This window comes from Gnatocerus cornutus, chromosome 2 (assembly GCF_029298725.1).
Source record: "Gnatocerus cornutus isolate USDA-ARS CGAHR chromosome 2, icGnaCorn1.1, whole genome shotgun sequence".
Classification (NCBI taxonomy): Eukaryota; Metazoa; Arthropoda; class Insecta; order Coleoptera; family Tenebrionidae; genus Gnatocerus; species Gnatocerus cornutus.
This window is the reverse complement of record NC_142234.1, coordinates 9003316-9146937: the sequence shown is the minus strand read 5'-3', so window position 1 is coordinate 9146937 and position 143622 is coordinate 9003316. Positions and strand designations below refer to the sequence as shown.

Genomic DNA, 143622 nt, shown 5'->3' with positions numbered 1-143622 from the left:
CAAATGCTTCGAAAAGTTTCAAAATTCGTTTGAATGACAATACATCGGTTAATTATCAACTCGCAGTAAAAGTAAGTTTTTTTAATTTTTTTAAACAGTTAGTAAAGTTTTTTTGTAGTTCGGAAGATCATTTTTCTCCGCAGTGACCTTTTTAAGCTGGTTGCAAAGAAATGCTTAGTAAAAATTGAAATAGTTAATTAAAGTACATAGATGATATAGTTTCTAACAGTCCGAGATCCCATAACATAAAAAGCTGGGTCATAAGCTAATTCGATCAAACGAAGTTTTTTGAAGATTTTATGATGAGTTGATTCAGGATTTCTGGTGTGCCTAGTCGCAACTTGACCGAAGTACTTCTTGGGGATAGTAATTAACTATAACATAATTATGTAAAATTATTATTGATTAGATTAAGTTTTATGCAATTAAACATACACTTTGCACTAGATAGAACTAATAATTATTATTTCAGCATCTAGAACGGTGTGATCGTTTTTAAATTGAAAGCAAAATGTTCGAAAGTTGTCAAACGGTAACGGTGGTGCTTATTATGTTTTTTGCACGATCAGCACAATAAATCACGTTAATAAACAATAATTAAAAATTTAAATACTTGTCTTTAATTTTCTTTTCTTATTTAGTAGTTTTAAGAAATAAAATACGTATTGATTTGTTTCGGTATCACTCAGTGGAAGTTTTTAAGTCTAAGATAAAAACAATGTTGTAATGTTATGTTGTGTTCTTTCTGGTTATTTGTTAAATGTATGATTATGTAATGGCTATTAGTGGCGTCAATAAATTGTTATTATTATTATTAATACTATTATTAAATATGAAAAGCCGATAAAAATTAGCCACCCGGAAAACCCTAAACCTTGATTGTGCATGATACATGTTTATAAATCTTCTTTTTCTAATTTAATAATCTATTTTATCGACAGGATAGAAGATATAAACTACACCATTATTGAATGTTTATTAATGCTAAAAAGGACTGTAATGAGCTGGTGCTCAAGAATAATAAAGACAATTAACAAAGCTTTACTGCTTTTTGATTAAATGTCTTTATTAAACAGTCTGGGTTTGAAAACCCACAAATCGGCATTTTAATTCAAAATCTACGATTTAGCGAATTTGGACTTGGAAATGTCGAAAATTCGTAAGTCAATATCAGTAGACATCACATGGCCATTGTGTTATATTTTTAGGCTTCCACATATCAGAAGCCCAATGTCAGCGTTTGTGCTGTTTTTTGACAATGGAAATTTTTGAAATAAAACTCATTAAATTATTGGTGTTTCTGACAAAAATGGGTCTAACTGCCGCGCGCTTCTCTTTCAAGGATTTCTTTTTTTGTACATATTTGATCTATGCTCTTTCATCCAATATGGAGCCCTCTATTTTACTACAATTTTTGTAAGGTAAAATCAGAAACTCAACATCGTCACGTCTTAGTTATACATATTTAGTTTTGGTTCGGTTTCACCACTTTGCCGTGTTCTTCGAATATGGTACAAAAGAACATTAAGGCTATAAAATCTTGGAACATACAACAACACATGAGCGAAACACTTAAACAGAAATACAAAAGAGAAATATTTCAAGTTTTGGTTTTCATGATTACGAACGTAACAACAGCAATGTTGAGTGGAATATTGTTCATGATCCATAAAAACGGTGATAAAAATTTTTTCTTTCTTTATCATTTAGTTGCTGTATATTTTTCTTTGTGTTCAAAACAAATATTAGTTCTTATTTTTAAATGTGGCTTTATTCTTATAACTCTTGTCAGTGCTGCGTGCCCTACTCATCACCTCATTTATGGTTTTATGCCCATTAAATATGCAGCTTACACCCTGATCGAGTTAATAAAAACCATTGAAAACGGATACGAAGATACCAAAACTTTCGATGATGAATATCATAAAACCATCCGACTAATGCTACAGCGCTTTGTACAATATCACGTAAAATTCTGCTTGTAACTATGTTTCCTTGAAGCTTTTTTTGACTGCTCAATGTGATTTTAACAAATTTAAGAGATACGCGTATTATGGAAAAAGAAATACGAATTATTATGCTCCCGTTCTTGATTAGCGGATCGTTGGCATTACCTAGTATCGTCCTTTATTATTTTGCGGTGAGTTCAAAATTCATTGTAGCTTTCGGAATGATAATATTTTTTGGCAGAGTGACAATGCGAGTAATTTGGAAAAATTGGATATTTTTCGATCAGTTTTTTGGACATTCACCGTATTTTTCATTATTGCAGGTCTTACAATTACAGGTCAAAATATCGAGAATTTGGTGAAGGTGATACTGGCACTAAACATTTCCTGATTATATTTTTATAGGCTCCTAAAATTTTTGCCGCTTTATTGAACGTCAAGTGATATCAGTGGGATCGAGAAACTAAAAAAATGTATTTAATGTTTCTCAGAAATACTTGGAAAAGTTTCAAGATACAAGTAAATAACAATATTTGTCTTAATCATAAGCTTGCAGTGGAGGTAAGGTATTTATTTTAGTATGTGAATTTAAAATTGGGATCATTTGTAGCTGGTAAGAATATTTTTCTCGGCCATCACTGTGGTGATTCGACTACAACTGGCAAAAAGTAGTTAAGAAAAATGAAATGAAATATTTTGCTAAAAGAATACCCATAATTACTATTAAGAGACATATTCTTGGATTAAGCCTACTAGATCACGGTTACAAAACTAGCGCAATGATTTAGAATCATCTTCGTTTAGAAAAATTGGATGCAACTTTTAGTTTTTGTATGTTCATTTTTTTTATTAAATTTTCTTCATTAAATTTTGTTTGACAAAACAATCTTTACAAAATCAAAAAACATCCTAAAATTTTCTTGACATTTTAGGAGTTAAATCTTCAATGTGATAATAGAATGTATAGATTTTAATTTACCATTATTCTTAATAACAATAAAATTATATATTATATTCTTGCTATGACATAAATTACATCATTTTTAAATATTTTATTTGAAGGAGATTCCATATATACTGAAACACATGCAATAGAAGTCAAAAGCTGTTCTTTTGGCCGAAGTTTTCTCATTGAAAAGTCATTAGAATGCAATTTATTTATTAAAGCAAGGTATAATACGTGAGTGAAATAAAAAAAATTCGAACTTCATGTTAAAGTTTTTAGGAAGAAAAAAAATATCGAACTGCATTACCAACAATAATAACACTGCGTTGCAAGGTTTTGGTATCCTCAAAACTGTTAGGTGCAATAAGTAGCCCATATTTTTTTAAGACAAATGGCATTTACTGCAAGTCTATATGGTCGCAACTAGAAGTTATAGGGATATCTTTTCAAGAATACCTACCAATGCTTAAATTCAGTTTTTACATTAAGTAGGTTATGAGTATATTGCAAGTATTAAACATTTTTGTTTTTAAAATAAAGTCATTATACAGCTTAAGTGCAATTCATTCAAAATTAGTGTAAAAAGCACGAATTTATTAGTGTAAAAATTCGCATCAAAGTGGGCAGTCCAAACCAATTATGATTTGCATAGATTTTCATCTTTTTTTTTAATTCTCGTTTTTATTTTTCTGATATATTTTGAATCTTTATGACCATAATTACGTCAAAATTTTAAATAAACCTGAAGAAACCTGCGCTTTTGTATGTTTTTTTAACTATTTATCAAAGTGACATAACAAAAAAATGGTACGTGATACGAATTTTTCGAGGTAAAGATATTGTTTGACACCAACTTTCAAAAAAAGTACTCAAAATTAACTTGAATTTGTCTCGCAGTGTAATTAAAAAAAATGTGTTTTGATTTTGATCGCTTAAGTGCATTTGTATTGCGTTAACTAAATCTAATTTTGAACTTAGGTATACATATTCATATTTCTTTTTGTACTTGTCCGTAAAATTATACTATAATCGTCTCAAATGTCACTTTACTTAAACCTAAAAACTAGTACCTACCTACCTAATCACTTAATAAAATGTAAGCTTCACGTACGTAAATATAGTTTTACCTAATATTGAATTAAAGTATACACTAAAGTCTTCTAAAACTTTAATTTCCGCACTTAAATACATAAAATACTACTTCTTTGATAATGAATTTTATTACATTACAATAATATTTAGTATTATTGTCCATGAGTATGGTTTAACTGTGTAGTAGGTACAAACATACTACACACTACTATTAATTTTTTTTTTTCAAATGATTAAAATATATACATAGTTACAATCGCATTTAAATGTAATGGCAAATTGAAAACTACAAATAGCCTTAAGTTATCGTATAATTTTCAAAATAATATTCAAGTTAAGTATGTATAGAAACATTAAAAAATTATGACCAAAAATATTTTAAAAACTGAAATTAGTTCACATATTCTTTTAACTTATTTATTTGATTTATGTTCAGAAGTAACAAAATGCCTTCTTATTTGGTTATTCTTGAAAAAAAATACAATTTTTTACTGAAATGCCAAATGTATTGGGCAAACGAGCGAGCGCGAATCCAATCGTGGCTCTGTGACATTACCATAATTTTGACTTCTTTTATTCCCAAACTGGACACTTTAGATTAGGTCCGTCGCGGACTTTTTTGTAGAGAATTTTATAGTCTATAAAAATGTTTTAGGTGTTTTCCTGCATTTATAACCATATTTCTTACGCAAGCAAAAGAAAGAAATCTTGCAACGTCTCTAGTCTCTAGTAAAAACATGTTTTTCAAAAGGGTTTTTAATAAGTTTCTTTTTATTAAAAATTACTAGTATTTACAAAAGTCATTAATTTTGGTATTTTCATAATCGTCAATTAATTTATCATAACATTAATCATAAAACGTGTACAGGCGGAACCCCTCTTTTGAAACGAGATTACCACCGATAATACTTTGGGAACAAACTCCTAGACCGATTTTTTCTCCGTCTTTTCATCGAGCTTTTCCAAAAGTACAATTTCCCGAAAAAGGAGTGGGGGAGGTTTCGTCCTTTCCGGACTTTTGGTTTTGGCGTGAGAAGAGACTTTTGAAAGTCGTTTTCGTTCGTCCGGCTTTGCTGACGTGCTAGACGTTTGAAAATGCTTTGAAACAGAGAAATGTTCGTAGACATAGTGAAAAATTCTTGGGGATTGAGATGTAAACACGGCTCTTGACTTTGAAGCGGCCACCCAAAAGGGTTTACATTTACGGTAGTGATTTTTTTTGCCACTTGAAATCGATCGAGTTTTTCGGGATTTTCAGCAAAACGGTAAGTTTTATCATAAAAATACCTTTAACTAAAATTGTAAATCATAAAATTATCTATAAAAAATATATTAACACTTTTTTTCCTACAAGCTACCGTTTCAGAGATATAGCGATTCAAAAAGTTGTAATATATTTTTTATAGCGAAGCCCGTTGGTTTTTAATTAATTTATTTTTAGTACTTCTAAGTATTTATTTATTTTTAATATAAAGTTAAAAAAAGAGACAAACGCAATTATTTATATGGATGAGAGTTTCAAAAATTAAAGAACATAAACAACGATGTTATATTGGTTTGTTAAATGTTAAATGAGAGTTAATTAGATGCTCTCGGTAATCGATGAATCTCGATATTTTTGTGGATCTAACTTTTCTGTGGTCATCTTTGTTTCATAGTATATTTATATTTTACATTAATCTCACATCAAATTCCAAAGCTAGGGAAAAGCGAGGTTTACAAAAAAGACGAAATTTACCGATTTTGAATGGCGACCTAGGTCCTAATTTTGGTAAAAAATGATTGTTTTGGTACGTAACTGGAATTCCCTGAAATAAATTGTCACAAACTCACAAAAAATCTCAATAGCAGTCTTTTGGCATTTTGATAAAGAATCTGCTAATTCACTGGTTTAGTCCTTTTGTGTTGCTATAAAAGTTATAAATTTTCCGCGTACTGTTTGATTTTTTTATAGCGAACCCCGTTGGTTTTTAATTTATTTCGGTTTTTTGTGGATCTAGCTTTTATGTGACCATCTTTGTTTTATAGTATAACAAATAAGAAATCAAAGGGGCCACCTAGTTTTAATCATTTAAAGGGTGTTTTCGATCGCGTGGCTATGCGCCAATGCTACAATGTAACTCCACTAATAACAGTATGTTCAGCCAAGTTGGTCTGAACCACCATAAAATCATAAAAATTAGACGGCAACCGCAACCGGAAAATTTGCGGTATTTTGTCATTTATGACGAGACATCTGGTCCGTTTAGGGATGCTGTTCATTATCGTAGGGCGCAAACTTGAGCAAATAAACCCTCATTATGTGCACTTGAGAATCTTTTGAAGCTGTCCTGTTGCGGTAGCCCGCAAATTTTTATGCTTTTATGGTGGCTCAGACCAACTTAGCCGAACTTATAATAATAAGTTTGTTTGGCCCAAAAATCGGCAAAGTTCAGACCCATCCAATTTAACTACAATACCAACTTTACCTTAGTTTGGTTAAATGAGGACGCCCACAATGTTATTAAATTACTATTAGTGATAGAATAAAAGGGGAATTATTATTAATTCCCATCAGATCGAGCAATGTCGAAATTAAGTATACAAAGAACAATAAACATGATGTGGTGTAAATTAAAATTTTTAGATTTTCACCTGTCTGAATCCCATTACCGAGAGATATGTCACTTCTTAACAGTCGGCATTTTTGAAATAAAATTTATTAAAATATGCGTTTTTTTAACTAAAATAGGTATGCCTGCAATGGTCCTTTTACAGGGATGTCTCTTTTTATATAAGTTTGATTTGGACTATTTTATCAAGTATGGAGGTCTTTATATTATAACATTTTATGTAAGTTTAACGTAAAGTCTCAATAACATATTATCCACTATTTCTTTAGTGTTGGTCCGCTTTTATCACTTTGTCAGATTGTTGTGATATAGTTGTAAAAAATATTGAGATGCTAAAATATTGGAATATCGAACAGTATATGAGCGAACAACTCAAACAAAAATGCAAAAGGGAAACACTGCAATGTTTGATATTTATGATTAACAACATTGCGACAGTGACGTGTAGTTTGATTTTGTTTTTGATTCCTGCAGATGGCGATGAAGATTTTATATTCGCTCATCATCTTATTGGAACATATCTCCCTGCTTACAAGACACCACTTATTTATTTTTTCAAACTTTCTGTCATTCTTATAGGTTACGTCACTGCTATATGTCCGGTTCATCATCTTATTTATGGATTTTTACCAACTAGACATGCAGCCTACACCGTTATGGAATTATTAAAGAACATTGAAAACGGCTTTGAGAAAACCAATAATTTTGAAGAAATTTATCATGAAATCATTAAACTAAGGCTCCTGCGTTGCATCAAATACCACATCGAACATGTCAGGTATGTTAACATTTTATAGATTGTTTTTGTTCTGATTCTAGATAATTTAAGGAATGGACGAAATCAGGAGCAGCAAGCACGCATTATCATGCTTCCTTTAATAATAAGTGGAACCATAGCATTACCTTCTATCGTTCTCTTCTATTTTGCGACGGATGGTCAAGTAGGGAAACAAAATCTTTTCCGAACAATTTCTTTTACGTGCACTGGATTTTGTATTATTGTGGGACTTACAGGAACAGGTCAAAAAATAGAAGACTTTGTAAAGGTACAGTCCGGTTAAACATTTTGTTAACATCAATTTCTAGACTTCTGAACTTTTTGATTCTTTACTACAACTCAAGTGGTATCAATGGAATCAAACGAATCAAAAAATATACTTAATGTTCCTCACAAATGCTTTGCGAAGTTTTAAAATTCGACTCAATGAGAATATTTCTCTTAATTATCAACTTGCGGTTCAAGTAAGTTTTTTTTATTCGTTGTACGGTTGTACAGCTACAGGTTTTTGTATAGTTGGGGAGATCATTTTTCTCTGCAATAACGGTTCTGGCTCGGCTGCAAAAAAATAATTCCTAAACTGCACCTTTAGTGATAATTGATACAATGAAGTGAAGGTGGTCCCGAAATAAAATTAGTTAGATTAAGTGCACTTAATAATACATTCATTAATTGTTACTAAATTACTGTACAATTAACGCACTAATAGCATCATAAACTTACTAACTGAATATAATTTTTAGCTATAAAATCTGTCGGTACTACAAAGTGTATCTAAATTTGATTAAATATGTCACCTTAAATATCTGCTTTTGAAAAAATGTCCAACAGGTACAGCGAACCAAATAGAAAATGAAAAAACCCTCTATAAATCTTTAAAGTTTACATGCACACAATTATTTAACTCTTAAACCTAATGTGACAGAATTTATGTTGAATATTTCACTTTAAATAACCCAGTACAGAAATCCCTGAATAAACCGATTTTCCAATCTGCAATCAAAGCATTCACCAAAGCTAATACCAGTGTTCATACTCACCAAAAGTGCCAATCTATAATTGACTACAATAAATTCTGAAAACTTCACCCGAAACACTCGCTGATTGTTAACCAGAAATATCAAATAAAACTTTTTATTTTCTGCATCCCAACTAGTCCAATCGATTTCTTTTAACACTTCATAAACATCATTTCCCTAGAAATTTCTAAGTGAATACCCATTTCACATTTTTAACTTACAATGTCTTCAATCAAATGTCCACTTAAAACTACATGACCAAAGATGAGCGCAGCCGTCAGTAAAAGTGTAAAAACGCGATAAAATTCACCGCTGTAATCATTCTGAAAATGATTATAAAATACGTAGAAGTCACTAAAAATCACGCTTACTGAAAGAATAATGATAATCACCCCAACTTGAACTACAATACCAGTTGAGGTAAGTAAATAAATAAAGTTCTTTAATTCGTCTCTGCATTGATGGCCCAGTCTTAAACCAACAATAAAATAATGATAATTTAACAATAAAAATCAATTAAACCGATTAAGATGAGCGTGTCTTCGAATTACATTTTTTAATCTTGTCCTGATTTCGTTTTGGTATGTTTGATCACTTCCTTTCCACGCTTCATATCCAGTATTTAAGTTTTTTATGAAATAAGTCAACATGTAGACCTAAAATCTCGTGTGACAGAAAACATAGATCACAATAAAATAGGGCGCTGTTAGAATTGAAGGAAAAGTAATGAAAATTGTTCTTGCATCATCGCAACAGCGTAAAAAAGTTGATCGTCATTTTCTTGAGGCAAAAAGAAAAGAAAGCCACACAATGTTGAAGTAAATAACACTACTGTCATAAAAGAGTTGAAATAAAAAGCTTCAAGTTTGATACGACGCTCAACAGCAGGTCCAGCACTATCTATCTGCCACCTCTTCATATTTTTGATAAACTGAGAGAACGAATTGGTCGCAGCCGGAATAACATAAAGTGTCGCTAAAATCTAAAAGACAATATTGGGATGAAGTTTTATAATTTAGCTTACGTAAGATGACGCTATGTACTGTGGTATGTACGTTGTAGCATAAGATATGTCCCAATTTTTAAAAAATAAAACAGTTTGTAATCCGTTCATTATTAGTATACTAAAGAAAGACAATTTTAACAATTGGTGAACGATATTGTTTTTGAAAATGTTTAAACAGAACATTTTATACATCTATAAGCATTCGTCGGAGGGAGGTATAATAAATTTTTTGTAGTTTTTCCGGGCTAAATTAAGTATTAAGGCAGTGAGCAAAAAAGTTTTCTCAAAAAACTTCGAGTTTAATATTTGAACGCAAACGACTGAAATAAAAAGAGTATTCCTTAACAGGCCAAGGTACATTCATTACTAATTTAAGATGGGATTACGTGGCCATTTTTTAATATTTTATGACAAAAATATGAAAAATATGAAAATATATTTATTTAGATTAGAGATTTTCGATACCTCTAGATCACATGTAGGCACCTAAATTTCATATTTAAAGAAATTTTTAATCTAATATTTTTCTGATTTTTGACTTTACTTAATTAGTTAAAATAAAACAAAATGTTATTGATTTGGAAAATTTATTCAGTGATATTTTCTTAACATTTGGGTATAATATTAGGTGATAGAAGAAGTATTTAACTTATTTTGAATGTTGTTTTAAGTTGTTTTAAGTTCATCTAAGACTGAATTGTTTGAATTTTTTAGTTCTTCAAGTGATCTCTCGTTATTACTTGTATTTTTCTATATAGTTTATCACGTCTTCACTGAAGTCTATTTTTTAGATGCGCTAAGGGTATATATAGATGGTACGAATTAGGCGACTAGGCGTCTTAATCGTACCGAAGGTATGTTTATGGAAAATGCTCAAATAAGTATTTTGTTAAAAGTTTTTGAAATTTTCATGATTGTTGATCAAAAGACAAGTAAATAAAGATTCAATAAATACAAGATTATTTGTTTTATTTCCAGTGCAGTGAATATTATAACAATTCTTCCTTTGAGGGTACGATTTAAGCAATCTTACCCTACATCAAAGTAAGTGCAGAAAGTATTTTGAGTGTAAGATAAAAATCGGTGTTATTTCACTTCACTACAAATATCCCAAAATAGAGGCCGCCGAGTAAACAGACTTTAAAGTCTAAAACGCATCAAAATTAATTCTAATAAATATCATCAATTAATTACATCAATACTGAAAGTGCAATTCTGTAATTCAGGGCCATAGAGTCTGAAAACTTTAATGTAAACACTTGCTGACTGTTCACCAAAAATATCAAATAAAGTTTTTTATTTTCTGAATCCCAGTTGGTCCAATCGAGTTGTTTTATCACTTCATATCCATAATTTCCCTAAAAGTCTATGTGAAATCTTATTACTTCATTTTTGAACTTACAATGTCTTCTATGAACTGTCCACTTATGACTACATGAATAATACCGAGACTTATTGTGAATGTAAGTGCGATTATGCGACAAACTTCATCTTTTAAAGAATTCTAAAAAATACGTATACAATGAATTAAGACTTGATTTGCATAAACTTTACTTACTGAAAAAAGCCATGCAATTATTGCAACCAGAGCTACAACACCAACAGAAGAAAAAAGAAAAAGTTCTTCAGCTCGTTTCGACATTGGTGCGCTAGGCTACAACCACCAATGAAATGACAATCGTAAACAAATCATCAAACCTATTAAGGTGAGCGTGTCTTGTGATGACATTTTTTAGCCTTCTTCTGATTGCGTTTTGGTAAATTGTGTCTGCTCCATTGAAGTTTTTATATCCACTATTTATATTTTTTATAAAATATATCAGCATGTAGGCCTGAAATCTGCTGACACGGCAAACGTAGATTATAATAAAATAAGGTGCCATTACAATATTAGGAGTGACTATAAAAAATATTCAGACTAAAAACATTACAAAATCATGACAAGGTAGGGATTCTATGATAGGAATAAAATAAAACATTTGAGGGTCATTTGGTTGAGGCAAGAAAAACAGAAAACCACCGATTGCAGAAGAAGCTAAAACAATCGCAGTTAAACTATTAAAATAAAAAGCTTCAAGCATGATCCGCCGTTTCATAACACACTTAGCAGTATCTATCTCCCAAACCATCATATTTTTAACCAATTTAGACACAGAAGTGGATATCAAAGGGGTAGCATAAAATGTTAATAAGATCTACAACAACACAGTTGAGTTTATATTTACTTTGATTTACTTACATAAAATGAAACTAAATATGGTGATATATATTTTTTAACATAAGATGCATTTGATTTAAAAAATAAGACAGTTTGTACAATGTTCACACTAATACAAAAAATGAACAGAATTTTTAATAAATGTTTAACGAGTTTGTTTTGGAAAATGTCCAAACAGAACAATTTCAACAACCCGAGACAGTCGTTTGGTGGAGAAGTAACGAATTTTTTATACCACTTCCGAACCGTAGCAAATATTAGTTTAATATGAAAAAAGGTTTCTTGGAAATATCTCGAAGTCATCACGAATATAATATTTGAACTTTGCTTTTAATCAAAAGAGATTATACCTAGCCATGATGAAAACGTATTAATTGTGAGTATAAATTTAACTCGGCTTTAACTCTGTCATTTTTTATATTTAATGCCATGATGAAAACGTATCTATTAATTATAAAGTTATTATTCCGTTATATTTTAATATTTGATGACAAAAGAAAAGTAGCAGAGTAACACAAAATGGCTTTTTATCGCCTCAGTTTTTTCCCTTTGCTAATGTAAAAGACAATCATAATTTCAGATGTTGCGCTAAACTTCTTCGCTGACAAAACCTCTTTTCCTTTTCTATTCTTTCCACAACAAATCGCACTCATCAAAAAGAATGAAATTTTATTAAAAGATAAAGTTTTAATTGTCTCGCTGCAACAGCCTCCAGACATAACCGACTTGATAAAAACGGGAGTGGAAGGCGGTAGACGGCCGCCCCCACACGAAACTGCTAATCGAAATCGGGCGAGGGTCAAGGTCAGTCTGGAAGTCGCGTGACCTAGACCTTCCAACAGGTTTAGACTCAAAAAGTCGAAATTTAAGATGTCGCCATCTTGAAAGCGGAAGAGAAAGACGTTCGGTTTAATGGGGCGGCGAAAAGAGAGGAAAATGGCGGACAGGGGCAGCGGAGGGTTGGCGAGAAATACGATTTGGACGCAAAATACACTTGTGCTTCAAAAATAACTAAACATTTTAAAACGTTTCACTTGTTAACCATTTTATCTACGACCATCAAATAATTCGCTTATAATAGGCATGTTTGCTTTTAGACAATAATGATGTCCATAATTAGGTCCCATGTAATAATGAGAGTCGGCTCTGATCGGCTAAAATTTATTTAATAATGACCATGGTAGAATAGTTTTTTAAAAGGAGTCATGAAGGGAAATGTTAATTTATATCTTGAGACAATCTTTCCGTTCAGTGAATTTTAAATTATTATTAAAAAATTAGGTCAAAAAATTTAATGATTTGTATTTTTGACATTAGTAAATTTTATAGGTTTTACACAAAATGCGACGCCATAATTATAATCATTTTAATCACTGTCTCGTGTAACTTGTCCGTTTCTATTAAAGAAAATTGGAGTACTTATATACATTTTTTTAAATTATTACATGTATTTCAGAGAAAACATAGTATTACAGTTGCATGTTAGGCTCTTTATTCCTCCGGATAATTTACTTCACTCGCTCGCAAGCTCGCTTGTGTGGCAAACACCAACCATGCGAATGATGGGTCTCATTATAAGCTAAGTGTTTTAGTAATTATTAAAGTATTATAGATCTACCTTTATATGATTTGAGATACATACTTAGTTATTTATTTTTTTTATGTTTCGTTTATTTTCACTCCACAACCGATGCCGTCTTATAAAATTGATGACATTCGACATTTTCCAACCACGATCGAACTTTATTACCGGTAATTTACTTGGATTATTTAATTTGAACAGAAACCTTTGAAGAAAAATGTATTAATATTTAATTAGACCCTGATTATGAAGGTCACGCTACTGGATTTTTATTAAAATAACATGCATTGGATTTTATTGCATTAGTTGTCATGCTTAGGTATCCCTGCACTTCATAATGTCTACATTACGTACAATACTTTTAACCATAGTCGTGTATTCTGAATAAAATAGATTTATTTTGTAGTTTTTGGTATAACGGATATCCAGTGCCGACTCTGTCGTTTTTTCGCAGTGGATATTTTTGAGCTAAAATTTGTCAAATTAATTCTTTTCGTGACAAAACTAGGTCTAACTATTGGAATGCTATTTCAAACATTTTTGTTTTTATATAAATTTGATCTGGACTATTTTATGCAATATGGTGCTTTGTACACTTTAATAATTTATGTAAGACATCACTTCTAGTTCTAAGTCATTTATTCTTTTAATATTTAGCCATGGATGGTTCTTATCGCTTTACCTTATTGTTCCAAAATGCTGCAAGTGAACTTAGAAGCCGTAGAATCTTGGAAAATCGAAAAAGACATGAGCGAAAGATTAAAACAAAAATATCGCCGAGAAAACTTATATTTTAAGAAACGGACGCGAACTGGAGAGACGCTGTCAAATACTAATGTTTCCTTTTAAAATCGGCGGAACTTTGTCCCTACTCAGCGTAGTTTTTTACTATTTTACGGTGAGATCAAAATTACTTTATTTTTAATATTTTTTGCAGACTATTGATCGGGTCGGAAGGCACCATATTTTCCGCTCCCTTATTATAACGAGTGGTACATTTCTTATAATACTAGGGCTCGCAGTAAATGGTCAAAACATCGAAGATTCGGTGAAAAAAGGAGTTTTCTAATTTTTTACATAGTTTACTTTTCAGAATTTGGAACTTTTTAATGTGTTATTGAAAACTAAATGGTACCAATGGAACAAAAGTAACAAAAAAATGTATTTAATGTTTCTTACTAATGCTACGAAAAAGTAAGATTCGATTTAGTGAAAATATCTCCGTCAACTATCAACTTGGGGTAGAGGTAGTGCTTTATTCAGTTTTTACCCTTTTTTTATTTAAACTGTTTTGGTAGATGTCAAAATCCATTTTTTCTGCAATTACAGTGGTGGTTCGACTGCGAGCTGCAAAGAATGATTAACGAATTAGTTTCTAGGGAAACTTGATTTAAAATATTCAATTTTGAATTTTCACGGCTTAAAAGTGCAGTATAGGATTTTCCAGTTTTTGTAAACTTTAAAATAACTATTTATTGTCAATTTTTACATGTCAAATGAATTTCTGTCATAAGTTTATAAAAAAAACTTAAATTGCACAATATATTTCCATGGAAACAGTAATATACTACAAAAAGCAAGATAATTTCAAACTACGATCGAACTTGATCACAAGTAGTTTGCTTTGATCATTCACAAAAACCTTAAGAAGCATTTACTTTGATATATAATTAATTTATGAGTCAGTGAATTAAGCTTTCAGCAGCGTGAATAAAGTATTCTTAGTTTATTTCTTGTGCTTTTTAGACGCGGAAACGTTGTATTAAAAATGTCGAATTTAACAGGTACGATAATAATAAAAACCATCGTTTCGTAATTCTGAATAACATATATTTTTATAGTTTTTGGTGTAACAGACATCCAGTGTCGCTTTTGCCGTTTTTTGACAATTGACATTTTTCAAATAAAATTCATAAAACTGTGTCTTTTTCTAACGAAAGTGGGTATAACTTCTGTGTTGATATTTCAGACTTATTTATTTTTGTCTAAATCTGATGTCCACTTTTTTATGCAATATGGATCTGTATACGTTTTGATATTTTATGTAAGAGATTTTTTCTAGGTCGAAGTCAAATACATTTTAACTGTTTAGCCCTGGACCGTTCTTCTCGCCTTGCCTTATTGTTCCAACACGTTGCAAGTGAGTTTGGAGAACGTCGAATCTTGGCACATCGAAAAGGACATGAGTGAAAGGCTCAAGCAAAAATATCGACAGGAAAGCTTAAGGATCATGATTTTTATGTCTTGTCAATTAACAATAATGATGAGCGGTGCAGTTTTAATAGCGTTTCCTAAAGACGACGATGAAGAGGTCATGTTTTTCTATTATCTAGCTACCACTTACTTTTTTAACGTGAAAAATTATTTTCTTTTTTTCTGTATAGCAGCTATTGTCATTTTGTTTTACGTCACTGCTGCAGTTCCCGGTTATCACATTATTTATGGCTTTATTTCAATAAAATACGTCGCCTATACCATTATGGAACTAATGGAGACCATTGAAAACGATTTTGAAAAGTCCGAAAAATTTGATGAAGAATATAACAAAACCATTAGATTAAGACTACTACATTGCATTGATTATCACGTAAAAAACTGCTCGTAGGTAATTGTTTGAAATTTACAAGTTGCTTTTAATTCTAATCTTTAAAGAAATGGACGTGAACTGGAGAGACGTTGCCAAATTATAATGTTTCCTTTTAAAGTCATGGCAATGTTGTCTCTACTCAGCATCGTTTTTTACTATTTTGCTGTGAGTTCTATATTATTAACGCCTTCTTAATTTTTTTTTCTGTAGACTGGTAACCAAGCAGGTAAACTCCATTTTTTCCGAACTTTAACTGTAGCGTGTGGTGCGTTTTTAACATTGTTTGGAATTACTGTAACTGGTCAAAGTGTAGAAGATTTGGTAACAAAAATTTAGTTTTTATCTATGTATCAGTTTTCACTTTTTAGACTTCTCAAATTTTTGATGTTTTATTGAAAGCCAAATGGTATCAGTGGAATCAAAGCAATCAAAGAATTTATTTGATGTTTCTCAGTAATGCTTTGAAGGCATTTAAAATTCGCTTTAGTGACAATATTTCAGTAAATTATGCGCTTGCGGTAGAAGTATGTATTACTTATAGCTTTTTGCTCATTTTTTAAACGTGATGGTTTCGTAGTTGGGAAGATCGTTTTTCTCTGCCATTACTGTGGTGGTCCGACTTCAAGCAGCAAGGAGAAAAATTTAGAAGAATAGCTATACAAAATACCAACAACAGAGTTATTTAGAAATAAAAACTGAAACAAGCACTTAATTTGTAGACAACTAGAATTTTAAAATACATATTTGTTTGTATACAGATGATTCCACAATTAATGGGAAATTTTTCGTTATATCAGAGATGATTTTTGTTTCGCGCAATGTTGTTCTATTTCGTCAAAAATCGTGCTAGAATGTAAACTCATTTTGAGAATGAAGAACTTGGATGCTAGCTTAAATTTTGAAGAAAAATTCTAAATAAGTGTCAAAATAGAAAAAATTGTTTCTAAAACTGGTTGCAGAACCAATTCCAGTAAGTACTTGTTTGTTTAGCCACTCGTATCGAAATATAGGCCGTTATGCAACTTGTTTTGGAATATATATGTATGTACTATTATAAATACTTTGGAATGACTTCTTAGAATATTAAATGATTTTGATATATCTAGTTTATTTATTTACAACGCCTTCATAATATTCCAAAAGAAACCAAATTAATTGAAAGTCAGAGAACTATTAAACTCTCATCATACAAACAGTCGATATTTGTTCTATTTCCTTACTCGTAGGCTAAAATTTGGTCAAAAATGTCAATTCTATCAAATTTTTATTTATTAGAAACTCAGTCTCACCGACTATGTCACGTTTTGACTTTTGATATTTTAGAAATAAAATTCATTAAATTTCTCTTATTTGCAACTAAAATGACTATGACTGTAACAATTTTGTTTCAGACTCTTCTTTTTTTGTACAAGCAGGACCTAAGTTATATTATTCAATTCGGGGCTGTGTATTGCATGTTTCTTTATGTTTAATTAATTAAATAAATTAGTTTTATAACATATTTAGCCTTGGGCATGCCTTATCGCTTTACCTTATATTTCTAACATAGTAAAAGTAAGCATCAAAAACGTAGAATCCTGGAACGTCGAAAAAGATACGAGCACACAACTGAAACAAAAACGTACTCGAGAAACTTTCCGAGTTTTACTTTTCATGATTACAAACATAATAACAATGATGATGGTCGCAATTTTGATGTTGACCCTCAAAGAAGAGGATGAAGATATTATGTTCTTCTATCACTTAGCTCCAACATATTTTCCTGGATTAAAAAGACTATTCCATTTGCTTGTCAGACTTACCTTGTTTATTTCACTTTATGTTGTTGCTACGTTCCCTGCTTTTCATATGCTCTATGGTTTTATTTCAATTAAATATGTGGCTTACACCATAATGGAATTGATGGAAAACATTGAAGAAGGTTTTGAAAACTGGGATAATTTTTATGACGCAGCATATCAAAAAACTATTAAGTTCCGATTGTTACGTTGTATTAATTATCATATAAAAAATTGTTTGTACGTACTAATCTTTTTATAATCGCTTTAATTTTGACAATTTTAAATAATTCAAGGAATGGACGGGTTGTGGAAAAGCGTTGTCAAGTAATAACGTATCCTTTTAAAATAACGGGAACTTTGACGTTCATCAGTTTTGGATTTTATTATTTTATGGTAAGTTTAAAACTACTTATTGTTAGATAGAAATTTAGTTTTTTGTAGATTGGTGATAAGCGAAATACACAACATATTTTGCTATGTCTTAGTTTGGCAATAAGTGGATTTATTACCGCTGCTGGGATTGCAGTCACTGGTCAAGATGTAGAAGATTTGGTAAAAAATTAAGTTGTGCCATTTTTTTAATGAAATTAACTTTTAGAGTTCTGAAATATTTGCTACTTTATTAAGAGCTAAATGGTATCAATGGAGCGAAAGCAATAAAATAGTATATTATGAAACGCGTTTCATAATGAACATTTTGCCGCACGCACGTTTTTAGGACACGACGAGCGCAGCGAGTAGTGTCATAAATTAGTAAGTGCGGCAAAATGCATTATGAACAAGTATCATACGCTATTTTTTCTGTTTCGCCTAATTTTAAACGAAAAAACTTGATTTCGAAATGTAGGGAATTTTAGGGTAGTTGGCATTTGCAAAATGTTCGGGAAAAAATTTGAAGTAGCGAAATCCAATTTCAGTCAGTTTGACAGGTGTGACGTTTTTGAGGCAAGGGAGCCAAGAGAGCGAAGATGTTGATCATGATCATGATAGTTCTCTTGCATCCAAAGAGTTTTTCTCCGATAAATTATTAAGCCAAGTACAACAAGAAATAATGGTGTATTGATCGATTTATCATGGTTTATCAAAACCAAAATCTAACGGATCGATTTCAAGTCACTGCGTTAACGCAAATTTGCAACCGTTGCCAAGGTATGAGCAATGTGATTGGCGTTACTATGTTGCAAATGGGATTTGCAGTAACGCAAGTCACACTTGAAATCGACCCCTTAATTGTCAACGTTGACGGCAGGTTGCCGGTTTGTCTGCTGCAAACCTAAGAAAAATAAATGCTCCTGGAAATATTGGCACGGGATTGGTCCATTACGATACCGAAATACGCTCAAACGCGTATCGAAATATCTTCATTATGAACGCGAAATAGAAAAAAATATATTTAATCTTTCTCCCAAATGCCTTAAAAATATTTAGGCTTAAGTTTACCTAATTTACCTAATTGCCTAACTTTCAAATTAACACTTAAAACTTAGAACTTAATTGTGTGCTAAGTGAGTGCAACCAAGTTTATTGTAAATTTGACGCTGTTGATTGTTGATTTAAAATTGGTAAAAGTGGCAGCAAACGTCCCTCATCCATTCAATCTTTTTCATCCAACATTATTTCAACTTTTTTATTAGAAATGCGACCGTTTGTTTCCACTAGCGCAAAAACTCCCGTATAATTCATTTATAAACAGTCTCGCCCCAACGCACACAAAAAGGCTCAGGTACACAACACAGAGAAATAATAAAAGTCTGGGCAATTATTTTCACAGTAAATATTTTTTCAGGTTGTCGTCAGAATGACGACGTCGGTATTTCGACAGTGTTATTATAAAAACATCGGTGTTAACCAAAATAACGTCGTCTCTCAACTCCATCTTAACTACTAAAAATGCAAATTTTTCAATTCGTGGCGTATTTAGTCAAAGTTTATATATCGTTTAGAACGTAAGATTTGAACTTGATTCGTAATCCTCATAGTCACAGTCTACCCTCAAGAAAGCAGCGTCCTGCTCGCCGTCGTCCAATAAAAACACCAAAAACTCGCTCGCTCAACTTGCGATTTTAATCTAAATTTAATCCTATTAGGACACTGTAAATTAAATTTTAGTTTCCAATTACATATTCATATTGTGCACGCTCTGGCGTGACTTGCTTTGTTTACAAGTATGTTTTGTGTTGATTATTTTGAATTTAAAAGTTGGAATTGACGGCTGGCATGGTTAAATTCAATTTGCAGTTTTTATACGGTTTCAGGATAAACTTTTTTGGGTCTTAATTTAGCAGACGACGCGACGGAGGGAACTAAATCCTCTGTCACACCTTGGTTTTTCGTTCGACTGATGCAATTTCCTGTGTTAATCCGGGATAATTTTTATTAAAAAAGCGAGGCGATCAAAATTTACATGTTGCATATCCATGGGTTTAATAGCTTTTATCGAAACATGATGATTAAGATGTATCTAATACCTTTGTATGCTTACGTGTAAAGTACATCATAATAGTGATGATACAAATAATTCATAATAACATAGTTACTGTTTCATAATAGCATAGTTACCATCTCATAATAGCACAGTTGCCATTAATTCATAATATTCAACATTTTTATGCAAACGAAAGCAACTCCAAAGACCAAAATTAAAGACATTCTGAAGATCTGCATTTATTTATATTAATTCTAACATAAAATATCTTGGAAAATGCTTTTCTCGCTGTTTCATCGCGTTCAAAACTTTCGTCAAAAATTGGAAATTTGCAGAACTGTTGAGTGGTAACATTGCCACCTTCGTCCATGTTTCGATAAAGCTTTGTATTTACTACGGATATTAAGTAATTCATAAAAAACTCGGACGTTAACAAGTAACGTCCTCGTTCATTATGAATTACTTAATATCCTTCTCAAATAAATAGCTATAATCTTAAAAGAAATTATTTTGACATCAAATAAATTATTATTAAACTAAAATTTGCCCGGCGCATCCACCATTTTTACTAACAAAATACGAAATGAGTACCTCCAAAATGTATCTGCTTAAAACTTATAAAAAATATATAACACAAGGTAGGTAATTGTAATAATCTAAGATCATTTATTTTTTATTAAATTTTTTTATTAAATTCTTGAACAAACAATGTTTTATGAAGTTTATATTAATTACATTTACTAATTTTTAAGTGATCTAACTGCTTGTAATTGTACCAGAACTATAAAAGCTGAAATAAATGATTTAATCATCTACAAAATAATACTGCAAATTTTAAAGAATAAATTATAAACTTACTTCTACAGTAGTTTGATAATTGACCGAAATATTCTGACTAAAACGGATTTTAAACGGTTTTAAAGCATTAATGAGAAACATTAAATACATTTTTTGATTATTTTGATTCCATTGATACCACTTAGTTTCCAATAACACGGAAAATAATTCAGAAGTCTAGAAACAACTGTGAATAAACTAAACATTATACAGTGGTAATCGTATTTTACCAAATCCTCCATTATTTGACCTATTACTGAAGGCCCTGCCAAGCTAAGAAAAGCACTACCTACAAGACTAAGCCATTGAAAGAGCTTTTCACCACTCTGTAAGAGAAAATTAATTATTTGTATTAGACATTTTTGAATTTACCATAAAGTAATAGAGGATAACACCAAATAGTGACAAACTTCCACCAATTTGATAAGGTACCATAAGAAATTGCATCTGCCGCTCCATTTCACGTCCATCTCTTAAATTATTGTTATAAATAAAACTGAAAATTTTGTAATCTTATACACATACGAGCAATTTTTAATGTGATATTTTATACAATGAAGTAATCTTGACTTAATGGCCTTATGATAATCTTCATTAGAATTTGACGATTTTTTGAATCCTTCTTCAATCGTTGTCATTAATTCCATTATGGTGTAAGTTTTATATTGAAGAGGTATGAAACCGTACAAAAGCTGATAGGTAGGAACCACAGCAGATACGTAAGTCAAAAAAACTATACCTACGTAGACTAAATAACTTATTGTTTTTTTCCATACAGGAAAATACGTAGAAGCTAATGCATTAAAAAAGATAATATTTTCATCATCGTCTTGAGGAATAGAAATTAAAACCACAACCACCATTCTTAAAATCAGGTTAATTACCATAAAAACTAAAGCTTGTAGTGTCTCTTGATGACATTTCTGTTTCAGTTTCTCGCTCATTTCATTCTCTATGTTCCAAACGTCTACTTTTTTTATGCAGTTTCGGAGAACACTCAAACAATACGGCAAGGTGATTATACATACCCAAGGCTAAAAGTTTTTAAAATCTACATTAATTAACACTAAGACTTATCTTACATAAATTGCCAAAAGATACATGGCTCCATATTGAAGAAAGTAGACTATATCGAAGTTGTACAAAAACAAATACGTTTGTAAACCAATTACAGCAGTTATGCTTATTTTTGTTAATAATAGAAAAAAATTAATTAACTTTACTTCAAAAATATCAATTGTCAAAAATCGGCATAATGCTTGACATTGGGTTTCAGAAATTCTAAAGCCTAAGAAAAACATTTTATCAAAAACATAATATGACCGTATTATTAACTTACGGATTCTCGCCATTTTTGCGTTGACTGTGAACCACGTAAGAATGTCACAAAATCCATATTTTGATCCCTAATGATACTTTAACAACTTGAAACTAGATAAACTCATATTAATAATTAATACTAAAACGAATTTCAAATGGAAGGAACATATTTGTTATATTTATGACCATAAAATAACACGTTTTTTTTTCATAATTCATAATATTTATGTAGTTTTTTTTGTTGCTAAATAATAATAATTATTATTAGTACCGAAAATGAAGAACTTTATAATTAAAAGCGAGAAAAGTCCTAAAAATTGTTTATACTTTTCTGAATTATTTATTATGTTTCCTTACATTTCATAAAACATTTAAAAACGATGCAGTTTATATCATATGATCGAATAATGATTAAAATAATAGTACATTATGTCATTAAGAGTAAAAATAAAGCTAATATATAATAAATAAAAATTCTATGACGCCTGCCTTTTTTTAAAATCACCCTGTATATTTTAAATAAATTTTCCTAAAAACTATTTCTTCCTTGTAGTTTTATCACTAGAATTATTACAGAAAAAAATGACCTCAAAAACTACAAATGAATGAATTAATAAAATAAAACAAAAATAAATTTGTACCTCAACTGCAAATTGATAATTCACAGAAATCTTATCGCTGAAACGTATTCTAAAAGTTTTCAAAGCATTTTCTAGAAGCATTAGATAAATTTGTTTGTTTCTTTGGTTTCAGTTATACCATTTCACATTCATTGCCACATTAAACAATTTAGAAGTCTAAAAAGTACAAAAAGTAAACAAATTAAATTTTAGCATTTTACTTACTACATCTTCTACATTCTGACCCGTATCTGTAATGGCTCCAATTATCAAAATCTCTCCAAAAACCAAAGTGAGTGAGCGCAAAATATGTATGTTAGAAGCATAGTTACGAGTCTGCTAAAAGATAGCTACATAACAACTGTTCTTGAAATAAACCCATTTTTTACTGACCGTAAAATAATAAAAAACATTAGCGCTTAGTCCTAATATTGCGACGATTTTAAACGGATACATCAGAAAATTTTCATCTTTTTCTAGTTTACGTCCACTCCTTAAAATGTGTACCTATGTATGTATTGTAATAAATCTCATTGTCAAAGTAATAGTTTTATCTTTCAACTTAAACAATAAACATCATAATATTATCTCTCTTTAAATGGCCTCAAAAGTGTAATATTTGGTAACCTTGACATTCGCCCCTTCTGAAAACGAAAGATCCTCTAAATCTCCACTAAATAAAAGTTAATTAAACGTTCTGGTCGCAATTTTTTCCTCGAAATTTCACCACAAAATGATATAGTTTTTGGATCATTAAAAAATGATAAAACCATTTTAGCTTAATATTATAGATGATACCTATAGGTACATAAATATAAGTAATTATTAGTACGTACAAGGTAAATTTTATGTGATTCTTCACAAAACGAAGCAGTTTAATTCTAATAATGTCTTGATATTTTTCATTCCAATCTTCACAATTTTCAAAACCTTTTTCTATGGTACCTATTAACTCCATTAAACTGTAGGCGATATACTTATATGGCATAAAACCGTAAAGAAAATGATGAGTAGGAACAATTGCAGCAAGATAAAATCCCAAAAATATACCAAGTTTGATAAGAAAATTTAATTGAACTTTATATGTAGGAGAATATTTTGATGTTAAATCATACAAAAATATAATATCTTCGTCATTATCTACAGGAATTACCATAAAAATTCCTGTAAATGTCATTACTGTAATGGTACGACTTTGCGATCGCGAACGGAATTTTTTCGGACATAATTTTGTTAAAACTGTACATTTTTATCACCGCGACAAGTGTTGCAGTTAACACGTGTTTCCCATCTGGAGACGCTGTCCGAACCTTTTTGTTTGGCCTGCATTCCTCTTGTCCCTTCCGGGAGCAGGCAGAACTGGAAGACGCTCTTTGCGTCCAGCCAGATGTGGTAATTTTCCATGCAATCGCGCTTCGATGACGCGTTAATTGAAATGAGTAAATTAAAAGTTTTAAGTTTTCAAAGACATGTAAAGCAATTGGAGTCGTAGAAGAACTACTTGCATGTAGAGCGTAGCATGACCTTCTCTTCTTTCGGATTAGCGATTAATTAATTAAATGAATTATTTAATCGTTTATTCCAGTAGTTCTAATAGTGCTTGCATTGAAACCAGTAGGAAAACAGCATGGAAACAAAAGAGTACTAAGTGTAACATAAATTGCATCAGCGTAGTGCGATTACTAATTAATTAATTAGTAATTAATTTGCGCCGAATGCTTTGAAAGCTCCATTGCTGCAGGATGTATTTTTCTTACAGGTTCGCGACAAATTGTTTCGCTTGGTACGACCGTACCTCAATGGATGTCACAAATTCATTGTAATTAATTTAATTAGATAAGCAGGGAGATCTGAGTTGAAATGTTAATTCAAAAACCACAGATTGATCGTGTTGCCATTGTGGTACTCGGAGAAGATCTAATTAAGTTTAAACTTTTTTTTTTTGTAATTTTTGAGCATTGGTCGATCATCGTCAATCAATCAAAAATCAATCGAACAATTTGAAAGAGACACCAACAAAACATAAGTAAATTCGGGAGAACTTGAACAGCCAATAGGGAACAGCGTCCCCTTTGGAAGGGTAGTGCTGATTGGTCGAAAGATAGCGTCGGGTACGACCGAGCTTTTAAAAAGGGCTGAAACTGAAAATTTAGGGGAATTGCTTGTTCATAATTCGAGAGAGATGATTCTTTTTCACCATTCGAGATTGAGGTCAGGCTTAGGTCCTGATTCCGTTTTGTACGACAGAGAGACGTCTTGTTATTTGTGAAGTGTTTGTGCAATTTGCCACGTAAGTCTGATCACACTTTTTTTTCATTTTTGTTTGTTTATAAACCTTATCGCAAGGATGAGATTTTACCTGATTTGGGGTCTCCCATTTAAAGCGATAACGAAATGAAATAATCAGTTAGGGTGAAACCAACGCGAATATAATTCGTTAGATAGGGTGAAGCCTTCGAAACAATAAGTCAATAGATTTGCTAAAACCTCGAAGCGATCAAAAAAAAAAAACCTTAGTTAGGGTGAAGCCTTCGGGAAATTTAAATAAATTAGCTAGGGTGAAGCCTACGCGAAAGATTGAGTCAATTAGGGTGAAGCCTTCGGGAAATTCATTAGCTAGGAGAACCATGCATTATCTTACGAGTACCGCCAGCTCGAGATGATGACGCCACGAATATTCGGCGCCATTTTGTACTTGCAGTGTGATGTTCTAATTCTCGTTAATTAATTCATAGATTAATTAACACAATCATTTTAATTTCACAATTTTCGTGCAGTCGTCAGAACTATGAGTTCTGTGTTTTTTTTTTTTTGATTCAACAATCAAAATTTATCCTGAGACTAATTTTTCTTGTCCCATTTTCATTGATTCCCTCCATTTTATGCTCCTTCTGAGTGCGAGGCGATCAATAATAAATGATCAGATTCTATTCTAGCGTCCACAAGAATTTCGATTCTAGTTTTTTTTCTAACAATGCATCTGACGCTATGAATATTTTGATTTGTCAAACAATCGTACGCTAAGGCGTTTGACTTGAGCTTGCTCGTCAATTTTACTCGATTCTATTGACTTCTGACCAACTACAATAGAGAGAATTAATCGATTAAAATGCAATTCCAATCAAAGACAATTTTTCCTAGAACTTGTCACCAAGGTGCAATTCTAGATGCATTAATTGAGACCGGACTAATCAGCGCTGCTTAGCAAGTCCGATCGTCTCCATGTTAAAACGCATTCATAGTCAAAATATTTGACTGCAACTTTATTTGTGCATTTTGATCCTGAATCAAACAACACCTAAACCTAATGGCACTAAAAGGTTCTGCACAGTTGTGAGCGTACAGGTCCGAGCCTCTGATTGCCGCCTTACGTATCTTCTGGCCAACCGTTTACTCTTTAGCCGCCTCTGATTGCCGCCACTGGCCGCCTCAGACTGCCGCTACTGGCCGCCGCTTATTGCCGCCGCCACACCGTGTCGCTTTGCCAGGCGAAAAACTGAACATCCCAATAATCAGTACCTTAATGTTACGCGAAAGCTGTAACTCCTTTGCACATCCACAAAATGCGAAACTTTCCAAAACTCTATTGTAGTACAATTTCAAATTTATTCAAATTTAATTCTAATTAATAATCAATTTCAAGTGTCTTTCTGACACGGCTATTTTCCACGACTGTACACTTGATTAATTCAATTTAATCTAATTTTGACTTTCGAAGTCCGATTCTGTTTGAGTCTCTTGCAAATCCATTTGCAGATTTAATTCCATTCGAGACCAAACCAAATTCTATTTTTTTTTCTCAAAGTTTTAATTTAACTTCATATACTTTGAGGATTGAACATTGCAAGTCATACGATGCTCTGATATTCCAGAGAAGGCGATTGCGACTGAAAACACACGCAGAACGAGAAAAAAAAGGCTAAATGAGCAATAATCCAAAACTCTTAAGTTCCGATCAGATCAAATTTTCTTAGAATTGCGACAGAGTGGTGTCTCCGACAAAGCGTTCGATTTGAAACAGTTCAAATAATTGACGGCCAAAACTCAAATCATTTTGATTTGATTTTGTTAATAAACAATAATTGAAAGAATTTCTTTGTGTTTCATTCGTCTTGTAAACTGCGGCCTCACTGAATTTGGGGTTACACAACATAAATAATTTAGAATGTGATTCTAAATATTTCTTTTCTTTCTTTCTGAGCAAAAACACAACGTACAATTTGGGTCCATTTCAATCAACATTTCAACCAACTTCATAACATCGTTTACCATCAACCGCATGATCATCAACCTCCAAAGAGAGGATCATCGGATCATTTCATTTGGTGCCGTGACCAGGATTTCAAAGCGTCACAAGTTAGGGCATCAAACCCATCATTTTGATGACATTAGAAAATCTACAAGACGGCATCTACGATTCTTTTCATTACTGTTAGGTTAATAATCATGAAAACTAAAATTTTAAACGTTTGTTTTTGACATTTTTTTCTAATATTTTCGCACATCTCTTTTTCGATGTTCCATGATTCTACTTCTTTTACATTTGTTTGCACAATTTTTGAACAATAGGATGTAAAGACTAAAGAAACAAAAGGCTAAATATTTAAAAAGTTATTGAGGGTAAAATATGTAGAAATATGCTATCTTACGCAAAGTCCCATGAAATACACAGCTCCATATTGAACAAAGTAATCCAAATCGAAATGGTAGATAAACAAAAAGGTCTGGAAAGAATATATTGCACCAAAACTTATTTTTGTCAACATCAGAAAAAAATTAACGAGTTTTACTTCAAAAAGTTTTACTTCAAAAACGTCAAGTGTTAAAAAGCGGCATATCTGTCGGCAACGTATATCTTTTTCAAGAACACCTAAAAATGTTGGATTATGTAAATATACAAACTAAATAATTTACTAGGAATACTATTTTTTACCTAAGGCTTTTTGAAAATTAGAAATCCTTAACTTATCCATTTCGTACTTGCTTCTAAAATAATCACTTATGGTCTAGATATACTTTATGCCTATACTTTTTAACTTCATAAAATACTAGATAAAGTACTTTCTAACTTCATAAAATATCTAAAAAGGACACACTTACCTATAATAGACAATTCATTTAGTTTATGATCATGATCACCCTTGCAATATAAGCCATATACATACATATAAAACTTTTAATGGAAAAAGTCATGGATATTCAGATTGTTTGTTTTATCTGTTCACGCACATTTTTTTGCATTATACATATCATAGGCAACTTCACTCAAAATATATTTTTTAAAGAAATGTATAAAACAAGTTACTTTTTAAGATGTTGAAGACCAAGCCCAGTCTAATTTCAACTTGTCTTACATTCTCCTTTTGATTCACTTAGGGATTATCATTTTAGTTGAAGCAACTTCATTCTCCGTCATTACAATTTTACTTTAAACTTGATTTTTCTTAAATTGTTTAAATGTTTGTAATATTTTGCTCAAGTTTGGATTTGCCAGCTCTACATACGAACAGTACCATCGAAGTTTTCCTCACTCGTTCCCAATCTTAACAATGTTCGTTTTCGGAATTTAATACATTGTTTATTAAAATTTTGATTCCCAGAAGTAATTTGTCACAATTTTTGACGTAATAATTATTACTGTCTAAGCGTTAGTTATTGTTTTAAAAAATAAATAAAACAAAAGGCATTGTGAAATGTAAAATGCAAATATGGTGAAAAAAAATATTTCTTTAGTTTAGGATTTTTATTTCAAAGATTGTCGAAAAGCGGCATAATTGTCGGTAATAAGCTTCCGTTAAATGAAATCCTGAAAGATTGTACTTATTAAAATATTTAGTAATACTATTATTGTTTACTATCAAATGCAAAATGCTAATTTATCAAACCACTTGCCTATTTCTTTAAAAGCTTTACTTATTAATAAAAAATCATATTTGCGTCACTTGTTTTGGTTATTTTTAGTTTTTGGCGTTTTTGTGTGTTTCTTTATTGATGGACTTGTAAGTTTGATAGAAATCGAACATTCGTTACATAAATTTTTTAACATTTGAAATTCTGAGTTATTTCTACAGAACATAATAATCATATTGCCACATTATTGCCTTCATAGAATATTAAAAGATTGCTTCTTAGATTCCGTAACCAATTTATAATAATTAATTTACTTCTACCGCCAGTCACTTAATGATAATTAAAAATTAAAAGCAAACTGCGCACAAAATTTGAAAAACACCAAGAAACTGTAAGCATTGAATACATTGTTTACCTAACTATTACATAAAATAACAATAAAACACAAATAAAAAATTGTAGGTTTGTTAGAAAATATTTGCCCGGCGCATCCACCATTTCTGGAAATTATTATCTTAATGTCTATCATTTTTTATGTTGAAAGTTTCTTACAAGTTAATTGAAAATTTGAGCAAAACTTGTCAACAGGTCGATGAAAGTGAATCTGAAATTATAACAATTTTGTCTATTCTGAGGAATAGTTCTAGATTTTAGTGGTGTCTGCTACAATTTCAATAAAACTAAGTGTATATGTTTGTAGTTCTGGCTTTATGTAAATTTCTGTGTGTTTAAAACTAAGCTGTCAAGGGATTGGTCGTGATAAAAACAAAGTTAAAAGTTTTGTCAGAGAAAAACAGCAGTAAAATTGTAGAAATTACCTCAGAGTAGTTGAGCGGTTAACAAAAAATGTCTAGTTCGGGTCAACTTTGAAAGTTTTAAAATCTGTGTAGCGATTAGCATAGCGGCATGCAAATTGATAAAAAAGAGTTCTTTCCTCAATCCACGCCACGCGAGCTCCATTGTCTGTGTCGTTCGTATTTGATGCAAATCTACGTTCTTATCCTTCTTATTGTTGTCTGATGAACCCGTAAACGTGTGCAAAAACGTCCTTTCATTAAAAAGAAATTGAATACATAATAAGTAGTAAAAGCGCAATAAAATCCGTCGCACGCTAGGTAAAACATTTACACAAGTCTAGACAGCGGCCTTACATTTAAAGATAAGGCAGCCACTTAATCTGAAAAGTTTGTTAACTTTGTGATTGCATCTCGAAAATAAATTTCCATAGGGCAAATCGCAACAAGACAGCGAGAAATCGCAAGAGACGCAATATTGCTTTTAATCAAGTCAAGTTCTTATTTCGGAAGTACATTTACCAGAAGTCGGCTCGCTTGTCAAGTCTTAATAAAAATACCACTCGAAGAAAAACAAAGAGCAATTCCTTAATGGAAAAACTATGGCGAGCATCAGACCGTAATTGATTTTATTTCATTTTATTTCGCCTCTGTCTTTCCCCAGGATTATTGGATTCAAATAAGTGACGACAGTTTTTTCGCCAACGAAAATAATACACCGCTCAAAAGGAAACTTTCTTAATTAAAAACACGTTGCAGGTTTTAGTGCGGTTTCGTGCTCGTAAAAGAAAAATCGACGCTTTTTCTTTGCTGTATTGCTCGTTATGGAATTATTATTGCGGCTTTGAAAGCTTCTGGATCCTCCGGATAAAGCAGAAGGAAAAACGAGCAATCGACTCGCCGGCTCTACAAAAATGGAGTGTTTAATATAGGAGACGACGACGTTTTTGTCGACGACCTACTTTGCTCAATTTGAAAAAAAAAATTCATTTACACGAGCAAACTCTTATCCGGGCTTATTTTTTAAATTAATTTTACAAATTGCCTTTTACAAAAAATTTCATTAAGAATTAAATTAACATCATTTTCAGTATCGCTAAGCTCGCGTTAAAAACGCCCCGAAAAGGAAAAGTAGCAAACGGAATTAAGTTTTTACTAACGGAAATATCAACACTGAAACAATTTCATAAAAGCTTTAAAATACATAAGAAATACATTAAAATAATTATATTTTTACTCATAATAAATAGCAAAAGTAAGTAATAAATGGACATTTTTGTTTAGTTTATTGTCTTAATATAATAGATATACATAATATTACTTTTATTATTCTATTTTATTATATGTATATTTATATTATAATTTATTATATTTATTATATATATTTTAAAAAACTGGCTAAAAGTTAAATTAAAAGCTTTTTAATCTGAATCTCTATATTCAGAACCGCATGACCTGTAAAGCTCATCAAAATTAATTTGATCAAAATGGGAACTAACACCTCAAAAATGAATGAAATCGGTTAAAAATAAAAAAGTTACGAACAGGCAAATTACTAAAAATGTGTTATCAATTTAAACCGCTCTTAAATTCGTATTTTTGAAAATACGACGTCGACGCCAGAAGGTTTTTGATCAGGAGTTTACACACTATGTATATGAGTGTAAATTGAAAAAAAAAAGAAATAACACAAATCTACACTTTCGTAATTTGCTCGCCATGGGAAATAGCCAGTGAAAAAAAAAATTGCCATAATTTTTTAAATAACAAAAAAAAAACTTCGTCTAATTCAATGTTTTCACAGGTTGTTTATTTTATCAATTAGAATTAAACCATAATTAAAGTTTTCACCAATAAGTAAACTAAGACTACAAGACAACATGACCCACTATGGGAGAGAAATTTTGAATGACCGAAATGTATGTATAGCGCCGACCCTTTATTTCTTTTTTCTTTCAATTGTTTATTGCTAATTTTAAGTGATTTGCAACCACCTCTATATGCACGTTGTACAAAACAATTTTTAATTTTTATAACGCTTAACATTATGTCAGAAAAGAGAAAAAATAAAAAAATAAAAAAAAGAAGGTGAGACTAAAATAAATATTTTTGAATTGCCACTAAATTCATCTCTTAATTAAGCCACCAACATACAGTTATTAGAATTTTATTCTCTTTTTTTAGCTTTTAGATTTACGCATTAAAAGCGTAAAATACTATTCTTCATTTTGAGACTTTAAAATTTAATAGTAATTTGCTAGAATATTAAAAATCTAAACTTTCCTGAATGCGCCTCTGTCGTTGCCATAAAAACGAACGCAACAAGTGAACAGCATAACAGCGGTGCAGCCGAATCCCTTTCGAAAATAATGGGGTGGTTCTGGTCTCCATCTATTTTTTTCTTTATTTCAGTGTGTTTTCGGTCGAACGCGACAAAAAATAACGGCTTTCCGCTAAGTGCATTCGGCAATAAGAATTCCGGAACAAATACGAATTCTCAGTGAGTGCGACCACTAGTGTACGACTAACAACGAAATATGTCGCAATATCTGACTTGGATGTTACGTTTTCCTCGTGCAGTTTCAGGTTTTAACGAAATAAAGACGACATAAATACCGATAACGAAGAAGTTTTGTCTGGTTGCCTTGATGGTAATTGGCTGATGGCCGATGCTGTCCGACCAATATCAACGCGAATTACTCTTTAAATTTAGATCTCGTGTCCGAAATGCACACCTTGATACATATAAAATACCCCACTTAATTTTATGGATCGCGGTTTATGGGAAGGAGACGACGAAATGGAATTTCTGAGAGAAGAGAACAGACGGGATCTTATTTTAAAGAAAACTGGTTTTGAGGAGGTGATTTCGGACCGGGCTGCTGGGCAAGAAGGTTAGAAAATAATAAAAAAGATAAAATATTAAAGTTTAGTCCCGAAAACAGTCAACAAATTTTTAGGAAATGAGAAAGCGTTTATTGAACTAATTTATCAGATAAAAGTGCAATAAATTCTTTCATTTTCTTTATAATTTCCCAACTTCTGAGCTATATAACTATTTACATTGCAGCGAAAAACACTTTACACAATGTTTAGTCTGCAATTACAATTCCCCCTTCGGAAAATTTCGCGAACCCAAACTTTCTGCTTCCTTCTTTCAATCCAATAAACTAAAGTTGTTTTCCAGTTTCACAGTCCGTTTAAAACAAACTCAAACTTAACCAAGCCATTGTTCTAACAATATTCTCTTTATTTGAATACAGCTACCTTGTTTACAAAGTGTAAAATATTTAAACGACGTCTGTACCTAGTTGGCATTATCCCATTTTATCCAGCACCGAAAACCCATAAAACCGTCTCTTTATGCTCTTCCAATATCGCACCCTGTCCAAAACGGTCCGATTCGGTGGGTAGACAAACGTCCGATAAACACCCACAAGTGTAATTTCGCCGATGCATTTTTGCCACCAATACTTTAAAATCATTGTTAGTGTTATTATTATCACCCACAGCAGCGGGTTTTACTCGTAATTTGTGCAAATATCGAGGAAAATCGAGCGTTTTATGTTGATCCAGAAATATGGGGCAAAAATAGAGAGCTCCGAACCAAATCTGGCAGGATGTAGATGAGGACATTGTTGGCGGGTAAGTTTTGCTGTAAATAAGCTGGCTCTGTTCTGTTTTTCCTTGGAAAGCTTGTTTTAAATCATTAATTTTCTGCTCTTATTTATTATTAATTTTAATAGATGCTCGTCGTTTCTCTACTTCGATTTTGAATTTCAGCACAATCTCCGTTTAAAGTATCAATTCCGGCAACTAACAACAGCTCCACCGTGTATTCATTTATTAATCATTAAGCTCCTGTTCGCGTAATGGCGATAATAATTGTTGTAGATGGTATTGAGGGAGTTACTATGTAAAATATGTCACTTTGCATGTAAATGCAGAAAACAGCGCCTGTGAGGATTTCGCTCAACGAAATTTCCGTCGTTCTAGCAGGATTCGTCCGGATGATGGATGATCCGTCACTCATTGCATTTCTGCACTGTTTGGAATTGCGATTGGAATGTCTCTTAGGATTGATGAATGATGGCCATCGTTTAACCGGTTAATGTTTTTGTTTAATTACACCGGTTGCATAATGTCCTATCCAGATCCGTACCGGGGATTTCGTGATGGCTCGTCTTTATGAAAGACATCTCATTATTCATCGGATCACAGTGGCGGCCCGACTTCGGTATTAATCAGGGGAATATGTTGCGAGGGAGTAATTCTATTATGAATAACAAGCATATCAACGCTCCGACATCAAGATGACTTTATATTATCATTATCCCGTGTCAATGTCACGGGAATATTGTCGCAAAAAGGACGAGACGCGACGGTCGAGGTTCATTAGCCAATATTAGCTTAGTTTGTTATTAAACCGACGTGCAATTAGAAAAATCGACAGCAACGTCGGAAAAATCCCGCATTCCAAATTGGAAACGGCGTAACAGCTTTGCCAAGACTTTAAAAGTTTAAATTGTTCCAAGAGCATGACGGAAATAAAAAGCGGTTAACATTTGAACATTGTCACGTCGGAAATTTTCTCTTTAAGAAACTCGAATTAAATTATAAAGTATTCAGGAGAATGTAAATGATGTAAGTGCATTTGCTGTCTGCAGTTGTGGCAGTTTTCCTGAAATAAAGTGCCGTTTTCTTCGTGTACTATTGTCGGCGAAACTAAGGATGAGTGGGAGTGAAGTGTGTGTCGAGATACATTAAATATTTACAATGTTGTTGTAACGAGAATGTCTATGTTTGCATAGTGATGAAGATAAAACACACGTCAAAAGTTGGGGATTTTTAAGTCGCTAAATTATAACCACAAAATATTACTTTTTAAAACAGTCTGAAGCCATCTCTGTCCTCCATTTCCATGTGCAGTAAATTAAAAAATGCAGGCTGTTATGCCGCTCTTTATAGATGCCCGTCTGCGACTATTTACTTCGTTATCTGCTTCGCTAGCGCATTTTTTGCTAATTCCAGACTCTCCACTCTGCGTTATTAAAAGCTAAGATTTCCCGTGTGCGAAAAACGATGTCTTGTGTAAGCAACAACTCGAATTGGAATATCGAATTCAATTTGAATCCGAGGTATCCGTAATGCAGTCTGGAAATGTAGAAGGCAAATAATATTGTCACGTTGGCCGAAAAATCAAAAGTCTCGCTTGTAACAATAACAATTTTATTGTGCACTATGAACACTCTCGTACTTCACAATTATTCACTTTACAGGACTTCCAAATACTAGACTATCTACAATCCTATCGCTACTCCCCTATATACAGATATTCCCCTACTACTAGCCTAATGCTGGAGCGCTGCGAGAATATTCGGGAGTTCCGCGTATGAATAAGAATTATTCCACGAACCGCTCGCTCTAGAGCAGAACGGAACGTTCCAGCGCTGGCGCTCGAAGCTTCCAGAATCTTCTCGTAACACTGCCCCCCTCTTAGTTCTGATCGTCCCGATCAGACCAAACACCTGATTCTCCGTTATATTTACAAAGTCTATTTAGATGAACTACTTTCATCTTTGAACGGGCGCTGCGTTGGATCCGATACACCACGTCGTTGATCCTCTTGATCACCTTATACGGTCCCTCCCATGTGGGTGTCAACTTCGGAGATAGGCCCTTCTTTCGCCGAGGGTTGAATAACCACACCAAGTCTCCTTCGTTGAATCCTTCATGATTAGCCGTCACATTATATCTGGACCGCATTCTGTCACTAGCCATTTTGATCCTCTGCCTCACAAGGTGGTGTGTATCCAGCAGGGTCTCTCTCAGGTTGTCGACGAATTCCGGTACTTCCTTTCGTTCCGCCCCAGGCGAACCAAGCAGAAGATCACAAGGGAGACGCAGCTCTCTTCCAAAGATAATCTTCGCTGGTGTTTCTCCCGTGGTTTCATGAATGGCAGCTCTGTAGGCCATCATAAACAAGGGCAGTCGACGATCCCAATCCCTCTGGTGCTCTTCCACTACCTTGGACAGATGTTCCTCCATCGTCTGGTTGAATCTCTCGACCATGCCGTCGGATTGCGGGTGCAAGGGTGTGGTTCGAGTCTTCCTAATTCCCAGCAGCTTACACATCTCTTGAAAAACGCCAGACTCAAAATTCCTTCCTTGATCGGAATGCATTTCGAGTGGAACTCCAAACCTGCTGAAGAAATTATCCACCAGGACTCGAGCTACTGTTGTGGCTTCTTGGTTGGGAAGAGCATACGCTTCCGGCCATTTACTGAAATAATCCTGCACAACCAAGATGTATTTGTTGCCGTCATCAGTTTTTGGAAATGGCCCGGCCACATCTAGAGCGATTCTCTCGAACGGGGCTCCCACGTTGTATTGTTTCATGCCTCCTTTAGTTCGCGTTCGAGGTCCCTTGCTCGCCCCACAAACTGAACATCTCCTACACCATCGTTCGACATCTTCCCGGCAGCCAACCCAGTAATACCGCTGCCTAATCTTACTTAAGGTTTTGTTCACTCCGAAGTGAGCGCCTGATGTTCCGTCATGGACCTCCTTGAGTACTTGGGGAACTCTATTCTTGGGCACTAGTAACTGGGAGGTTACTTTCTTCCCGTCTGCGCTTTCCCAAGCCCTTTTCAGTACCCCATTTTCTACTCGCAGTGAGTCCCACTGCGCCCACATCGCCTTCAACCCTGGACTCTTTTCCGAGACATCTTCCCAACGCGGCCTTCCATTATCCGTTTCTTTCCACTCCAGCAGTGGCCCAATTTCCTGGTCTGCTTGTTGATCCTTCCGAAGATTCTCCGTAGTCCAGTCATCATCACAACCGATAACCATCCTGTTTATCGGCAATGGCCCTTCAATCTTCGCGCACTGCTTGCAATCCTTGCAAGGTCTTCTAGAGAGAGCGTCAGCGTTATTGTGTTGCTTTCCTGGTCGATGTTTGATTTTGAAGTGGTATTGCTGCAGCCGCTCAATCCACCTAGCCACTTGTCCTTCGGCGTCTTTCATCTGTAGTAACCACGTGAGGGCAGCATGATCAGTCCTTATCAAGAACTCGTGGCCAAACAAGTATTTGTGGAAATGCTCTACAGATTTTACAACGGCCAGCAATTCCTTTCTTGTAGCGCAGTAATTCCTCTCTTGCTTGCTCAACACTTTGCTGTAGTACTCGATCACTCTCTCTTCTCCATCCTGCACCTGCGATAACACCGCTCCAATGCCGATGTTACTGGCATCTGTGTCCAAGACGAACTTTCCATGAGTCCTGGGGTAGCTCAAAATCGGGCTAGTGCACAAAGCTAACTTCAGTCGCTTGAAACTGCTTTCGCAGTCTGATGTCCAGTTGAATGATGCCTTTGCTTCCGTTAGTTTGTGCAGAGGTGCAGCAATGTTGGCGAAACCTTCTACAAACCGCCGATAATACGTGCAAAGTCCAATAAAACTTCTCACATCGTGCTTGTCCTTGGGTCTGGGCCATTCCTTAATCGCCTGAATCTTATCTTCACAGGTCTTGATTCCTTCAGATGACACCGTATGCCCCAGAAACTCCACTTTCTTCCGAAATAGATGGCACTTCTTCGGATTAAGTTTCAAATTGGCACCCCTAAACCGGTCTACCACTTCTTGAAGATTCTTCAGGTGTTCATCGAAGTTTTTACCCATGACCATAACGTCGTCTAAATAAACCAGACAAGTTTTCCATGTCAATCCACGCAACACACATTCCATTAGTCTTTCGAATGTAGCGGGTGCGTTGCAAAGCCCAAAAGGCATAACCGTAAAGTGGTACAGGCCACTTCCCGTGGAAAACGCTGTCTTCTCCTTGTCTTCGGGATGAAGTCCCACTTGCCAATATCCACTCTTCAGGTCTAAGGTTGAGAACCACGTCGACCCTGACAGAGTTGTGAGAGTGTCGTCAATCCGGGGTAATGGAAAACTGTCTTTCTTGGTAACATCGTTGAGTTTTCGGTAATCCACACAGAATCTTGTACTACCGTCTTTCTTGGTTACGAGCACAACCGGCGAAGACCAAGGACTGTTGGATTCTTCAATAATCCCTTCTTCTTGCATGGATTTTACCAACTGTTCGGCCTGCTCTTGCTTCGCCCACGGTAACCTTCTCGGTGCCTGTCTGATGGGTTGATGGTCGCCCGTATTGATTCTGTGTTGAACGATGTTCGTTCTTCCTAATGGTTCATTCTCAACGGCGAACACGTCCTTATTCTTCTTGATGAAAGCCTGCGCTTTAAGAGCCTCTTCTTCAGAAAGGTCACTCGTGTCTACCTCCAGCTTTAACTTTTTCACGGTCTTCACGTTTTTCTTTAATGGCTGTGCGTCACTTATTCTGGAGATCGGAACACACACAGCAACTAGATCGCCCTTCTTGATCGTGACTGGAGTAGGGTTGATATTCGCCACCCGCACAGGTATTTCTTTCGTCACTTTTACTAGTGTCTTTCCAACAAGAATTGGTTTTGTCATGTCTCTGGTCGGTTCAATCATTCCAACGCAGCTCCCAAAGTTACTTCCTAAACGCACACTTATCACTTTCTCGCTGTTCCCATCCACACAAGTATTTTCACAGGCGAACGCTTTCACTCCATCTTCTTTTACTTCTGGGGTCGATAACACAAAGCTTTCGGTTCCAATCTTGAGGATCTTCTCCTTGTGATTAAAGGAAATCCCATGTCGTCCAATAACATCCATTCCCAGGATCATCTCATCCTCAATTCCTGCCACCAGCACCCGATGCCGAAACTTCATACCTCCCAACTGGACCGTGACCTCTGCCTCGGCACTTACTGTGGCGACATCTCCCGTGACTGTTTTTAAAATAGCAGTCGTTGTCTCCAGAGATGTCCTGTTGTCCAACATGTCCTTTCTCACAAGGGAAACCATGGCTCCGGTGTCGACCGTCATCTTCACTTTTCTCCCATTCACACTTCCTTCAATTATCAAACTCTCAAAATTCCTCTTCAAACGCATAACGGAAATAACTTTGGGGCTTGTGCTCTCCCCAGCCAGTGTGTGCCCCTTGACACTGCTGGGCTTTAGTTTTCCGACTGCTGAGGACGTGACTGGGGACCGTTCTGGTCGTTCCTAAGAACAACCCTACAGTCACGTTTAAAATGGCCTGGTTTTCCGCAACGATAGCAGGTCTGGCTAGTTCGCTGCTTCAGTGTCATCCGTAGCTCCCTGTTTTCCTTGAGGATGTCGTTTAGCTCGGCTTTCGTGACGAAAGCGGTAGGTGTTGCTTCTTCTTCGTCAATGCCCACGCCTCGAATTCGTCGGTAATCAGGGACGTTCACAGAGCTCTTGAAAACGGCTTCCACCTCTAGAGCGCGCACCAGAGCTTCTTTTGCGGAGTGATAGCTGCCCAGTCGGACGGTTCTTTGTATTTCTGGATCTCGAATCCCTTGCAGGAACGTATCCACAGCTAGTTGTTCCACAAAATTCGCCGGAGCCGAAGGGTAGGCGAGCAAAACAAGGCGCTTGACACTTGCCTCAAATTCCTGCAGAGACTCTCCAGTTCTCTGCCGCCGCGTCTTGAGCTCTGAGACGTATACTTGCTGCAGGTGTTGGTTTCCAAATCTGGCCTCTAACGCTGCCATCAGCTGGTCGTACCGCTCTTTGTCTCGACCTGGAATTGTCTCTAGCAGGTCCAGAGCCGCCCCTCTCAAGGAAACTATCAGAAATGAGGATTTTTCTTCTTCCGACCATCCATTTTGTTTAGCCGCCACTTCAAATTGCAGCTTGTAATTGTCCAGTGAAGTCGACCCATCGTAAGTCGGGGGTTTCATTTCTTTCGTTGTGGTCAGGCCGGTCCTATTTGGAACTTGACGCCTCACGCGTAGCAACTCATTTTCCACGTGCTGTTTAAATCGCTCCAGATCTTTGACATGTACTTGCACTTCGTCTTTGACGCTTTGCAGTTCTTCTTTAACGCCTCCTATGCACTCTTCTACTTCCTCTCTGACGCCTAGTAGTTCCTCCTTAACGCCTCCTAGGCACTCTTCTACCTCTTTTTGAATTTCATCGACCTTAACCATAATGGTTACGTTCATGTTTTGTTCCATGTCTTTAAGCTGATTCAGGATTGCTGCATTCTCTGTTTGCCTTCTTTCTTCTTCCTCTAATTTTTCTTTTTGTCTTCTTTCTTCTTCCTCTAATTTTTCTTTTTGTCTTCTTTCTTCTTCCTCTAATTTTTCTTTTTGTCTTCTTTCTTCTTCCTCTAATTTTTCTTTTTGTCTTCTTTCTTCTTCTTTTTGTCTTCTTTCTTCTTCTTTTTGTCTTCTCTCTTCTGCTTCATGTTTTTCATTTCGTCTTCGTTCTTCTTCTTCCAGTTTTTCTCTTTGTCTTTTTTCTTCTAAATTCGTAATCAACTTTTGTTGGGTGTCCATTTTCGCCATCATCGAAGCCATCAATTCTTGCAGCGCCTCCATTTCTGCGGCTTGCTGTCTGGTTTGAACAGGCATAAAAATTGTCCACAATCAGGTAACAATGTCACAGTCCGGTAATGTCACGAATTTTCCGATCGAAAATTCCAGAATTTTCTCGATCACAAGACTGGGCGGGATCCCACTATCTGACACCAGTTGTCACGTTGGCCGAAAAATCAAAAGTCTCGCTTGTAACAATAACAATTTTATTGTGCACTATGAACACTCTCGTACTTCACAATTATTCACTTTACAGGACTTCCAAATACTAGACTATCTACAATCCTATCGCTACTCCCCTATATACAGATATTCCCCTACTACTAGCCTAATGCTGGAGCGCTGCGAGAATATTCGGGAGTTCCGCGTATGAATAAGAATTATTCCACGAACCGCTCGCTCTAGAGCAGAACGGAACGTTCCAGCGCTGGCGCTCGAAGCTTCCAGAATCTTCTCGTAACAATATAAAATGGTCAACATTGGATCTACCAATAATATTCCGGTTCTTTCCTTTCACCAACGTCTGGCCAATTTGGAAATCTCTCTATATTCAATACCCAGGGACAGATCTCTTGGCTCGTATTGAATGAAGGAATATCGGACGAATAGCCTGAGGGACACCGACGGCTGTAATTTAGTTCTTGGATGTTGCAACGAAGGAGAAAAAAATGCGCTTATAGAGGACCAAAAGCTTCGAAAGGAAACGGAGAAAATGCACAATTTGCATGAAAATGGATATAAAGGGTCTGGGATGTTTGTTGCTGGAAAAAAATCAATGAAGAGCTGAGATAAAAATGCAACAAGTGAACTGCATAGCTTCGCTTGTTTGGGAATAATTTTAAATCTGAAAACATTACAATAAAGTACGCTTGTAAATGCAAAAGCGAAAGTAATTAAAAAATTTTGACCTGGCGCCTCCGCCATTTCGAAATTTTGTAAATCTTAACGTGAAACATGAATTTTTAAACAAAATTTAACTTTTATCTCCAGTAACAAATTATAATAAGAAGCGTCTGTAAAAGTCTTGAATTATGATTAAAGTTTGTCCCTGATAGAAATGCGTAACCTCAGCTTCAACATCATTATCATTATGCTGGAACATGATTTTCTTGTTTGTTGGAAACTCTCGTTAAGAAAACAACAAAATTCCTAAAGAAAAATTGACTTTAGGCATATTTTTGCGTCAAGTTTAAATTAAGTTTTTTGACGTGTTAGCCGAGTTAATTAAAGCATGTTTACGTAAAAACACTTTTGATACAAACAGGTCTCTCCAAAATTAATTACAATGTTGGCTGTTACATTTTATTTGACTTTTATGCCAAGGAACATTTCATTAAATAATTCTTTGTTGTTGAGCTTGAATGGATGATAAGGCGAGTCCCGACACTCTCCATTTTGTCGATCGTTAGACTTGAAAGCAGGATACATTACGGAGGCCATCAAAAGAATATTGTGCAGGAAGCTCTCGTGAATTTAAAGAGTCAACGAGAAATTTACTCAGAAATTATTTTTTCGCAGCATAAATTACTCGTCTCGATCTCTCAACGTCTGTTCGTCTAGCCACAGAAATCAAACAGCGTTCATAATCAATTTCTTGTATAAATCAGAATTCTCTTTACAATCTTTGTTGGAAAACTTTCCAGTCTTTTTGTTGGTTTTCCATTATTAGCTCGACGGTCGGAGAGCACATCATTGATTATGATAGGGGAAACCCTCCCATGAGCCACTACAATTAGCACTCTTTTTATTATCACGTGACTAATGTTCCACTGGTTTATTCATGGCGTCACGACTCTTTTATCATCCACTCGTAAAACGCGTAACGTTTAATCAACTGACACTGTTGCCAATTGTCAAGAATGGCAACACTGCATTGTTACTGAGTCAACCAAAGGGTCAAAAGAGGGGATAATTCATGATGGTAACCGTCGTCCCGGTAATTCTCTTTGTTATTACTTACAGTGCTTGCAACTAGTTGAGATTAATGTCGGAGCTAAGTGCTATTGCGGATTTATGACAATTGTAATTTGTATTTGCGAGAGAAATCCCAGATTTGCGAGGTAGAGGCTTAACACATTAACTAAACTAGAGAGATAAATCAGGAACTGGACGAGGAATGAAGAAAAATGCGAACAGATAAGCGAAAGCGGGCGGACACGACATATAGGAAAAAGCAAAAAAAGGTAGCTAATAGATTGACAACGAAGAATTCTGGCCCTAGCTCCCCACTCGCTACAAAAAGTTTCAGCTGAAGACGTGGGACCAAATGGGGTGGGATTTTCCGAATTTATTCCAAAAATTCTTTTTTACCTTTTTGATCCTTTCCATTACTGTGTATTTCTAATTTATTTTTGTAGGAGTTTATAACATTTTTCCAATTATACAAACGAAATTAATAGTTACTCTGATTTATCAAAGAAGTCCCAAAAGACATGCATTGTTTAAGTTCATAATTACTTATTATTACATTGAAAACAATATTTTTCCACATAATTGAACCAATTTTTGATAAGTTCCGGACAATTAATCAAAAGCAAACATTAAAAATTTTGCAACCCCCCCCCAAATTAAGTATTTCAAAAGAATATCTTTTATAGCCCATAAAATTCTACCTATGCTAATGAGTAAAAACCCACTTGTTCCAGTGGGTAATTGTTTTTTACTTGGTTCGTTTTTATGAAGATATTCCATAGCTTGTCGCCAGTGGACGCCAGAAACCGTTCTTTAGATGTTTATTTGCAAGTGTCATCTCGCTACCCATTTTCGAGTTTTAATGAGTCTTGCGTGTGAATTTATTGCGGCCTTTTCTTTTGCCTAAATTAAAATCTGGTTCCCAGTGGCCTCCACTCCAATAAAACCTGGTTATACTGCCGTAAAATTGTTTCGGATGGCCAAATTACCCACTCGAAATAAAGCTCATGAAGCAAAAAATAAAAGCCTCGAGACGAAAAAAATAAGCGACAAGACTGTTTTATAAGCACAGACGACTTGGGCCTCTTGAAATTACGAGACCGTAAAAGCTCAAGCACGCAACCCCCTCTTCTGGAATTTTAGGCACCCATGGCTAAAAATCATAAAATAATCCCTAATAAAAACTGGAGTAATAAACCGTCAACCGTTAAATTTTATACGTAGGTGCAACTGCGAAAAGATAAATTAACTTTGGATTTTTTCTGTAATTAAAGTCTGTCCCCAAATCTTGAGGTTTCGGATATACAATTTGCAGTTGTCGAGGCGAAAGAAGAAAGACTTCCATCCGAGTGAAATTAAAGTCTACACCTTCATACGTTGCTCAAAGAGTTAGAAGTTTTTACGGCGACTGGATCGGACGCTAGTTCTGTTTCAAGGGATGAATGTGTCTGGAAGTTGCAGACGACTGGATATGTGCTTTGGGAGTTCTAGAAATCCGAGGTGCGCCAAGTGATGGATTTGTCAGATTTATGACGACGACAAGAAATTCGAGGAAAGTGGAAATTTACCAAGGAAATGTGGTGGATTTGGGAGAAAGTTGCCTAATATAAATTGAAACAGCAGGTTTATATTCATGGTTTTATAAAAGTTCCACGTGAAAAGGTCTAAAACTGTCGCACTAAAGCAAACCACAATAATTGTAATTTAAATACTTGGATTGGATGAGAGAAAATTGAACGGCGACGAGGCAATATTTAAGGTAATAATTCAAAATGGAGAATTATGAATTTAAGACTGCGATTGCTAAAAACAAAGCTTATTCAGCTTTCATAATCGAAAATTTAAGACCACCGCAATATTCTAATTCATTAAAGACGAAACTTATCATGATAAAAGGGTGTGGGAAAGGAAAAATCTTGATCAATAATATTACTTCTATCTACTTAGATCCTCGATAGATTTCTTAATTTTTTGCACGTTTGGTGGCACGACGGTGCGTGATTTTTTCCTTTTCCGCCAATTATCCGACAGGTGGTTGTTACCCTCCGTCTCCCGCCGCCTACAAATCACCGCCATCATTAGCACACAGCGACACATGGCACATCCAACGTTTGCAACCACCGCCGCTGCCGCCACCACGTCTTCTCCTAATTCCCCGTCAAGCGTGACATCACACACATCCATCGGGAATCCTAGCTCATTGTGCACGTTTTTCGTCCCCCATTCATGCCAACGTGAAATTAATTATTTCGGCTTCACATTTAACAAACAGTAACAACAATAACCGACGCGTCGGGGTGAGAAAGGTTTTTGTTGTCGGCTATTGTGGCGGTCAGATAAAAAATGATTGATCGATTTGATGCACGTCCGTGTAAGCGAGCGGAAGAGAATTGCGGTCTGCGCATCGGTCTGCTTTATTTCCGTTTCCGATTCCCACAGACGCGACCGGAAATAAGTCCAACAACTAACTGCTTACTCGATATTTTTACGATGCGGTAATGACCGTCTTTGAAATATCTGGTCCTTCGAGCCGGATGCGACTATTTATGCGATAAATATCCAGTTGTGTCTAGACCTCTGGTCATTTCGTCGCAGACATTAGCAAGGACATGTAAACACGGCATTTGCATAAACCCGACCCGAGGTGGTATCACGGGCGTCTCGACGCCATTCCAAGCGATGCCCGACCGTATCATGTCACGCAGACATGTTCCTGATGGAATTTACGGGGGTCAGCGGGAACATGGATTTGGAAATCGCGATTACGCTCACTCTCGGTGGCCGTTAATGCCGCCGCCACTCTATTGGGTTACTACATCTTCAGACGACTGAGGGTTTTATGGATTTATCTGCAGACGTGACGTTTTATTTTATAGTTTTACGTCTGGGATAGATGTTATTACGTGTTTAGGAGGAGAGGATCAGCTGCAGGAATGAAATAAATGGAGCAAAAAAGTCAATTTTAAGTTAATAATGCAAATGACGTGTCTTGACTTTTTAACTAACTTTCAAGCACCAAGCAAGTTTTTCTTATCGAAAACTTCTCGAATTGATAGCTATCTATGACCGCCTGTCTTTGAAAAATTGCTTATTAGTGCATCTTTACATCTGACAAATGAGCGGATCTGCAACCTCTCCTGACAATTTGTGCAGTTTCATCAGGAATATTTTATCTCCGACGAAAATCTCTCCCTCTGTTTCCTCGCATTCTCCGCCTGTGTTTTCTTGTAGAGTACAAGCCATTATGCGCCCTCAGACTACAAACGAGACGTCTGTACGACCGTCACAAGGCCATTTCGATTCCGATGCATCATATTGTTTGGCACCTGCCCGACACGTCTAGACTGGATGTCTGAAACGAGGGAGAGCAAACATTAAAATGCACTTGACACGTCTACCAGACCATCTCAAAAACGCACCGCTCTCATGAATTTTGATCGGATTTAGTCATCTTAATAAAGCCGAACAGATCCTTACACGGACACAATTTGTTGGAAAATTGCCCGAAGGCTCTGCACGTCGTTTCAGAGATGTTTCGAGGTATATATGATCCTGCTAACGGTGGAAATTCCTGCTTGAGGCACATGGATATTCGAAAAATTTACTGTAGTTTCATTATTTGAGAAATTTGTTGGAAATTTCGCTCGTGCACTACTCACCAATGAGACAATTCTCATTCAGTCGGTATATCAAAGCAGAGTGGATTTCCATGGGGAAATAGACGAGTAGTTCAAGTATCCCAAGATATTGACTACTAAATTTCATGTTTAAAAACTAGTTCCTCAAATTTGTTTTTTTTTTTTCAAAGAAAATATGATGACTTTTTCTAAACGTGTACCTACACATACACATGTCTAAGGTTCAGTCATCAGATTCGGCGTAATTGTCGGTCGCGCTCTTTTTTTGTACCACCTCGCTCCGACCCCCAAAAAAATCATCATTAATTTTAATGTGTATATTATCTGGAACGTGCGTCGTAAATCAGTGCGTCGTAAAATTCGTCTGGACAGCTTTTTCGGAGACAACATGCAATCTCCCGACGCAATCGAATAAGATTGACAAAATATATTCAGGGTGTGTAGTCAGTTAGGAATGGATTTTATCCAGCGATAAGAAGCGTCAACAGCGACGTCGGCATCCTCTCGACGGTGAAGTTGTTTGCATGCGATGTCAGCACTCGACAAAAACTCCAAGTGCAAGATGCAAAGCGGATACGAGCGTTCTCTCTCTTTCGCTTATTTCGGAGGATCTTGGCAGATTTTTACAAGCGTGTAAAGGTATTCACGAAGAGACATTTTCGAGATCGGAAAAATGCAAGCAGAGAACAGAACAGAGTTGTTGTAGTGAGAGAAAGTTGCAGGTGGTGGCGAATCGATTGAGAAAGTTGCAAAATTTTAAATTCATATGTGGGAAAATTCGGAGTAAAACGATATTCTAACAAGAAGTTTCAACAACGCAATTTTACTACAGAGAACGTAAAACTGTTGCGAAGATTTTTGATAGAGAGAAAATCTAGTAAATTATTTATTGTTTGGAGTAAGAATGGAAGAAAACAATAATCTTTAAAAATCCGTATTAAATTTAAAATCCCGGATTGAAACTTCAATTACATATTGTGAAAAACCTAGCTTGACCACAACTGCAAAAAAAAAACAAAACAAAAGCTAAAACAAATGTATCTATTTTTCCTCTGTAACAAAACTTTAATAAAGCTCCGCTTCGACCGCAGAGCTTCTAATCCCATCTGAACGAATTCCAGTCAATCAATTTTTGTAAAATCCCGAAATCCAGCCCTATTCCCTCGGGAGTGATAAATAGCGAGGCATTTGTAACCACATCGTTTGTTAGTCGGCATGGAGATTCCATTCATTGCCGAACCGATGCAGCGCTTTCGCACAGAAGGAGCTCAGGAAATATCAGCAACGGAGGTGCAATTGCTACCCCAGACATTCCCATAAATCAGTCTGCAGCAGAAATCCACCGCTCACACCTGTAACGATTTATTCTTGCGACGAAGCTGCGCACCGGAAAGTAGCTGTTTAGAGTATAATTATCATCGTCACAGCGGCGACATTAACGTTAAAATTGATAAAATAATCTTTTGCAACAACTTGTTGGAGCGAACATCCCCCGTCTACGCTTTTTACGAAGGGGTTGACGTTGACGAACGTTTCCGCTTGATAAATGGACGCTGCGGTTCCAATTTCATTACCCGAATCCCATCTAAGGGTTGATAAAAATAAACTATTGGGAAAATAATGCAGGCGTTCGTATATTCCGAGGCGGTGGTTGAGCAGGGTGAGTTATGCCATCGACACTATTTTACAATTTAGATAGAGGGTTTTGTACAGGGGTGGCTCCCAACGGACAACTTCGGCGAACGATGATCAATTAAAAATCCATCATGGGGTGTAATGGGCATTTGATTGATTGGTATCGGGAGAATCGGGGTTTTAACAATTTCAACATGGAGCGTTTTTTCAAATTTGATTGGCTGCGCTGCCTGGACGGATTTGGAAATGCAAAATTTAGGAGGTGCAGTTTAATGGATTTTTGAATTTGCATGCGAAACAGGAGGAGGATAATTAGTAAACGAAACTCTCAATTTTTGCAACTTTTCGTTGTTATCTTTTCATTTACTGGTCCTCAAAATCTCTTTTAACTTGAAGATCACTATTTTTAAGCTAATCTTTCAATATTATTGGCATAGTGGTGAGGAATGATTGATGTAATATTATAAATAATAAACCACTGGTGTAGTGATTAAAATTGGAGTAAAAGATATTCGCATTCCTTGGAATTCTTGTCTGTGTCATCGTAGCGGTTTTTGCCGCTAAAGTGCAAGCAAAAGAATGAAATCTGCTTGACTTTTATCCCGTAAAAAGTAGTAAAAAAGTGTAGCCGAGTTCATCCCTCGAACTCAATTGAGGTAATGCAGTGTGTCTGTTCCGGGCCGTTTCGTGCCCTCGTATATTTCATGCATCGCTCTGGGATATGTTCATATGTATGTAAATTTGATGCACCATCTTTTAAATTGATTGTGAGTGTCGTCGCGACAGACAGGTTTTGTTTTTTGAGCAAAGTGAACAGCTCATCCGAGAGAAACAGCACCTTATTGGTTGTCACGGGAATTTTTCACGCTATGCCATACTGCAAATTGCAGGCAATGTAAAAACTTGGTCGAAGGTAAACGATTTTCGTCGCTTCTTGTAAGCACAATGCAAAAATGATATTCTTCGATTTTTACTTTGTTGTCTAGCAATTGCGGCAGCGAGATAAACTCGAGGCTGTTGTAATGGCAAACATCGACTCGCAGTTTGACTACTTCATTTACTTTCCATAAAAGCTTATATAAAAGTTGCACGTGGGAAAATAAGCTGAGGAAACTTTAAAATTACAATCTTCCTCACGACTTCATAACTTCAAATTAATTCATGGCGGGGATGAATTTCAGGCGCTCTGTGTGTACTTGAGGGATAACGTCGTTTACTTTATATTATGTGAAACGTAACTCGTTCGTGGAATACACTTTTATGGGCCCCACCGACGCTCCAAAGGATACCAGACGGCAGATTTCATTTTGATAATAGACAACAAAATTGCTTTATATATGTCAAAGGCAACGATGGCGGCGGCTTCAACCAAACCAATTTTAGTCAAAAAACTTAACGGAATAAAGTAGTCCAATAGACTCCAACGATAGAAACGTGCATATTGAACTCTTTGACTAGAAAAAAACAAAGAATTGTCAAAAAATACTCGAAAAAATGCAGGTGAAGTGTTCAACCAAGCATTTTATTTGTCCAAGTTCATTGAAACTTTTTTGGTAAACATGGTACTTTATAAATTTTCTGAAATTTTGAGTAAGATACAATCTCCTTTATAGAAAAAAAAGTAATTTCCATACCTAATAATAGTCTTGTAACAATTTCTAGAATTTATTTTTTAGTCTAAGTAAGCATGCAAAAAATGCCAAATTGTAACACTCAGTATATTACAAACTAAAGCATTCCTGCCAAATTAATTTACAGAAAATTCAGTTAAATCATCGCTCTGATGATGATAGTATTGCTATCGAAACGCGCGTCAGCATTTTTTGTCAAATTTGGTGTTTGGGGAATAAATTGTAATTTTGATAATTTTACAGAAAATGTATAAAGCATTACATTCTTGAAGGTATACCAAAGTTTCGTTGACATTGAATGAAGAAATGTTTGAAATTTCAATAAACAGACATTGACATTCACCTTTTTAACAGTTGAATTTAATAGTTGAAACCGTTTGATTTATACTACCAATTCAAATTTTTGTTATTTCTGACATGTAAATTCTTGGACAACAATAGGCTAATATTATTTAAAATTAATTCGTTTTAAGGATCTCAGCGAAGTCACAATTCCTCTTTGTTCTTTGTTGTAATAAATTTAAGACTTTTAACAATACTTATTAGATGTGAAATGCTATTTGGAGGATACGAGCTGTTAATTTGAAACAATAAAAATGATTTGGTTTTCACGTATTATTATCTTAAGCTATTCAAATCGTAAAATCTGTGACCTGTTTTCTAAATTGAGAGTAAGTTATTCAGCATGAACATCAAATAATTGCTTTATACCTCGTAAGTTGTAGATATGTACTTTGTTTTAATCATATTGAATTAAGCTGTTATCTTAATAATATTATTGATTTGTAATGCCATCTCATAAAGTTTTGGCGTTCTTGAAACCCCAAGCTCCGTTGAATCTTTTATCCTATTAAATTTCATGTTGTAATAACCACCTTCAAGTTCATTTTCAGAATCTGACACCTGTTATGCTTCCCCTTTTTATCCTCAATTTCCAAGAAAAGAGTATAAATTTCCTCGTGTTTTTTCTCCACGAAAAAACCCTTGTTCGATTTGATTAAAACCCGAAGCACGAATCGAACGTCTGTTTTCATTTATTGCACCTCCACTCCGGGATAATTAAATGTCCAGTCAGCGGCGAATAAACGTGCGCCCATTCTTCTTTATCGACATACATGACACCAACCCGAAGGATTCTCCCTGAGGATTTATGGATGCGGTCGCCGGAATCCCTGTGCGGGAATCCCGAGTTTTTTCAACCAGACAGAACTTAAATTAGGCTGGGAAAGTTGAGAGAGTTTTGGCTCCGACGATTAGACGTGCAATGCATAAGTTCATTGTCGGAGACAAAGGGGGGCTTTTAGGGCCAACTTTGTTCATATAGCGAGTCTTTTGAGTCTAATCACAAAATCGATGGCGCAAAATGGAAGGAGGGTGACATCCCTAACCAGCGGCGTACGTGATATCTTATTTATTGTTTTGGAAAGCTCGGTAATTTTGAAAGCTCTGAAAAATTCCCGAGTGCATAAAAGTAAAACAAAACGTCTCATAACTGAAAGGACTTGGGGAAATAAAAGTTGGTGCGACAGAACATGGCTATTAGAACAGTGAAAAGTCTTGGAGAGAAGCTCTTGCTAGAACGTCAGCCAATCCCCCATTCAACGAGCTTCCAACTTCAAAACAAGAATCCTGGAACAAATTAAAAAGAACAAAATTTGCCTCCACGTAAAAATGTAATAAGACCAGGCAAAATCCTCCAGTGCGAACATAAAAGAAATTAGTGCATTAACCGGAACGACTCTTCTTCTTAAGGACGATTTCTATGCGTTTCATGCATTTGTTGCGAACTTCGATTTTATGAAAATTCTTCAAAACCGCAAAAATACCAATTCCCTCTGGACATATGTGATTTTACTTCATTAATTAGTAACAAACTAATTAGAATTTAACTCGAATTTTCACATTTCAAAGCTTCGAAATGGTTTGTTGCAAAAAACTAGTGGATGTTGCTAATAAATCACGAAAAGTGTGAGTTTGGCTAGTTATGAAATTGGTTTTCTGTGCTTGACTGCTTAATTTATAAACTTTAACTCAATTAAGTTTTTCATAAATGTAGAAGATAAATATCCATATCTCAATGCCGAATTTAATCTCTTTTCCATGAATATTTCCGCGCTTTCGAAACTTCTCCAAAATCCAATATTTCGTTTTTTCATCTGTCGACCGTCTGAAATTTAATTGCAATAATTCCTGAAGTTTCCGTTTACTCACCAAACTCGAACCTTCAAAGCAAACAAAATCAAGTTTTCGGTCAAGTGTGCTTAAAGGCGTTGTACATCATCCGTTGAACTTAATTTAACACCGCAACTTATGAGACTGACGAAATATTTACTATAACTTTGGAAAAGGAGTTGCAAAAGCTTCGAATAAACAAAGCTTTGAAGCTCCGACAAATTGCACAGACGGCACTAACTTTGTGCAATATTTGAGATTGTAGATTGAAGCGATGCTCTGTATGCATTTTATTTGTACAACTTTACAAACAATGGACAGTCTGGAGCGAAACGCGTCGGCAAACAATGCACGTGACTTTGCTAAATTACACTTCAATTAATTGGTTCCGGAAGCGCCAGAGGGAGCTCGTGTGGTAAAGCGATAGCACGTTCCTTAAGACGTCATCGGAGGGTTTGCGCCATCGCTAGTGAAGTCTTGTACATTGGAGAATTGTGTGATATATCTGTGTCGACACCACACATTGAGACCATTTTTCTGACAATGAATCTGCAGAAAAGGTGTTCTGAGATATAAGTTTGGCTTTTACAAACCATTCAGTGTTTTGTTGTTTTGAGTTATGATTATTGCTCCTTTTCAGACATAAGTAAAGTTTAAATTTGAGACTTATTGCCGTCAGAACTTTACGGAAATAACGATACACCTTTGTATGTTCACACAATGACAAATTGCGGCTGCCGCTTTGTGTGATGGGAGTTTTGTGTAATGGTTCGGAGATGGGTTTCAACAAGGCGAGGAAAATGGAGTTTCCTAATTGGATTTCAAAGAGATTGGAAAGTGTGTCCGACTTGACTAAAAATGTCCACGGCAATAAAAACAATCTAAATTCAAATTAACAGTAAAAGGGGAAAACATAAAAGGCATGTTACTTATGACAACTTTATCATCCAATCGATATATTCAATTACCAAAAGTGGAAAACATTAGGAAACGGTGTGGATTCCATGTCAAAAGCTTTTACTAAAGATGTTACAAAAAGTTACTTTGATAGGCAAAATAAAAGCTTTCAAAGTTTCAAACTGTATTCTTTCTAGAACAAATTTTGGATCTTTGGCATAAGTACATGTTTTCATGTACTTTATAAGTATGAATTTGAGAATATTCTTTGGGTCGTCTGAAAATAAAAACCAATTATGAACCGAAGAACTTCAGCAACATCAGAAATTAGATTAAAATCCAAAGTAACGTCGCGTCAAGCTCCACAATCTGTACAATGATAAACATTTTTCAAATAATCTTTTTGTTATTCATCATTTCTCGTCGACTGCGCCGTTGGTCGGCGACACTTGACATTCAACTTATTCATCATTTAACTCCAAACAAACCCTCAGCTCTATACATACAAATAAAAAACCCCATCATAAGTCTGCACAATCTGCAAGTGAAATGTCTTGTCTCTTCAGTCTTGCACCAATTTGTAATCCGATCGAACAATGTCGAGCCCGCACAAAGACTCTATTAGTCCATTATCATCGCGTTTATACGATTAATTAATCGTCGAGTTTAAGGGCGCAATTCTCTTAATTCGTCGCTCGGATGATCCGCACCCTCGCACAATTTGAATACGAAATTGTACAACTTTTAATTATGACTGGTGCGAGGAATTTCAATTGCGGCGAAAAATTCCAAGACGTCGATAACAACGCCAATTGAACTTCCTCCAAGTCGTGCAAGTTTTTTAACGAGACGCTTTGTTAAGTAAAACACGAGTAGAAGGGGATGGATTAAATATATTACAATTTGGGGAGATTTAAAGGCGGCGGCGGCGGCGGCGGGACTTCATTAAGAGTAATGGACTTGGGACAGATTTACACCCGAATCGGATTTTTAACTTACGAGTGTCGAGGCAATCAAGGAAATAGCGTCTCGAATGAGTCCTTGGCGCTCAATGAGCCAAAGAATCTGCAGATTGTGCAAGAATTATTCTGACCCCATATTCCCATATACAGAGTAGTTTATAAACTATCGAATGTATCATTGGTAGGTAACTACTATATTATTTCTCGAGCTTTGCCTCAAACCTTGGCAAAGCTCATCCACTTGTTTTTTTGTGAATCATCCCTCAAGCGCCATCTCTTTCCCCTCCCCTGAACCTGAAGATATAACCTGTAAAAAAACGAATTTTCGGCAACCCCGGCAGAACTAAGGAGGCGACGGCGACGTGTCATTACGACGTCAGAACGCAGATCAAGTGAGCTTGGCCGTCGTCGCCGAAGGCGGGCAGTGAGCTGTGGATTCGATCCGCGGGTGGGGCGGTGTGACGTAGCGTCTAGACACCACGTTCCCCCTCCACCACTACCTGCAGCCTGCCTCCAAACCGCCCCACGTTGATGACGTGCGCCGGCCATGCTGCCTACGATTTGCTCGCTGATGCGGCGTTGCCATACAAACACTTTATCAACGAATCAAAAGGGGAAAACATAGAATTTAGAATAGGTGTTGGAATAGGGAAGTCACGTCTTTTCTTAATTGATACTGTTATATAGCAATAACTGACCTGACCTGACCTGACAAATAAGAAGTGCAGAATCAAATTTGCAGAAATTTCGTTCCGTTCTTGTGATGTTGTTGAATCAAAAATGTCTGTTTTTTTTTCTATCATACCGATTAAGAAGCGACATGACCTCATGAATTCTGTGCCTTCTCCAACTATAAATTTTCCACACATTATTGATGCACCAGAGTAGTTATCAAAATTCAGTGACATATGATCCGTTTTTATGCATCAAATGATGTGATGGCGGTTTCAACTACCCGCTGCCACTGACACGAATCGCACATGTCCCAAACTTGCCCATTTTAGGAACACTGACGCAACAATGGGGCAATAATAATAATGTATGACTTTATCACAGCCTCGAATGCATTGTTTCGCTTCCGTATCCGACGATTTATGACCACGTCTACCGTGCCAAAAAAATGAAAAAACATCTCTACAATGCAGTAAAGGTGAGAAAACCAAACCCACGTAAGTTTTCGATTTTTCGATAAGCCCAAGTGCTCGTAAAAAATGCGATTATCGAAAGTGCGACAGGGCAAGGTAATAAACCGTTGACAAACCGCCCTGTCAAAATGCCACCCACACACCTACCATCGAAATTTGTCGCGATGGTACCAAAATAAATTTCGAAAGCCTAATCTAGACAACGCATAAAACCCTCGTAAAAATCCCGGTTTATTTACAGTAAGAAATTTCGATGGTGTAAAATCTGGTGCGTGGGAGAACAAATTTTGGATGCGACACGCCGAATGGCCAAAAAGGCAAAAGGAAATAGGCTGCATTGAAGTCGGTTTCAATAATGTAAAATTATTACGGCAAAGCAAAAAAAACTGTCAATCTTTATTTCTCGCAGATTTTATGGCAAGTTTGAAAAAAGTAACAGCTAATTTTTAAATTTCCTTGACAGAATTATCTCCTCTTTCATCATCCACCAACCTAACGCTTAAAAGTTTTATTCCCGTGTTGAAAAATTGCGGCCAGTTCAAGTTGTAATTACTTAGAACGAGTTAACTTAAATTTACTAGATTTGTTTCAATCTGTTAACGAAGTGCATCTCGCTGCATTAAGTTGTTACAGTCTGATAAAGTTAATCCCGAGTTCCTAATTATAATCCGAGTGCTGAAACCTAACCTTAATGTATTAAACGTCTTGCTTCTGTGTGTTAAGTAATAGCAAAGTTCGTACAATCGATATAAGTTGGTTTGTATAGTGAGATTAGGAAGTCTAATGCACGCCACTGCACACAATGGACCGATTATTTTCTGCAAATTCTTGTCGAGAGGGAAAGACTAAAAAATCTTAACTAGCATGTTAACGATTTTGTTTTAATTATTAAATTTTAATTCAATTTAAAATAATTGCAAGGGTCGTAAAATCCCTAATAATGACAGACTATAAAGATTTCAGTTTTCCTGCAAATAAAGTAATTTATTACGAGGCTTACAGTCGTGAAACTCTGACAACTTCATATAACCCCAATAAATTATTTTATACAGTATATGGCTTACGTTTAATTGTCGATGTTAGTCTAGTTGCAGCGTTCGTTTTTACAGCTAAGTGCAAAAGGATCGTAACAAACTTAGTAAAATGTTCAATATTATTCTGTTTACAAAGCAGTTTGACGACATTAAACATTAAATGCCCCATTTATCTTTCTTTAAATTTGTCTAAACTGGCAACTAAACGCATTTGAATTACCATCAGCAAAATTTATAATTATGCCACACTTGAGCTGTTAGGTACAGAACATTTGCCCAAAATGTAAATTTTTGAATTATATTTTTTTTAACTATTAGCTTGAAAATGTATCATTATCTATGTTGTTTTTGACCCGAGAAGTATATTTTCTTTCCTACTGGTCACTAATGAATTCATTATCTATGTACTACTAGTACATAATGAAATTGGTATTGTTGCTTACCAACTTGCAGCTGTTTGATGTACGAATTAATGAGCAAAAATTCTCGAAGAACGAAAACGAACTGAAAACTAAAACTAAGAAGGATGACAGTTGTTGACTTCTAAGGCATAAAAATCTTTAAAAAAGCTGGTTAATTATTCTCAAGTGATAATTTGACAGTTACTAATGTCAGTTCAAATTTTGACAGATTTGCAAAGTGCACCATTTTTTGGACCACACATTTTTAGGTTAGACAGCTTGTATATACAAAGAAATTACGACAACGTGCAAGTAGTGAAAAAAAAATCCATATTAACCACTGCCGAGAAGATAAAATAGCTCGGCTAGAAAAGTGTCTTCTCTACCTTGGTTAATAATAACTATTATAATTCATTACCACATTGAACCCACTCTTTACAACAGTCACGAGATTTGTTTAATGAAATGACATTACTATACTATGACCTAAACAAAACATAAAAATTCAGTGGTTTCAATGTGGTCAACACGTCCTATTTAAATTGTAATCAAAATATGAATAATTTTGTAAAATGGTACTAATGAATATATCAAACTGATCAAGCTATAACCACTGCACTTAAATCCTCAATTTGGCAAAAGTAAAGTCGTTGAGAATTCTCACAATTAGAATCTTAAAATTTGTTTTTATGTATTTTAAAACCTGTAGGACCTTGAGACCTGGAAGAAAATGTAGAACGATTTAACTAACCGGATTATCGTTATCTTTGCCTCTTCTCTTATACCGCCCCTGGAGCCATAACAACCTCCCTCGGCGACTTGCGATTTTCTTATAATTTTTTTGCAACGGTCCACCATCAACCAGGTAAGAATTTTTCCCCAGCCGAGCCGTCTCTAAAAGTAGACAATAGTAGCGTCACAGCGTCTAGACGGTTACGCCATGCGCCTGTTTACACACGTGTTGGCTCACCTTTGCCACCGACGTAAACAAGAGCCGCCAAGAGCCATCGGTTTATCAAATATCAGCCCACGCCCATCCCTAATTAATTCATTAAACCGTCTGAGCCGAGAAACCGAGAATAATTGTGGAGCCCAGTTTAGGGCTGATCAGTGTTAAACATTTCGATCAAGAGTTAGAAGTAATCTTGTTTCTGTGGCAATTTGTTCTGTTGAGCGGCAATTTCTCGTGGTGTGAAAAATCGTGACGACTGCATTATAACCGAATCAAAGTACGAAAGCGGCAGAAACCGCGACGAATAAATTAACCGTCGCATCGAATCTGAATTGCATGAGTGAAGTTAATGCCGGATCTCGACGCCACTGTGTTATTTATTTAACTTTTTAATAAATATGCATTGGAGGCGGCGCGGCGGTGAGACGAGAGATTGATTGGAATTAAATTGGTGCGGATTTATTTTTGCCGCGAGGTTTAGCTTTATGTGGAAGGTCAAATTAAGCGGTAACCGCTGTCAGAAACGCTCAATTTCTATAATAGACCATGGAGAAAGGGTAGAATTTGACAGGTGCTACTACAAATGACTAGAAAATAAAAAAAATGAAAATCTAAAACGTATTCCGTTGGAAGCAGCTCGGAACAAAGGTTACGAAGAAGAAGAGCATAAAATTAACACAACAGAGACAACTGGACTAGAATTTGTGTTTGAGTATGCAATTTGAACTGACAGCTGAAGTATAAATTATTTTCACACAATTAAGCGTTAATTGTAATTTTATTAGCTATAAACAATTTCCTGGACTGTTGCAATCTCAGCATCTCTACAATAAATTCTATCATAAGGAAGTGTGAGTCGAATCATTACCCTGCAATAAAAAGAAACGTTATCTAGACTTTTTCTATCAAATGCATCACGATGCACACACATAGCGTGTCGAAACCCATAAGTGCATTCGTACGCAACCAATAAAACCCACACAAAAACCTCAGGTGTTGCTTATTTTAAAATTCTAATCATAGCATTTAATAAAATGTCCTGATTGGCATCAGTGATTGACCTCGCGTGCATTAATCAATTTTTATCCGAAACACGCACATTCAGTTCTGGCGCAAACCACGAAACCGAGTTCTCTCTCAATCGGCAAATCCTAGTGATTTATACTCTTGGGTTTGAGTAATTTATATCCGAAACAGTTCCATTGTTCCCGGGGAACTACTATTGATATATATTACCTGATAAAGCTCCACAGGATAAGTTTTCACTTTTCTAGAAGAAAAATGCATCCGGATTGTTTTTTCAAAAGAGAAATAATTTTTCAAGAGCAGCATTAAACTATAATAGATGCAGCGAGTTAGTATTTTTACTACGAGATAAGTTTTGATCAATGATGCTCCATTCAGTACCATATTTTTTCGTTAGGGGTATTAATTCAGCCATTAAGCCGTTGAAAAATCTTCTCCGTCGTGGGAAAACGGAGTTGGTCTACTTGGTCTAGGGTCATGGGAAAAATGACCGTTGATGAGGCGGGGACCGCACCAACAAAAGGTTTTTTTGTAGATTGCGCAAGCCACCCTTTGGGAAATCCGTTAAGTTTTTTCTTCAAGAAAAGATAAAAGAATTTTTAATCGGTCGCTCTCGACGCGGACGTAAATCATTTATTAATTTTCTTGTCGTTAGATAATCGGATTAATTAACTAAGTTTTTCTTGTAGTCACTTTCTGCAAGTTTTAAGCGATTTAACAAGTTTTATTATCGAGCGGCGTTTTTGGGGTTGGACTTAATAATGCATACTTGGTCCATTAAGCCCTTATGGAATACAAACCAAATATTTTATGAAGAAATACAGCGCATGACCTGGAAAACACGAAGTGATATTATTACAGGCACGAAGGACGGCTTTTGGGAGAGCTGAATTTTCAGAATAGGAAAATATAAATTTTTAACATTTTGCTTGCTAAAAAAGTTCAGTAAAATAGCAAAAGCGAAGCTCAGGATTTTACTTTTTCATTGCGATACGATAGGGTATTTTAAACGAAATATCGACGTCAAATCTTGAAACAAAAATGTTTCCGAGCTAAATTTCAAGATAAATTATAAAGTAAATTTTTTAATACGTCTGCTTTTCGGCTTGAATAAAACATAATGAAAATAACGAAGTCTAAAAAAGGCTTTTATTTTGAAAAGATTATAGTTTTTTCAATCATATCTTGAACAATGAATTTAAAAAAAATTAATTCCCATTTCATTGAAACGAGATTTCCACGTTTTTGCTGAGCATTTTGCAAAACCCGCTTTCCTCAATCTTTGGTAAAATATGTGCCCTCACATCTCGATAAACCCACCACCTTATGCACCCTCGCGTCTTGGCAACAGCTTCGTCTGTTTTTTCGTCGAAATGTGCGAAGCCTGTTCGATGACGACGAGTTAATTAATAATTTCATTGTAAAGGTTGCTGCCATGCAGAAACCTCCGAGAAACCTTACGGACATTAAACGCCGCAGACAAAATAAAATCACTTTCCATTACACAAAGCAATAATGGCTGCGTTACGTGCCGGTCAATCAAAGATTAATAAAAAATGCGAAATTACACCGGCTATTGTAATTGTCTGTCGAACATGAAAGCCAATTGAGATGGAACTTTAATGGAAAGTGCTCCATTACGTTTTATGCTCGCTTTTTTTCTTCGCTGGAAGAGCACTCGAGATCTATATGCGGTCGGAGAGTACAGCACATAACAGAAATAATGCCATTTTTATGCCGGAGTGCATGTCCATCGTAAAAATGAAACTTTCAAAATGTTTGAACAGGTAATGGTGGAGAAGAATACAGGGTGACGAATAAAAAAGATACTGTTCGATGAAGAATTGCTTGTTATCCGATAAGCTCTCATCTATTTGTTATGGCAGTCATGCCTAGCTTGAGTACTTTATTATTTCTGAGTAACTAATGAGTTTAGTTCCTTCTCGGAAACATCGTATACATGAAGTTGCATGCTTGTAAAGTCATTTCTAAGGATTTTGATGCAATTTGTTTACGTCAAAGTCTTGTTTGCAATATTATGCTGGAAGAAATTATCTGTGTAGGGAAAAGCAAACTAAAGCACAATGCAGACTTTAACAAGTCGTCGGCTTCAGTTGTTAAGTCGCTAAGTCCACTTTTGGACGAAATTTGTTTTCAATTTTTTAAAAGCTAATTAATTTAACTCCTTACTCCAATCATTTTTATTACTTCATATTAATATTTCTCTATGTAGATAATATGAAATTTTACATAATATTTTTGGATTTTTTCTTCTTGTGTTACTGTCTCAAACTTTAACAATAATTCAAATTTCGTTATTTGGAAGAGCTTAGACCTCATTTGCGTGGGCTTTTTGAAAGCTCCGCTGCTCCTTTTTCCATCCTAACGAGATCCATCCGCGTCTGAAACTCACAATTGCAGCATCGCATGAAGAAGTGACCTGCCTTTGATGCTTTGTCAATCCAAGAGATTAACCGGTGGTTGCGCGTTCGTCGGTGTCGCTGTACTGCAAACGGTCATTGACTTGAAGAGACGTCTGGCCGCTGTCTGTGATGATGTTGTGCCACCACTTGCCGCCATCACCGCCGCCACATTGTGGTCTTTCCTTCCACACCATTTGTACAACACGCACCACGTACTTACGGTGCATATCAATAATGGACACAAAGGGTCGGCAATGTGTCACAGACGACAAAGCGACAAAGAGCTGGCAGTCACAATACCGAAATGATTTCGTCGAGTTTGGTCCTTGGAGCCGGATGCGCTAATAGCATATCGCTGTCGTGCCGGTAAATGTTTGTCTTTTTCAGTGGTGAACGCTGAAATGCATTTTCCAAAGTCAACTGATCGTCGAAAGCCGGCGGCCGCAGACTGAAGGCCGTCGAAGGTAATCCGCACAAAGCACATCGAAGCAAAACACGCTGCGGTTTCCAGTCGCTAAAAAACCAACAAAAGCCTCTCCTCGACTCGACCAAAAGGCTTTCGCATTGTAATTCCCGACGTTACTGTTTTCTTTTTCCCGCTAGACTGGAATATTTAACTCGGACAACACACCCTCTCCATTTTTCCTCCAAATCCGACGTAAATAAAACCTTTACCGAACGTTATCCGTGGCCATAACCACTCCACTAATAATGCATGGAGTATAATTTCCCTTGAAAGTTCAAGTGAGAAGAAACAGGTATTATTTCGCTTTCGCCTCCGCACGAGCTTTTACCGGTTTATAATTCTTGTATGACGGCTGAAATAAGAATTGTGGGGATTCTATTTAAATCCGGATCGCTTCAGATTCCGGATTCCGGAACGAAACTCGCAGACGGGGTCAGCTTCAATTAGCTTTTCCACAAAGTTGGGAGCTTTAACTAGGCGCGAAAAAAACTTAATTGAATCAATTTGGAGTTTTGCATTAGGCGATCGCGACCGTTGTGGAAAATCAGCGCATCAGACCGGTTTTGCAAAAAGAAAAGCTCGGCGCTGCTCAACAGGTCAGGTTTTTACTCAGAAACAAAAAGTTGATCAATTTTTTGCTGATAAAGCTACTTTGCATCTTCTATTTCTTTTCGTAATCATGAGCAGATTAAATTAAATGACACATTTCCTTATTAAATAAAGTCTAATCGGAAGAGCTAGAAATAAAACGTCGAGCAGTTAATGCATGTTAAGCAAAGAAATTACGTTTTAATCCGACTTTGCTCATCCCATGTCGATTTTAATCTCATATTTTTCTGCTCCAATCCACATTCACATGACAAAACAAGATAACCAGTAACTGATTTTTTCTATCGCATATTATAAAATTGTTTCTGCCACAACGAATCTCCTACATCTCAATTGCAGTTCTTTCTAGATCATCCAAACTTTGATGTTCGTTATTTATCTGAGCAGCGTCAAATTGGATTAGAGCGGATCGGATTTTTCCACAAGAGGTTCATCCGCCTACCTACCATAGGCCGGCGGAGGTTAGACTAGGTCAGTGTCTGCCGTCGGCAGTGACTAGACACGCCACCAAGCCAACCAGCGCTCTTTGGATCCACCGATCGATTTATGCACTCTCGTCCACCTTTAAATCATCCGATTCGGTAAATGGTGTTGCAGACGAGCGAAAAAGTCGCCAGACTGCAAACAAACCGGCGGCGGCGGATAACTTTTAATTAGGGTGTTGGGCGGCGGCTATCGGAGAACTCAGCCACCAGCCAGAGTGGGGTGGTGTTTCAACGCGGAAAAAATGCAATTCTTCGAGTTTTCAAGCAAAAGGGGCGACATACCATATGTGCGTTTGTCGCGCGTGACTGCCCGCAATTAGTTTGGCTAATGTTAATAGAAACAAAGGCATTTAACCTGATGCTTGCAATTACTGCGACATTATTTATTGCACATGCAATAATGCATATATCTATTTTATATTAATTCTGCTTACATGCTATTTTCGTTACGGTCGATGTAGAACCGAGAATATTTCAGGTTGACGGTACTGAGCTTTGCAAATACACAAAATGTCATTTATAAAAAGTTTGATTTATGGTCATTTCGACAAAAACAATGTACAAATTACGTCTTTTTAAAATTCATCAGTTCAAATTTCCAAACAACCCTTGGTAATTATTCCGCAAGCAGTCCCATCTGAGAGTAAACTTCATAACTTGTTTCCGCTGCATTTTCCCATCGCCATCAAAGACGAATTCTTGCAAACTTGCAAAATCTCCTAGTACTTTTTTCCCTTTATGAATATCCAGCTTTCCTGCTAAACGCCTCTGTTGCATTAATCTCCCTCGACGATGTCGGCCGTCTAGACTGCAGCCCAGCGCAACGCAATTACATATGCTGGCAACACGTTTTTTTTCCTGCTGGGTAATAACATAACGAGCTGGGGGAGTCGAGACCTCTGCTTATTTCAAAGAGCAGGAACGCACACACGGCCTATGCGACGTCTTTGTCAACTTCCAAGAGATGAAATGCTAGGACGATGCGTGCAGGTTCGGACACAGACACCGGTTGAACTGCACCTGTCATGTAACAGACGCGATGGTCATTATTGGGACACCACGGGGAATGAAAGGTGGAAAGTGGGAAATGGAGGCGGAAAACGTTAGCACAAGGTGGTTGTGGATTCACCTGCGATTGGTGTGGTTGGAATAGAATATCAGTAACAAATGTTTCGTGATAACTGGAAATTCAAAGGAGTAATTTGTTCGTTCCTTGTTCCCATTTGTACCACAAGAAAATTGAAAGATTATAAAAAACCTTCTATTTTCAGTGAAATCTTATACCATGTCGACAGAGGCAAGGATCTCAAATGAGCTTAGAAATATTAATTTATTAAATAAACGGATTGAATTATTGCGAGTTTTTTCTTTTCCCTTTGTGTCACTAATAATTTCCATAGTAAAGGTCAACTTTGCAGTAATTGTAATGTTACCCGACCCGGCATTAAATCGCAAGTTGATACTTTGTCAACTTTTCAATTATCGAAATTAAATTTTGATAAAAGCTCCCTCGAGCTTTGACGTTGGCGCTCCTTATTACGTTGTTCGAAATTAGCTGAAAGTGAAAAAGAAATCGATCGGTATTATTAGGTGAAGCCATGAAATGTTATTAATAATTAACTTTTAGTTTTTCTTAAAGAGAGGCGCCCCAGAAACGTTCAAAGAGCTTTCCATTAGTGTTTTTTCTCAATCTCTGTGGAACACTTCGTATATACTGAAGTTTGAAGGCAGGTTTTTGTAGTCTGGAGGATGAAAATTTCAAAATAATTGTGAAAGCTGACCAAGAGCTCGAAATGTATAAAACACATTATTATTCCAACGTCTAGGTATTTTCATATCTTGTGTGTCCACCTGCAAAAAGCTCTCGGCATTTTGTTATTACAAGCTATTAAATGTAGTGCATTTTGAAATTTCCGGTGGCTTTCAAAAGTTACGATCCTAAAAAGCTATCAGTCGAGCTGATTTTATTTAAATATAACCGTAAATTTAGTAATGGCACGATAAAATAATGGCAATAAACCAACAATAACTATAAAAGTATCCTGTAACGGCCATTTAACCCTAATTTAGATGCGTCAGTTTAAATTACGCTATTAAACACTTATACAGCTCTTACTTACCATCTGCAGTAAACAGATGCAATAAAATGCACGTATGTCTCTTCTTACAATTTGTTTATAACGGCTACACCTCATTTCGTTGGTCTTCATACATCAATTTCGTGAATGTTCGCGTTTACACCGATGTTCAATTTAAAAGTCATTTTCTAAAAATAAAAGGGGGTTTATTGATTGGTGGGCGATTGGGGGCGGCACGTCTCAGACTCCGGAAATCCTTACTCTGGACATCAATCAGGAAGATCGCTAGTCCATGACTTTCAGGTTTCAGCAGGACGTCAGCTTGCCCAAGTCCTGCAGGATTAATTATTTGCAGATATTGATCCAGACACTGGGGGAATTCTGTGGGATCACGTGAATTCTCTATATTTAAAAACTGTAAAAATTTTAAAAATCCCGAGCAGATTGTATTTATTTCAAATCTTATCTTTTCGGTTTCCAGTATTTTTCTTACTAGGAAGTTTTAATAATCATTACCATTACTTATTGTTGTCCCCAGCTCGACTGCAAGAATTTCTCTACCTTTTGTGTTTAAAATAGCGTAAAATGTCCAGAAACTCGTAGCTGCACAATACCAATAACGATTTTCCTTTATTTCATCTTCAATTCTCTTTCTTAATTCCAATAACGAACGAAAACATCCTTCCACTACCAGTCCGGAGTTTCCGGTTATTCCCGCAATTAAGTTTTTTTATATCCCCAAGGCATCAATTCGAAGGATCACTTGCCTATGAAAATAATTACGAGCTTCCGATCTGCTCGCAATAATTACAGCAAAGGACTTTTTCTTCATCAAGCCTGAACGAGTGCAGAAATTTTTAACGATGTGCAGCACGGAAGAAATGTATTTGTAATGGGAAAAGTTGGCGCGCCTCGACCCGTCACTGTCTTATAACCAACCGGACTTTTCGACAAAATATCGGTTTTTAATGATGCACCTTCCAGCTGTGCAACGTACGGGAGCAGGTGCAAAAGTGCACACGCCTCGGGGGCGGCTGGCCCGAAAAACTCGTCTGGGTGGTGGTTGAGGTTTGCACAATAAATTACGACCGTGGAAAGAAACGGTTTTTTCAACGCCAAAGAAGTTTTAGTCATTCTTTTAGGAGAGGACGGTTTTCAGATTCGTGGAAATGTTGCTTGGAGTATGCAACCATCAATATACGACAAAATTAGTGTTAGCGTCTAGCGAGAGCTCCGTCGATGAGTGTAGCTTTCGAGGAGCTTATTTTCTCAAAGGTGCAATAGCTTTTAGGAAATAGGGGCTTACATTTATTAAAGATCGGCGCCGGAAAATACGATTCTGGAAAAGCTACGTCAAACTGTAAACAAAAGGAAGAAAACTGAATTAAGTCGTCATTTCCAGGTTTATTCGCCTATCGTTTAGGGAAAATGCAAAATTTAAAAATCGCATAAAAGAAACGTCAATTTATGACTAGTAATCAAGGACAATTGTCAACATTTGTACAGAAACAAAGCGTTATGTGCTCGCCCATCATTTTCCATATCTCCGAAATTTCATCCTAGTCCATTCCGGCTCCCACAATTAAGCCCAATTCTTTTTGTTCCTACCATGAGCGCTCGCTTATTACCAACTTGTTTTGACTGCGCGTCCGACCAGCCCAGTCCCATCCGACTCAGCCGGACCCAGGGGTGACTTTCAAAAAGGAAACCGAATGTTTTGTCTCTAACCCGGTCTAGCGGCCCCAGCTATAATTTATAAGCCACTTTCACGTCGCGCCTTTTTATCAATTTCGTCTTGTTTTGTTCGGACTCTCACTCGTGCTTTTTTTTTGTAATTTCGCGCCACGTCCGTAAGGAATCAATCGAGACGGAGATGTAAAAAAACCTCGATGGTATCATGTTGGAGAGTCATGCTCGGTGCAATAAAACGAAAAAAGACAACCAACTCAAGTGAGTTTGTTTCATCGTTTTATGTCTGGAACAGCCAGACGAGATCTGGGACAGAACGTTCGGGTTACATTACCAAGGTGTATGTGTGTTGTTGGCGAGGGCACTCGCGGACGGAGAGAAGAAATGCGTGCAGATGCTTCGGGGCCATACGAAGAAACCTGTAGGTTTCAGTCTTGCAAATAGCAAGGTGTTGGACAAAGATTTCGAAATGTTGAGACGCTCGATTAACCAGATAGTCTATATAGATTATACGAGTATGTCTAGCTCTAGAAGTCGTCAATAATGGGTATAAAACAGCCATGAAAGCCTGACGACATCTTTGAAAATCAATTCAAGTATCTTCCTCATTTTAATGCATATTGTGTTTAAGCAGAATTATTATGGCAACTACCTGCAGATTATTTGCTAATCATCGTATGTATATAGATGAATTAATTAATTAAATCCAGTTGTGGTGAATGCCGGATGGATTATTTCAATTAGCATCACACTTTGTATGGACGGACCCTCCATTTTTTTTTCTTCTTATAAAACTTGTCTATAGGAATTGTTTATTAATAATTATTATAAAAAAAGGTTTCGGTATCTTTACAATTCCAAAGATAAGAAAAGATCAATTTGATTTGTTTGAACTTATTGAACTAATTAAAATTTTAGTTTTTAATACACTTAAAATCTCATCAATCCGAATCTTAGGATCTATCTAATACAAAAACCGAAAATTTGATCAAAATAGTAACTATAGAATCTTGTTCTCTAGGAAAAGCCTTATTATATCTTATTTGCAGTATTTTTGCAATTTTTGGCGTTGCCTTAAATTTACCACTTAACGAAGAATCACCATACCTATTTTGCACAATTTTTTTTTTAAATCATATTAGAAGAAACTTTATTCTTAAACGATTTTTTGTGATTTACATTTTGACACTAAAAATAGCGCTGTAATGAGCCATTCTTTAACGATTTTTTCATTATTTATTTGAGCACGATTTTTTAGGTCAGAACGAAAAGCCACTAAAAATCGTTTAAGAATGAAGGTTATGTGCCAATTTAACATACTGTTGAAGAAAAATTTGAAGTCAAAATAGGCCATTCTGCATTTTGTTTTAAAATTTGTATTATTCTCTTATTAATTATTCTACTTGTTTTTATTTCAAAATGTTAATCTTTCGTCAATTAGGGCGATTAATCAAATCTGATCAGTTTCCTTATGATTCTGGTTAAAAATTCTGATAAAGTTCCTATTTAGGCCATTTTTTCCTCGAATTTAAACATCGTTAGACTATAAATAAGAAAATGAACGTCGTAAGTCATCAACGGTGACGATACAGTTCGTGGAATTCCTTCTCATGTTCAAACATTATTTACGGTAATCCCAAATAATATTCCGTTTTTGCACATTAAACTTAAAGTATTACATAAATTCATCACGGCTTAAAACTGCGTAATACCGTTTAAAAGCAGACAAAAGAACGATCTCTTCTTTCGTATGTAAAAAATTCGCGATTTCGCGAAGATTAATCATAAAAAAACAAAAGCCGGAAGAAATTTACAAACCCGAAGCATGAAATAACAAAAAAATGTGAAATTTTAATTTGGTAACGGCTCTGAATGCCCCTCGAACGCACCAGCTGAAAAAACTCTCGTCAGATAAACAAGCGGCAAATAACCATATCAAATATCATGCGAGCACGCAATTTGCCTATCATAATCGAATTAAGGGCCGAAAAGAAACACCTCCATCGTTCCACTCGGCTATTTTTACTTCGAAATTTATAATAATTACTATAAAAACGTAGATAATTCGAATTTGACGTCGCTGTCAGTTTTATTAATATCCGAGACGTTGTTGATTGATCGATACGACTAACTTTAGAATTTTGGGACTTGTTTGCGTCAATTTCTTTCGTTTTTTATATTTTCGGTCTCTGATGGCTTCGGAGATGTGATTATTAAAGTAAAAAGAGAGAAAACGGCGACATATGTTTTTCTGAACCGTGGAGCCATAATAATTGGAGTTTGCGGTTAGGCAACGGAATTACATAATCTGGTTGACCTGTAAAGGACTTTTAGAATTTCAAAATAAATCGGTGGTATGTAGTACCAGACGATTCGTCTAGAGGTGAGAAGGATGGAATGTCCGTCTGCACGTGACAAGGCCATGGGACTGCCCATGATTATGACGTTCGATATCGCCCATAGAATTAACATTTTTAATTGCCAAGAACAATGCAGACATTAATCATGGAGGATTTGCGCGCCAAGCAAGCGGATATCGCAAAATTTTGCTACATTTTTTTCTGGACCTGATTAACAGAAAACTAATTACCGTAACGAAGTAATACGAAAACCCATGAAACTCAAAGGGTGTTGGATAAACCTTGCTCTGAATTTTGGCGCCACTCTACTACGTACCTACTACCTACTATTGGATTATTTTATAACCTGAATTTGAAGGACAACAAGAAACCGAGACTCATCAACTCTGAAAATTGTTATGAGGAAGCAGTGTGGGAGTTAAACAGTCAAATTTTACAAAAACCGTAATTTCGAATCACTTTCTCTTCCAGGATATTAGGCATGATTACAAAAAATGTCTGAATAATTTCACCATGGATATAAAGGAAGGTGTTTTTTATTATGTGGTTCCCCAATGGCTTTAAACTTCACCAGTTCATTACACAATGAACTAAAATCCCCCTAATAAAATATTGATGACACGACTTTTTGCATTTAAGCCGAGTAAATTAGCTTTTTCTTGGAATCCGTGCCGGACCCAACTGTTACATCCTCGAAACGATGCAAATTTCCCTCAAAGGAACATTCCGTCCAGATTACGTCGTCTTTGTGGCGCAAGCAGAGCAAATTCGCTCCGCAGACGGCGATTGCAATTATAATCCAGATCAAAAGAATCCGGAATGTGTAGAAAAAGTCGCCTAGACGCCCGATGCTGTATGCACGTAAAGTAAATGATCTCTTGGATACAAACTGAAATAACATTTATCTTGTATCAGATAGCGCGCGGAGGTTTCCACCGAGACGATGACTTTCTCCTGCTGCCAAGGATGGCGAGACTAGATCCCATAAAAGTTTACTGCTGTCGTTACGATGTTTCTAACGCAGGATTACTCACTACATCACAAATTTTAAGATTATTCCTTCTCAATTAGGCGAGAAAGCTCCAGCACCTAGCAAAGCTTTTGGGTCGATGATAAGAGACGAAAGCGGTCAACTGTGCGACCTTTTAGGTCCCAGATGAGCTTTTTGGTGATACAGATCACGCCCAATTTCACCAAGTCTTATTTACCTACTTCTGGTTTTCTCGAACTCAGCGAGCGGCAATTGTATGGTTGGTTGCCTAACCAGGTAGTTTGAATCACTCTGTATATATTTTGTTTACGGAACGATTGATAGTCGTTGGAAATAAATATTTACAGAGTACGTCGAGCAATGTTTCAATCAAGATTTAATCTAGAATTGAGTGGAATATAAATTAATTACGAAACTGTTGTAAAAACTCGGCATGGAGAGGCTGATTATTACTCGGATGCATAAACATAGACAGAAATTGTTGAGCTTAGTTTAAAATGATTTTGGCGAAATCTAAAGTATATAGATCCCAAGTGGATTAAAATGTTTGTAGTGAATTTAAACTCTAGAAGCAACAAAATAATACAATTTATGCAAATTTTGTAATCACTGCGTGATTTTGTAATCACTAACTCTGTTTGTCATGTGCGAAGCTTGCATTATGATGTGTAGACTTGCAGGCATAAAAATAATAAAAATACTAACACAATAGACTAAAAATAAAATCTCTAAAAATGAAGATCGATCTAAGAATGTTATCTTCTAAACTGAACATAATTTTAAAACAATCCACAAACCTATTACAAATATAAAAATTGAGAAATTGGTATTTTTACAAGTTACGAAATAGTAGTGTTTTACACTTATACAACGATCACGTAGGACGAGTTTGGACAACACGTCGTGTGTCTAAGATCTATTTGCTGCGATTGTAGAAAAATCTTGTATGCTACACGTGCAAAATGAAAATATTGTAAGCTCTTGTTTGCACTAGGAAATAAATAATACTCCTCAATTTTTTTAACATCTTCTATGAATTTTTAAATATGTACTAAAGTAATAAATAAAGTTGCTTAATACAACATCACCTATACGGCGAGTATAAGCAATGAAAAATGTAGTAGTTAAAGCGACGTCGGCATCGGCGTTGCGAGCGTTGAAGTTGCCTAAAACTTTTGCACTGATTAGAACGACGATTTTTGGTTCATAACTTTCTATCAATCGTTTCTTTAAAGAAGTTTTATAGTAGTCGTCCATGTAAATAATTTTAACTTGGCAAAAAAACATAATGACTGTATTTGATTATTTGTAAATTAAAACTTACCTAGCAACTAACTTGTTAGATGAACTAAGATCTTACAACATCTTATGCAAATAAAGAAGGCGCTGCAGAAAACAAAACATTTCAACTACACATTATAATAATTATGTATATATGACCATTTAAACACTGAAAAAAAGACGGTTTTAGAAAAGATAAATTAGTTAATTGTATAAAATTAAAAGCCATAAAATAACTTTTACTGTCAATCAGATGTTATTAAGTTTTTGGAGAAATTGGCATACAGCCGGGAACACAAAATCTTAGACGTAATTTTCCTGACATTTCAAAAATTCTAGTGTAATCAATCTGTGGAGTCTTATTGTCATTGTACTTGCTGGAGTTTAAAACTTTAAAGTATTGACAAGTCAATTATGTATTATACTTACACTATCTAATAAGACAAATAAAAGAAGTATACTTTCTTTGGTGTAGAATGGTAAGGTAAAATAGACTATCAAAACTGACATTGCAAAAAAGTAGTTAGGTACATATTCTAAATGGTGTTTTACACTATGTGACAATTCGATGACATTGACGTCTAAGATTTGTGTCTGCGGCTGTATTTAAGATGAATAAAATAATATTACAGTAAAGCATAGACTAGTAATAACAAAATTTGTGTTGACCGAGATTGTATGTGAAAAAGTTTAATTTTCAGAATTATTGTTTATTGGCAAAACATAACTGTTTTTTTGGACTTTTTTTGTATCGTCGGGGCGAAGTGAAAAAGTTTCTCAGTCTGGTGTTGGAAAATATTTTTGTGTTGATATTTGTCTATTGGAAATTTTTTTAATCTTAAATTTAGACGTCTCGCTTCTGAAAACTTTTTATTCCACACACAAAGACAATACCTATCGTCGGACACAGGATGTTCGTAGATTTCTATAGAAATTGCTATTAAATTTTGGTCCGAAATTCGCATACGACAAACAATTTTATATACAGAACGTCCCAGAACTTGTAAAGGACCTATTTTAACTGTAGATTCTGTCTTGCATTTAATAGAATGAGTTTGCGGAAAGAAAGTTTCTAAACTCATTAGATTTTGAGTTAGAGCAATTTAAAGTTCACCAATAATCACAAATGTTTTATTATTAATTAATTTTCAAATGTGCATTGTTAGTTGCTTAGTTTTAATCGCAAGAATTGTGATTGCAATTGGTGAACTTTAAATTGTGACGTTTATAATCGGTTACCTTTAAAAGGCTCTAAATCAAATTTAACGAGATTACAATTTTTTTTGCAAATTCACTCTGAGGATGTAAATTAGTCTACAGTACTTTCGTTGTATCCGCGTATTCGGTATCTGCGGTTTTAGGTATCCGCGGTCGGGAACGCCGTTTCTCTGTTTCATTTATTCGCGGTTGATACACATTTTTCGTAGCCTAGAATTCGCTATCCGCAATTCATCATATTTTATATATATCATTTACAAGAGATTACGCCCTAATGGTGTTTTAAACAATGCAACAATTCTTGTCGTTTAAGATTGTGTCCGCGGCTGTATGGTTTGTCCGGTTTTAACTTTTTCCACAATCAAAATGCCTTTCATTTCAATAAAAATTTCTATAACTGACTATTAGTTAGCTTATTTTATCTGTATGTTATTTTACTACATATTATCATTTGTATGTATGCAGCATATGGAATAAATAGCATTCGAGAAACTACTGTACTTATGTTTACGTATTCTATTAAAAGTGACGCCAAAATTTCTGTTTTATGCAGTTTTATCCATCATTTCCCTATTTATAAAAGTCAATTTTTTTGTATTTTCTGCATGTTACTTACATGTTTATAGATCAATTATCATTTATTAAAAATTAAATTTTTTATTTGAATGAATTAGGGTAGATAGTAAGTCAAACGCTTACAATATTATTAGTTTCTATAATTTTCTATAACTCTGTTAATCTGAAACTAAGTCAATTTATTGATGCAAACGTTTGGTACTAACTTTTGGATCTCGTAGGTCTGGAAGTATAATTCATAATCATAATAATTGTGGGCTATCAAGTATAAAAATGTAAAATATTAAATTTTGTAATAACAAATTTAGATGTAATGATGTAGACCATAGCAAACCTGTTACCTGTCGCCATAAATCGGCGTGTCTAACCGTCAAAATCGTTCGTCATTATCAAAAATAAGTGTTTGATTTCAAAGGTCTTGTATGTTCGTGACGAGGGTTAGGAACGTCACAGATTCCTTCAGCGCCTCCTCGTGTACCGCGCCATACGTAATTCGGCGTCGTTCCTGTCCTAATCTCGATCCATGATCGATTAAAATAATAAAGCACGCAACCGTCGAAAACAAAGCGTTTGCGTCGCGGTATCAACCTGCGTCACCTTCAGCAGGAGCAGGAGGCAGAGGCAGCAGGAGCGCGGATCTCCCGTTTACCGCTAATCGCATCGCATATCTTGGCCCCTGTCCTGCGACCTCTTGTGCAGGTGCATCTCGCCGCCGCCGCCGCACGTGCACTGTTGCCGGAACCGGGCCCAGCCCGCCTCTATATTTAAATGTTTTACATTGTGCGCTATAGTAAATAATGTAGGGGATATTACATAACCGACGGTTGCCCATCCTGGCGCGCGCCGATTTTATCCGAGACGAGCCGAACGACGCTCGGCCCGCCGTCTGGCCCGCGACTCCTCGGCGGAGGTTCAGTAAGTGACGACGCTCCGCCATCTACGCAGCGACGCGAACGCAAGTCCTCTTCATAGAGTTGTATAGAGGTGCGAGTGCCACGGGTCGGCTGTGCCGCGAGATTACACCGCACGCCGTCCCGACGCCGCCGCCGCCGCCGCCACCGACGTCGACGACGCACAGACGCGAGACGCATCGTATATTTGACCTGGGGAGCCGCTCTGGCCGGGACGAACTTTGGCGAGCGACGCCGCTTTTCTATGTTGCAGTGTTCAAGAGCGACGCGTGTGATTACGGTTCACGGCACCAGCTTGCAGGAGAGGACACGAAGTAGGTGGCGTTCGAGAGGTTACCTAACCTCAAAACGAACACCGAACACGCTTACGGCTCCGGGTGACAAGACCCGGAGTGCGTGGGCGACACTACACCAAAACAGGACTTTTACACTCAACACACTTTTTCTTGCTTCTTTCATTACTATTTATCATATACAGAACGGACAAAATTATGTTTACAAACAAACGCCGGTTTTATTTCAATTGGTAATTTTCGCAGTAACAAAACCATTACAAAAAAAATTGACAATACAAAATTTCAAGGACCAAATTTTCATTATCACACTTATCTCACAAACACAAATACTACACAGCCTTGACCCATCTCGACAAAATTCGCAGGTGGTAAAAATATACTATTTTTGGAAATTCCACAAATCGTTTGCTCGGCAAAGTCAAAATTTATTTGGAACATTTGAAAATGAAATATCGTAAGTACAATTTGATATATTGCTTTGTAGAATGTGATTCTAAGAATGTGGAATATTTTGTTTCTACCCAAGCCGAAATAATATTGTTATTATTTTTAAAGTACCAAACAGCAAAATGCTATTTTTTGTAATTCGGAAACACGAAACTTTAAATTTCGAAACTGTTATATTACTGGAACCTTTGATAATAAAACATTAATATAACATTCAATGAAACCGTAATTGCTTCATCATATTTTCAAAATTTCGTGTATCGTCAGCTACCTGAAAATGTTTCCAGTGTTAAATCTACTGTTATTTCACTATAGGCTTATTTGTCGAAGTGTTTTAAATTTACAAAAAACAAACAGAAAGTGCATAGTTTTGATTTCCCGAAGTCAAAAACTGTTTGGTTTCGCTTTCCAGCTAGCGTCCGGGGAAACAAATGTTTTTAAAACGATAGATCTTCAAAGTTATTTATAACCATAAATTTTAAATGAAAAAATGCTTTTTTTATTATGTATTATTATGTCATTTTAAAACGACTTTGATTTTGCTTGCATTTTTACAAAAGTAAGTTTTAATGTAATGTTTTTTTTCAGTTCTTAAATAAACTTTTAAAATCTTAAATGGATTTGACAAAACCCTGAAAAAAGTTTCTAAAATACTTATTGTTGGACATAAAAAATAGCATTGAATTGTTCATTATGTACAAAAATCATTTGGTAAAAACAATTTTTATAATTTCGTGTTTAAAACAGTAATTGAAGAATTAATAAACATCATTTTTCAGTAATAATTTATATACCTTTGTACGATGCTGAAATTTCACCAATTATTCGCCACTCTGTTCCCGTTTTCTTTTGTTGCCATGTGAAGTTTACGATTATTTTTTTTAAGTTTTCCTCAACAACGTGAAGAAATCAAAAATAAATATAGCTTGTTTTTCAGAGATTCAAACATTTTTAAAATAGCACAAAAAACAAGAAAAGCTGTGTCAGAATTAAAAATATGAAATTTCTCAAACAAAATTTTGTTGCTATGTACACAAACAAAATTACGTGTTTTTATTGTAATGAAGCCAGCCCAATTCTCTTGATTCCTCAGTTTTATATTTCTCACTTTCGGAGCTTCTAATGCTAAAAACTTGTTGAAACCCATGTATGTGTTCAATTGTAAAAAATTCTTACATTTCCGCGTTCTAAAGCAGTCCATGCGTGGGCGCACCAAAATTTACATTTTCGGCCCGATAATGGCGATTATAGCACGAATGGCGACGATTTGAATTTTAAATTTCACATTATTTACTTACCTATTCATCATACGGGTCGGCGTGATACAGTTCATGAACAAACAAGTGGGAAAATTCGTTTCAGATAAGTAATGCTTAAATCGTTCTTTAAAAACAGTTTGATAGAGAGAGGCCATCAAACTCTGAAAAAAATTTCCACTGATTCACGCGGCTCCTGAGCTAAATGATTTCGTTGATTTTGCAAAGTTTAAAAATATTGTTAAGGCTAATTCGTGGGCCTGGATGGGTTCCAATGATTTGGACATTGTAGAGATAAAGTTGGGGCTATGGTGACGTCCGAGAAGGTTGCAAGTGTGTGAGAAGGGCAAAGTATCCGAATTTTAAAATAGTGACGTTGGTGACTTTGGGCTGGTGTTTTGTAAAATAGGCCAAAACTAAATATTACCTTCAAACTTCGGTGTGTAAAAATGAACGAGGAGGAAAAGGGGTTTTGAGAACCCATGCATGGACTTTGGAATTTTGATTTTGTCACTACAACTTGGTATCCAATTCATGTTATGTAAGAAAAATGGGAAGTAGGTCAGCTTATAAATAAAACAATATGCAAAAATGATGGCAACGAGAACTGGGGGAAATTTGAGGAAATCGTGGTAATTTTTTCAAACTTCCTGCAAACAAGTCACTATAAATTACTTGTGTATGTAGTTTGGTCCATTTTTAAACCCCCGTGGAATTTCTTGGCGATTTTAGTTTGATGCGCGTCTCTTGATCACTTTTCTCCGTAGTTACGCGATTATGATTAGAAAAATGAAAATGCCAGGCAACAACGTGCTTTCGTAAATATTTTATCCCACATTCTAAAAGCGAGGGATTCAGTAGCCAGTATTAGAATGTAGTACGTTGGCTCCCGAGTTGTTTCTCTGTAGCAGACGTACGAATCAGATATTTTTAACTCGAGAACTATTTGCTTGTTTGCTGCCAAAATGTTTGAACTATGGCAAATAGTTCAGGTTCGTTTACTACAAAAATCGCTCATTTTTACCGAAATCGGCCCTTCAACAACAAAAAATCCAATCGGATCGTCTAGACGCCCCTGTCTAGTCGGGACTATTAAAGTTGCTCCAAGAGGCAAGGATCAATGAAGTCTAACGACGTTGTCTGATCAAGAATCGATGATGGTTTCGCCCGTCTGCACTTGACGGTTTATTATTCTATCAACTGTTTAGTCTGCAATCTAGTATTTTTGAAATTTGCAACTTCTAAAAATATTACACTCGTCGAAACTGACGCGATACAGTTAACAACGATCGCTGATGGAGAAAACAAGTCTTAAACCAATATACAAACTTAAACACTGTAAACACGCTTTTATGAATGGTTTTTCACGCGTACACCCACTCCGGGGTAAACGCATTTTTTTAGTTACAACTTTGCGAAACTCCAGATTTTCATTGCGCCTACATCTTACCGCTACCCTGCATTTTCGTATGGAGAAAATTCAGAGAAAAGTTTTGTTATTACGACAAGCTGGGTTTTAGACTTGTTTTAAGTCGAGGAACTTAAAGTGAGTGTTGACCTTTGCAAGACAAAATGAAAACTTACGTTACGTCGAACAAGAGACTCTTGCCAAGCGGGATGTTTTAGAAAAAATTTTCTTAAGCACATGTTGTGTTTAAGCATTAATTAAGCAATCAAGACCATAAGCATCAGTTTTTTTCGTCAAAAATTCATAATCTCTTTATTTACTTATTGTAACTCTTTTTTTTTAACATTTGATAGAGAATATTCTTTTTGAGGACCAGTAAGATAAGTTAAATCGTTTTTATTTTTTTCCTAAAATCTACCAGAACTACCTAAAAGTGTATAATAATAATAGCTGGGAAATCTCTTGGAACAAAACTGTTAACACAGCGACTAAAAAGACTTTTTGGCACCTAGAATAGACCAAGCCGACTTTGTAACACGTTTCTTTTGCAAACCGAATAGGTCTTCCAAATCTAACGTTTTTGGCAAAATCTGGCAAAACAGTTTTGAAATAAATAGGAAGTAACTCAATTAAGTCCCACCTAGAAAACAATTTTTTTAGTATGACCCATTCAGGGAAAACAAGTCTAGGAATCTCATTCTTCGCCTATGTTCTACCATCAACAACTCATGATTAGTACTATTATTATTATTAAGAACACACGCGCCACGCGGGCAGCTGGCGTCCAGCCAGCCCCGCATTTAGAACAGAAGCAGCAGACTGTGGGCTCTGCACGCCCCCCGCAGACGACACCGTAGATGCATTGTAATACATATACAATTATTCTCACAATCTCCCGCGAAAAGCGTGTTTATTAATCTTTCGAGTGCGCAGAACTAACACGAACCATCACACAACAAACAAACTCGAATGAAATGGACGATTTGCCAAAATTTAAGCTAAGGACGCGACAGACGACAGCCGAAATTTTGCACGCATCCACTTCGGGTCTGTGACTTCGGCTTAAATAAAAAGAAACGTCTTGACGACTTTTCAAAAGAGCTCCAAATAGAGGAGTGACAATGTAAACAATGGGATGACCATTTTGGAAGGATTCTTGGGAGCATTTGGCAAGATATTTGTGTAAAGTAATGGGTGACGAATCGGGTTGGGAAATGGGGCGGAACTAATGGAGGCGGTGGGAAACGCGGATTTTTTCCGTTCAACAGTAGATTTAGATGCATTGAGAACAAACCAACTGTTTAAAATAAAAACAATAGAAAAAGTTCAATGCTTTAGACTAGTTGGGAGCGTTTAGTTAAAGTCATAGAAGTGTTCCTTTTTGAAGCTGCCATTCTTTTTCGCAGCTTAATTTTGAATCTTGTTTCAGGATGGTAGCGGAATAAAAGAAAAAGAAGATAAGTCTGCGAGCAGAAATTTCGATGACTTGCGACCCCAAGATGGTGTTGGGCAGCCGTGCGGTCGTGCGATGCAATGTCCATCCGAAAGCCTATCCAATCAAGTCGAACTGGGATCCCGCTCGCGCGCCTTTCATCCGATAAGGGTGTGTTGTGTATTGTCCACATTAGTGGTGCCGACAGTAATCCGTTGGTCGCCGTCATCGCAGCTCGAGCCCTTTATGCCGGGACGTTGGCCACCATTCGGACCACGGCCCCGAGTCTCCAGCGTCCCTGCGCCCAGCTGGCCGCCCTTTGTCTCCTTGCCACTCTAACGGCAGCGGCGAGGTGCTATGCGTGCTCGAACGCCACCCAAGCTCTAGCCCACTTCGCTCCGACGCCCTCTTCCTTTAGTCCAATTGATGATTCCAATGTCCGACCGCATTCTTCCACTTTAGTATTAAGTAGGCCGGCGACTCCTCCTCGACCTGTACACAGTGATACTAGCATAATTGTAATTGCAAATTCTAAAAAGTTGTTGCTTAATCAAAATTCTAACGAGACGACGACGATCCGGAAACGGTTTAGGACTAAACGGGAATTAACGCCGACGGGGTTGAACCGCATCGCCGTCGACGAAGACCAAACCAAACTCGCCTTGGAGAAGAGAGCGGATGTGCTGGTGACCAGTGAGACTGACACGAGTGTGGGTGATAGTGATAGGGTGAATTCGTCGATCGTGAACACTGTTCCAGAGGCAGAACATCAAAACGACAGCAGCTTCCTAGAAGAAAACGACACAGATAGACACTTAGAAGGCACTGAACGGCCCATGCCTCCGGTGCATGACCACGGCAACGCTTCATGTAAGTACCAAAACCATCATAATGTTTACTACTCTGTACTGTTGTAACTTCCAATCATCTCGGGGTCCTTTTTTGGACTGACCCAGGAGTAAGTGTAAACACCACAAAAACAACTGAAAGACATGCATTTATCGATAAATCGTTTCATCAAACAACGAGTTTATTGCATCATGAAAGCAGACTCATTAAAAAGTTTTATTTGTTTAGGTAACTATGTGGTTGCACTCTTACTTAATGAAGCCATTGCAGTTTAAAGAAAATTGAACAAAAAAACGGCACCAAATTTCGGCACAATGCTTTGAACACAAGAAAAGCTATTTGATTACTTTGTTGTAAGATATGAATTCAGTTTTTGTGAATATGAAGTTTTTAATTAGATATTACATAGATATGAATTTACTTATGCGAACAATGCCGTCATTTCATGTTAGCAGAAGCAGTGAAGTGGTGACAAATTTTGAGCATGAAGTCATGTAATGCACTGCTCATGGTCATAGTTTCTGCTTTCATAAAAGTCCTTTTATTACACTATCCTATGACTTTTTGCAACTTTTAGTACATATTGACCACACCAAGAAATATGATTTTGTCTTGGGAAGAGTTTTATTTGTCTAATTACGGATTTAATAGGAAACCTTTGTTTATTTTACTCATACGGCATGTACCGCGCAAAAAATGAAGAAGAAAGCTGCAGCGGAATCGAAACCATAGCTTTCTTCATCTTTTCTCTTTTCGTACACGAACAGTCACATCTACAATTTTTGCAGTTGATTCAAACTCTTACCTTTTTATAACGTACAATGTTTGCACATCCGTAAGTACCATTAGGATGCCAAAACAAATTCCTGTATCTTTCGATTGACTTTGTGTTATGGCTTCGCTTTCTTCCGTGGTTCTTTTGCTTTTGGCCCAACCTGGCGTCGCTGCCGTCCATCTATTTGGGGAAGTGACTCCCGCCACTGTTCGCTCCGCTTAGTCTGGCTGTCCTCGCCGACCCAATCTCCGTCATTGCCTATGCACTCCCTTATTATACCATTTGGCATGATTGCTGCATTACTAACAACGACCGAAATAGCCGTCATGTTGAGAGCGTCCCACGTCCGCCATAATCGACTACCTGATCCTTCGTGGGCTTATATCTCGCACGACTCGCCCAAACCAAGATACCATCATATCTCGAATCGTCCAATTCCATGGACCACGACGTCCATTACGGCGGATTTATGCACTTCGTCTCGACGGACGTGCACTTTATAAAAACAAATGAGTCGAGAGATTGGGATCGGTTGACGATGACACCGACGAGGTCACGGTCATGGTACGAACATCCATGGGGAAATGGAGCGGCGCAATTGGCGCACTTATTATTGTAGCTTCTGGGAACGAGTTATATTCATCGCTGCGGGGACTAGACTTATTATTTCTGGCAGGTGTTGTGGCTGCTGCGACGCAAGATTTTCTCTTATGCTGCACGGGAAATGTTAACAGTACCAACCAGGTTCGTAAGAATCTATAAGAAAATATTTCGAAAATAGACAAAATTTCATAGGGACATTGAAAATGTTTCACAGTAGTACCGTTTTTCCCTTGTCTTTCTCTTTCAGGCTTCTTTGGGTGTGCCTCAAGGACCATCCATGGACCATTGCTTTTCAATGTGTTGTCTCAAATATAGAAATTACAGTTTCTGACCAACATTGACTTTTTGTTGAGTAAACGTCAGTTTATATAGTGTTTGTAGCCCGCGAATATCTTGAAAAAACTTTCGCACTATTTTCCTGAGGTTGTTGCTCTTCTGTGTATCAAATTAACGTTGGTATTGATGAAAAAGCGCCCGAGTTGTGATGGGGCCCACTATTTATAGCCTGGGATTCCATCGAAGTAGGTCGCTCCTTTGCCATGACTCGGCCAATGAAAACCGCTTGTTTTTTTCAATAAATGACCCGCCATCTGGGAATTTCATCAACAAGAACCTCCATTTTCCCACAACAGCAGCCGACAATCCCCGACAAAAATTTGAATTTTTAATGTCCATCGCAGCCCTGTTTTGCGCCATCCAACCCTCTGATCGATACTAGATTTTAACCCAAATGACCGCACGCCCACAAAGTGGAGGTCACAGGTTTAATCTGGAGGACCGAACTGATTTTTTCACCCCAAGAATCAGCGGTTTTTGTTGGTAAAACGATACCTCAGCGGCTTTGTCGTAAACAAAATCATCAACGTTGTTGTCGCTTCGTCCAGATGATGGAAAGTCCGGAAAAAAGGCGCCTGACTAATTGCGAGAGGCGATGCTGATGATGAAACGGAGTGGAAGAACTTAATGTCTAACAGACGAGTCGCGGTCGGTTTCGTTTTTCTCAGTTTGATGGGCTCTTGTAATGATTGCGGAGCAGATGCTTGATACGATTGAAGAAGATTTGTCAGAATGTTTGACGTTTCGGGATAAGTTGTTTATAGAAACATCGAGTTCAAAGCTTCAAAGCGACGCCGAAAGAAGTCTTTATTTTTGCAAAAGAGTCCAAGGACTTACAAAGAGCCTTATAAAAATTTCCAAGTTATGATAGAAAACTTGATGATTGGCTTATGAAAGCTACTACCAGTCTTGGTTAATTAATGGGTAATAAATAAAGAAAACTAATTAAGAAAATGTACATCGTTTGTTTAATTAATTAATTAACACTAATATTAACACAGACATGAAACTAAAAGTAAATTAAATCATGTTACATATAAAGTGGTATTTAAAATTTTTAGTGTCAATTTCCATTAAATATTTACGGTTTTTACTCAGAATGGCGCAAAGTTTTTAAACATTTTATAGATTTCGTAAAGTTTTTGGAACAAGGCCACCTTTATCAATACACTAAACCAATTTATCAATTTTAAAAAATGCATTCGAATATTTTAATTCAGTTTGGCTAAAAGAATTTTTGTGATAAAACCTCTCCAACAATGTACGAATAAATGGATCCATGGAATTGTTGCGTTGAATGCGTCTGTCCTGACTCTGATGGCACTAGTAAGAACAAAGAGCTCAGCATATGTTATGTTTGAATAAGAAAAATAGTAACTAAAACAACACAGATAATTCTTCATGTCGTTGACTCTCGTCATCTGCTTCCTCCTTCTCCCCTCAACCTTTTTTTCGGCCATCTTAAGAGATCGAGTGATGATTACTCGGAGGTGAAATGTTCCCAGTGAAATATCCGATGCATGTTAGTAAGGCGGTTCTTTTCATGTCGGCTTGTTAAGATTCTACAAGCCGGAGCGCATCTCGTTTCACATGTTCAATCTCAACCGACGATAACGCATTCAACAAACGCACCAACAGCCCCAGCCTTGAGTCGGCGGCGGTGTGAAAAAACCTCCACCGCCTCCAAGACATATCACTTTCACTACGAGGTCGTCGAACCGATATCTCTTCACAATGCTTTACCAGAAAAGTAGGAGAGGTTCTATGTCGGCTTGTGACGTCAGTAAACGTCTCCCCCGGATCTTTTTTTACGTTTCCGGGCGGTCGGCCTCCGGATTGCCTTGAGGAAGGGGGGCGGGGAAGACGTGACGTAATAAAGACCCTACGAGCGGCGGGCGGCGGTTTCCTAGGCAACTGCCATGGTGCACGCACGTAGCAACAGAGTGCGTGTACGGATCCGTGTGTAAGTAGTTTCAAGGTTCCTGCTCAAACGAGGAAATCGCGCCTATTTCGGCGAGTTTCTAACGAAGGACGAAGATTCGGTGATTGACTCGCACAAGAAACGGAAAAGCTATTATGAAGAATTTGGCGTCTACAGCGACGATAATCGGAACAAACACATGAAAAGACATTATTAATCATAGTTATTAATTATTACAACTACACTTTCTATTCTTTATGCTTCTCCGGAAAGTTCCAAAAGTTTGGAATTGGGGTCTTAAAGTTCATTAAGTTCTAAGCAGAACCAAGCTTATAACTTATAACATATATTTAATTGTTGTTTTGCGTATCTCATTATGTTAACCAACAATTGATGTTCTTCCTTTCAACATTCCTCCTCCCATTTCCGTTTACACCAAATCTGTTTTAAAGTAGATAGCACTTGCTGTCTTGTTGTTCTCACCTACGTATTTACATCAGCAACATTGTAAAGTACTTCTAGAATCACCATTTGGAAAGAGTGATTGGTTAACACTTTTCTTTCTCCGTTTACTTCTTCAATTTTCTTGAAAGATGCTGATGGTGATGAAAATTTGACACAGCGCTTCTGTTACGAATCATTTTTCTCCAATTAACCACGATCTCATTATGCAGAATAATACTTTTGAAATGCTTTCATTCGTTTCGGCAACGTTCAAAATGTGTGGTATTAGGGTGAAACAACATTTTCGGTAACATTTTGAAGTGGTACTGTACTGATAAAACAGCGATATGGCTATCACTGCGAACATCATAAATATATAAATTTGTTGATTGTTAGATGACGACCGCAATTACCTTTCAGCACGCCAGCGAAGAAACAGTCAATCTAACATTTTATTTAAAGCAAAGCCAGAATGTCTGATCGATAAGACAGCACGTGCGTTCATTTTATCACCGCAATTTCGCTCAGTGCCCTTTCTTTCTTTTATCTTTTATCTAGTTTACCTCCATTGCTACTGTATTTCCTTTTGAAACTTATCACCTCCGCAAAAAAAGCCCAACCGGTTTTTGAGGACTAATTATTTTCGCTGCATTCGTGTATACCAGCGAATAACCGTTTTGGAATTTGAACCCGGATAACTCGAAAACTAACCTCCGATGCCATGTCGTGTTTTTGTCGACTATAATTATGCTTAAAATTAGATGTTCAGTAATAAAAGCGTGATCTCAATTAGTCCCAGCTAAATATTCGTACGTTTTTAATTAAGATTTTGATTTGCGAGGCGATTGTTTCTAAATTACCGTTCCGTGGAAATGAAGGAGAGAATAGACCACGACCCCTTGAGATTAAATGGGTTTTTCAACACTTTCTGAAAACAGCACGAGTTACTTGTACAATGCGATCAGTTGATTGCTTGACCGTGAGTGTGAGCCAAGAATTTTTTTCGGGGGCAAAATTACGCTACCTGTGAAGAATTCAGGATTTTTTTAAACCTCTAAAAGCACATGTTTCCCAAAAACTCATCATAATTGTGGAAGGCACTTTCCTATAGTTCAGTAAGTAACATTCGTCGCGGTTTAATGTATTGACTTCATTATCGGGAATAGTGGAGTAATTTTCCTACAGCGCTATGGGAATGTTTATTGACCCTGTTCGACGCTTTTGTGGAAATACCAACGTTTTCAGATTAGGGTGATTCCCGGTCCCGATGGCAAATCTAGCTGGACAAAAATCAAAAATCAAGTTTGTTTATTTGAATTTCTGAATAATGTATATTGTTCTAAAATCTCCCAACTGTCGATTACTGTGCGTATATCCGTTTTGTTTTTATCAGAATTGCATCTACAGCCAGCGAAACCACTTCACTCCCTTGCATTGCAATTTCAAATTATTAGGATTCTACATGCAAGCTAATTTTTTCAAATTGTCTTGAATTTTGCAAATTTGTGATATTGATCATTCAACTGAGAGTAGACAAAATAATATTCAAACTGTTGATCATATTTAAAATTTTGAAAAGTAAAGGAAAAGTTAAATGTGAATTTTGGACTAAAATTTTGTTTAAAAATCTAAAATATTATTCTAAGCAACTTTCCTTAATAATATTTATTGATATTTTCAATGTGAAGCAAAATATTGGGAAACGACCCCATACAAAACTCGCAGTTGGCTGTACTTATAATTTTCAATGTTGCAAGTGTTAACAGATTCGCCTTGAAAAGTTTTATGAATCTGGTAAAATTCAAAATTTATCTTCGAAAATTGCCGAAATTTTGTTGAGTAATGATTTTTGTCCAGCTAGATTTGCGATGGGGACCACTGTGAGCCCCCTTGAAAAAATCAGTTCAACCATTTTAAATTAAAATATTCTAAAGTGCACGAAAAAATGCGCTTTTGGGTGTCAAGGTGTGAAATTGGTGCGTCTTGAGAGTGCCACACACATTCCCCATCGTTATTTTTTAAACGACTGTGTAACTGCAGCAATTAACAATTTAAAAGTGGCGTTCGTCGTTAAAACGCGTCGATTTCGTGTGTGGGCAGTCATTTTAAGCGGCGCATAATTGCTACCACACACGTAACACGTTTCCGCATGACGTGATGTCAGGGGAAAGAATCCCCCGAATCCATCATCGGCTTTTAATCGATTTATTAGGCGGTAAACTCACAGCTTTCGATGTGGGTCACGTTTTCCGCAGTCACGCGACGCCGACGACGCCTCCGACGCTGATGAGACACGTTGCAATAAAATGCGTCTAGGTTTTTTCCTCCGACGTTCGATCGGGGCGTCTCAAGGGCGTCGAAATCTACATTTTCTTGGCTATTCACATGCATCCACCCTTCGGCGCTTTTGTTTTAGAGCGTCCAACCCTTTCTGCCACTCTTTGACATCGATCAGCGTTTTTCAGAGGGAGAGCATTCACGAGCGTATTAATGAGAGGAAAAGTAGGTCACGGGTGAGGACCCTCGTTTTAGTGCTTCAAAGAGAAGAAAACAGCCCCCATAGCAACATTGCGTATGTGTACGAAGGGGGAAAACTAAGGTCATTCGCTCGATGGATGAATAGAAATGTACGCACAAAAAGCTCATTACGACGAGCGATTTATTCCGAGACGATGATATCACCGGTTTGTGCTTTCTATTCATTGGAAGAAGCGAATGATGGGTATTGACGGTAATGCTGGAGGACGAAAATCAGAAAGGAAACGCCGAGGTGCGCACTTTTCACTGACGATTGATCTATTACCACAGAATTTTTTGTGTTTTACCACTTTCAGTTGATACCGAAACTCAAACTAATTAAGTGAGAATTATGTATGAACTCGAGGAAAAGTTTGGCGAAGAGCGCCCAGAACTTCAAGAATCGTTAATTTGCGTTGACTGTTTACAATCAAATGCTGCATCAAAGGCAAACTGTGAACAGGCGGATATTATTAAAGTTGTGCAATCATTAACGACACCGATTGAGCTCCAAAACGACATTGTCTAAATACAATCCAGTTATTTGTATTGTTGGAGTCGTGGTGGCACTTTTGGAGGGATGATGGAGACACAACAGGAAATTAAAGACCACTTACATTTGCGAGGTTTCAGTACTTTTTCTTTTCTACCTACTCTAACAAATTCTACTTAGAAAAAAAGGTTCCGGCATCGAATCAGATGATTTACTTTGTTCTTGGTCCTTAGAGGGTCTCTTAGATTAATCAGAGCGTCTCAATGGACCCTTTGTCCTCTTCGATCTTAGAAAAAAGGGAAAACGTGGTAATCAATACCTCCAGTGTCCTTTCTCCACGGAACGATATGCGTATTGAACTCGTGAACTTGCCAAGGCTGGCGAAGAACGACCCGTGTACAGACTGAGAGCAGAGGATGGAGGATTTCGACCCTGCGTGGTTCGCCGACCTCTCCTCCAGCTGCCAGTCGATAGCGAAAGTGAGACGGCGTCTCTTGCATTATTCCGTGTTCCTGTTGCGCCGCGATCTCCAATCTCCGTACGAAGAGCGCCGATGTTAATTGCGGCCTTCCGAACGACGAGATTACGGTCCTGCGTTACGAAATTTAATAACGTCGACGAACGTGACCTACATGACTTTGTGGAAACCATGGACTGATTTTGGCACTTTTTCAATTTCGGCTATTGGAAGACGATTACGAGGGTTTAAGCCGTGTAAATTTTCCGCTTGGGCGAAAATCTTTCTGAGAATATCACTCTCTCTAATCTCTTGCGACCTCATCTCGACATTATAACCGGTCATTATGGAGTGTATGAAGACTGGCTCCTGTTTAAGATGAGTGTCGGTGTGACATTTCACGACCCCAGTTATTGATCCGATTCACACTTCTTTGCACACTTGTGCCGAGGTGCTTCCACCTAAATTGCAATTGCCCCCAGGTGTCTCTCGAGGTGTTCTTGTTTGGTTTACGCATCGTTGCTTACCCTTGCTTTTCATTAATGTTGTGCGCTAGTGCTGGAAGATGCACAATATGCCAAATATGCAAAAGGGAAAACACCTAAACTTGCAGTTGGTTATGAAACAGAGAAGCTAAATGCTTCCGTGAAAAAGCGTTTCATTACTTTCCTTTTTCGATCTGAAAATTTTTACTTATTCTCTTGCAAAATCAGTAATGCATTGTGTTTTTCTTCTCGTGCGGCTTTCCCGCTGCGATTTTTTCTTGCAATCAAATCTTGCACTGGACAATGCCATAACAGGTTCCATTTGTCAAAGGAAGACTCCGCTTTTGCTCGAACGTCGGTCGTTTTTAATAGCGCGTTTTGAATTTTAATCACCTCTCTATTGCCCGCGTTGTCGTTGATAAATGAAAGTCATTTCGATTGTAGCAGAATCGGTGCAAATTCCTGCTGCATTAAAAGCTCCGCCATTAATTTCTCCTCGCGTCGATTCGATGAAAGATGCTCGTGTGCCACGAAAAAAATCCTAACGTTTTCAGGAAACGATTGAGGTTACGTAACGGTTCCGGAATTCGCTCTTATTCTTGTCGACGGAACAACAGGACCGTAATGACGTCCTCCATTATTCTTTCGAGTATTGTGGATTAATTTCCGGACACCTGTGCATTGCACGATGGAAACGTCGACACAACCATCCATCACGATGACAGAAATTGAGTTTTTTCCGAGCTACACCCAACGTGGAAAATTCCTGCTGAGACGTTCCATTCCCGATCTAATAACTCGATCATTTTCAATAATATGAAGTGGAAGATGGGACAACTTCGCCACATTTTCTCCAGATCTTAATTTTGTGGAAGTCTGTCGCGATCGGAGGCGCCAGATGCTTTGGAATTTCCACATTTCGCGACGTGGAAAGAAAGCAAAGAAAGAGGGAGTCTCTTTTAATTACTGGCGTGGAACGGATTCCTTCGGTGGGTAGACCGAGTTTTTTGATGTCATAACTTGGGTTTGAATTTTATTAATCTGGATTTTCACCATGTCGATACATTTCGCGGAAACTCGGAATTTCCGCTTGGGAAGATCTTGTCGTTAACAAAACAATAACTATTAGTGCAGACAGATGTTGAATTAGAACTTGAAGTTTCTATAAATTCTAGTTGCAAAGATTACAAGACGAGCTCCAACATTGTTTTTGTCGCTTTTTGGTATTCGGAACGCGTGCCAAATTTTTGAACGTATTTCCATAAATCAGAGTGTTCAAGTGCAAATGCCTTATTTAAGGTGGTATTTGGGTCGCATGGTGTGAAGCCTGCTTGAGTGATTTAGGAGGACGCCAAAAACGACGCAGCGACGCGGCGTCGGCAAAAACCTGCTGATGCACAATCACGAAACTTTGATTATAATGTCAGTTTTACCATCAGTGAAATGTAAATTTAGTTATGCATTTGTTGCTTACATAACAGCTGTTTATTTACTATTATTGCATCTGGTTCTCAAGGTTAACATGTGCAGAAGGTGAAGTCAAAGATGTTTTTTAATGCCATTACCGTCTCCGCATTTCTGTTTTATCATTATGGAGGGGAAACGGAGGCGGGACTTTATATTTAATAATTTAAAAGTTCGATTATGAAGAGAGACGCCAGCGACACATTTTGCCACGTTTTAATCATAAAGGAGGAATTATGGTACGGCCATCAAACGTGTCTTGGCGATAGAATCGTCGTTTTGTCGTTCTTTGTTCTTACATGTTTCAGGCTTAGTGGTCCTCAAATTTCCTCCAGACCATGATAATATGAGTTTAATGGAAAGTGTAATTCGATACACACTCCGAAAATGGGATTTTCAACAACGGTGCGTTAAAAGTAACGTTTTCTTTATAGGGTCATAAAAGAATTGGTCTAAAATGGAATATTAATCTACGAATTTTTAAACTGAGATGAAACAAAATTTGCTCCGTGTATTATTTCAGGATTGCGTGTAAAACCAACAAATACACAGCATTTTTCTGAAGAAACCTAATAAAACTGAGTTTAAATGAATAAGTAATGGTTTTTGGACAGAAAAAATAAAGTTGAACGAAATTAAGTAAGATCCAGATATTCAAATTTTATTAATAGAATATCCGGTCTTTTCGTGTTGGAAACAATAAAATTAACTGCGGTTTCTTATCAATGTTACAAACTGTTAATTGAGATTAAACGTCGGTTATATTTTTGAAATCTTTGGATCGGGCATTTGATCAAGAGCATGAGCCAGAGAAAATTGTGAAAAATGTAGATTTCTAGCAAAATATCCCATATAGTTGTTACGTCGGCATTTTCTCGTTGACATTCCATTCGTTTTTTTTGGCCCACGTCTCGTTATGTTTCTATAATCTTTCCGAAAAAAGCTTCTTGTCCGACAGGTCTAAATTTAGCCCGACTGTGCCAAATTTAACCTCGTCTTCTTCGTCAATATTTTCTCGACATTGCTTATCTCCATCATCCGCCATCGCACTCTTTCTTTAATCCGTTCGACACAAAAATAAACAATAATATTATTGTGAAGAGTGACGCAGACGATGCGATATCAGCGCGCCTGGCGGTTAGTGGACGGAACTTAATGAGGTTATTCACTGCCTACGACGACGGGACAATGATCCTTGTTTCTTGTTTGTTGCGATGATGGTGCTGTGCATGAATTTTCAGTTGGTCGTCGCCACGAAAAATCTCGGCTACAAGAAAAACCGTGGCTGATTTCGCTCTTGTCCGCTCTCTTTCTTGCGACTTCTTGCTTTCCAATTAAGGATGCTCCAGTTAAACTGCAATCGTGCACAATGGACTCAAATTGCAAGCGTAATAAGCTGCATTGGTTCATACAAAACTACAGAGGATCGTTTATGATCGTCATCGTCGTCGTCGTCACGGACCAGACGGCGACTTAATACAATTACCAGTTGCACTTCATCTAATTGTCTGTGACCTTTGACCCAAGTGTTTGGTATAATTAACCGGGGGAGATGCGCAATTTCGCGCCGAAGAAGTCGGGACACACACGTGGATTCTGGAAAACACAATTTCCAGAAAAACTCTTCATCTTCTCGGAACTGCTCTTTGTCTCGCGGACCTTGACAAACAAAGAGCTACTAAACCCATCACGTTACCTAAGTGTCGTCGGACAAAGAATTTTACGAGCATTCTAATCACACGATGATTGACACCTGACAACTTCCCTGCTCGTATTTTATCGCCGAATTACTAAATATTACTATGCACGAGTGCATTCTGCAACGTGCCTGGCAGTATGCAAATTTACAGATTTTGGACAAGGGGTCGCGGCGAGGGGGCTTTTTATAAATGGTTAGCTGTAATATCATCATGCGACAAGCCCCACAGGGACGTTGTTGGATTGTTAAACAAAACCATTGCTTCTTTATTTGCAATAAATCATTCAAGTCGTTCACTCTATTGCGTATTGCTGAAATATGCTCGTTGCGACGCGAATTCGATAGTAATAATACTTTGGAAAGTTAAGAGCTTCGAACAACACCAAGCGAAGTTGTCTACTCCTATCATTAAGGCTCAAACACCATAGTCAATTAATCAGTCTTCTAAACTAGTTTGCATGTTCTTTTCAAAATTGACTTGGATAGTTAGTTGTCACTTGAAATTTGAGTCCGACGTGTTGTTTTCACAGCAAAATAAAAATTGAAAAAAGCGCCACCGATAAGATAGATTTTTACAGCGTGTTTACAATTCCCGTAAACAATCCTTGATTACAAAGCGAGTTGTTAAAAGTGTGTCCTCGTTAAGCAAAGATAAAGCTAATTTATCTATTTTTGCAGTTGATAATTTTTGTTGAAAAAGTCCTTCAGGCATTTCAAAAATTACCACTTGAAATAACTTGGAAAATTGTAACCACAGCAAAATCCGCTTAATTGTAGGTCATCCCTTTGTCCCTTTGGGCCTTTGTGAGTATTCTCTCTCAACCTATTAAACTGTTCGGAAAACACAATTTAGACACAACATCGCTAGATTATTTAATGGAAACCCAGCTAAGTGTTTCGTCCAATCAAATTAGCAACCTCAGGTACAATATAGAGGTAATATGATTGAAGCTCTATTTTTTCCTGCATTTAAGCTCATTATGTGAAACTGTTCATTATTTGATCTCGCTGCACACTAATCGGATTTGACCAAATTCAAAAACTGTACATGAAAATTCTGCGCCTGCAACTTTGAGTCCTTGCTAAAAGTGCTCAAATCCTGCAAATAAAGCACAAACACCTCCATCAATCGAGTTCTAATTGGCCGCCACACCACTCCTGCGGCGTTCCAAACTCACACCCCTCAATAAAACTAGACGCGATATTGCGGTGCTTAAAAGCTTCGTCATTCACCAATTTAAATTCTGTTTACCTTTTCGTCGAAGCTTTAATGCTTTCTCGACCTAACCGAATCGATATATCGGTTATTATATGAAAGAGGGAAAACTCATTTTTACGCTGGCTGATCCCGACATCCAATCACTTAGCGCGAGCGTCAGACAGGGAAAAAAATCTGTTTGCGAAAGAGGAAAAAGAGGATGTTGCTCCAAGGCCTTTGCTGCGAATGCAACAGATGCACGCTAGCGTGGATGCAACTTATAGACACGTGAGAGAAGTGATTTTAAATGAGCTTAATTACATTCTGATTTATGCGACTGCGAGTGATGACTGGAAATTCGAATGGCTAAAATATTAGTCCGGGCTTGTTCCGGAGAGCAGGATTCTGAGAACACTGCTACAGTGAAATTTGCATTGAGTCCAGGACGTGCGAATTCCGGGAAAAAATCGATTCGGAACGAAGGGATTTCGACGAAGAGAATTCGTGCGGTCCTAGGGGGTTTCAAAAGCTTACGATGTTTTCAATAATTCGACTCAAACTATTTTAATTACCAGGAAAAGCACCCACAGATATGATTAAGTGGGTCATAAAATACACACAATAATAACGCCAAAATCTCTAACCCACAGCTGTCACATCTCATCACCTGAAATGTTTTTATCACCCCTTTGATAATTTTATTAGGTCTAGCCGTTACGGTAATAAATTATGTAATCTCGCCTTTTTACTAATTAACTCGGGTCTGATTTACAACCCCGCTTCTGTATAAGTCAACCCCTGTGGCCTTGATTCTTTTCCTAGTGACCTTTCTGAACACCTGAAAACCGCCCGGGAGTCTTAATCGTGTTCTTTTTAATTAAACTTTTTTTTCGGCGCGATAAATCAGAACAGAACTGTTTTTGGTTTTAGTTTATTTAATTCAAGATAGAAATGCGTGTCCCCTATTCTACTGAGAATGCACATGTGTTCTAACTTTAGATGTGGTGCATAGTATTGGAGTAAATCATGCGGCTGCACCTTGTAGGTGTTCATTCGCCGATATTAATTTGGGCGAGCGAGCGAATGAAGTGGTGAGAATAAAAATAGAATTGTGGTGAAATCATTGGGGTAGAGTTTCCTTGAGGAAGGCTATTCAAAAATATAATCAAATATTATCCATAAAACACTGAGGTCTATGAAGAGGTGGTCCACAAGTAATAAATATTTTTTAATATAAGGCAGTAAAATTATATTATCTTTTGTTGAGATTTGTATAGTGAAATCAAGAGATTGTTTTTTAGATAATCCTCTTTTCAATGATATATCCATCTAGATTGGCAATGACATTGTTTTGTTCGATTTTAATGTACCCACAAGGATTAGTAATAGACTCGACTCTGTATCTGTTTCAACTAGCATTGGCTATATTAAAATATTCTTTGGCAGCCTCCACATTCACTGCATCTGAAGGTGATTGAACACCTTGATCCTCGTTTTCGAAGTATCTAACGTGAAATACGTCTAAGTTCGCCAATAGACGTCCTTGTGAAGAGAAACAGTGCGTTCGTGTCGCGAATTATCCAACGATTTGTTTGGGCAAATCGAGTGGTTTGCCTTGGTGAACCTGTTCGCCGATGTCTACACGTGGCCTCGCTATGCAGCTATCACAGACGTACGTCCGAGTGTTAGAACTGCATTAGATCCTTAATATGTAAATCGGCTCATAAAACCGCGATCTCGAACGGGTTCCTCGTTTTATGGCCTCGTTACATTAAGCGATTATTTGTAAATAATGGCTAATTAAATTTAATATCGACCCGTCGAACGCCACTGCACAGATGGCGCCATAAATTACGCAATGTTTATTTTTTAGTGAATCAGGTAGGGGACGTCAGGGAAGCCTGGACGGCGCTATATGTGTGACAAGTGGAGGCCCTAATACAGAGCCTTGAGGTAATCCGCAATTCCAGCGCCATAAAACACTGTCAGGTATTGGCGCCGATGCTAATAATTCGCGATTATTACGAGTGAAAGGTTAACGGACCTTTAAAACTAGATTCTGAGAAACGAAACAGGTAACAGAATAACCTTGTGCCGTTGCATAATCTCGTTCCGGGGTATTTTTCGATTTCTTCGTTTTGTTTTATTTTCGGTCGATTCTTTCCGTGCCTACACAGGCTCTGCTGTTATTTACATAATTTAAAATACAATCAGAAAGTTATTAAACGAGGTTCGAGGTCGTCGGCAGAATTTATAGCTGGTAAGTGACCCCTTAGCAGTCGAAACTGCGCCGCCTCTGCAACCATATCTCTATATACGGTCTCTTTGATTAGTCAATAAAAATAATGGCACCGTTTCCGGCAGTTCTAGACTTTTGAAGTTGTGAAATTCAAAAAGGTGACCCTGAAAGGAAAAGTAATTTGGCAATTCAAAAGTTGTTCGCCTAATTTTTAGCCTTTTCGATTTCTTGCATCATTTTTTTGTGAGTCCTTTTACTAGAGGAATTTTCCATTGGTGACCGCAATTGTAACAATTTTCTGATTTGACGATAATTACTTTGGACTTGAATATACGATCTGTAATATTTTATTCAACATTTCCCTCTACGTTTATGTAAATTGGACGTTATTAGCATCCAATATGTCAGCGATGGAAGCATAATGAAACGAATTTTCTTGTAAATTTACATGAGGAACGCTAGTCAATGGGTACGATTAAAATTACATGCAATTTTCGAAATGACAGGTGAAATTCATTAGCAACAAGTTGTGGCTTTTCCTGACGATAAATAGCAATTTATAGTTCACTATTAGGTCGCTGTTGAAACGAGGACTAAATTAAATTTGATCGAATTTTGACACAACCACAAACATTTTAATTTGTTTCATGAAAAAATATACTTTTATTATTTTGGAAGAAACACATCATTTCCATTCAACATATCATTAAAATTCTAAATTATTGGTTAATCAGGGTATACTAGACGATCTGCATTAATCGATTCCTTTTTGGAATTGTACTTCGAAGTTTTGTTGTAAATGTCAGATCTATTTATTCTATTTTAGTTTACTTAAGGGAAGTGTGAGGGGTTCAGGATGCCTCTCTAAGTAGAAATTTTGTTTTCACGCACAAAGTAAAATTCGTGTTGAATTTGAAACTTTGAAATTTAACTTTTGACATTACAAACATCAACTGCTCATTTAGTTATCACTTTCTCACGTTTAGGATGTTTTGTAATTTTTATGTTTCGAGTTTCTGTTCTTTGCATGCAAAGATGTCCGAAACGAAATTTCCAAGAATTTTGAAACTTCTGTGTTTTTTTTTTCTTCATACATACTTAGCAAGCATAATAATGAGTGTCATAACAGGTGCAGATGCCGATTTGAAATCCTCTCTTTGCTCGGATTTTTTAATCTTCTAAAGCCGTTATTTGCCGAAATCTGCCATGTAAATTTTAGTCCTCTTGCATTTTCATGGGTTTTCGTCTGTGCGGAATGCTCTCATTTCCAGTAGTAGCTACATAAATTACATACCGAAGGCGAGGTGTACAATTTCTCGAGAGACAGACCACCGAGGTTTGTATACTATTTTATTCACAATCGTACAGATTTAAGAAAAATTAACCAAAATAAAAATTTGTGATATACTATTTATACAGGATGTCCCAGAACGCCCGCACTTCCTTCTAATGGGCCATTCTCCATCAAAATCTGAGTTGATTGCCGTATTGCGCAATGTTCAGGCAGTAACAAACATTTAAAGTTGATCATTCACAGCGTATCTTTGTACAATTGAAGGAAAAAATATCGCAGGTAACGTAGCAACAGAATGCTATCTAGCGATTTATAAGCTGTGATTGGCCAACTTAAAGTGCTTGTAACTCAAAGACTTTAATAAGGGCTTGAACATTGTGCGTTACGATAATCAACTCAAATTTTGATGGGGAATTCCCATTAAAAAAATGCGAGCCTTCTGTATATTTGTTAACTAATTGTGAACAAAATTTTTGACAGATACATGAGGTTCTGCCTACCGGCCTATTTTTGAGTAGCTATGTAAAGTGGCTTTTAATTGATAGAAACCGGTAAATTAATTTTCCACTAAACATCGGTGAAATTTCTCTGCCATGGGTTGGTAAAAAGTTTAGACGCGCGTTACTCCCGATAATGTTCGAATTAAATCTAATTTGCGTCAATTCGCTGCAAAGTTTCCAATTAAAACATGACTAAATTTGAGCCATAATTTCCATATTATTGACATTTACTACCCACCGGCACATAAAATTCCTGCTCACACTTGGCTACAATTCCTGCAATCTCGCAAGATCTTCCTTTTCCAATACAGGGACGTCGTTGGCGAGTTGTGGTTCCCCGAATCGCAAAATCCACTTAAAAGCCTCGCATAAATTATCATAAAGTCCCAGTCGTTTGAAATGTCAAAGTAGGTGTGCCAGGGGCCCTTTTTCGCTGAATCTATCTCGCGCATGACCAAACCCGATCAACATTATTTGTGGGTAATTCCACAAGGTCGCTTCCAAATTCATCTGTTATTACGGTCATGCGATGATTATGCATGCAGATATTTTTATTAAGTCTAGACAGAAGTCAGACAAGTTTGTTGTTACAAACTTTATAATTTAGGATTGTTGCTACGTGTAATTAAACAGAGCCGGATTTGGGGGTTTTAATATCGCAAAATATGGGCCTTGTTCCATCGTAAGATTGTGTTTTATTTGCTTCGGCGTTTACGGCCCTGAAACAAATACAACTCAAGTCTAATCTGGGCCCAATCAAAATTGTAAACACGTCGGAGGGCCGATCTTGCGGCTTTTGCGATTGGAGGATTTTACATTACTGCAAGAATTATTTCCATGTATAATAAAGTCGGTGATGCGTATCTTTTTACCCGAGTGCGTTTAACGACACGTCCGAATCGTCTTTCTACAGATAAAACACCGGTAAAACGGACGATAACGACTCCCAGAGGTGGAATTCGGAGCAAAGATGGACGTTGATGTGAGTCGCAGTCGTTATCGAAAATTATTTTTAATTTCGTGGAACTCTTCGGCTATCTTGAATCATCCGGGAAGATAAAAGGACGCTGACCTGGAGCTCCGGAAATGCGAAAATCGAAGCAGCTTCAAGTTCGGTGGATTTTAGATAACATTATCGGATGCTGATGCGTTTGTGTATTTTGAAGGGATTAGGTACGTGACTTCTGAAGTTTGTGATCAAAATCTGTGGTCTGGACCATCAAACTAAAGTCATGTCACTGATAAAATATAATAAAGATAAACATTTGCCAAGTTTAATATGCAGAAGCAACTGTTTATCGAACAGTATTTTTGAAAAATATGTGATCCGAATCAGAAGTCTAATTTCAATCGTAAAATATGTATGTTTTCAGCCATAAACTATAAAATTCATTAAAATTTTTAGGTTTTTTTTTGTAGTTGTGTGCAGTTTTTTGAAACAATTTTCAGAACGTAAGATTTTGGAATCTTTTTCAGTATGTATAAATGTTATCTAACTCTTGTCATCGACCGGTTTTGCCGTCATCACCACGACCCACTTTAAAAATACGGCTCTCCTACTTGACAACCCCATTCATCACTCTTTTTCGTCCATTTTTAACAATCCTTCAACTCCCTACCGAAAACTGAAGAGTCCCAACTTGAATTCCTCGCATCCTTAATTTACTCCTCCAAAAAGTAAAACTCGAGTACAGCTCACAAGAATTGCTTGCCGCCTCCAAACCCCAAAAACTGAGTATTTCTCACGCTGGTTTTTATGAAACTCGACAAAGCTCCGCCTCGCATGCTTTCATAAAAGCTCCGAACTTGATACCGTGTTTACGGCTTCATATTTTCTTGGCGGAATAAAAATAAATATGACAGAGTTGACTGTTTTTATTATGCGTGGCTTTTACTTTTCTATACGATGTCTTTTTATTGCATCGTTTATTTTCTTTTTTGATAGATTGTGTGTTATTAAGTCTTTTTCTTTGCAGGTGAGTACCTGACGTGCTTTCTATGCAGACTGCGTTCAACGCGACGGAGGTGATTGACTCCGGGGCGCACATCCCGGATTATAAACAACCCGGATTTTGGGATTTTATTTTTTGAAGGGTAGTCCCTGAATGGTAATGAGCATAGGTGTTTCCACGTACTTTTTTTGTGAGGTTGGAATTGCAAATTAGCAATGTGCGCGCTTTAGGTATATTTTAGGCGCCAATTGTCAAATATTTCCAGCACGAAAGAGCCTTGAACTTTTTTAATCCATTCCACTTGTGAGTTCGTCGCCGGTAAAATACTCGTACGACGTGTTCAAGGAAACAGAGGAAGACGAAGAGATTCGCAATGATTTATTTACCTTTTACATTCCCTTGTGACATAAGCATACGTTAACATCTCGTTAAGACAACTCTGTCAAATAAAGAACCTTGTCAAAAGGCAAGGACTCGAGCACGGCACCTGCTTTTGCTGCCTCCTCTTGAAAGAAAAACGGTCAACGAACTTGGAGCAGCGCGAAAGTTACGAGCATTCAAGTTGCAGATGGTGGCGTAGGGTAAAGCTGGGAGATGACGGCTTTCAAAGACTGGAATTCTGGGTGTAGAAAGATTAGATTGTCTCCCTAGAGGCAAGTGCATTGAAAATGAAACGGAAAAGGAAAGTAATCAAAAGTAAAGAAAGTTCCCAAAAAAACTTGAATCATGCGGAAAAATCGACTTTAAATCTACCAAATAATTACTGCGTTCACTGCTCGTAAAAACTTGAAAAAATTGTAGATATGCGTATCTATATGAAAATTTTACGAGTTTATATGCTACAACACGTCAAAATTCTTATCAACTTAAACATGCTTAGTGAAATTTTCAGAATTTTCACAATTACTTAATTCTAACAATTTCAAATATAACCTTCATTACTTAGGAATTCAAATTTAAAAAAAAAATTGAACGCGTTCAAAAAATTCAAATTCCAAAGTCTGCTCCGTAAACAAGTTGTATTTTTATTTAATAATCTAAAGAGTTCGATTATGTGGATAGGGAAGACATTTTAGCACGTTTTAATCGTAAAGAAGAAATTATGGTACGGCCGTCAAACGTGTCTTCGCAATAGAATCGTTGCCCGTGTTTCCAACATCGTGGTATGTTGCTTCAAACTATTTCATATTTCTATAAATGAAATGGATGAAAGGGGTAAATTCTAACCGAGCCAGCAAATTGCGTAAACCCAAATTTGCTAGATGTTAAAACATTCAGGCTCCCATCTGCAATGATAATAAACCCGACATCAGCATTTGACGAAATTGTTCAAAAACAAACTGCCCTTGAAACCATCCTAAAAATACGAAATGACAAGTCCACATTAATAAATTCAGAAAGAGGAGTTTTTTGCAAGAATTCTTCAAGATTCTAGTTTTGGGTTTTTTGAACAATGGAGCCAACAACCGGAATGCAACAAAACAAAAACTCGATTCTTACGTGTTGTTGGTTATTTTTAAACATTTTGGTCTTAGGACCAATAATTATGGATGATTATCTTCAGTATCGCACGAAATCCTCAACAATACTGCAGAGTTCCGAGTTATTATTAGAGCCATAATTTCGTCGAATTACTCTCGAAACTTAGTTTAATTATTTCGAAGTATTGTAGAAATCGCTTTTCCATAGTACTTCCTCCTAATTCCGTCTCTGTCACAGTGCAAAATCCCCGACGTTTATTGACCCAATCGCCAAAATTATTCAAATCGTTTGCGGATTCAGGGCCAACGGAATAATGCATTTTCTAGATTGACTTATTTGGTTACTAACCCCTCAAACGGAATCATCAATCTGTTATTATCTCGTTCCGAGTCATAAACACTAGTCATCGAATGTGTGTCGCATTAATTTTTATTGTGTAAGGTGCATAAAAATCGCACTGACTCACTAAGAACGCAATTGCAGCATTTCATGGTATGACCCGGACAATTAAAAAAAATATTAGTGTGCATGACGTGTTTGCATTTTTGCAACGGGTGTTAAAATTGTTTACTTTGTTTTCAATTGCGCCCATCCAGACAGAGGCTGACGTAATTGCGTCAAATATTGACAGGAGCGTAATTGGTGCGACCTTCGTCGGGAAAGAGGAAAAAAGGTCGGGGAATTGTAGCTAAAAACGTGGCATGAAGCTGCAAAGGTCGGGGTTTTCTGATATAATTTTTATATGCCCACCACGCAGTATTGTCCGAATATCGAGGAGTAAGGTAAAACCAGCACAAAAATGAACCCCTCCAATCAGTAAGTCAAAAAAAAAACGAATTTTAAAAAGGTGTCATAAAATTTTCTAGCAAATTTTTTGAGTGGGTTTGTGCTTGGTGACAGCCAAGCCAACATGCGGAAGACTTTCTGTTTATCAATTTTCAAGGATAATTTAAAGTAGGTACATTCTGTTGAATTAGTCAAATCATAGTTGCAGTAGTACTCTTTTGGTGCTTATTATGATCTGTTTAATATTAAAGCAGCAACGAAATCGGAAGGCCAAGTCTGAGAGTTCTTAGGAATTTAACGTCCCAAGTGGTCCAAAACCTGGCTGTAGTTCTGCAAGTCAAGTCTTAGATTCCACCACAAAGGAACCAATAGAGGCATTAGGTCATCGTTCGGGCCACATTATATCTAAAAATATCTCCCTACCAAGGTAGTTTTCAAGTGCAACGATCAATAATACCATCTAACCAAATCCTTGAGACGTTATTACCTCTAATAAAACGGGGCCTATTACCACATAACAGACAATCTAATACTCGTCTGCGAACGCGTGTTGCACACTTGGAATAAACAAAGTGAGCTTCTTTTGACAATTATGCTCGACTTGTAGCAGCTATTACGTAATCATGATTGTCTCTATGCAAATCGCTCGCGAAATATTTTTCCATATTATTTAATATTTACCAGCTGTGCATTTATGGGCGATGCAGGCTTCCGCGTTTCAAGGTTGGCGACACTGTTACTTCGAATGCGGAAAACATGATCGAATCGCTTTGCACGTGGAGAAGGCACAGGACCGGCGCGAGGATATTCTGCGAAAATATAGAGAATCTGCAAAGTCCCGGAAATCTCCAGCGTCGATGAACTCGGAGACGCATAAATTAAAATATCATATTACACGCCGTTTTTTTTCGGGCGCCAACAAGCCGCATTTTTTGCAAGAACGAGATTTTTACACACTGTCGGCTTCGCGGAGGTTATCTAGGCTAGATACATATGGGTCATTCCATTGCGAAAAAGCTGCGAAGTAGGAATGTCCAAGTTTACAGAGGTTATCTGAGGTTTAGAGAGACATGAGGTCAATTTCACGCCTTTTGCTAATTTTTTTGTTTAACTGAGCACAAAAAAGAAATTCTCTAAGTTGTTTCCTAAGAGGCCTAAAAGCTAAAATTTGGAACGTAACTCTATTACGTAACAGACCGTTGAACTGTCGTTTGGAATATCAACTACATCAAATTTTTGGATTGTTATTTATGGATTTCACATGGATAACTTTGAAAAGCACTCTCAATAATCATTTCTGGAATCGACAAAAAATTCGTTTGTTCGAGTTTTCTTCTGTAGAAGCTCCGTTGACCATTTTATCTATTAATCACAAACGTCCTCAAAAAATTGCTCGCTATCACACTGCCCAAAATCTCCGAAGCTCCGTCCAAAGCACTTCACCTGCAAACAAACATCTCCTCTCAGTTATCCTCAGATCTCCTCGACTCTAAATAAGTTCTCCACTTAAGACCTGCAGAATCCCCGTCGATCGACGAAATCCACAACGACGCGCAAAAGCTTCTGTTTCTACAAAAGCACGGCAAAAACTCGGTAACACACAAAGAATGTTAAAAAAGAGCTGATCCCGGCTTAGAATGTATCGGATTTCCATTCTTTCCAGTGCCAAGCACCAGCAGCCCTAATTCAATAATCTGGAAACTCTCAAATATGAAATGTAACATTATAGTTTCACAACGACGGCGCGCCTCCGGCCTAAAAACTGTTTGTCTTATGAATACATTACGCAGACGGAATACGAAATCACGATGATATCCAGATTGGGCGAAAAAGGAGACGAGTGTATACAGCCTGTTTAGAAAAGTGCAGAACGTGACAAGATGTGCAAACACCGATTGTTGGCGAAGGATTTAACCGAGAGACAAAGGTTTAATTGTCTTATTTCGAGGAACTATTGTAGTTGAAACCTCTAGGATTTTTCAGGAAAACGCTCCAACTCGTGACCCGATTATCCTAGAACAAATAATAGACAGACAAGTGTCTAAAAACAAACGCAATCTAAGAACGATGACTAAGGCGATGACAGTGCGTCTGCCGAGCGTTGTACACCTCCAAAAATAACACAAACCACACAACACCGACTTTCTCCACTCTTCAATTATTTACCACCAACCCTTTTACAAATTAAACAAGTTTCGATCGTTCGGCGTTTTTAATTCTTAATTACAGAGTCCGTTATTGGCCATCGAAATTTAACGAGCGAGTGTTATCCGCTCCGTGCAACCATTTTGGTGGAGGCGCCGGGTGGAAATTACCAGGAATTTCGAGAATCTTTTCGCGGATCGGTGATTTATGGCGCGGCTCTTTTGGTTATGCATTGTTATTAATGTTAATTTATTCAGTGGGAGTCAATGGTTCGGTCGGAATTTAGAGATTGCTTTAGTTTCAGTTTTGTTGAGTGACCTTTTGGAGATGTGTTTTTGCGAATGTGAGGACAAAAACCTTAACACAACAAAACGAAAATGTGGTCATGAATTTTAAGTGGCTAAATGTCAGGTTTCAGGTCAGATTGTTTTTCCCTTTACGATGTTTTAATTAGTCCATTGGTTCATTTTTTGTTCAAAAATGTGGAGGTACAAAAAAAAATTGTGTAATAATATAATAAAGCGGGAAATATCCTCGTGATCTCAAATACGAACAAATATAAATGATAAGTCAAACCGTCAATTTTTGAATGATGACTATACATATCTTTGCCACAATGCGAAGTTAAAAAAGTTTTAAATGTTTTCAGGGATTTTAAAACTTCCACCACTCCACTCCAAATTCGATCATATCGAACAAAAAAGTCTTATCACAAACGCAAATACCACTCAAGCAAACACGATTTGCTCGAAATCGAAATCGCAAATTCATCAACCAACGTAAACATTCCTCCGAGGTCAAAAATTTTACAATATATTTACTAAATCGAAATTGGCGGAACATAAACAATAAACACACACGTCGATAATGCAACCATCTCTTATCTGGTTGTTGTGTTTACTACATCCCATTATTTTTAGACGCTTTACGATGAATGAACATCCAAATCGTCCATTTCCGCCCTTTTTGTTCCTTATCGAATGTATACGCACTGCGGTGGTGAATCCGCAACCCTCGCAGTTATGCTGCTCTGGGGGTGGTTATCTTTTTGATAGTTTGTTGCAGCTAATTCACTTATGGTCGGTTATCGGGTTGAATGAGGTCGAGTCATTGGAATATTTGGAATGCAGTCAGAGTCTAAAGTTTCATCGATATTTGTTGAGGCGTAGAAATATTGACAAATAATGTTGTGTCGAAATGATAGAAAATATTCAACAAAAAAAATCTAATGTGGGAGAGTAATCAACGAATGTGATAGCAGAAAAAAGAGTGACGTAAATATAAATTATTGGCGCAGAGAAATTAATGACTCTTTGTGATAGTTGAAATTGATTAGAACACGAAGTTGATGAAGAGAATTGAATGTGCGCAAATCGTGTTCTTATTACACCTTCAGCAGTTAGACTCGGTGGCAAAATTTCAATAATCAACTTTTTGTAGACCTCTTTAGCCTTCTTCTTTGGTGGCATTTTTTTAACCATAAGACAGTCTTTTTAACATTAACTTAAGTTAAGTTTTTATTACTTAAAAGTGTTTCGTCGCTATATCTGCAATCGTCAGCTTCCTTGTGTATCCATAAGCTCACTTCCAGTTAAACTAGTTAGACAACATTAGATTATTCAATTACAACTTTACGTGCTTGAAGTTTTTAACTTTAATTTTATATAGCTGTGGCTAACTGAAATTGGTTTTTAGTCTTCGTCCACTTTTTACTACTTCCGAAGTTTGATCAACTACCCAATATTACCAACCTCGCCGTACTTTGAAATCTGTTTTATCATATTAGATAATTCCCCTGTGCACTTTGATCTCCATCCGTCTCCATTGTTCTAAAAAGCGCAATTACTGAGACATTCTTTACTGCAAAGCTCTCCAGAACCACGGATAACATCATGCAATATCACCGTTCCAAGTTGGTCAAAATAACCCGATGAAAACCGTGCATTTTTCTTATCTGAAAGGAAATGCGCTTTTTCCGCAGGTTTCCCTCCTGCGGTCGCCCCCTGCGATTATTTGTGTTTACAAGTCTTGTTTTGCCTCGCATCCACATGAATAATTACGGAAATAACCGAAGGTCTTTCGGTGTCTGTGATAAGAATGATAACGGCGCAAGTGAGGAAGCACTCAGTTTACTCCAACAACCGTCGCAAGCGGCTGTTCTCCTCCTTCGTTCCACGTGGAGCGTCGCGACGCCGACACGAATCGTGATCAGAATTCCTCCAGTGTTTCAGTGAAGTTTCTTCGGAAGTCGATTTAGGTATGCACACGTGCAATTCTATTGGAAGATAAAGACGCAAAAATAATCTCGCAGACGCTATTTACGACTATTGTCTCGCCAAATATTTGGATTGTGATTTATAGCGATAAAATCGATGGCCCAGGCGTCCATGCGATTTCGAGTGGAGAGATTCGGGCGAACGTGGCGGCGCAGTGGAAAAAGTGCATTTTATAAGGAAAAGATGACGTCCTTGCTGATGTGAAGGTCAGAAGCTCCAATTATCATAGACTTGTAAAAACCGCTCGCTCCTGCTAAAAGTTCAGTGATTGTTGCTAGAGATTTTTTTATTGCGCGACTACCCAATAAACCACGCTTTTTAATTTGAGCTTGCGTGGTAATACGGAGGAACAGGTCTGAATAAATGAATAAAATTTCTTTTATCTCCACTAACCAAATAATTAAATACTTATTATTTAAATTATTTTGTTGCTTGCCTGGCTTTTAGTCAAGCTAAAAATTTTATTTGACCCAAGCACGGTAGGACCAGTGATTTTAAATTATATCATTTAATTCAATTTAAAACATCCACGATGATGAATAATGCTCTCTGCAAAATTTTCTGTTTACTCTGTTGAGTTCTTGAGGGTATCATGCCTCTTTTATAAAATAACCGATCAAACCAAAAAGACAAAGATCCAGATTCAGAGAAGCATCCGGTTTGTTCCATCTGATTTCTGTGATTATTTGTTAACGCAACCGTTTTATTTACATAATTTATGAACGGCCATAAAAGTAAATGCAGCGTGTATAATAACAGTTCTTCATATATAAAACGGTCAATTTAAATTATTTATTGATGGTCTGACAGCCATCGTGGAAAATCTAAAATGTTTTTCCTGGAAATTTGCGACAAATGCACTTTTTTTGGAATTTGTAGAGAAAAAGGAAAGCCGAAATCCTCAGGCAAGATTTGTTATCAAAAAACGCACATTGGCAGATAATAATATAAACACTACTTAATAGTTAATCAACAACAACTTCATGATTTTCAACAATGTTTTTAATTTAAATAAACCATAATACACTGAAAAACTTTGGAATATGAGCAAAACCAGATCTTCAGTGTCTTTATAAATTCAATGATCAACAGCATAATTCAATTTTTAGGTATTGTCATCCAACTTTTCAGATTTTGTGCTTTTCTTGTCGAGACATCAGCCCATTTGTCTCCCTAAATCCGGCTCTGTGTCTGCTCTTATCACGCGCATTATAAGTTGATTGCTCCTGTTTCATTAACCCCTGTTATTTGTCATAACTCACAGCAGATGCAACCAGTGTGGTTGTTCTTGATGGTGTTGGTCTGCAACGATATCTTATCGTCTACTGTACGGTTTACAGAATGTCTAGACTCTTGATTCCGGGAAATGCCCATCTTTGTTTCATTATATTGTTGGCTTTTGATATTGTTTCAATTAGCCACCGGAAGCCGGCAAGAATAACCCCTACCTCATTTCCGACGTTTTTTATACGATAAGGGTGAGTTATGGCGACGCACAGGGACAACTAAATCCGCCACAGCAGGATTGTTACGATTATTAAAATCGGGTGAAATTTCGATCGAGACGGAAAATGTTGTGTCTTCAGAAATGTTTTTTTCTGACGGTAATAAGTCTTTCATAGCTCGACATTCTTTACAAATAATTGGATTAAGAAAGAATTTCTCTTGGCACTAACGACACCGTGACGTACGAGCGACACCGCAACGGAATGCGATCCGGAACATAGAAGAAGCAATATGCGTATGGTAATGGCCCATTGTTTCGATTACTTCAGGCTTTCTTCCTTTCGTTTAATTTACGATGGGTTGTGACGAGCGGAAAAAGAATATTTCTGTCGAGATGATGCAAATGAGCCGATTACGAATCGTGGGCATAACGAGACAAAAACGTCTACGATGAAACGTTTTATTGTCCTAGACTAGGAAGACGTGTTGTTAGCTTATCTTGTCGATAAAGGTTCCAAGAAAATATATTGAATTTAGCATAAAATTTTGGGGTACTCGTGTTCTGTTATGTTGGTATGTTGGTATGTCTGTATGGTAATTCGCAGACGTTCCAAGTTAGGGATTTTTCATCGGATATGTCTTTGGAACATCTAATCCCATGCTCGTTACCGTAGTTGAAATAATTATAGCAGCCGAGAGAAATTTCACCCTTTAATTACAGACCATGAAACCATGGAACATTAGCAGTGGCTGGAATAAGATAGGCTCGAAAAGGTCGAGAAAAATAACTCACGTGATAATCAAGAAATCGCACATTCCCTAATGACGTCTACATTGCCACTGACACCCTAATCATAACAATTCGTGAATCCTTTCACATCTATATAAAGCAAGCGTCGATCCAATTTACAATGATTCCAAATTTGGAAATGTGCAAAATTCGTGAAAATAGAGAGACGCTTCCTCTTTGGAGAATTTCCTTTACTTCCGTGGCAACGGCGAATTTCCTCTTGGTGTCAGTTTTTATGAATGGACCCAAACTGGGGGAGAATAGGCGCACGCACTGTCCTGCCTGCGTACTTATTGATCAGTCTAAGTGGGAAAAGCAGGAACAGCAGGATCCCTAGCAGGAACGGTTGCCACTATCGCAGTACAGTCTCACACATGAAAAATAAATAAGAGGATATCTAAAAATTACCGCTCATAAAGCGAACAATCATAACATGGAAAAGTTGGAGTAAACATTGCACCAACAGTGTTTATGTTATGTCTAATGTGGCAATATTGTCTGCATGGAGGCATGTTGTAGTTTTTCCCATTCATTAGGAGACACGCAAAAGTTGAAAAAAAATTAACAAGATCAAAAATTTTCTCTTGTCCTTCATTCCTTGAAATTCCTCCTCTTGTCAAGAGAGCGTTCACATAAGAATGTGTGCATAACAGCAGTAAACAGGCTAATTTCGTCTCTGGATTACACAGTCAGACACCGTCTGGATATTAAACAGACAAATCCAAGCTCCAGCACGCATCACGAAGATTACTCCCAACAATTGTACAAAGTGCAGGTGGTGGGATTATACCGAGATGACGAAATCTCCCCTTGAAAGCCACGGAATTCTGGTGGTTCTGGTGATTTTTCATTCAGACACAACAAGACAAGGGCTTATGAGGAAAGCGGTTAACGAGGGAGGAGATTTATTTCTGTTTTGAGTTACCACGAATGTTGAACATGGGAGACAATAAGAAGAGGTGAAAAGGCGGTAAACAAATGATGAGATGATTGAAGATCTCTGCGATTGGAGGTGATAAGAGCTAGACGAAAAAATAATTAAGTGATAATGAAAACGAAAGTATCCGATATCGCAACGGAAAATTAATGTTTGTTTCTTGTACGTCTTTTATATCCTAAAACTTATCAGTTATTAAGTCATTTTTTCGTGTGTTTTGATTATTGTTTCTTTGTTTATTTATTTATATATTTATTTAAATGTGGAGCTGAATTGTACTTAGACAAGTCTGAAAATTAAAAAAAGAGTTTATCTAAATGAGACTGGGACACCTGAAAACTTTTGATAATTGTGAAATCTAACATGTCCATACTACATATACAAGAAATTCAACATTGAAGATTTGAATTTGAATGGAAGATAAAGATTCTATTCTGAGAGCAGTTCAAATACAGGAGAATAGTTGAATTTAAATTCTACAGCCTTTAGAATCGAAACACATTCTTTCAAAAAAATTATCCAACGAATAAATACACAGAAATTGAAATCTATAAAAGAACTTGTAAATGTAAGTACAGTTTGTGTTGGATACAAATGAAATTTTGACCATTATAAAGTGTTGAGATACGCAAACTTAAAATATTTATTATGTTTTACTAATCAGTTTTAATTTAAAGACTTACTGTTTTGACATTAAGATAATGTTAACAGCAATAGAAAGTTTATTTAAATAATAAGTAGATAAAAAGTAAACAATTTATCTATTTTTGCTTTGTTTAAAAACAAAATTAAAATTAATTATCCCAAAATAAAACATGAAAAACGGCCTGCAGTCAAACGAAAAAGAAAGTTCTGAAGATCCTATAGGAGAAACTAAAGATCTTTATTGTTTAAACGAAAATTTACAAAAATGAAGAATGATAAATAGGTTAGAGTTTTGGATTTCTCATGTACATAATAACCTATACACCTATACATGTGCATATTTAGAAATATGTACAGAATATATCTAACTTTATCCGAGGCAAATGTATCAAATAATGTTCTATAATTCGATGCTCGCGTTTCCTTTGAACATCAGAGTACTCGCCCTTCAGACTCTCTAGCAAAAAATCGCCAATTTGCGAGAAAAAAACGAAACGAAATTTCTTCAACGATCCGCCCAAAGAGGATTGTTACTTTTTACGGTTCGACATGATCTAAATTCGTCTCTGCTCGGTATTAAAATTCATTTACTGAAACGAAAAGCGTCTGATAAAAACTAACAAGTATCCGTTTGTTTCATTTTTACTAAATCCTTGTTTTCTTTTTCAGGTAAGTCGAAGTCAAGGCAGAAACAAACTTTCTTGGAAATTTCACGAGTCTACTCTTGGCTCAGTTTTCCCCTGCCTAATGTCACGCACTTCGATGAATGGACATTTTTGCGGTTTGTTAGTAGACGGGTTTCTTAGAACAGCCCCGAAATAGAACGATCGGCAAAAATGCAAGCGTAGACGCCAAACAGTCTACCCAACGTCCAAGTATTTTCACATCACCAAATCTGGCTATTTTTCCTCTTGGGGATCAATAACAGAAAACAAACGGTGCACAGTAGGACGGCCCCCATTAGATTTGATGGGGACTTTTACTTTATGGGTCGTGAGACGGCAACGATTTGGAACTAGATTAGATGGGGGCGATGGTAAAAAAGTTGTTTGTTTTTGATTTTTTGCGAGGAGTGGATAATGGGGGCCACTTGTTATTGCCAAATTGTTCTTGCCAAGTGAGCCGAGTCTGGACATGGTTATTTATGGTGGTTCTCTAGAACAGGGACGAAATTAGGGGTAAATTGCCCCAAGGGAGAGGGTTAGAGATTTGCGCGGTTTAGATAGAGGTTTAACGGTAATAGGTGGACACTTGTTGCCAACGGAATTGTGCTTTGGGAAAAATGTATTAAGGAGTGTGACCAAGGGAATAATATCAAAAAAGTTTTATCAGGTTTATGGACACTGATATAAGAAAAACAGTTTTTGTTAGATTACTTTTAGACAATTGTGATGGAAAGCACAAAATACAAATTTCGTTACTTTCTACACCTAGAAGATATACATCTATTAAATAAAATGTTCCAGACATTTCTCCCCTATTTTATCCACGAAATTAATTTATTAGATTTTACATTTTTTCATGTTTTCTACACGATCACCAAGTATCGTACTATTGACAAACTGATAATGGCTTCAATATGATCGCGCAATACGAAAAATAACGACTAAAGCAACAGCGTAATTAGATTACTTTATATAAAATTGAATAAACAATAAATGTGTCTTATAAATTTAAAAACTAGTGAATGACTTCTTTCATCTTGAATTGTGCCGATTCTACTTGCTGTGCCAACTAGTGACATAACTAAGTAAAAAAAGATTTGTCTTCAGCAGTTGGTACACTAATTAGTTTTATAACAGTTTACACGGACTTTTGCTTTGATTTTTGAAACCCTCACATCTTAATTTAACCTAAATGTTTCGTTAAAATTTTACGGTAATTGAATTTTCCCGTCAGTAAAATTTTTATGGCAGCTGCATTTGCATCTTAATTGGATTTTTATGGAGGCTGTTTCATGTTAATTGCTATGTATCTCAATTTGTCTTTTGTTTTCATTCGTGAAATTTCACGGTCGCAACCTGAGGAGTCGTTTTTCGTTACTATACATATGAAGCTCTTGGGAGTTTTTTGGGCGCGATTTGTAGTTCCACGCTCGTTTTCTCTCTTAACTTGATCTTTATGCCCACTTTTTCCGGAAAGCGCTTAAAAATGCAATAAAAACTGTCACTTTTACACTTCATTATTTTGAAATCGGTGATCCGTTTGAAGCTTCACCTTTTCGCCTATAACCCTGAATAATTTATGTTCCAGCGTGTAGAACACGTGTCCTCTTGTAATCCGTCCCTGTTCTCAGTCTTTTGATTGAAAAAATAATGAAATTGAAGTAAACGTCGCTGTAAAACTATTTTAACAACTTAAAAGGCTCCTTCTTCGAAAGCCGCCCCTGTCTCGGGTCGTTCGCTTCATTTTTATGTATATGGCTGTAAAAATGTTTAATTTAAAAACGATAAAAGCGCCCCCGACGGCTGTAATAAAACAAACTCTTACACGTGTTTCACACCGTTAATCCGATCGCCGAGTAATTCCTAACACACAAGCAATCATTCACCTGCGTCATATCCACGAAAAAAATATCATCAAGGAATCCGTTTTAAATATAGAAGGCGGCTATTTTTGTGCACTTTCAGCTATTTATAATTAGCACTTAATCAACGCCAACTTTTCTGAATCGTCTGTTATAAACGGGCGCGTGCACATTTTTCGCTCGTGTCCGATCGATTTCGATTCGGATTTGGGGGCGGGGGCGACACGTGCCAATCAATTAACAATCGGACGGTCACGTGTGAAAGCAGACGGCGTTTGCGAGCGTCATCTGTCGACGGCCTCCGCCGAAATATCGACCCGCCGTCTAGACGGTACATTATAAATAGGAAGTTATTTAGCCGCGATATGTGTTTTATGGTTATTGACTAATCATAATATTGCGGGTACTATTAAGAGGACGTGTGCATGGATGTGTTGTGTCTAGCCACGATCCCCACAGGGACGGAATGGTAAAAAATTGCATCGACGCCACTGCCAATCCACTGCCACGTGCTTAGATTCAAGCCGCGATATCATCTCAGTATTGAAACGAACACTCTGTATCTATTTTGACCTTGGAAATCTGTTTTTCTTCCTTGTATACAGGTGTTTATTTATTTTCGAACGTTATCCAAGATGCAACAGAAGTAAATATTTGCGCAATTCAACGGCGAAATTTGGAAGTGTTCGCAAACAAGATAAGGTATTTTTTGTACCTACCTTTGCTGTTTTTTGTACCGCAGACTCATCAGTCATCGCTCATATATTCAGAAACAAAAAGAGCAGAAACCATAAAATCCCCTTTTTTTATAATTTCGCCCTATTCTCCCCCAAAAGGTCACGCATCAGCGATAACGAATTTTATTCGCCCGTAAATAATTCGCGAACCGGCCGGCACTGAATCCTGACTTTGAAATCCCATTGGTAGAACAGGCATTATCAAAAAAAATATTACCGAACCCTTATTATCTCGCCAAAAAAGGACTGTAAAACAGAGGCCCTAGAGACAAATTTCGATTCATGCCGGCATTTATATGCCATCCGAAATGGCAATTCGTATTACGAATAAGGCATAAACGCCAGTTTATTGTCCAAGTTGAATAACCTTCACTGCTACAGAATGTATGTCACCGTCTGAAATCGTCCGACAAAAACATAATTGCAAAATGAAAATATGCAAATGCTGCTTTTATTGTTGTGAAACAGCCACTGGCGGCGAACGGTGATTTCGTGATCGGAAATGATTTTCTTGTGAGTGAAGTGTGTGATGAAAGAGGTGAGTTGAGACTTGAATTTTGATTTTTAGTATTTTAAAAGTCAGTCGTAATTTTTTTAAGCTAAAAGTTTTTGTATGATGGAAAAATGAATTGAGGGTTAAACAACATTCCCAGACAATTTTTATGCTCACCCAAGGTAGAATTACAAAGTGGAATCTTGATTTGCGATTGTCATGATCTAACTGTACATCTTCTTAAAAAATAAAGTAAGCTAAAGTTTTAATTGTGGTCTAAATTGATTAAAGACATTTTCGATTTAGAAGGGTTATATTTGACGTAATACAATTTTCCTAGAACTAACAATCATACATACAAATGTCCAAATCCCGTATTAATATTTCATGAAGTTTGGAACTGAAAGTATTTATATTTTTAACCCCAGAATTAAAAGTAAAAAGAAACTAAGTGAGTAAATAAAATATAAAACTCTTCAATTCAAGTGATTGATTTTTAAGAAAAGCGGAATATTATGTATTACATCGTTTCTATTAGCAGGATTAAAAAAAGTGATCTTTATTCATTTCACAGTTGAATAGTGTTACGCAACAAAGATCCAGGCAGTGTCGTCTAAAGTCACAAATCATAGCCATTTAAGCCTTAATTTTACCGATTCTATGGCGTAAAATTGCAGTAACAATGATGTTGCTACCTCAGTTGGACTATTAGCTTAAAGACTTTTAGGTCTATATGAGGCTTAATAAATAGTGCTACTTTTAATCGATTTAATAACGCGAAAAGCAACATTAAGAAATTTTTGTAGGTTGGATCTTTCTTGCATAACACCATTCAGTTGATATACGTATGATTATCACATCTGTAAAAATCGTAGCAATAGAAACAATTTCGAAAATCTTTATGTTTTGGACCGGCCTGTATGTACGTAAAACACCTTACCTACAGCACTAGTGAATGTAGTACACCCCGAAAATTCCGACAAGTTCGTTATTGATGTAGCTTTTTCAATTGAAGGTCCCAAGGCCAGACTTTCTTCGCCTATAATAATATGTCACATTCCATATTCATCTGACCACGGTCCTTTTGAGAAGGTTCCTGGTTCATCCCATCGTCGCCTCGGGCGCTACCTCCCATCCAAATAGCACAGATCAACAAATTCAACTCGTGGAGGGATGGATGCAGCCAACCCAAATCGATATGTCTGGTCACTAAAACCGCCTCGACCAGACAGTGTGACCTAGAGCGAGGCACCTTTATGACACACTTTTCTCTATCACACGTACATTTTACAACACATGTGAAGAGACGGTATATTGTTTTAAGAACGGAATAGGAGCGTCTAGACTGCGATATTGCGCCAACCTTTAGATTAGATCGTCTCAAAGTCATTTTGTGGTCGGATTTTTATGCGACGAGATTAATCGACGGTTTTTTTGGGTGACGTCATCAGCGGGTGAGAAAGAGACGAAAGAGGGAGGTTTCTTTGATGGAAAAGGGGTGACATCCGAGTTGGAAGACATTCATTAATGATTAGGGCGTTGTAACTACATTCGGAGCATGGAAGTGCTTATTACTTTTTTTATGAAAGCGATATAAAAAGAATCGAACTAATTTATTATAGACTGGAGAATTGATGAAGAAATTAATGACCGACTATGAGCTGTAATTATTGTGAAACATTGACTTTTTCAGTTTTTCATTAAAAGTAATGAAGACGGCAAAGAGAACCAACTTCTGGTCTTTTATTTTACGCGTAGGTTACATGTACGCGAGATATCGAGTTTCGATCAAGTTCGAGTTTTTCACCAACGTACGATGCCATTTTTTCCACAAATAAAATATGTATACTCTCTGTACTCAAGTAACTTCGCCAAAACTCTGGAAAACTCCGTATAATCAAATTAGGATTTTTGCTAAATTTTTATCATTATCAATTGACCCAAAAAACGTTCTATCAGCACTTCGAGCACTTTTCCACATTCTCCACTCTCCAACCTTTTGCCCTACTTTGCTTACCGATAAGCAACCGCATTTTCCTCCTTTCCATTTGCATAGCTGCATTATCTCATTTCGTGAAAAATCGCAACCATTTCCGGGAATTCTGATTTTTTCCGCAATTTGGATAACAGCCTTATCGTTGAAACTACACAAACAAGCACGTCATTTGTACAATTTCTCCAAAGCTAAAAAAGTTTTCCCCTCTTCATCGAAACGAAAACCGACACCACCCATCGTCACAATACTCGCAACACTAGTGTAAGTTTAAAGATGTCGATCAAACGAGATGAAAATGTATGTGACACCTCAGACATGTTTACTTAAGCTAAGTATTTCTCAAGGTGTTGAAAAGTCAACACGCTGGTAAAAAGTCGCTATTTTAAGCCACACCGTTCGAAAATCGAAATTTCCAAAAGCACAATCTCATGCTGCACACAACTGTTGTCTTTTTGCGCCGCAAGAAACGGCCAATATTTGCATATAACAGCAACTTGTCCGGTCCAGACAAAATAAAATTTCGGTTTTATTTCATTGCTGGGTCGTACCGACACCGGTTCAATGTCAGCCAGAGTACTCGAGGAGAATCTGTAAACAAGCCAGCGAATTTCGGGGGCAAATATGTTTGGTGTGAGATCCAGACTTTTTTAATTAGCGCTTTTTTGGATTTGCAATGAAAAAATATTTTCAAATAGTGTTTGTGCAGTTGGGAGACCATGGTAATTTAGTCCTCTTATGTTTTTTGTTGTTTTGAAAGTAGTTTTCACAAAGTGTTTTTTGTCGATAATCCTTAAGTGGTCATCCTCCGCCTCCTTCTCGGAGACGCGTCCAAAAACGATCTAAACTTTTGAGCCCCTAAAAAGTTCCAAACTCTAAAAACTTCCTTACAGTGAATCGGCTGTCAGTCGTTGAAATTTTCTTAAATAAATGTTACGCCGACGAGCGTTTCCCCTGTGTTGAAAACTTTTTCCAACCGTAATTCTCCCCCCGGAACTACATCTCCTTGATGGGAGTATAACTGTCAAAGACAAAAAATAAATTAGTATTTTCTCCGCTCGTTTAAATTCCATTTTATTCAAAGCATATTCCATGAAATTAACTTTTTTAATATCTTCTTTATAAAGCATCGTTTTACACCCCCATAAAAAATATCTCCGAAAACAGGCGGTGATGTACAAAATATATTAGCAGGAACACCCCAAACGGTGCCTTCTAATTAAATCACAAATTGTTTTCACACTAACTCTCCCTTAAGAACCTTAATTAAACGCTATTTATTCCGGAAGGGTTGCAGGTGCGCAAAAACAACCCCGTTTCCTGAATTTAGGGTTTTTTGGGGAAGAACAGGTGGTCGAAGGGCGGAAAAAGACTCAACTTTGGACGTGGAATAATAAAACCGATTTAATAATAAAAAAATGTAAATAAGGCGGTGTGGCTTCCAATTCAATTTGCAACGTCGCTTCAACAAGTGGTTACAAAATACTTAAGGGTTGTTGGCCAGATTATCGCAACGATAATTGAAAATTTCAAACGGTGTATCTACGCAACTCACCTTTGAGTTTTATACCCCTTTTTTCTAAGTTGTGTGTTGTTGCAGCAGTGAGCGATTTGGGCATCTTGGTGCTGGTGTTGTCTGCAATTGTGCTGACAGTGGCGCTGGGGCTCATCACGTGCGTGCTGAGCCATTATCGCCCAGTGGCTGGGGAGGGGGCAGCAGACGGGGGCACGGCGGCCGATCCGCACGACGCCGCGCGAACACCGACCACCGCACCCGTAAGTACTTTCCCTACCCCTTGACACCTTCTGCGCTGCCCCCACAGCCCAACAGCGGGAACATTTGCAGATGTTCAATAAGGGATACGCTGCAAGAGCACACACTTATTAAGTCAGCTGAAAACGCTGTACCCATCGATGTCCGTTTTGTGCCGTCAAGGACAAAAAGTTAAAAGGAAGATCTAGTTTCTTCTAGATTATTTTTAATGTCTTACATTTTCTTTAGGTTCTCTAATGAGCTTCATTTTTGTTTCAAGAATCCGAAAGGTTTTTAGAAACTACCATTCTAATGGAATATGCTTCCTGATTACTTTCAAAACATTTCTGTTAAGTTTACCTGTGAACAATAATTGAACTCCTGGCGCATCTTGTCCCCAGACGGACACCGCCGCGTGCCTGTTATTAATTAAAGTCAAGACTTAGTGTTACAATGTATAGTACAAACGTTGTTGGCTGACTGCCAAAAAGACCCTATAATAAATAACCTCGCCCGGTTTTGCTGTACCGAGACGCACACATCCATGCTAAAACCTCGGTATGCACAACAAAACATTGTGGGAAACTGAAAGTTTGTGACCAAATTAAATGCATGAATCATGTTGATAAATTATTCACGACAGTATACACCGTTCGCACCTTTACTTTGCCCCTGAAGAATTCCACTTGTTAACCTAAACCTTCCACGAACGCATTATTAATCCCAAAAATGCAACGTCGTGTTTGTTTTGGGTTTCGTGCAAGCTGTGATGAGCCTCTTAGAGCCGGCGTCGTGTCAAACTAAATTAAATTCGGAGAGGGTGGTTACGTGATCGGGGCGGTCTAGACGGGGATTTTTGCGTATGGATTTGCTGGAATTACGTGATGTAATTAAAAGTGCCGTGAGAGTTGGGGGTGCAATTGGAAACAGAAAAGGAACATAAGCTAAAATAGTTAAAAATTCTCCCGGAAATCTCGGAAAAAGCCAAACGAATTTGGTGCACCTTCAACGTGGTGTATTTCGAAATTCACCAGCATTTTATAGATATCTGTCGATGATACGCCTCGATTTATGACGCCCGATTGCGTTTGTTCTCGTCTCCCACGAGAATTAGCACATCACGTTAGATTAAAACCATAAATAATACTTTCATAGAATCGTGAAAGAACAGTCTCCCACTGGTAGGTACAAATCCGAGCAACTAAAATACAACGCCAGCAAACTTTCTAACGTCGGAGAATTCGCAGTGTTGCGAAAATTTTAATGAAGGAACTCGTGTCGGTTGGAAAAGTCCTCGGCGGTTGCGATAGCGGATTACGCGAATCCTTCGACGGACTCAGACGGTACATAACCTGTAATGAGGTCGTCGTGTATCATTTCGTATTGTTGTGTCTGCAAAATACCCTGTTTACTAGAAGGAGCACGGCAGCCTTGTTTGTAGCCTTGCCTCTTGGCACGTTCGCGCGTAAGCTCAACGCAACGAGAGCTTTTTTGAGGAAAAACGGCGCACTTCCGGGAAAAAAGCGAGTGTTGAACTCGGAGATGAAAGAGTAGTTGCAAAAGCGCAGTTCCGACAAGAGGACGATTATATTCACATTTAGAGCTTTAAAAGTTAGGCAGCAAAAGCTGCTTCTACATTACAGGAATGAGCTTAACGAGAGATGTTACTTCAGGTTTCATTAATTTGTTAGAAAAGTCGCGTTATATGTCAACGGGAATTTTCACTGACTAAAAGTGACCTAGAAATCTTGAATGCGGCGGAAAATTACCAAAAGCTCCTTCAGTATACAAAAGTAGCGTGGATGTGCTCAGCTTTCGTCCTTTTACGAAGAATAAAGTGATCTGTCACCTTGATATTTTTGGTAGATTTCTTTGGGATTATTAAGAATTGCTTTGCTTCGTTGAAACGTCAATCTTTCCAGGAAATTGCGTGTTGCTATAGACACGGTTTTCAGTGCTATTTGTCTGTTTTATGTTCGGGGAAAAAACTTTCCTCGTTGTCTGGATTATTTTCGCTAGCTGAGCCTACATTCTACACTTTTGATCATAAATGTACTATCGACTTTTAACCCCCTTTTGTTTCGGAAATTCCATTCTTCTTTATCTAAGATTCTGGTGTATCAGCGTCGCGTTCAGTCCCTCTTTCGGCTCATTACGTCGCTTCCGCATTACTGCCTCCGCGAACAAAGTCCTAAGGGCATTTCCTAAAGTATGTGCTCTGAAATTTTCATAACACTCCTTTCCGTCCACAGCTCTTTTATCATATAACGAATACGGCGACGTACTGCTTCGTCAAACACGCTTTTAGAGAAAATGGTTAGACAGACACTCTCAATTTGTCAAAGCGACATAAAGCTTTGAATTTATAAATTGGATTGGGGGCGTTCTGCAAACTCAACTGGCGGCGGATGTGGCGGTAATGCGAAAAAAGACGTGTGCAACCACATCTACAAAAATTTATTTCACAGAAAATTGTTTAATCAGGACCGATCTTTAAAATCTCGTTTCGTTTCATGACGGAACATGATTAATTTTTTTTTTTTTAAATTAGGTTTATGGATTTGAACGAAATAAGCTTTTTGATGTTTATAAAGCTCACGGTGAATTAACAGTGTTTGCTGAAATGATTGCTCGTATTTTTAAAATATCGAATTTCGTTTGGAAATGTGTTTTCAGTCGAAAAATTATTTAAAATTCACATTGACTTTTTAACACTCGTTCATTATCTCTTAAAACCGTTCATTTGTCTTCTCATCTCGCAAACGGTGTCGGAGCCTAAACTTCGTGCGAGCTTTTTCCTCCCATCGACATCACCGCATCATTTCGATTGATGGGGTCGGAATCAAATTTATGTAGAGAAAGATAGAGAACAAAGGGTGCGGCGACGGTGGCGCGTCGTTAGCGGAGGGGTACGACAGACGCCGACATCAGACACCCCCGACTAGACGGGACGTGGCCTCGTGGCCTCGAGCACCCAGACAAAAGGGGTTTCCGCACGCACTTGGTTGAGCACGATACGCACATACGCGATTCTCACAGGGAGGACTCATTCTGAAGGGGTTGAAGGCGGATGTGCGCGGGGGAGCAGATGTAAACATGACAGAACTTGACGTGTGAAAGGGAAATCAAAGCTATCGGAGCGGTATTGAAAGTGGTCACTTTTGCTACCGAGCCAAATAAGCAATGCTTATTACTGTTAGTAAAACTTTTTAAGTTTCTGTCTTCATCTTCTGTGTAAAACGAGAACGATTAATGGAAAAAGTTTGGTAGTCATGCCTGTTGGCCAGCAGAGTTGAAAATATAGTCTATTTTCCGTGAAAACACTGAAAATCTGGAGAAATTAGATTTAGTTTAAAAATCTCGTCAGCTCTGTAATTGAATGCTTCTGACCTTAATTTCATAATCGATGCGAAGGGTCTTTTCCTGGTAACAAATACGCTGTCTCTGTCAGAATCAGAAGCAAACCGCTGTAAGTCCCAAATTTCTCTTTCTCGGTTTTAATACGTGTCTAACGCAGAGTACAGATCTCGAGGTAAAATTCCATACACTCCTCAACCTCAAGCACTCCACAGTCTGACCTTTGGGGTTTTACCCGTCTGTTCTCTTCTCCACTTTCAAGATGGCGTCGAAGTTCACCACTTCTCAAACCGCCCCCGTTTTCTATTCAAACTTTTTGGCCACGAGACTGTAGGAAGCCCGTGCAAATTTTCCGGTTGCGGTCAAAAGGGACAAATTTCCGAAATAATCCTGGAAAGCGTTCCGGGTCGTCGAACCTCTTCGATGATGATTTAGAGTTGTCGTTATCGGTTGCGTGTCTACCGTTAATCCTCAGACACGGTAATTAGGATCGAATGGAAAGCGGTTGCGATTGATTGCACTGAGACTGTAATTGCTAATTAGGGCGACATGTGTGCTGTGACCGCGGAGGGCGCCCGGAGCCTCCGGTTGCAGGAGTCTCTAGTATTATTACTCGTTAAAATTGATCGCATGCACATGAAGGACGAATTAAGTTGATTTATGCCGGTGCAGCAGCCGCGGAACGTTATTTCATGAAACTTTACAGCTTTCAGAGGCAACGTTACAACTATTTCGGACGGATAATTTGAGTTTCGGCCTGCCCTTTCACAGGGGGGCTGAAAGGAGGAAATGAAAGTGAAACGAGAGTATAACTTAAGAAGAGCAAGAAAGCATCATTAAAATCTTAAATCCGAGATGCTGAGAATTTTAAAAGCTTTACTTCTGGTAACGAAGGCGCAGCAGGCTAATTTTGATTCTACAATAAACACCCACGGAAATTCATTTAAACTCTTTGGAAACTTTTTCGCAAAGTTCCGTCGGTGGAACGCTCTTGATCAAATACCCCATAAATTGCGCTCTCTGATCAAAAACAAGCCGCTTTTTCTTAATCCACCGATCCAATTACCATACATGTATTTAAATAATAACACGGTGTCTGATTTTCTTTCCATCTCCCTTATGTACTTAATTGCTTCTTGTAGCTTGATGAACTCGTTGATGGCTCTAGCCAGAGAAGTCTTCTAAATGGAACACGTACAAAGCCGACATACACGCATTACAAGCTAACAATAGAATTTTCTTGCACAAGTTGAATGCTTTGCGTGTGGCGTGTAATTAGGCAAAAAAGTCGCCGATGATATCATCATAGTTCCGTCTGCGACCTTGGCTTATTGCGGTTTTAAATTATGTTGTGCACGGCTCTTGTTGCTATAAAGTTGCATTCGAGCTGCGCCCACGCTTTCTAATTAAAAGGAGTAGTTATGTGACATAACAACCATGTTTTCCTGATTGTTCCCTCGTAATTGGGCATCAGGATGATGGATCACAGGTCGAACAGGACACAAACAAAAGTCCTTGGAAAAACCAAGACACCCAACTAACCCATCATCGTTATCCGACACTTCTTATCATCGCTGCTTTAGCGTCTTCTATTTGACACCTCTTCCGTTATTAGATAAGACCTGTCTATGGTGACCTTGTCGTTTGCGAAAATTTTCTAGGATCGATCATGCCGACCCAGACTGGGTTAGGAAACTTGTACCATCGATTTTGTAACAGAGACGGTTTGTGCGTCTCCAATGTCACCTTGACACCGTGCGTCTGGAACCGCATCATCTATTATTCCCAAAGTGGACCATCAAAGTTTGCCTAACCTAAATTTACGTTGCGTGAGAACGACGCGGCGTGGGCGGGTGGTTCGCGGCGCGGCGTCGCGACGGAAAGAGAGTGAAAGTTACGACGTCGGTCAATGATGTTCCTGCAGGAGAGAAGCGTCGGATGAATCATTCGAGAGAATGGGCGGGCGGATCCGGAGGGAAATTCCGGGACTTTTCCGAGGGTTTATGGACGAAACTATTGACCTTTTTCAGAGCGGTCGATGCTGGGAGGCTGTGTTTGCACTTGAGGGGAAATTAGCACAGCGTATACAGAGTGGTTTTAAAATAACTTTGAAAGGAAGGCAGTGCAGACCATGTCATCACGCTTGATTTTCTCAAGGAATTTTTGCTATTGCAAGTTCAGCTTGAAGTTGGGATTCAAGATGATTTCAAAGATCAATATTACCCACTTCTGGGTTTGTATAAAATGACCTCGGCTGATCAATGATTAATTTAACCAACTCTCAATAACGTTACATAAAACACCCGGTAATACTTTTTTTGGAGGATTCCAAAATTTAACAACGTGAATATAAATAAATATGTACAACTTCTTTTATTTCAAAACGTTTGGAAAAACTATGTATGTACCTTGTTTGGAAAGTAAAACAAAAACTAGCTCAAAGGTAATTCAAAAATTAAACTAACTCTTCATTTTATATATTCTTGTAATTCTCTAATTATGGACCTACTTAATTGCATAAACTGTAAATCCTTCTGAGTATAAACTGTTTACCTAGCATCCTTCGCCTTTCACTTTCACGAAAATTATCTCCTTGCAAGTCCTTGTTCGCGAAGCTTGCTAAATCATTCAACTCAAATCGTCGCTACAATATTCATTCACCTTTTCTTTCTACATTTTTAATAACCTTAGATGACCTACAAACAGATCTATTGAATAATTGAAACAAGGACGCTGTTAGCAATTCAAATGACACGAGAAAATGTGATTTTCAGGCGCGTGCAGCGGCGTTGATTCTACCGCTTAAAGCCTCATTAACACGGTGCATAGTTCTTAAGTAGGTGCTTAACAGAGCTTGAGCAGATTGATAATGGCCTACTTGGTCGGTTTTCAATTCATAGCCGTTGCCGACATCTTGGGACCCAAGATGGCCGCTTGTCTTGTTTTGAATGGAAAAAGTGAAAAATAGAACCAACCTGTCGAGTATGGACATTAAGCGGCCATCATCATTATCGTTATGGATAAAGTGCATTTCTAGTTAATAACTTTCGATAAAACGCGCCGAGATAAAAGTACGGTTGGTAGCACTGCAAATTAACGCCATATTCATTAGTCATGTTTCTTCTGGCCTTCGTCAATATTTTGAAGTTCGAACAGATGGTTGTGACAGTGCTGCCAACAGTAAGTTTCTAAGTTTCTAAATTTGGACGTTTCAGGCCCTCATTAGCGGGGTATTTCGGTTCGTTAGCAGTTATTATTGCTCAGAATGGCGAAAATGGTTTGAATTGCGAACTCGCGTTAATTAATCTTATTTAAAATAATTCAATTAATTAAGTGCGTACACGGCTTATCTCGGCGCTCGAGTAATTATTAATCTATTATTCGGTTCGAAGTTGAGACGTTTTATTACGGCAATCGTGTTTGGTTCTCTTTAGCAGTGATACCAACCAAAAAAAAACGGATGTTTTTGGCGAGACGAATTTCGCGTAAAGTTGCTTTATGAATCATTCCCATTATTATAAGACTAATAATGTTGTTTATTTGGAATCGAATGAAAAACATGTTTGTTATTTCCAGAACGATAAAGTTGTTTTTACAGTGCATATTAACAACGATGCAGGTGTACCAACGCAAGTGCATTGTCCATATCCAGCGTCTATGTGCAGGACGTACAAATTGCACTTACCCAAAAACAAAAAACATCGGTTGTAATTTCCCCCTGACGCGTTTAATTTACGGTTGGCAACACCTTCATTTATAAATTATAAGTGTAGCTCTGTGTACTGCCACAAAATGACAGTTGATGGGTTTTGCAGACAAACTGTACAACTGTAAGGTTGCAATTACCGCCATCATCATCAAGAAGTGACCCTCCAGGGCTTTAACCCTTTCATATTCATAAAACCGCATTTACAGAACAGATTCCGTTACCAACCGTCTCGCCAAAATCCCTAAATTGACAGGCGTTTTTTTTACCGACCAGGCACAATAAAATCCTCGTTTTATTTTGGCACAAAATCCAAAGCCACCTTGGGACCGGTATGTAACGAGCTTGGAGCTTTCGCTGATAACGTTATGCCCTCGAGGCATAAAACTAAAACGGATAATTCGATAGTCAGCAGTTCTAAACGTTTCGGAAAGTGATAAAAAGAAAACGACGAGTTTTGTCGAGATAAAAAATGTATAAATTGGTAGAGACATTGGGTTAACACCGCGCCCGAGCTGATTTTAAATCGATTTAATGAGTTTACAGTTAGACGAAATAAAAACCTAATTTTGGATTGGTATTTTTAGAGCCAGACGGGAGTTGGAAATCGATTTTTCCGCGGAAAACAGGCGAAATGTCAAGGAATGACAAGGATTAATCGCCACTCCAAAACTACCGAAACAGACAAATAAGAGATTTTACCAAGAAAAAACTTAAACGAAAGTATCAAAAAGCAACAGTTTCAGACATATCGTGCTTGCATGAAATTTGACCTGTGGTCAAGGTTGAAATGTAGGTCGTAGGTCAAACTATACTGTAGCAGACAAGAGCTGATTCTTTTTACATGCTCACAACTTTTTTGAGACAATTTGGAGCGGAAGACGAAAGATGCATTAAATGTTGCTAAAAAGTTTCATATTTGCAGAATTCACGTGTATTTAGAAAAGGGGAAAATAATGAGTTAGATATGAAGGCAACAAACAATTGCATTGTTTGAGCTCTTCTGCAGTATTATAAAAATGTAAAGAATCTTGATGAAAATAGACAAGAAACCATTCAGAACAGTTCAGCTGCGTTTTGGTGGAGGAGCTTTTTCAGTTTATTTATGGAGAATTTTAATGAATGATCGTAGATCCAATAAAACGAAATTTCTGCTATTAATGGTAAGATTTTCCAGTAGTTTCATTTTCTTTTCACGAAACACGAGAAGTAATTACTGCTACAAAATCGTGGGTTGCTGATGATATAAATTTCTCTACAGTTGTTGACAATGACAGCTCGAATATGTTGTGTCTTAGGGGCAAGAATAACTGTAATTGTGCAGTAAAATAATAATACAAAAATGTAATAACCCTGTCGGTATTTCGTTGCGACACGCAACGTCAAATTTTCGTATCAAATAAACTTCAACAAGGGAAAAATTGAATCATTTTAAATATTGGAATACAACCCGTCCTTCGAGGGTCACAAACCAAAAAAACTCAAGGGAGTAGTCCTTCAAACTCTCAATTTTTCCCTTGGGAATTAGGAAGCCGGAAAAGCCATTTTTCAAATATAGAACCTCCGGCTCATTAATCCAGTTCCGAGAAAGTTTGTAATTACTCTTATCAATTTCCTGATTTAATTCTGGTTATCGGCGACAATTTGGAAAACTTCGAAATGCGCATTTGTCGGAATCAACTATTTTAATCACATGTAAATTTAAAATCACAAACTTGTGATGGAAATATCCAGGGAAAAGTCCCTGAAGTCCCCAAAAAAGCATAATTTGTGTTTTCAAACCCGGGAGCGGCACTCGAAGCTGCTAATGAAATTTGTAAGAACCTGTTGATGAAACACTTGCCCCGAAAATCTCAATCTACCGCTAATACTGAAAAGCAGTGGCGTGCTTGCGTGTCAATATCCCTTTGAAAGAAGACACGCGATTCTGTCGTTGCTTCCTCGTTTTTTCTTTCGTCCCATCAGAAGCTAGAGCGTGTGGTTATTCTTCGGTTGCAAAACATTGACCACGGAACAATCATACATTTGATAACCTCCAATCACAGAGCTGCCACATTATAAATTTCAGAGCTAAAAATAGGAACGACGTTAATTAGAAGCGTTAGATAAAAATAATGAGTCGGTGGAATCGATGACGAATCAAATTCGGAAAGCTATGGAAGTGGAGACTAGACGGTTGTGTAATACCTTTACGACATTTCGATTATTACCGGCGTAACAGATGTTTACAGAACTAATGTTTACTCATTTCCTACGTTACGGTAATTTAGCGATTTTTTTGTCTGCGACACCAGATAGGTTTTATTTAAGCAAATCTTGTGATTAGATTACCGAGAACATTATCTGACAATCAGTGCCACTTCCAGGAAAAAGGTGGATTTTCTACCTAATCGTGATATGATGAAACTAAACTTTCCACGGAAACAAACGCTCTTATACTCTTGGGAAATTCTCAGTGCTTTCACTACAAAAAAATCAGACTTTAAAGAGATTGAGAATGACTGACAGACAAAACTTTGTTTAGTGTCGACTAACCTTGTTTTCTTTTTGTGAGTTTTTTTACTATCTTTATTTCGTCTCGACATTTTTATGTCATCTTTATGCTCTATTAAACTGTGTCTGAGAATTTCAGTATTCTAGATAACATTTCATAAATTTTGAATCAGGAAAAATGAAGTAAATAATAATTCATAGAGGTATTATTATTTGTCTAGACGTATGTGCATTATGTATGTGTCACTATAATAAGCAAGCTTTATGTTGGGAATTACGCTAATTCGACGAAATAAAATTGTACCATAATCCACAAAGTGGGGGAATTATATTTCATTGAAAATTGGAAATGTAAATTAATCTCTTCATTTTATTGTTTTATACAACGGAGGATAATAAATTCGTGTCTGGTTACAGCCGGTGGCGGATTAAAATAATCAAACTTTCCAAACGAAAAACTGAGTTATTTTCAGTTGACGCAAGAGTTGTGAAAGTTTAATACATGGCATCAGTAGGTATATTTCGTATTTTTAGACTGGATTGACAGGGACTCTGTGAAGTTCAAATTTGATATAAGTACAGTAAAACCTCGATTCAGTGGTTATAGTCGAAATAACTTATTAATTTTGAAATCATAGACATTTAATTATTTATATTTATATACAAATCACACCATATAAAAAAACAAAAAGCATCAAGCATTTCCAGGTTGCTTTATAAATATCCAATTTTCAATTATGATATTAGGCACGTCTTTTTTTGTTTTATTTATAGTAACATTCTTAGTAATAATTCGTAATGTTATGTTTCCATCGAATCATACTTGTATCAAACAAACTCGAAAGTGAGAATAACACTCCAAATTGGGCTTTATCTCACCTCGCTATGACCGAAATATGCTTATTATAAAGAGACTAAATTGTAAAGAAAATCATCGGTGACTTAAGAGTTCGTTATAGCTGTAATATTTTTTGTACTAGTTCTGTTGAATTCAATTCCATGAAATGTTTTTTATGCTTTTGGAGAACTTTTGCCTTCACACGAATACGAATTTAAAACAAAATATTAACTTGTTTTTGACTACTCGAGGCTTCTGACGGTTTGTTCTCCTGATTTATATACACACATTTGAGATGTTTTATAAACACTGTTCCCAGTTACACTTAAATTAATTATTTTAAGTTTTGTTTTTACCTACAGACAATTGTTGACGAAACTTGGAAATTGTGTAGGTACATATTTTTGTTTTTTTTTTGTTTACAAATTTTGAGATGGGAAATCGTTTAGACAAAACAATATCAGCGAAAGATGTTCAAATGTGAATGCATAGTCAAATTTAAAATCCAAAAATATGACTTTTTGTCAGAGATGTACGAAAAATCGATAATGAAGTGCACACAAAAAATGTCTTTTATTTATTTATTTTTTTTAAATGTATTAATAAATAAAAAATTGTAATTTAATTATTTTTTTTTGCATTTTTTTCATAATTTGGATATTTAAATTACAGTACACCAAAAATAAGTTTAGACTTTTTTTGTCGCGACTTTAGCATTACCTACCGAATACCAAATTAAAATTACTTTGACATTTTCCCCGAAATTGTAGCACACCTCAAATTTTTATGCTAATTTTGGTACTGGAACTGTGTAAATTACCGTTTTCGCTCTGTTATTACCTTCTAAAATAGCCCATACTTAGTTCCTATTTAGTTAGTTATTAGTATACAGCATTTGCCAACCAAATTGCTTCATTACATGTACAATTAAATGTACTACTAACTCTGTAAATTCCGGGACTAGTTTTAGTTCTTCACGAATAAACCCGCCTTAGATTTTAAAGCTTTATTAAAACTAATCTGAAGCAGTATTTGAATTATAACTCCAAGGTAATTTTAATACTAACAGAAAAAATGACTAAGCTAGATTCGAACTTTTCCCTTGAGTACTCAGACTAATCCAATTATTTTGGGAACTTTTATGCATTAAATCATTTTCTAATGTACACAATATCCGTCTGATCGTGTTACATCATCAGTGTTACCAACCGTGAAACAATAATTACTGTTGCTAAGGTGACAGGATTAGAGGCAAGAACATGGCCGAATTACGAAAAGAATGCCATTGTTATACCTGATATTAAAAATGTCAGGGTGGATATAAAAAACTGAAATACTGACTACCCCTGACGCAAAAAAGGGAAGTTTGTGAATGGTGGCGGAGCTACGAATGGCCCGAATTTCCATAGATATTGGGGCGGAAGATGAGGAAGGAAAGGAAGAGGGATTATGAAAGGGGAAGTTTAATGAAAATGGAAATATACAGGGTGGCAAATATATAACACTGTTGTAGGACAAACTATCATTTTGTTTTTTCGTTTTCTTAGTTGTCTGCACCTGTGTGCCGCGTAGTAATTTGTTTGTTTTGTGTTCTATATTTATCAGAATGGTCACGAAATAGGAAAGTTTTGTGGATGAATTGAATATTCAGAGGGGGGGAATTTATTAAAAAGAATTGACTCACCTACTTTTGAGTTTGCTTTAATTTTAAAATCAATCCGATTTTTCATAATTTTTGTGCAGTTTTGATTGTTGTGTTGTGCCTTTGTTTACAAACAAAATACGCTTTCTTCCGCCAGGTCGACATCCAATGGCGCGATGGCTTGTTTATCAGCTGACCTTGCGCACGTCCGCTAATTGGCGAAATCGGCAGAAACCGAAAGTCTCCCTTTTCGCGGCCATGTTGAATCACGGCCGTCTCGATAACCCCATCCATATGGTGTTTTTCTAACCTTTCGGTGTTTTTTAAAGCCGATAAGGTGACATGCCGCCACAATGCACCGAAGTGGGCCATATGGGATGACGGCGTGCACCATTCAGGGCCGCCTTATCACAGACGGCTGTGACGTCCGTAACGGTCGGGAGGGGGAGAGCGAGCGATAGTCAACTGTCTAGACGTTCGCCGCGGCACACTTGATCGCGACTCAGTTTCGAACGAACGGTCGTCTATGACGGTCATCGACAAGAAGAAGAACGGCGCGAAGTTGGCCGGTAGTGTCATCAAGCAGGCGGTGCGAAAGTGCCTCACTGTCATGCGACAAAAACTTACTCTAAACAAAAAGGTATTAATTGTTTTGTTTTGTGTGGAGTGGTTACTCGATTGAGATGTGAGCGTAACTTTGACCTGGAAGGTAATTTTCTGTGTGGTTGTGCACTGTGGACCGCTGGCAACTTCATAGTAATTAATAATTAATGCAGATCGTAGTGACCTTCTAGTCGACGATTACGAGTTTTGTAACGTTCGTAATTGCACCCAATTTACTGCTAGATTTTTTACACCGACATTCTACAAAATCATTTTGTATATTTATGGCATAATTTGTTCCATATCCCGCCGCCAGAATTTATAATCCATCTCTCGGAATCTATTTTTTACTGTGTAATCATTACGAGTCTAGACATAATAAAAACGAGCATGCCAAGACGTACAGAAATAGGCCGATTGAAAAACCCATCATCCCCGAATATGCGCCGCCTCTGTCATCACTATTTTCCTATTAACCAACGAAAGATTTATCGTTCAAGGACGTCCGTGGGGAATTCGATGCTTTACCGAAAAATATGTGCCCCCGAAAAAAAAGCACCGTTACGGTCCGTTCTGTTGTTCCGGTTCCGGCAGACGCAGCGGCGCCTCGTCGACGAAACCGTTCGTCGGACGAAATGGGCCAATACCGTACGACTATCACGTTATTGTTATTATTGACTAATGAAACCCGTGAAATTTTATTAATTCAATGCAACAGGATATTGAAAAAAAAAAGTTTATCTCGAGGATGTGACGCAGTGGCGGAACGTAAATTCTGCTTTGTAGGCTAGAAATCCTAGCTTAAATCTAACTGGAAATGTCAGTGGTAGGCTGGAAAAAATGTCAAGTTCATCTTAATCTTTTGTGAAGGTTTTCTTACAAGCGTTATGTTACTCAGACGGTATTTTATTATGCAGGTTTTGCCAAAATGTCAAAATTACCGTGATACCGTGTATAGCGAGAATTTCAGTAATAAGAGAAATGAAACTCTTGTTTGTGTTTTTGCGGCAGAAATAGGCACATTTAGGTTGATTTCCCCTATGGTATGTGAGAACTGTAATAAACTAATAAATAATAAAAAGCTTCGTATTCTTGCTTTTCCAATCGTCTGTTATGTCAAAGTACGATAAGTGACAAAGATTCATTTGTTATTTTCATGGATGTAACAAGTGTTTCTTTAGCGCCAACTTAAATGGGACAAAAGCCCCCATTTATTTGACTGTTTTCCCATTTACAGTTGGCATGAGTTTCCTGTTTTTCGATTAGATATAATTAATTAACATAATGGCCGATGCGTTCCCAATAACTATCTTATCAATGTTGTGTCTGCGTTTTACCAAAACAACGTGTGTTTCACTCTTAACCCCGCCACTGGTGAAATTAACATCATTCAAAACTCCGATTTTTATCACCACTCGCGATTGATTCCTTTTTTTCGTCTGCGATAAATTTGTGATTTACAAAATTAAACGAAAACTTAATAGTTCTAAGAACATCTTTCGAGATAATGATAAAGATGTGTACATTAGCAAAAAAAGAGCGATAAGTACACAGTCTGGGAATTACTGAAGGCGAATCGCTCGTTTTAACATTCATGTTTACATGTAGATTTATGTCCGCTTTTGTTTAAATTAATTCCAGTTGTGATGGTGTTAATAATGAGCTCGAGACATTTGAGGAATTTCGGTTGTTTGTTATTGTTACGGTGCGAGGGTTGTATTGTATTTATATTGACTTGAGATGTTTAGTCTCTGATTGCTTCGGAGAGCGCTAATAAGTCGAGGATGTTGTGCCGGAAATTGGCTGCATTGAAGAAAACCGTAAAGTGAAAGAGTTTAGTCTAAACTTTTTTAGCTGCCAGAGGTAATGGCGAGTTCGAACTTGCAATCGTCATTTTTGTAATTAATCAACTAGTTTGTGTTTTATTTCCTAATTAAAGGGAATGAAATCATTTTTGATCTTGGCTTCTCTTACCAAAGGTCAAATCAAAAACTACTTCGCTGGGGTTCTAACCTGACCCATTCGACCTTTTTTTATCTATTTTGTCTCAAATCACCAAGTCATGTTAATCAGCACATTAACAGGACGAAAAAGTTTACGACCACGTTTTATCTTTCACATTTTTCTTGTTAAATTTAATTCGATTCGTTAATTTTAAAAATTGTCTTGAGTTATGTTTACTAATTTAGCAACTATGTTAGAAATTCTCTTACTTATGCCAACTTAACGACAAAAAATATATCATTGTCATAATTTTAATTTAATTCAAGTCTGCCACCTTTATCAAATTGTACTATTGTTTCCTGCTTTTGTTCGTCCAAAAATAGCAATCGACTGTTTAGATTTTCAACCTTAAAAAATTGACAGGTTGGTAACAATGAGAACTAGATCTTCGACTTCCAACTTTCAAGTTCGTAATGCAAAGTTGATCTAAGCAACTTCAAATCAGTCTGTTGGAGTTTCCAAATTTTATTCCAACAGTTACCAACCAACGTATTATACAGTTTGATCAACTTAATTCCCTAGCCCACAATTATAACTCCCATTATAGAAATAATTAACAATTGAGTATGTATTGCTTAGCATTTAAATAACACCCTGTGCTAACTTAATTCAGAACTGCCAAATTAGCCTGTCAACAAGGTCATTATCTACATGTTTGACATTTGCATCTATTTCCATAACCTAACTTCACTAATTCTCTTGATAAACCTGGGAAGACGTCATTGGAGGAATTTGAATGACAATAAATAAAATAGTCGAACGTTGGCTGCTAAGATTTACAATCGCGTTTTCCACCGAATGTCGCAAAGAAATACGAAAGTTTTCGCTAATGGACCGTAATTTTTAAAACCAAGAGTTTAGTTGGGGAAAAACACCTGCCATTTGATAAATTGCACTTAAATAAGAATGGAGAAAGTAAAGATAAGCATTTAAAGACGAAATAAAAGCACGTGTTAGATGAGCAGAAAGGAGAAATGTGACAGGTGGAACTTCGTAAACTTAAAACGAGGTTAACAATGTAAATTTAATCACAAATTAATTTAATATTTAACTTTTCCAGCTACTTGAACATGTAAATTTCGCATACAAATTATTTCCATTAAAATACAATGCAGATAAACTCTAGAATTGGGGTCGTTAAAATAAAATGTTAATTAATTTGTTGGTGTTTTGGATTTATAAATTGATAAAATACGTGAAATTTTCAGTTTCACTGATAAGAAATCAGAAAAGCTGTCTTAATAAGATAATTAAGTTCAGTGGCGTTTTATTAATAGCAATGTTTAATTATACCCAACTGTGTAGCCGTAAAAACCCTATCAGTCTGACATGTCGTGGTCACAAAAATAAATCAAATAATTATAGATAAGGACGTCTAAACCACATTAGCCAATATTACATTTCATTAGAATTTCCGATAACAGTCGATCATATGCGTTCTAATTAATTAGGGTGCGCCCAAAAATTGAGGTTAGTCCCTGAATCGATCCCATCGAAACCAGACAAATGTCAATAAAACTATCTCTTGATAATAGAATTACATAAGTAGATGTCGACGACATGCTTGCATGAATTTAGATAAAAATATAAATGCAACTCAAACAATAACCTAGAGACAGTTTCGAGTCTTCAAAATTTCCTCGATGAGTAATTTTATCTGCGCTTTATTTGTTAGAACCAGCCAAAACAAGTCTAAAGTGTGACATGATAAGATTAGGTGAAATTCCATGGAATGTCCATTACATCTCCCGTTTTGGTCCGTCGCGCGTATTACACCGGCCATCGCAACGAAGCCACCCTGAGGGGGTCACATTGAGTCGGGGCGAGGTGGGGGCCCAGACGACCTTGGCTCTGTCTGGCTGCAGTCTGGCGCAAGTAAGCAGTCGCCCCCTGCCTGGAGCACTCGTCGGTCGGATTGCAGGTGTATGAGCGTGTATGTCTGTCTGCATCCGTACCGCCCACCCCACTGCAATTAATAACCCCCTTGGGCGACCGACGGTGCACTCGTGATGATGATGCACCGGTCCGGCGAGGGGAAAGGGGCCCTGTCGTTGTTGGGGCGAAAACAAAGCAGTACGGTTTCAAAAAGAGTAGTTCTCAATTTTTGTATCAAATGTCTGATGAACCACTGGAACGTTTAATTTAAATAAAAATGTACTTACCTGGTCATTCACTACTGCACGTTGAAGTTCGATACGCCACTGGCGTTACTATGGCAAATATACTTATTACAGAAAATTTCAGCTTCAATAAGAATTCAGACAGCAATTTTAAATTTAAATAATGTAGAATATTTCACCTGTTCACATTGAAACCACTTCACTGTCATTGCGATGTTTACCCTATGAGAAAAATTTCAATCAGGAGTACCAACTTCACAAACATGAAATAACAGTCGACAATTCTGCTTTAAAATTTCTCAGAATTTTTTATTTATTTAGAAAAGAACTTTTATTTTATTTTACTAAATTGGTGACTATGGTAAAAAATATGCTGGTAAAAACGACGTTAATTCTGGGTTGAAATATTTATTGCGTCTACTTGTTGACAGTGTAAAAAGTGCAAAATTTAACTACAGACTTAACATAGATAATAATTTATTTTTATTTTCACAAATTTTGGTGAGGTAATTTTGTCAAAATATTTTCAGAATAATAATAAATTGAAATAAATTAATAAATTGAATTGACAACTCGAATTAAAGTAAAATTGTTTGAAAATAACAAAATTTATTAAAAAAATGATGCGATTGTTATTTCAATTGTTCCAATTGTTGATAATTTGGTTATCGTTATTTAAATTTTTCGTGTAAATAATACATAATCCATATCGCGCCTAATTCGTCACGTAATGTAATGCAGTTATGTAAGTTCGTGTGTGGATAACGAAAGTGCTAAAAAGTTTAAAAGTTACAAGGTCTCAGAGAAAATAGCCGTTGCACCCTTGATCTTGCGCTAATACGTCATTGCTGTCGACAGCCCTTGTCCTGATCTGAAAGACATATTTCGCCATCCGAAAGTCGGCGCTTTTGAGGCTCCATCGGAACCCCCATCTAAACCACATCCCCGTTGACAGCTTTGACATTTCGCTTAATAAAACAACAAAACCGCCAGAGGGCGCCATCTCCGCCGTCCCTTTTAGCAGTCGACGTCCCGACGCCGCAATTACCGGCAAATACCACTTGGCTGAACAATGCACGATAGTCCTAATTAACCGTCCCATTGTAGTGCACCCATCTCTGATAGTAATTGCTAATTGCCGGCGTGACATGCAGCTAACGGAGGGGCTTTCCAGCACCCACACTCTGGTGTCTTAAGGTCGATGACCGCACACCTGCCGACGACTCTTTCGAACGACCACCTGCACAAACAGCGTCGTCTTATCAACGGTGATGGATGGGCACAAAAGTGATAAGTTGATACGTTTAGGGGATGTACCGGCAGTGGTGCCAACTGTAATAAGGCTGAAAAATTCCAAAGCGCGTCCGGATTCCGGTAGTTAATTGGGCACAGATCTTATCGTTCACTGCTTCTTGTTATGGAAAACTATACGTTGTATTTATTTTCGATGCAATTAACGGATTCATATTACACAATAGTCATTAGCGCGGATTATATGCACTGAGAATATATGTAAATAATAATAGTAAAGAATTGGGCAAAATATGCATAAAACATGCGCGAAAATATGCAAAGATATACCAACACATTGCCATAAATTATGACTTTTAAATGCAGATATGTGAACAAGGCTGAGCTATGCTCCACATTAAGGCACAAAGAAAATGTACAAGTATGAAAATATGCAGGTGTACCAAAATTTGCAAATTTTACATATTTTATGACCATTTTGTAGTTGGCACCTTTAAAAATAATTTTGCATATTTGTTGCAGTCATTATCTCATAATAAAATTAAACAAACTTCCGACACGCCTTTGAGAGAGCTGGAACGGAAGCGCTTGTTAATTCCCAGTCGTACCAACGTAAAATATGCAAAAAAAACGTTGGAAACGACGGATTTCGTTTATTCCGACATGATTTCAGCATTTTTAATTGTCACGCACAAGTGACCGCTTCAGTTTTATAAGGATTGACGTGCCATCGCTTTAATTGTCACCTTAATGTGATTCATGACAAAAGCACTTCCAGTCTAGACGGACCGACATTTATTATATTGTACCAGATAATGATTTTACAACTGTTGATTTAATTTTGCGCCGATTAGTCAGGCAGACGTGCCAACACTAAGATTTTTTTGCAGTCGACATTTGGAGTCCGGCTCTGTTATCATCTAAATTTAACTTGGAATCTCTTTTTGCCGGCATTCCACGAAGGCGCAAATATTCCACTCATCGCCCCCATTTTCAGGTTACGAAGCAGAAAAAAATCCAAAGTCTGGAAATATTTATAGGATAAATGACATAACGTCATGAATTTCAACCTTTTATATGCGCATATTTTCACACTTTTTACATGTACTTTTGAAGTTTCTTCCGCACACATCATAAATTTTGAAACGCCCATTTACTTCTTCAACAACAACAAAGTAATTATTTATTTAAATCGATTTCAACCGCGCGATCAAACGGACGGGAAAAATTGGTCACGCACCTACAATACTGATTTTACCAAGAAGGTAATAAACGTGTTATGTTGGCAGCAGTGACATTAATAAGTAACGTTTTTCAAAAAAAAAAAAAGGTCACACGTATTTGTTTTTTTTTATGGGACACTAGTTTTTTTTGTGTATGATTACCAGTCCGGCATGTGCGTATAGTGTGTTGCTTGGTTACCAGGCGCCCTGATTTTTTTTATGAAAAACCTGAGATTTAGGATTAGAAATGTGTTGCTTTTTGCGTGGAACTGGATCTCTATGATTAACAAACCAGTCACCATCATCATAATGGGCAAGGCTAGGAATGCTGTCATTGTTTATCGGCACGTGGGCTGTCGTTAGATAACAATCGTGATCGTCCCTCTTAAACGGTAACCTTCATACCGCTGCACCCACTTGTCTTATTATTATTAATACAGCAAAATGCACAATTTCGCCGGGAGTCAGTTCACTGGCTTGGCAAGAAGATAACTATCGGAATTAACGGACCGAAACGCTTTTTTATTTCTTTATATACAACAGAGTTTTTGTGTTTTGCCATGTTGACACTGCAAACAAAGGAGCTCCTGCATGTGGTGATTTCGGGTTTGTGACTCAAAACCACTGACCATCATATACGGGGACACGTATGCATGGCATGAGATGTATAAATACACAACCTGATTATGGGAACATGTTTGGTTTTTTGTGTTATCGGAGCAATTTTGTGACAAGTACGCAAAGATTTAAAATTTTGAGTATGTTTCCTTTACAAATTGGTGGGTCCCAGCATTTGTCTTTTTTATTTTCTTATTGTTTGTTGTTTTTAACCATTTCCCTTGAAGATCCTGTATATTTTTTCTCTGTTGTTTGACCTAGAAAGAGTCATTCAGTAATTTTTGTTTAATTTCTTCTGTAAAGGACCTAAATATAGATTCCACTAAACCTTCTCATCATCAAGGCCTAAACCCACCAATTTATTTTCCCAATCTCCCAGTTTCCTCCAATGTTTATTTACCAAATAATTCCAAAATTATGCAACCGCTCCAGGGTTTGTTTTATCAATCCACAAACTCGCCTTGTAATAAAATCACAACTAAGATCCTTGACTGCATGCAACGGATGATCGATCAACAGTGCCAACAGAAAGTGCAACATTCCAAGGCCTTTTTCTTTGCTGCACCGTCACAAAAAAATTATTGCGCTAAACCACATTGTCCTTGATAAGGTGTTACCAATTAGTCGTTAATTTGTTGGCGAGATTTTTTTCTAAGTGTGTTTATGATTGTTCCAGATGCTGTCGGTTGTGAGCGCCGGCGCCGCGGCGGGGGTGGGCGGTATGGACCGTCTGCGAGGCGGAAGAGCGGCGAGAGAATTGGCGGCGACGAGAGACCGCCAAGTGAGACTGCATGCCGTACATACAGACATAGCCATCAACCTGCCGCCCAACATTGCGATGCCGGACGGCGAGGAACACCCTTTTACCAGTTCCAGACTGCACATAAGGGACCCTGAGCAGGTGGGCAGCCTCATAGGGCACTGCAAGACATTCTAACAATCATTATTTCGTTCCTCAAGAGCATTCAAATTTAAATAACTCTTGTTTACGAAAGCTTAAGAAATGTTAAGTAATTCGAAATTTTAATTCAGTTAAGTTTGATTCAGTGGCTTAAATGTGATAGATACGGTTGTTTGGTGTCATTCAAATCACACGGAGTGAAAGAAAACGTTTCTAACTAAAAGATTTATGTTTTTGCGTACTAAATAATTGTTAGGGAAAATCTTTGTTACAAAAATTGGCTGTTTGGAAAATCTAAAAATTGAATTATTCGAATTTCATTTATTATTTGTTCAATCAGAGCCCAGTAGCCTCGACTCGAACTAAAATTTATTTATTTAGTTCAAAATGAGCATCTAAAAATAACATTGATTAGCATATTTTTAGCATCTCAACTTTCAACAAAAAATCGTGCAAAAACTGAATTGTTAAATAATAGAAATTTGATGTTAGAATGTATTGTGGTTGTACGTTTATGAAAAGTGTGAAATGTGTGTTGACGTGTGTTTGTTTTTAGGAGTCCGAGATCCACCAAAAATGTATCCGACCGCCGCCAAACCGCACCGTTCTTGAGTCTGAGTCGCCGCCCCCATACCGGTCGAGTTCGGCCGGTTTGTTAGGGTCGTCAACAAGCAGCAGTAGTAGCAGCGGTGGTGGCGGTGGCGGCGATTGGTCAGGCGGGGGCAGCGCGCCTCTGGTCGTGCGTTGCCACTCGATGTCGTCGACCTCCTCCTCATCCAACAAACGGCCAGAAGCTGGAAGCAGCGGACAAAAGACTGATTTTTTACATAGGACTGTTAAAATATTCACGGGGGGTAAAAAAGGGGGTACGACGGGGGTGACGCCGCCCCCCGTGCAGACGTTACCTGTGGTTATCGTTCCGACGCGTCCTCGAAGGACCTCCGGCGACCAACAACAGAATAGAGCCAACAAGCCCAGTGTCTGACCTCACGTGACGGCCTCTAGGTGACTTTGTGAAATTGTAGTTTAAAAAAATGTTTAGTAGAGAAATGGCGAAGATGAGCGATTCCATGGGAAGAAACCAAGTAAAACTACTCATTTAAATTATGTATATGTTAACTATTTTCGATTTTTGTTGGATCAACGAACGGACGTTTAGCTATTTATGAGTGATAAAGACACTTGTTCGATGTGGTTCACATGAGTGTTTACCGAACTCTGATTGATATCCCTTCGATGTTGGAATATCGAGCCAAGTATTAGCCGAGCTATGTACTGTGTACATCCAATGATAATTACGAAGAATGAATCAAAAGAATATTTGGCCCGACCAGACGCGATATTTCGACGCTAGAACATTGTTCTGTTTTTAAATATTGTTTATTGAATAAATTGGGATATTGAAGTGCAAGAATGGAAGACTTGTTCCAACTAGTTTCCGTTATGCTAAAAGTGTTCATCTTATAGTCAGCCGTCGTCAAAATAGCTCCAACTGAAAATATAATCACACATCACATTCCGAGTACGGACCTGTACGCCACGCTTCAACGAACCGTACAGGTCCGTAACCGGAGTCTAGCAAAAATGTTAAATTATATAATTATTATATTACAAACAAATATTGTATATGGTAGACAAACACCGTGTAATATAGTGGAAACATAAGCATATGTGATGATAGGGTGCTTGGGAACGCATATGTGCATATAACTTTGCCAAAACATTATTTATTTTTTAATCGCAATCACATTGGGTGCAATCTCTTATTTAATTTTTATTACGAGTCTCATTAGTGTTGTACATATTGTGTTTTGTGCCCAACGATTATCAAGCCTCGCTTTTTGATTTCATTCCATCTCCGCCTCTGGCTTTGTACAGTCTCACCGCTCCGGGAAATCTCTTTATTTATTATAATTATTTTTGTGTTTCGTCAAAGAGGGAAGTTTATTGCATGTATGATGCCCAAGTTAATTTAAAAAAAGTCTTCATAACAACAAGAAAATGTGATTATAATTAAATTTTATTATGAAAGTAAATAATAACAAATTGAAACTGTTTTTGTATTAGTGAATTATTAAAAAACAAATCGACTTTCAAGTGTATACTTATCTGTTTATTTTTCTGTTCTCTTTTTCTTCTAAGAAGATTTTTTGTTTAGAGGGACAATTGTGTAATGTGATTAAGTAAACATGATTCATGAAATAATAAATCACTTTCATTAAACTCGTCTTATTACGATAAAATTCCCTAACTTTGCAAATACTTGTTATTTTAATAACAAAGGCGCATATAAATTTGCCCGGAATAGCGACGAGGTTCAAAGTTTAAGCATGGTATTTGTTTAACTCGCCCAAGGAGGATTTAGACTTCATCATTTCAAGAGGAGCTTCCGAAACATTTTAATTGGAGTTGCGAAACTCGGGAGACTAGTTACAATTTTCTTTTTGCACAAAAAACCCATTCAAGGAGGATTTAATGCAACCCCTGAAGAGCAGGCAACTCTATTTACACCCGAGTTTAATATGTTGACGCACATTGATCATTTTAAATCTTCCACAAAACCGCGTCATTTAGGAACGATTGAAATAAGATTCATTTAAAGCTACTACAGAATGAAGGAATTTAACTGCAAAGATTATGAATACAGGATAAAGACTATGTTTGAATAGAACTGTTTTGGTAGCATCGGTCAGTTTCTGAACATCCGAGTACATTTCAGAGGAGAGTGCTCCTAAGGCAAGGGCAGGTGTTCTATTTTGATCCGCGCTAAAATAAACCAGAAATTTATCAAACATCTTTAATATCAACAGAGATTCAAGATGGATTCCGCTGCAGATCGCTTCCGCGAGAATTTTTAATGAAAATTGGACAGTATCATAAGTCTTTTAACACCATGCATTATAATGTATGGGGGCGTCGAAAATTTAATGGCCACAGACAGGTGTGAGCGATGGGGGCAAGGATTTATAAAACCGAAATGGCCATTGGCCAGTGCAATTAAAATGCGTGCGAGGATTTGTTGGCGCTGTCGAAATATGTTCATTAAAAATATCAACCTGCGAAATAACGGGCCAAAGTTAAAAATAGGAGAGGATGCATAAATTTGGGCTTGAGAGGGTCAGCGATTGGACGAAGGAAGAAAAAGCTGCAATAGAAAATATCGGTATAAATTATAGGAAGATGTCAAGAAAATGTTTCCTAACAATTTGAATTTTGGCAGCCGAGGCTTATTTACTGGACTGTGACATTGTAGCCTCACATCATTTTATTACAAAGTTGAAAGTTTAGTTCAATTCTTTTAATAAACCTCCCAGAAGCAAATTCCAGGAGCGTGCATAAAATAAGGTAAGTCCACATTTTTGAGGCAAGTCTCACTATTCCTGTTTTCGCAAAGTGAAAAGCGCTGGATTATCTCCTTCTCATAAAATGGCGAGATCAGTTCAAAGTACAACTGATTAATAAACATTCGCAATAAACAACTCTTCGTAAACAACCATTTCCACCATTGGATACACCCCAAAATCTATGAATTTTTCTTCGTTTCTAAACACCGCACGTTCACTACAAACGGAAATTTACAGCGTGAAATTACGTTTTTTTTAAATGGCACGTTGACATGGTTTTTCGAACGGAAACTAGGAGGTGTAGTGGGAATTTGATGTAACATTGAATCTTCCTACTGCAACAGCATCAAGGTTGAAACCAAGGCTTTTCAATCACATACATCACGTTTACAACACAATCATCCGCAATTATTTCTAGGCAGAAAACAGAAATAAAAACGACGGCTAATAATAAAGTTTTCGTTTTAATTTTGGATCGTTGACGTAAAAGATCGGACGAAAATAACTACAAAGTTCTATTAAAAAAATAAAACAATCTTGAGAACGTGAGGGCGAAGTGAATCAGATCCGAGATAAAAATGGATTTTCAAAATATCTGGGAAAGCAGCTGCTTACAGGAAAGTGTCTAAGTAAAAAATTAAATTACTTTATATTTTTGCTCATGGAACTTGTGTCGGTTGATCTCCCACCTCTGGTTTTGCTACAGTAAATTTCTGACATTTTACTAAAAATCTTTTAAGTTTTCAATAATGTCTTCCAGATAAAACCGTTAACACTTTTGTGTTTACATTCTAAAATTGTATTTCTTCAACAACTTTCAATCTTGCAGTAAATTCAGAGGAACATTAAGGTGACTGACTCCTAATTTTAATCTTGGTTCAGCTGAAGTTCAAGCTCAAAATACCGATTTTTTATTCCGAAAATCTGGGCAGACCTAGGAGGAACAGACTGGAACGTTTGCATATGTTGACGGTCTATTTTGACGAAAAGTTACCCTTTTGATCTCTTTGACCATTTTAAAACATGTGAGATGCATTAGAACTTTTTAAATTTTTAAATGTTTCTTGACAAGAAGATCTGCAAATTTAGACAGTAATCTATGGTTTAACAGTTCTCATACATACGTTTTAGATGTAAACTTGTAATTAAGAATATTCATTTTTAGAAAAGTGTAAATTTGAAGTATTCGAGTTCTTGGAATCTCTCTTTAAAAAAAAAGTAGATCAGTCTTAGATCGTAGCGGCCTTCCTCTGACTATAGAAATTGACGTTGATAGTGACCTTCTGGATCTAATTTTACTTGTATGCAAACCACATCAAAGAACTTCTTTCTGAAGAGTGGCTATTAATTCTTTAATACGATGAACCATAACATAAGCTGGAAGGTGCGAACAGCTAGCTCATTTCTCACTTTTTGCCCAATTTCGCCTCTCAATTCCTCGGCTCCAATCTTTTTAAATCCCCCAACAATTAATCATTCTAAATAGGAACATTCGGAATCCCATCCGGACTCCAGCCGTCACTCAACTTGCACTTCCATCGCTTGGAACCAAACAGTTGGAACCAATTAATTCCGTCTGTTTTGTACATCGAGACACGTGCCAAGTTTCAATTTCGATCGGCCACGCAAACCATCAAACCCATGAAAAAATCCCCATCCTTTGTTTGAAAGGCGTCATTTTCTTTGATCTCTTGACAAAATCTCACAAATGGCATTCCATCAAAAATTCATATGCGTCCGTGCTGCGTCGCAATGACACGCATGCGTCCGTTTTTCATCTAAAGTTCCGTCTTTTCAACGTACTCCCACACAGAGTCGAGGTTGCATTTTGATATTATCCGCGACTGCCAGTTAACCGGAACACTTCCACTGAGTCGCAACTCTCAATTTTTTAATTTCTAGGGATTTTCAAAAGTGTAGGTTCAGTGACAGTGCCATTTTTAGGTTTGGAAGAAAAATGGTGAGTTTTTCCACTTCGTGCAAAATCGTAATTATAAAGTCGTTACGTGAGCATAGAGATTTTGTAATTACCGGGATTTTTTTATCGTGTCATACTCGTAATTACTGGAACGACAAAGTTCGATTCGGTGGGAAATATTTCAAGGAGAAAAAACGGATTTTTCAAGCCACAACTTGTAAAAAAATGTAAAAGGATACAAGCAAATTTTTATATGTATTAAAAATGAGGTATAAAATAATTCATGGTTAGTTTAATGTTGCAATTTCCGGATGGCACCTAAATTACTCTCCTGCATTCAATTTTCCCTTTTACATTTTTTTATCAGCGTAATAATCACTTTATCAGTTCGTGGAACTACAATTATCGCTATCTTTCCCGGGAAATTTTTTTGGGTTAAAAAATGTTGTTTCATTTTCAGTTTTCCATCATTATCTATACTTTTTCATTCTAATCTTTTATGAAGTTTCACTGAAAACAACTTGAAAGTCGTCCAAGTCCGCTAATTTTCCTCATTTCTTCGTTTCCTTCTTTATTTCCGGTTGTGGCGTTCACACCTCTTCTCAGTAAGTGTTGGATGTCGTCGTGTTGACAATATTGGGCAGATAAGCACAAAGGAAATGTTCTTTTATGTCGCAATATTGACTAAATGGTTAAACTGCAAACACAAAAAGCGGAAATCTAAAAGACCGCTCACTTCAAAGGATATCGGGTGAAAACTGTAAATTTAGATTGAACGAATGAGGAAGTTTGAAGAACTCTGAAAAGCTTACCTGTTATTAGTGAATAAAAGAAGTTGAAATGTGTACCTATTTGCTATAACTCTATGGAATATTTAAGCTTTGATTTTAAAGTAAGATTGTTGTACTTTAAATTTCACTTTCAAGGTTTATTTGCCATTAGCGATTTTTTTATTAGTAATAAAATCGCGTTTAAAAATACATAATTGAAAAGGTTCTTAATAATAATTATCAATAAATTATTTTAATACCGTTTTGAGATTCCACTGTGATTTGGATCTAAATTAATTTGTTTTCGTGTTGATAAATTAAAAAAAAATATAATCAATCTTTAGTCTAATTTTTGATTTTGAATGTATTTCTCTAATTCGGTGCTTTAAGAGTTAGTTTGTTTTTTAATTGTTTTCGATACTTTCAGAAACTTTTTAAAGCACTGTTTTGTGAATTGGTATTCCAGTCAATTACTTGTCAAAACTGTAAGATTCAACCAATAATAAGTGTGACAGTTGACATTTGACTGATTTAACCGTTTCCCTAAATGGAAACTTCAAATTGTTTTTTTAAAAAAAGATAAAATAATCAATTAAAAATCTTTCATTCTAACACCAACAAATGAAATTTTGAAATCTTGTGAACTCTTCATGTCTTAGGGCATTGAGGCAGAAATTTTGTATTATGCAGATCAAGTTTGAAAGTCAATCGAATTCTTTAAATTGTAACTTTACGGCGGTGTTTATTGAACGATAAACAAACGCACCAGGCCACCAGAAATATTCAGTAATAATTTTTGACCTAGATTCACGAGAGTCCAGCAAAAATTAACACTTCGAACATTTTTATCTCCCACCTTCAACTGTGAAAAAATAATTGTAATTTGCTCTCTCTCAGTTTTCAGAATTTCGAATAGTAAACTCGGTATCCATTGTTTCTTTTGTTGACAATAAAGAAACAATGACAAATACTTTATTAGTAAACTCTTTTTATATCATCTCTGACGCCATCATTACTCAAATCGATGACTTAACACATCTTGTCATCTGACAATTTCCGAATTATTTCTCAAAACTTTCTCACTCCCCCACGTTCTCCATCAACGATTATCAGCTAAGCCGTGACCATTCAAGTTTATTGTGTTATAAATTAATAGGTCAAACAAATCAATAGCTTGATTAAATATACCTAACGCACTATCGAGGTCATACCTCGCCCCCCTCGCATGAAAATCCCATAAAAATAGCCCCAATTGTTTGTTAGCGAAAGAATCCCTCAATCAACGCTGGTGAAACTTTCGTCCAAAAATAAAATTCCATACTTTTCATCTTTGTATTTACATTGTGCGCTTTCGTGACATCTCACTTAATTAGGAAAATTTCGTTTCTACAGGTTTCACAGACCGACAGGATTTAGATAAGTCTTATCATGGTCATAAATAGCCTTTAAAATTGGCAAATATGACTTGTTTGCTTGCTTGCTTGAGTTTTAGTAGTTTTTGTGCAGTAATTGAGGTGACTCACTGTTTTTTTACTGCAAGTTTAATTGTTGGGGCTTTTGTCTTGTGATCGTAACACATTGTTGGGGACACTGTGATGTTGTGTAATTGACAGTTGGTACTAATACGTGATATGTTAATTTCAAGTGCTAATGTGAAATGTAAAATTGTGATGCAGATTAGAGGAAAGTTTTGTTTATTGCCATTGGGTTTAGAAAATTTTTCTTGGTATTGGGCATAAGTAAAGTAAGTAAGCAATTAGGTCACAGTTAAAAAGGGATTTTCATCAACACCCACTGGTTGTCAAAGAAACATAAATTTATGTAATTAATTACTTTCATTAATTTCGGATAGATACATTAATTACAATATTATTATAAAATTGTATAGGAGTAACAATTATAACTGTTTTTCATTGTGAAAAAATCTCACACGTTTGGTGTTTGCATTTCATTAGTTTAAATTTAATTAACAGTGAGCAAATAATGCCACAGAACTTTTTTTAATTCTTAATTCTGTAACAAAATTGCCAATCTTTGAAAATTACTACCCAATACCCAAAGAAATTTTTTAGATATCTCGGAAATTTAGGCTAAAGTTTTCAAGATAAATTTAAATGTTAAATAGAATGTGTGGATTTTCCAAAATAGGAAGAGAATGGTCGTTAGAATTTTAAATCTAACAAAAAACGTGTTATTTAAATCGAATTTAAAATGAGCTTGTTATGAATCAAATTCTGTATATTGAAGAGTACTTGCAGACAAGCATAGAGTGATTTTTTACTTGATTGTTCAAAACAAATAGTTTCTTAAATGAAATTTTAAATTACAATTGTGCAAAAAAGACGTTTTTAGACCAGATTTTGAGTTTAAAAGTAGCCGTTTACTGAACACTGTC

The 143622-nt window shown here is 36.7% G+C and overlaps 1 protein-coding gene across 2 annotated transcripts; it reads left to right on the top strand.

Moving 5' to 3' along the window:
- The first annotated feature begins 77207 nt into the window (after window positions 1-77207).
- Window positions 77208-137418, top strand: LOC148178726 (uncharacterized). 2 transcript variants are annotated; one of them, XM_088030502.1, is made up of 4 exons: window positions 77208-78073; window positions 114290-114462; window positions 134971-135195; window positions 135752-137418. In XM_088030502.1, the coding sequence occupies exons 1-4, from the start codon at window positions 77305-77307 to the stop codon at window positions 136178-136180; spliced, it is 1596 nt and encodes a 531-aa protein (XP_087886628.1). In that variant the 5' UTR covers window positions 77208-77304; the 3' UTR covers window positions 136181-137418. The 2 variants fall into 2 exon arrangements, with proteins under 2 accessions (XP_087886628.1, XP_087886627.1); XM_088030501.1 differs by having other exon boundaries at window positions 114287-114462.
- Window positions 137419-143622: the final 6204 nt, after the last annotated feature.

Bases quoted from the DNA above. Each gene is read 5' to 3' on its own strand.
- LOC148178726 (XM_088030501.1), top strand. From the start codon at position 77,305: ATGTCCATCCGAAAGCCTATCCAATCAAGTCGAACTGGGATCCCGCTC. The intron at 114,463-134,970 runs GTAAGTACTTTC...TGATTGTTCCAG, and splicing joins GAACACCGACCACCGCACCC to ATGCTGTCGGTTGTGAGCGC. The intron at 135,196-135,751 runs GTGGGCAGCCTC...GTTTGTTTTTAG, and splicing joins ACATAAGGGACCCTGAGCAG to GAGTCCGAGATCCACCAAAA.